The following is a 144,179-nucleotide window of genomic DNA, read 5'->3' as shown; positions in this document are numbered from 1 at the left end:
CAGGTCCTTGGGCCCCTGCAACGCGTGGGAGACCCAGAAGAAGCTCCTGGCTTCTGGCTTTGGATGGGCGCAGCTCCAGCTGTAGGGGTCATCTGAGGAGTGAACCAGTGGATAAAGACCTCTCTCTCTCTCTCTCTCTCTCTCTCTCTGCCTCTGCTTTCTCTATGTAACTCTGAACTTCAAATAAATAAATAAATCTTTTAAAAAAAGTTCATGGAAAGCAAAACTAAAAGGTGTTTATTTTGATGCAAATTCTGGAAATTTCTTGTGTTTAACTTCCCAGTTATTGATTATATATGATATTGTGTACTTATCTTCAACTTTTCATTACTAAAAACCTACCACATGCATTAATATGTAAAATTCACTACAACTGTGTTCTTTCCCACACTCTCCCTTCCATTTGTACTCCCATGTTTTGTGTTAACATCAGTGATCAAAACAATAATGAGATTTCATCTCACCTCAGTTAGAATGGTTTTCATACAGAAATCAACAAACAATAAAAGCTGGTGAGGATGTGAAGAGAAAGGCACCCTAATCCATGACAGGTGGGAATGTAAACTGATAGAGCGATTGCAGAAGACAGTATGGAGTTATCTCAGAAAGCTGAACACAGACATATCATATGACCCAACAATTCCACTCCTGGGAATTTCTGCAAATGAAATGAAATCAGCATCTGAAAGGGTTTACTGTAACTCAATACACAATACCTAAGATGTGGAATCAACCCAAATGTCTGTCACCTGATGGCTGGAAAATAAATTGTGAGAATATATATAATATTATATATATATATGTATATATATATATATATATAAAAATCACAGAGTTTGGAATGTTACTCAGCTGTAAGAAAAAATGAAATCCTGCCTTTTGCAACAAAATGGATTCAATAGGAATCCATCATACTTAGTGAAATAAGTCAGTCACAAAAAGACAAATGTTTTCTCTGATCTGTGGTAATTATAGAGTACCAAAATATGTAATTCATGGGAGTGAAATTAGCTTTTTGAGATTTGATGATTGCTTACAGCCCTTGTCTCTATTATTGAGGAGGTGTTTTTTCTTCTTACTATTTGTTTAATTCTTTACTTAGTGTAGAATTAATTTTACAAGTATAAAACGACTGAGAAGAGATCATTGTAAACATTTAAGGAAGGAATGGGAAAGGAAGGTAGAGGAATGTTTTGTGTTAACATCAGTGATTGCTCTGTGACACTTTAAATAAAATTCAAGACATTTGTACCATGAGCCTTCATCTGTAAAATCTACACCTGTGTTTTCGGCTCCATACTATCCATAAAACGATTGACATATTTCCAAACTATATGATGATACAATTATGATTTCAGGCAGGTGTCTAAAATCCCATATTATTTGTGTGCATTTTTTTGACCTAGTTCCCAGCTTTATGCATCTGGGAAGCAGTGTTCCGTGGCTCAAGTACTTGATTCCCCGTCACCCATGTGTGAAACTTAATTGGAATCCAGGCTCCTGCTTTCACCCTGACCCAGGCTGTTGCAAGAAATTGGGACATAAACCTGCAGAAGGAAGATCTCCGTGTCTGTCTGTCCCCCTTTTTCTGCCATTCTGCCTTTCAAATAAATTATCTTTTTTTAAAAAAACAAGTAAGTTTTACATACATCTCCTATTCCCTACTTCTTAACCGTATACCACTGACTCTTTGGCCATTTTTTTTAAAGCACTTTTTTTTTTTATTTGATGGGTAGAGTTAGACTGAGAGAGAGACAGAGAGAAAGGTCTTCCTTCCATTGGTTCACTCCCTAAATGGCCGCTACGGCTGGTGCTGGACTGATCCGAAGCCAGGAGCCAGGTGCTTCTTCCTTGTCTTCCATGTGGGTGCAGGGGTCCAAGCACTTGGGCCATCCTCCACTGCCCCCCCGGGCCACAGCAAGAGCTGGACTGGAAGAGGAACACCCGTGACTAGAACCCGGCGCCCATATGGGATGCCGGCGCAGCAGGCAGATGATTAACCAAGTGAGCCACGGTGCTGGCCCCTTGCCATTTTTTCTTATTTTAATCAAAGTTGTTCCTACACCTGAAACTCTTCAAATCTGAAAGCTTCTGTTTGTTTCCACTCCAAAAATAGCTTGACTCCTACATTCTCCATCCTCCATGCAAACTTCCTACCACAAGGAAAAAGGAAGTATGGATGCTAACCTTCATTTGTATTAAAAAAAAAAAAAACATACAAGGAAACAAAAAGAATCCAGGCACTATGTTATCCTAATAGATAATTTATAATTCACATTTATTAGATTTTTCTCATTGTTTAAAGTATCCACATAAAAATCCAATAAATCATAATATTAATGGAAATGCCATTAGTTCAAAATCAATGTTCATTTGTTGTGTACTTTCAATGCATTTAATTTATAATAATAGATTGCATTATGTGTGATAAATGTTTAATATTTATAGATTTATGCAAAAAGTAACACATTACAGTTTGGAAGAATATTTTATTATATCAAAAATAAATCTTATCTTGATGTGCTTTCAATCCAGTCTCAGAGCAGAGTTTTTTTATATTTTATTATTCTCTTTAGTCATTAGTTTCCCTCCAGTGAGACATCATTCATTATTTTCTTTTTTTTTTTATTTTTTGACAGGCAGAGTGGACAGTGAGAGAGAGACAGAGAGAAAGGTCTTCCTTTTGCCGTTGGTTCACCCACCAATGGCTGCTGCAGCCGGCGCATCACGCTGCTCCTGGTCTCCCATGGGGTGCAGGACCCAAGGACCTGGGCCATCCTCCACTGCACTCCCGGGCCATAGCAGAGAGCTGGAATGGAAGAGGGGCAACCGGGACAGAATCTGACACCCCGACCAGGACTAGAACCCGGTGTGCTGGCGCCACAGGCGGAGGATTAGCCTATTGAGCTGCGGTGCCTGCCCCAGGCCCCATTATTTTCACTTTGTTCTCTCTGGCACATTCTTCATCCATTCCTTCCAGTCTGCTCCTTTCTATTAGATTCAATATTTTCTTCTGTGAAGCCCAGTGGCTTTTCCCCATCATTGTTTTCATTAACTCTGTTGCCACAACTTACCATCTTCTTCAAATTCTTTTCAATATCTCCCTCATCCTCCTTTTACTCTTTTATCTCTCACACTCTTTCTTCATTTATTCTGCTGCCTTTACCCAAACTCTCAGAAGCTTTTCCTAGACTCCATCCTGGACTCTGCTCCTCTTCTAAATTCTCTCATTAAATTCCAGCTTGTGCTCTTATTGGCTATGGAAGATGCTCAAGTAAAACTTCAGTAGTAAATGTGCACAAGTAAATATTTTTTTCTCATGTGTAGTTTTAAATAACAAACTACTGTTAACTTCTTTCCAATTATGTCATGTACTTCTCTCCTTGACTCTACAAATCACAGCCAGATAATTCTCTTGTGCTATAATCTCACATCTGTGAGACTAAAATTAAAGACATCTTTCTGGCAAAACTTCTAAAAATATTTTGCCTTTAATGGAATTACCTTTCTTGATGATTACCCAAAATCAGAAGTTCCACCTTTTCTCATTTATTTATGGCACTAAAATCAATCATTTTCTGTAGGGAATGTTGTACATCGACTTCCTTACTCTCTAATTGCAACAAGTCTAATTTTGGCATAGATCTTTTCACCTGAGGGTCTTCCAGTGAGTATTTAGCTCCTGGAACATAGGAAATCTTTTATTTCCAGACTCCAATTTATTCTTCACATTGTTACTAAATTTATATGTCCTGCCTATCACATTTACCATAGATTTTTTTGTTTAATATTCTGAATTTCCTACTGCACTAATTTAAATCTTCTGTAAGACTCACAAAAATTTTTATTATTTTGAAAATTTTTTATTATTTTTATTTATTTTTACATAAATTATTTTCATTTTATTCAATTCAATTGTAACAAAACAAAGGAGACAACTTCCACAATAATTATAGTCCTCATTTCTGTAACTAGAAACAGGTTCATAACTACAGTCTCCCCCTGTTCATTCTATATTCCTGTCATTAACAAACACCTCAGTTTATAATGGCCTTTTGCCTGGTGGAGTGACCCTGTCGCTCCCCCTCTTCGTGGAGGAGCAACACAGGACCCTGCGCTGTTCTTTCGTCTGCTCGGCCCTCCCCGGGTTTGCTGCTGGTTCTTCCCGGGTTGGCTACTATCCCTTCCACCTCCGTGGAAGGGCAGTTCCCCCTAGCCACATTCCCCACTTCCGCAGGGGAGCGGCACACCGCCGGCCGGCTTTCTGGGGGGCTGCACGGGTTCCCTTAGCTGTTCCCCATAGATGTTCCTGGTGCATGCCGTCTCTCTCCTCCTTTATAGTCCTTCTCTGCCAATCCCAACTCGGCTGCCCACACGCCGAGTACGCTGCTCTCCAATCAGGAGCAAGTCCTACAGTTAATTGGTTGAACTGGAGGCAGCTGTGCGGAAGCTGTTTACTTCTCTCCCAGCGCCATATTGTGGGAGAGCAGATGCATAGAATAAGTCCTAATTCGAGTAACTTAGTCTGGTCCGGATTGCTCCCCACAGACCCAAATCCTTAATCTTTGTACAAACCATTAGTAGTACTGCCTAGATGGGTTCCAATTGTTATTCTTTTCCATTGACATTAATGAGGGGCATGATGATATTAAGAGACACCCTAAGGCACCTGTATTTCACATGGATTCTTCCTTCCTTCCCTTGTGGAGAAGCGGTCCAATTTGCCATCAGTTGTCAGGATCAATCACCCAGCCACTAGTATAATGCTTTTTTTTTGGCCTGTTGATTCAGATGTATAAGGAGCCCAGTGTTGTCAGTAATGGAATCATTGCTATGGAAGCTGGGATAGCAGAGTATAAGGCCATGGGGGAAAGGAAGCAAAGATTTTTCTCATGAATCACTAGACCTGGTAGTGAATGATTCCATTCTCCTTGATTCCTAGTCTTGGGAATTCTGCCTATGGGAAGAACAGCATCATGCAGAGGATGCTGATTCAGAACCTGGCCCGAAGCCTGCAAGGTATTGTTACCTACCTGGTGCTGTAACTGAGTCCACAAAAAGCCATTCCATCATTCTTTCAAGCCAGCTGCTTCAGGATCATGGACAACATGGAAAAGCCAATGCATTCCTTAGTCATGAGCCCACTGCCATACCTACTTATATGAAGTGAGTTCTTTGATCAGAACTAATGCCGTATGACAATGAATATGACGATGAATATGACCTTCTGTAAGTTCACTGAAGATAAATTCGACAGAATCACTGTATGCAAAAAGGTAGATGCAAGAATATCTGTTTCATTTAGGACAAAATATTGCCCTTCCATCAAAGAAGGCAACCAAGGTAATCATCTTGCCACCAAGTAGCTGTCCAATCTCCCTAGGAATGGTGCAAAATTAGGAACCTTATATTGGTCTCCAGTGCTGGCAGATGGGGCACTTGGCAGGTAATGGCTTAACCTAGTGCACAACAAAGGCAGCTCCTTGATCCAGTTTTTTGAGGCCCAGTTCAAGTATCCACTTCAAAGCTGGTTACCAGAGTACTCATTCTCTCCCTTATCTATGAACTTAAACTAAACCTTTTATCTGTGTCACATAGGCTATTATACCCAAGGCTTGTTCTTTACTACAAACAAATGTACGAGCTTTCATAACCCAAATGGATGGTCGGCTTTTTGATGGCAATAACTGTATCTCATCTGTTTTCACAGCACCCATCAAACACATATTTGATGCTCAGAGAATGTCTATTGACTCTGTACTAAACCCAGGTGGAAACAAAATTTGCCATTAATTTATTTATTCGATTGCATTTTCAGTAGTCACGGACTCTGAAAGTATAATCCATGTACCAGAAGCATTCAGCATCCAATGGAGATTTCCTAAAAATGCCAAACTGCAGACTTCATTTCAGACATCCTAAACCTAAAACTCTTGGATTGGAACCTCTGTGTTTTTTCAATTCTCCTATGTGGTTATGATCCAGCACTACCATTTGAAAACCACTGTTATAGATCAGTCACCTAGTCCTCATAACAATATCTCTAGCTGAAATAGTGCTAGTCAGTGGTCAACTTGCCAAGCTTTTAGGTTTTAAAACATTCTGACCTTCTTAGAAGTAGGTAAATGATTATTAGCAATATATTTTCTGTTATTCCAAAAGTGTAGACAATATCAGAAGCATAGTCCATTTGAACAATCATTCTTCTAAGTGACTCTAAAATGTTTTGCAGTGATGGTTAATTCCATGTTTAACTTTTGCTTTGTACCCCTCAAAGCTCAATTATCACCTGATTCCCAAATGGGAATCTAAAGTACAGAGGTTATTACTCCTGGAAATGTGGTTTTCTTTGTTGTTTCTTCTCTGATGTGGACGAATGCAGGCCTCTATTTTCAGCCATTGATCAAAGCTCAATCTATTTGTGACATGCTTATGAATAAATATTTGAGATGATTTCAAGACCAAAGTATTAAATTTATGTTCTTCATCCATCATTCTTTGTTTATTTTATTATTTTTTTGACAGGCAGAGTGGACAGTGAGAGAGAGAGTCAGAGAGAAAGGACTTCCTTTACCGTTGGTTCACCCTCCAATGGCAGCTGCGGCCAGGGTGCTGCAGATGGCGCACCGCGCTGATCTGAAGCCAGGAGCCAGGTGCTTATCCCGGTCTCCCATAGGGTGCAGGGCCCAAGCACTTGGGCCATCCTCCTCTGCACTCCCGGGCCACAGCAGAGAGCTGGCCTGGAAGAGGGGCAACCGGGACAGCATCCAGCTCCCCGACCGGGACTAGAACCCGGTGTGCCAGCACCACAAGGCAGAGAATTAGCCAATTGAGCCGCAGCGCCGGCTCATCCATCATTCTTAATAGCAAGAATATCTTGGGGGCTCTGAGTAGCAATGAGATGATGAATAGAAATTGCAGCTTCTGAGACTAAGGCCCTGAGGGGACATCTCATTCTCAGAAATTTTTAAGGATAATTAAGGGAACTCAATGTCCAAAATTTTTTCAGGAACCAAAATTGCCCAAATGAAAATCATGTAACCAGAAACTCAGCTTAATTACTTCCACCTAGTTGGATGATGTGTTTATGAGGATTTTCCAGACAAAGAACCAATAGGATGTATGTACACCTATACATGCACACATGCATAGACACACACATGAAGATACTTCAAAAACTTTGTGAAAAGGGAATTAAAAGATAAGTCTATTTGATTCAAAATGGATCAGGTGCAAATACTATACCACTTTATTTAAGGGAGATGAGTTTCCGAGGATTTCATATCCATGGGGGTTGGGTACTGAAATCAATCCCTCCAGGATACTGAGACACCATTACATGTGCTTTCTATTCAATTGAGATTATAACTGAAAAGTAAATCTGCAGCTAAACTCATGTGGAGAATATGAATTATCTTGTAATAACCACTGAGAACTCAGTCCACCATCTGTGCTGGTTTATGTGTCAACTTGGCTAAGCTATGAAGTCCAGATGTTTGGTCAACACTGTAAATGTTGCATGATGCTATTTTTTGGATTTGATTAACATTTAAAGGAGTAGTCTTGGGTACGAGAGAGTATGTTACCTCCCATAATGTGAGTAAAAGCCAGGCATAGATCTTACACAACATCCATTGTCCATAAACTTTTTGAAGACTGCTTATATAGAGAATTTCAAAAATTTTCCCAGAAAGTTTTAAAAATGCTATTACCTATCTGATAAAAATAATATTTTGTTAAATTTTGAATATCTCTAACAAGAAATTACTTTTAATATTTTTATCACTTATATGTTTCTTTCTTTCATGGCTGCAAGGATGCTGAGAAAGAGGAATTTTCATCACTGTTGTAAAGAATGGAACTTTGTCCAGCCACTCTGCAAACAGCAGGAAGACTCCGTTAAAACCCAAAAATAGAGCTGTCTTTTGGTCCAGTAATCTCATCATTGGTTATATCATCAGAAACATGAAGACTTTACATTAAAGAGATACCTCCTCCACCCATGATTATTGCAGTATTATTCACAACAGCCAAGACTTGGAATCAACCTAGGTGCCTATCAGTATATGACTAGATAAAAAATGAATTACAATTACAAAACAAAATATTCTTCAGGTATAAAAAACAATGAAATTCTGGCATTTCCAGCAAAACTGACATAATTGAAAGACAGCATATTAAGTGAAATACACCAGACACAGAAATACAAATAGTGTATGTTTTCCCTTCTGTGTGGATTCTACTATGTGAATCCAGCAGGGAGCTGGGTCAGTCAGCAGCTTTACCTGTTATACCACAACACTGGCCTCTTTACAATATTTTTTGATGACACTTGACAAGGTATTTTATTTATACTACCTATAGAATCATTTTATTATGTAAATAATCCAGAAGACATCTTAATCAACAAATTAAGAAACATTTTATGATGTCTTCTCATTCAAGACAATATCTGAATTTTATTTTTTCTGAAATTGTTAAAATAAAATTCTACCATTTTGTTCTTTTCGTTTCTTTAAATTTTTAAGGTGAATAAATTTTATATATATATTGATTTAGGAACATAGTGATATTTCTCACCCTTCCCTTCCTTTCACCCATGCTCCACATTCCTTCTACCTTCCTTTCCCATCCCTTCCTTAAATGTTTACAATGACCTCTTCTCAGTCATTTTATACTTGTAGAATTAATTCTACACTAAGTAAAGAATTAAACAAATAGTAAGAAGGAAAAACACCTCCTCAATAATAGAGACAAGTGCTGTAAACAATCATCAAATCTCAAAAAGCTAATTTCACTCCTATGAATTACATATTTTGGTACTCTATAATTACCACAGATCAGAGAAAACATTTGTCTTTTTGTGACTGACTTATTTCACTAAGTATGATGGATTCCAATTGAATCCATTTTGTTGCAAAAGACAGGATTTCATTCTTTCTTACAGTTGAGTAACATTCCAAACTCTGTGATTTATATATATATATACACATATACACACACACACATATATATAATATTATATATATTCTCACAATTTATTTTCCAGCCACCAGCATCAGGTGATGGACATCTGGGTTGATTCCACATCTTAGGTGTTGTGTATTGAGTTACAGTAAACCCTTTCAGATGCTGATTTCATTTCATTTGCATAAATTCCCAGGAGTGGAATTGTTGGGTCATATGATATGTCTGTGTTCAGCTTTCTGAGATATCTCCATACTGTCTTCTGCAGTCGCTCTATCAGTTTACATTCCCACCTGTCATGGATTAGGGTGCCTTTCTCTTCACATCCTCACCAGCTTTTATTGTTTGTTGATTTCTGTATGAAAACCATTCTAACTGAGGTGAGATGAAACCTCATTATGATTTTGATTCTTCATTTCCCTGATAGCCAGTGATCCTGAGAAGCTTTTCAAGTTTCTGTTGGCCATTTGAATTTCCTCTTTTAAAAAATGCCTGTTCATGTCCTTTCCCCATTTCTATACTGGAATTTTTGTTGTTGTTGAGTTTCTTGAACTCTTTATAAGCTCTGGATATTAATCCTTTATCAGTTGCATAGTTTGCAAATATTTTCTCCAATTCTGTTGGCTGAGTGTTTCCTTTGCAATACAGAAGCTTCTTAGCTTGTTGTAATCCCATTTGTCAATTTTGGCTTTGATTGTGCTTCCAAGGTCTTTTCCAGGAAGTATTTGCCTGTGCCAATGTCTTGCAGAGTTTGCACAATGTTTGCCTCTATTAATTTAATGGTTTCAGTCATTGATTTCAATCCTTGATCCATTTTGTGTCGATATTTGCATAAGGTGTCAGGTAGGGGTGTTGTTTCATATGTTGCACATGGAGATCCAATTTTCCCAGCATCATCTGTTGAAGCAGCAAAATGTTCTTGGAGTAAATATTTCCATCTTTCTTGTTAATCATTTTCTTAGAATTTCATTGTAATAGTATATTATTAAAATCATTTTATCCCATTCTAAATGCAAGCAACCTGAAATTCTTTTAAAATACTTCTCTAATGTCCATATGACTTATAAAGTTTCTGATAAATTTTGATTTTTAAAAAATTTTAGTATCATGAGTTTTCTTTGATTATACTGGGATATAATCATCAGAAATTCATTTCCTCTTCCCAATGTAATTGTCTGTCACTTAATTTTCCTCTTTCACTACATTTGATAATAACGATAACTGTCATTTCTATCTCCTTTATAATTTCAAGTGAATTGTTTTATTATTTGGCTGAAGTAAATAAAATACTCTCTTGGTTAAAATGGTTTATTATATCTAAATAGCTTTCATATGTTTGTATTTTATTTTAGATACCTTAAGAATTCAAAATTCTATCAAGGAATATATGGTTACAATATATATCTATGAATATAATCTGACTCAGTATCTGAAGTAACTATGTCCCTTGCAATCACTGGAATTTATTAATTTTTTTATTTTTTTTACTTTTTTTTAAACTTTTATTTAATGAATATAAATTTCCAAAGTACAGCTTATGGATTACAATGGTTCCCTCCCCATAACTTCCCTCCCACCTGCACCCCTCCCCTTTCCCTCTCCCTCCCCTCTTCCATTCACATCAAGATTCATTTTCGATTCTCTTTATATACAGAAGATCAGTTTAGCATATATTAAGTAAAGATTTCAACAGTTTGCACCCACATAGAAACACAAAGTGAAAAATACTGTTTGAGTACTAGTTATAGCATTAAATCTCAATGTACAGCACACTAAGGACAAAGATCCTACATGAGGAATAAGTGCACAGTGACTCCTGTTGTTGACTTAACAAATTGACACTCTTGTTTATGGCATCAGTAATCACCCTAGGCTCTTGTCATGAGCTGCCAAGGCTATGGAAGCCCCCTGAGTTCACCGACTCTGATCATATTTAGACAAGGTCATAGTCAAAGTGGAAGTTCTCTCCTCCCTTCAGAGAAAGGTACCTCCTTCTTTGATGACCTGTTCTTTTCACTGGAATCTCATTCACGGAGATCTTTCATTTAGGTTTTTTTTTTTTTTTTTTTTTTTTTTTTTTTTTTTTTTTTTTTTTTTTTTTCCCCCAGAGTGTCTTGGCTTTCCATGCCTGAAATACTCTCATGGGCTTTTCAGCCAGATCCGTGTGACTTAAAGGCTGATTCTGAGGCCAGAGTGCTGTTTATAAAACAGTTGAGATACATCAATTTCCAGAAAATAGGCAGTTCTCTTATGCAGACTCTCACTTTGTTCAAAGATACATAAGTTGTGTTTGACACAGTACACAGAGGAGATTCAAAAACTTCATGTAAAATATGTACTAAGAAAAAACTCTATGAAATTAAAAATGCACCGAAATAGATTTACTTTTAACTCATTGTCTCTACAAACTTTAAGAAGCGTTATGTTATTAATCTTATAAAATGTTTGCATTTTACTGTCAAAAATCTACTCATTTCAAACAATGACAAATTTTCATGATAAAATTTCTAACAGTTTTTCAATATCTAATTATGCTGATTTAAATTCCTGTTCAAGTCTCTTAATCTCAGAGTAAATTTAACTTTCCAATTACTAGTGCTGTTTCTGCTATCTTCCAAAGATCCCAAGTACTAACTTTTAGACTTATTTTCAAATTCTCACTTGTCACAATTAGAAAATTGCCAACATTTAAAGTAGAGTTTATAATTTTTTTCTATTTTGGAGGATTTCTTTCTCTTTACTTAGAATTATTTACCAATGAGCATTCATTCCTATTGCCCCATTCCTAGATTTCAAAAACAATATTTCCTTAATTGTTTGTTCTATTTCAATGTCTTCCTAGAATATTTTAGTCAAAATTAAACCCCAAACTATTATAATTTATCATAGCACTTTTGTTAGTATAAAATATCTCTTTTTTAAAGATTTTATTTATTTATTGGAAAGGCAGAGTTATAGAGAGGCAGAGGCAGAGAGAGAGAGAGAGAGAAAGTGAGAGAGAGAGTTAGAGAGTTAGAGAGAGGCCAGAGCTGCACTGATCTGAGCCCAGAAGCCAGGAGCTTCTTCCAGGTCTCCCATATGGGTTCAGGGGCCCAGGGACTTGGTCCATAATCTACTGCTTTTCCAGGCCACTGCAGAGAGCTGGATCGGAAAGTATAAAATCTTTCTACTTTCTTTATAGTCCCTATAAGGATGGTTATTTCATCTACAAAAACAGTTACTAAAATGATACTCCAGCTTCTCACTAGTGATCTCATGCCACTTCCTACGATTAATCTCTAATCAAGCTTCTGACTGTTAATCTTTGCCACTTTAAAATTGGATTGCCTTACTCATTCCCATACTAATTTACAAATCTGTATAATGTACAAAAATGTTTTAATTTAGACTGATCTAGGATGGAATCCTGTCTGTACCACTTATACACTGAACAGTCTTAACAAATGCTCTTATGCTCATTGTCCATTGAAAATACATGTGGGGGCCAGCCCTGTGGCCTAGCAGAGAAAGCTGCTGCCTCCAGTTTCAGCATCCCATATGGGTGGTAGTTCGAGTCTTGGCTGATCCTTTTTTTTTTTTTTTTTTTTTTTTTTTTTTTTTTTTTTGACAGGTAGAGTTATAGACAGTGAAAGAGAGAGACAGAGAGAAAGGTCTTCTTTCCATTGGTTAACTCCCCAAATGGCCACTATGGCCAGCACTGCGCCAATCTGAAGCCAGGAGCCAGGTGCTTCTTCCCAGTCTCCCATGTGGGTGCAGGAGCCCAAGCACTTGGACCATCCTCCACTGCCCTACTGGGCCACAACAGAGAGCTGGACTGGAAGAGGAGCAACCGGGACTAGAACCTGGTGTCTATATGGGATGGCAGAACTGCAGGCGGAGGATTAGCCAAGTGAGCCACGGTGCCGGACCCCCTCTCCCCCATCCCAGACTGATCCACTTCTGATCCAGCTCTCTGCTACGACGTGAGAAAGCAGTAAAAAAGATGGTCCAAGTTCTCTGGCCCTGAACCTGCTTAGGAGACCCAGAAGAAGCTCCTGGATCCTGGCTTTGGATCGGCTCAGCTCTGGCTATTGTGGCCAGTTGGGGAGTGAACCAGCAGATGGATGACCTCTCTCTCTCTCTTTGCCTCTCCTCTCTCTGTGTAACTATGATTTTCAAATAACTAAAGAAATCTTTAAAAAATAATGCATGTGAAGGCCCCTGCACTGTGGGCCCTGCAGCACTAGCATCCCCTATGGGTGCCAGTTTGTGTCCCTGCTGCTCCTCTTCAGATACAGCTCTCTGCTATGACCTGGGAAAGCAGTGGAAGTTGGTTCAAATGCTTGAGCCCCACACCACATGGGAGACCCAGGAGAAGCTCCGGGTTCCTGGCTTTGGATCAGTCCTGCTCCAACTGTTGTGGCCATTTGGGGAATGAACACGCAGATGGAAAATCTTTCTCTCTGTCTCTCCCTCTCTCTGTCTGTAACTCTATTTTTCAAATAAAAATTCTTAAACAGAAAATGTATGGATAACATATACTTCATGCATTGGCTCAGTTCCTATGAATTAAACTTTATTGAAGACTACAAACACAACAAAATCTTAAAGAAATTAATTATCCTAATGCGGGCTAGCTACAGTATAATTAAACCCATTTGTGCAGAAAATTATTATAGAGACTACCATGTCAATTCATTGGACTTGGCATCATAATATATATTCAATTTGGTAATTACAGGACGCATACAACTTGTGCTTATAAAACAATTGGCATGAAAACATTCTATGGTTTTATTATGAAAAGCAATTGAGAAGCTCATTTCAAATGTTGGTATTACCAAAATGATCAGCCTCCTAGGATAAGAAATTACACCTGAGTATGTGACTATTTTGAATAGATTTGAATTTTAAATCTTGCATCTGGAGATTAAATGTTAATTATAAAATATCTATCATTATTGACAGGGAATATGTCTTAGAGCCATGTGAATAAATAATTAATGTCTTAAAGCTCCAATTACTGCCTACTTTTTGCAAACTTCCAGAGTAAAGAAATTCATTATAATGACAGATTCTTGCAACAGTTTATATTGTACAAATGGCCTTTGAAAATGTTATTAAATGTTAACTTTCCAGTTTGGGGAATGCATTTCATTCACAGTTGATATGAAAGAAAACTGAGCTGAAAGAGTGATTGTGTTACTAAACCAAAATAGGGAAACAAAGTGGCAAGGCACTACTCCATTCTGCACACACTCTTGGAAAATGATCTCCTCACCTATTCTTGAAAAGTTACTAGAATGAAATACTTGTTTCCCAAGACAATTGAACTATTCCCACTGTATCATATTTCATAATGTCTCAACATCCTACGGTAATTCTTGTTATCCCTTCAGCACCTGAAATAAAGCCTACTCATTGTTGCATACATTGCTTATCTCAACCTTGAATTCATTTGCTAAGGCTTTACAGGTCTGATCTCCCTCTTTCTTCTGCTCTGGAACTCATCTTTGCACATACTTCCAGAAATCCAGAAATACTGACCTTATCAGCAGGGAGTATTCCTCAAAGCTCACTTCTGACCTGATACTCTTCTTCATGACTCTACAACAAAGTTGGCATCATTTTTACTGACTTTCCAAGCCATATAATGATTATGCAGATTTCCTCACTCTCATTTTCAATTATTCCTGACTTAGAATCACTAAACATCAAAAGGGAATGTTGTGGATCAATTAATTAAATCCAAATTCTAGATGCATGGATTTGCTCAGATCTTTCTAATAAGTGGAGATCCAAAAAATGGGAATACCTGCAAGATGATCCATTTAATTTTCACACTCCCTTAACCATTAGAAAAAAGTTTTATATTGTAAAACCTGTTTTAAGTCTACCCATTGGATGAATTCTCTTTAATGAAAAGAAAACATGGACTAAACCTAATTCTCTATCACAAAAATTATAAGTCTTTTGAAAAATGCAAAGCACAGCTGTAATAAAATAATACTAGAGAGTTTAGAGACAAACTCTTGTCTATGTTGAAATAATAGGATGTTATTAAAGGAGGCACCACCAGTCACAAAGGATAGGCCATCTAGTTGTGTTGGAAAAACAGACTCAAGATATGAAGAAATGAAATTGATTCACACTGTAATTTAAAATTAATGGATGTAAATATAGAATATTTCTTGAATACATCTAGGGTGGAAGTACATAAACAAAATTGCAAGCTCACAAATAATGGGTTTAGCATTTTGTGTATATTTAATGTATATTGTGTACAGTTTAGGAGACAATATTTTCTCTTTTTTTGAAGGTTTCCATTTAATGATTACAAATTTCATATGTCTAGGAGACAATATTTTCTCTTGTTTTAAAGGGTTTTATTTAGTGAATATGAATTTCATATGTACAGCTTTCATTAATTAGTGTTTCTCTCCCCATTCCCGCCCTCCCACCCCCACTCCCATCCCCCCTCCTATTCCCTCTCCCATTCCATTTTCCATTAAGATTCATTTTTAATTGACTTTATATGCAGAAGACCAACTCTACACTAATAGAGATTTCAACGATTGGCACCCGCACAGACACACAAAATATAAAATACAGCTGGAAGAGAAGCTTTACTGTTAATTATCATAGTATAACTCATTAAGGACAGAGGTCCAAAATAGGGAGCAAGTGCCCAGTGACTCCTGTTGTTGATTTAACAACTGACACTCTTATTTATGAAGTCAGTGATCACCTGAGGCTCTTGAAATGAGCTGCCAAGGCTATGGAAGCCTTTTGAGTCCACAAACTCCATCAGTTTTTAGACAGGGTCATATGCAAAGTGGAAGTTCTCTCCACCTTTCAGAGAAAAGTACATCCTTCTTTCATGACCCCTTCTTTCCACTGGGGTCTCACTCACAAAGATCTTTCATGCATAACTGTTTTTGTCATTATGTCTTGGTTTTCCATGCCTGAAATGGTCTCATGGTATTTTCAGTCAGATCTGAATGCCTTAGGGGCTGATTCTGAGGTCAGAAGGCTGTTTAGGGTGTTTGTCATTCTATGAGTCTGATGTGTGGACTGCTTCCCTTCTTGGAACTTTCTCTCCTTTGTAATTCTATCTATTGTTATTAGCAGACACTTGGTCTAATTTATGTGATCCCTTCTTGTGTTTGGTCTATGTTATTTCCAGAAATTTGTCTTCTAATTCTGATTTTCATTCTTCCATCTCATTTGTTCTATTTTTGAGACTATCTACTGTTTTTTTTTTCTATTTGTTCTATTGAATTATCATACCTAGAATTTCATTTTAATTTCTCTTCAATATCTCAATTTCTTGGGAACACTTTTCACTTAGGTCATGAACGTTTCTGATTGCTTTTAAGTAATCTAATGATTAATTTTCTGAATTCTGTTTCTGGCATATCTTCAATCCCTTCTTCTTCTGCTTCTATTATTAAAGAGCTGATGTGATGTTCCATTCTGGGGTTAATACTATCTTTCTTAGTCTTCTTATTAAAAAATTTCCCCTTGTTTTTCAGCATTTCTGATTGCTTTTATCTTTTTTTTTTTTTTTTTTTTTTTGACAGGCAGAGTGGACAGTGAGAGAGAGAGAGAGACAGAGAGAAAGGTCTTCCTTTGCCGTTGGTTCACCCTGCAATGGCCGCCACGGCCAGCACAAGTGCTGATCCGAAGCCAGGAGCCAGGTACTTCTCCTGGTCTCGCATGTGGGTGCCTTTTATCTTTAATATGTCTTGGTGCTTATGGCAGATTTCCCTTTGCTATGAGCTGCTATGTGTCTATGCGTTACTAGTGGAAATATGTACCCCCAGCACTGGAAGTTTGTTTCACTTCTGAATAGTGATGAGTGCAGATAGGAGAGCTCTGGTGTGCTAAGCCCTGCCCACTTGGGCCAGGTGTGTGAAAGGAGCTAGGGATTTCAATGTTTAGAACTTCTCCCAGTAGTACAGTTCATGTGGTGGGGGGGGGGGGGAAGATACCCTGAAATGTTGCGATCTTTGTTTCTGGGTTGGGGGTGTGTGGTGAAGAAGCCAAAAAATAGAGGAGTTTGTGCACAGAAGGCAAATACAGAGCACCAGCCGGCTGCAGATACTGTCGTGGGCAGAAGACATGGATGGGCAGCAGTATTCTTGAGTTCCCCGTCTTTCCCTCTATTCTTCCCTCTTGGAATTTCAGTTTGTCCGGTTCTCCTGCTTGCTGCTAACCACAGACCTGTGGATCTGCGACTTCGTGCTCACCTGGTCCACCAGGGAAGAGGGGCAGGTGGAGGGCATGGTGTGTGTCACCCTGTTCAATTTCTCCGCCACACCTCTGCTGTGTCTCAGTTACTCTTTGCTCACTCTGTGTGATCCTGCTCAGTCTCTGCTGGACTCCTGAGCTCCTCTGCTTGAAATTCTCGAGGCTCTGTAGCCAGCCCGTATCCCCTTTCCTTATTAACTATTTTCCCCAAAAACTCAAGAGCATCTTGTTGCTACGGTGCCATCTTGGCCAAGATAATATTTTCAATATTTGCAAATAGCAAGAAAATGCATCAAGAGTATGCAATGAATTCCTATGAATCTGTAAGAAAAAAGAAACCCAAATAAATAAAAATAGACTAAGTATGTGGATCACAAAGTAATACATAAAGAATACATAATACAGAAAGAATACATAAAGATTGGCGTATAACTTAAAAAATAAAAATCTTCAAATTCATAATTAAATTAAAGCAAAAAGATAATGTATTTTGTTCTTCTAACAAGCAATATTAGAAGATTAGATAGGAGAAAAATTTGACACAGATATGAGTACACAAAACTCATGTGGGCATTGGGTCAAACAGTTAAGACAACTGTTGAGACACCTATATCACATATCAGAATGCCTGGGTGCATCACCGATCTCCAGCTCCTTTTACTTATTTACAGCTAATACAAACCTGAGAGGCAGCAGTGATGTCTCCATTGAATGGGTCCCTACCACCCCATGGGAGACCTGGATTGAATTCAAGGTTCCTGGGTTCAACACCCTCTCCTACTATGGCAGACATCTGGGGACTAAACCAGAGGATGGGGAACCTCTGTCTGCCCCTCTTTTTGTTTGTCTGCCTCTCTATATATCTTTCTCTGCTCTTGAAATGAAATGAAATGAAATGAAATGAAATAAGATAAAAAACTTTACAACCATGAAATTTTAAGGTTTAGAGTTTTTGAATGCAGATGTTCTAGAGAGTAACTTAGCCATACTTGGTAAAACTGAACATGCACACACGTTTTGTACCAATTCATATTTTGGATTGATTCTCACAGAAGTCCATAGGAGTATGTACTCGTTGCAGTAATGTTGTGGTGAAGGTGATCTGTTCTGGTCATGTGTGCATCTCTGAGATAGTGACTAGGAGAAATGCTGTGTTATGCACCACATGGAGTGCCGTGTATCTATTGTAATCATGAGCTAAATATGCACATAGTAATAAAGAGAGGTATTTCAATACAAATCATGGTGAGTGGGAAAAAGCTTTAAAATACACATAATAATACCATCTACATAGATTTAAAACACAGAATAATCAACTCTTTTGGAACTTTTACAAGATGAAAAAGGATGGTTGCCTATAAAATATTGTAAACTGCAGTATGACTGATGATGGATGGATGTGATAACAGAAAATGCAAATGGAAGAGAAATGCAAGTGGAGAAATAAAATAAAAAATAAGAGCAAGAGTGAGTTTGGACAGAGAAATAATAGTGTGATAGAAGCAAAGTATGTGAAGTTTAAATTCAGTACTCTACACTTGAAGAAAATTATACATGAGGGAATCACATGTGTCCCTGCTCAAATTAGAATTCCTATAAAAACCTATTTTTATTTCCTAAAATTTTTTCTTCTCAGCCTTTTGTCCTCTGTGCCCTCACATCCCACCATAATCATGACCTATGGGGTTCTGGAACATGCTGCTGATTGATTAGGACAATCACTGTAGATAAAAGGTTTTTTTTTTTTTTTTCACCTATCTTCAGCTCAGAGAGGCAACTGTAATAGTCGAATAGGAATGGACAAAAGGGAAGGTTTTTCCTTCCCAAATAGAAAGACAAACATGCTTGAAAACACCTCATGATCTGAATCATTTTTCCTTTCTCTTTTCTCCCAGCTGGAACCTACTAAGTATGATGTTGGTCCTACTAAGCTACCCCTTTTGAAATTATGAGTGCAAAAGTCACACAGCAGGAGTGGGGAACAGGAAGTGGGAAGGGTCTGGTCATTTCTGATGTTCTTCAGTAGTTATGTTAGTTTTATCTGCTCAGTCTCTTCTTTGATTTGAATGTCTTCTACATAACTCACTGATATTTCATGGACATTCTAACACCATCAAGAGGCGGCACTGTTCAGGTGATGAAATTATGATGGATTAATGTCATTATCATGGGAGTGAGTTCTTGATGAAAAGGAGATGTTTTGCCACTTTCCACTGTCAATCTCCTGAAAGTTTGCTTGACCCGCAGCTTTCCTAAGCACAGCAGAAGGCCCTTGCTAGATAAAGGCACACTTCCACTTTGACTATGACTGTGTCTAAATAAGATCAGAGTTGGTGAACTCAAAAGGCGTCCATAGCCTTGGCAACTCATGACAAGAACCTAGGGAGATTACTGACGCCATAAACAAGAGTGTCATTTGTGGCCGGCGCTGCGGCTCACTAGGCTAATCCTCCACCTTGGGGCTCTGGCACACGGGGTTCTAGTCCCGGTCGGGGCGCTGGATTCTGTCCCGGTTGCCCCTCTTCCAGGCCAGCTCTCTGCTGTGGCCCGGGAGTGCTGTGGAGGATGGCCCAAGTGCTTGGGCCCTGCACCAAATGGGGAAGCACCTGGCTCCTGCCATTGGATCAGCGCAGTGCGCCAGCTGCAGCGCACCAGCCGCGGCGGCCATTGGAGAGTGAACCAACGGCAAAAGGAAGACCTTTCTCTGTCTCTCTCTCTCACTGTCCACTCTGCCTGTCAAAAAAAAAAAAAAAAAGAGTGTCAGTTGTTAAGTCAACAACAGGAGTCACTGTGCACTTACTCCCTATGTAGGATCTCTGTCCTTAATGTGTTGTGCAATGTGAAGTAATGCTATAACTAGTACTCAAACAGTACTTTACACTTTGTGTTTCTGGGGAGGTGCAAACTGTTGAAATCTTTACTTAATATATACTAAATTGATCTTCTGTATATAAAGAGAATTGAAAATGAATCTTGATGTGAATGGAATGGGGAAGGGAGCAGGAGATGGGAGGTTTGTGTGTGGGAGGGAAGTTATGGGGGGGGAAGCCACTGTAATCCAAAAGTTGTACTTTGGAAATTTATATTTATTAAATAAAAGTTAAAAAGATTACTTGATCTGGGGTATTTTTATATGAGCAGAAAAAATGCTAAACACTAAAATATATTTTATATAATCTTAATCTCAAATTAATTTCATTAATATCATTGCTTCTACATTACTCAGAACAAACCCAAGATCAAGTCCATCACTTCTTTACTAGTATATTAACTTCATGACAAGTTTCTCTGTATCATGGATATACCTATGCTCTTATTCTATTCATACAAGATATGAAATTTTTGCCAGCGCTATGGCTCACTTGGTTAATCCACTACCTGTGGTGTCGGCACCCTGGGTTTTAGCCCTGGTTGGGACACCAGATTCTATCCCAGTTGGTTGCTCCTCTTCCAGTCTAGCTCTCTGCTGTGGCCCTGGAAGGCAGTGCAGCATGGCCCAAGTGCTTGGGCCCTGCACCTGCATGGGAGACCAGGAGGAAGCACCTGGCTCCTGGCTTCGGATCTGCGCAGCACGCTGGCCGTAGCGACCATTTGGGGCGGGGGTGAACCAACGGAAAAAAGGAAGACCTTTCTCTCTCTCTCTCTCTCTCACTGTCTAAATCTGCCTGTCCAAAAAAAAGATATGAAATTTTGTGTATAATATACTCGCATTTGGATTTAATATGATGAATTAGCTATAAGGAATTAAGAAATATGTAAGAGATAATATTTGGATTCCACAAATTAAAAAATGTAGTTCTATCCTTAATTATGGTCGCTCAGCTTTCTAGTAGGCACACGCTATGAAATCAATGATTACTCTGAAATAAAGGAGATCAGACTATGTAGCAAATAAAGCATTTTATTAAGAAACTTCTATTTTTCTTCCATTTTAATGCACTCCAGTTATATATATCTGCACTTCTGCAGATAGATAAAATACAGAGACAGGAAAAGATATAAGAATGTTCATTTGCAAAATGATCAGAATAAGGTCTTCTATCTTCATTAGTGTAATGGACAATCTTTATCAATTGAAAGCAACCTCTTTGATATTAAAACAAGTGCCCAACAGACAAAAATTAATCCTTAATGTTACATTAAGGGATAAGAGGAATTTCAACTGAATTTGAACTTGGAGTAGTCACATCAAAGGCAAGGAATTACTTGTCATGATGATTAGCAGCAAGAAGTATAGCACCTTCTGTAGTAAAATGGTCTGTAACCATAGCAGCCAGAGCCATAGCCACAACCGTATCCACAGCCAGATCCATATCCACAGCCAGCGCTATATCCGCAGCCACACCCTAAACCATATCCATAGCCAGAGCCATACCCAGAGCTGTATCCACAGCCAGAGCCACAGCCACAGCCATACCCACAGCTGGAACCATAGCCACAGCCCAAGCCATAACCACAGCCAGTGCCATAGCCACAGCCATATCCACAGCTGGAACCATAGCCACAGCCAGTGCCATAGCCACAGCCATATCCACAACTGGAACCATAGCCACAGCCAGTGCCATAGCCACAGCCTCCATAGGAGTTCCCATAGTAGTTGTAACACATGGTGTCAGGAGGGGAGGTCAGACTTCAGTAAAGGTGTAGGAGGTTATTTCTGAAGTGTGAATGTCATCTAGTCTTCCAGGACCTTTATATACTCACAGGAAAGATGGGTCATACTTCCTGTAGACTCTGTCTCTCATTTTACAGCCACGTGCCTAATGAGTTCATTCTGTGTACAACCATTTGGTTAGGAATTCATAATTTACTCACTGCTTCCCCAGGAATTTATTCCAACCTTAAAAGAAAACAATGATACATTTTCCAAACACAAAAACTTATACAACCATAATTTTATCTTCCATAATTGCATTTCATGAACATGACAACATATCATCAAAATATGTTTGACCTATGAATATGTGCTTGCTTGTTATTTTGCTTTTTCAATGTCTTGAAAATTGTCTATTACATAAAAAGTGGTTCTAACTACTACTAATCTAATCATCAACAACAACTTGGTTTCTTTTCTTCCTTTCCTAATGCATTTTTATGTTAATAATTATAAAATATTTTTCTTGTACTATACAAGATACCTAGCATATCATTATATTCACTTTCCAAGATACTTTTTTCACTCCCTCCTTTTGCAAGCACATTATAATCTTCTCTTCTTTCATTGGGTCAAAACATACTATTAAACACAATATGTTTATTCACAAAAAGAAATTTATTAATTTTTTAAATTAAAAAGGCAAGTTCAGCCAAGTATTTTATTTTGGAATTATATATATGCCTTGGTTCATCTAATTCTTTTTATCTAATACTTAACTATAACCCCACTGGAGGGGTGGTGGGTTTATTCTCATATTTGTGCTATATTTCCATGCTTCTTGCTAAAAAGTAGTTAGCCAATAGTTAATATTTCTAGACTCCATATCTTCTTTATTTTAGCCTCACCTGTTTTCTACAATAAAGTATTTTAATAATGATTAAATGAATACTACTTTGTATTGCTTACCTTGAATTAAAATTGGTTGATCTTTGATTGTTATCCTCTTGATAACTTGGTGTTTTTCCATGACAAATGGTTTCCTGGCCCTTGACCTCTCTGTCATTGAAAATTCACTCCTTATTTTTTCTTAATCCTTGGTTTTCTTGTGATAACTTTCTTTCCATATTCTCTTCTCTCTTCACATGCTAGTAAATTCTTATCTGATACCATGGATTCAGCTACCACATTTGCACAAATACCTAATAAAACTAAAGGCTCTTATCAGTCTGTATCCAATCAGGAGACAAAATTCACACAATACAATATTCAGAGAATGTCAAATATAAATAATATTAAATATAATAAAGAAAACTATATTATATGAGAACAAACTCTATTGTTCTTTGGGGCTGTGGGAGAATACTCAATGGTGAAATACTTAGAAGTATTGTACCTATAGAATAAATGATTGAAAATTTTTTCTACTCTAGTTAGCAATACTGCATTGTGCACTTGAAAAAAAAACTATGAAGACAATATATTTCATGTTAAGTATTGTTAGCACCATAAATGCTAACAAATACAGCAGGATGAGGCATTTGGAGCTTATGAATATTTTAAATACACTGATTGTGCTCATTTTTTGATCATTATAAACATATCCAAAGGCACCAAATTATATACAATAAATATGTATAGTTATGGATGTCAATTTTTTATGAGTGAAATCATTTAAAAAGAGGAAAATCATGTTCCATATACATTGGACAAGTAGGAGATATGCTCTGGAACACCAGTGGAGATGGAGGGATTGGTCAAGAGCCATTGACTACGTGTGGGCTGTAAGGCTGTGAAGGCATTGGATAGAGGCAGGTCATTAGAGACCTGATGTACATAGCCTATGCATTGGATCTGGATCTCTACATGGGTGGGAGAGTTACAGGAATTCAAAGGGGGAGATATCTTTAAGGAGCTTTAAAAACAGGGGTCAATAAAAGTTATTGCCAGTTTGAAACTATTCTGTCACTAAGCATTTCACCCATTCCAGACCCAACAGTGAACTACAGGTTCCCCAAATGTCCTCATGGTTACCCTATTAAAATGTTCCACTTTCTCCAGTGTTGTAGCCAAAACAAAGCAGTTGAACTGTTTCCTCCTGCAATTTCTGTGGATATCATTTAACTAGAAAGCTTGAAGTTGTGCTTATATTTAAAGAGGAATGCTTAAAGGAATCTCATCAGGTATCACAGAGCATATGCTGAAGAGTGAATCTGAAGCTGAGAGACAATAAATTGAAAACTGGCACAGTCTTTTTTCCAAGTTTCACAGGCTATGCAGTAGAACTAGCTTTTTCTGGCAAACAGATTGTTTAATTTCCTGGCTAAGTCATTATTAATTATATGACCAGGTTCTCAGTCTGTGCAAACCTGTTTCTGTAAATGCCCAATGGAAATTAAAATAAGAATATGTACTTCAAAATTTGTCAAAAGGCAAATGCAAGGAAATATTAAGGGTATAGTACAGATCCTGATAAATAGTGGAAATGATGCATCCGTTTGTTTTCTCCCTTTTATTTAACCAAATACATGTGTTCCCAGATAGTATCTTTTCAAATTTCTATTTGTACTTGTACTTATGTATTTATTAACTAAGCCTTAAGGTTTTCTTTATGTTGCTACAGATTAAAGTAGGAAATATATAATACAATATGTTTTCAAAATCAGTTCCCAAAAATTACCTGAAACTCTCAGAAAATGAATTCCAATGTGATCAACCTCCATGAACTTTCTGGAAGCATTTCAAAACACAATGTTTTATGAAAATACAGAATCAAGCAATATGTCACACAGATTGGCTTTGTGTTATATTTAGAAGCTCAGTGACCTCAAAAACCCATTGAAATTGCCAACATTAAACATGTCTACGTTCCCAGAAAGTCACAGGATTGCCATGTAAATGTAAATTCAGCATCTGGAATTTGGACTCAAGCATAATTGAAGTTTTCACTATAGATGAGTAACGTCTTCATCAAGAGGCCCCTCCTGATTCATGAGCTCATGCACTAAAAATCTAAAAGAATGTCACCAATAACAGTTTTAGGTGGTATCTTTTTTTCCTCTTTCCATCCTTAAATATTTATATTTATAATGGACTAGTGAAAATGAATATTTATGGCATACAACATGATACTTTGATACATGTATATACTGTGGAATTGTTAAATTAAGCAATTTAAGGTGTGTATTTCCTCAAATACTTAGTCTGTTGTAGTGAGAACACTTAAAATATACACTTTCAGCAGATTTTTTAAAATCTGCTGTTACAGCAAATTTCGATCATGTGATTCTGTATCATTTACTATAGTCACCATCTGTACATTAGGTCTCCCGAACTTATCTGAAGATTGCCTGTTTATAACCTTTACTCACAATGTGTTCATTTCCTTATGCACTAGCTGTAGTCTATTCTCTTTCTTTGAATTTAATTATGTTGATTCCACATATAAGTGAAATCTTGTGATATTTGTCTTTTTGTACTTGACATTTCACTTAACACGATGTCCTCCAGGTTTACCCATGCTGTCATAAATGACAAATTTTCTTTTTTCACTCAATGATTTTACTTTTTTGTTCCTTCCTAGCTCGTGCATACAAATTACATGCATTTATTGAGTACCATGTGATGTTCCCATATATGCGTATAGGTGGCCTCAAAGAGGTAATTGAAAATGTACATTATCTTCTAATTCCATTTTCCTACCATCTTTTTGTAGCCCTGTCATACATTCTGCAATATTCAAATTAGAGTAAATATACTAATATCTAGCTCCTCATTTATCATTCCTCTATGGTAAAAAAAATCTTCAAACTCATTTCTTTTTTTTAAGATTTATTTATTTATTTGAAGGTCAGAGTTACACAGAAAGAGAAGAGGCAGAGAGAGAAAGAGGTCTTCCATCCGATGGTTCACTTCCCAGATGGCCACAACAGCTGGAGCTGCGCTGATCCAAAGCCAGGAGCCAGGAGCTTCTTCCGGGTCTCCCACATGGGTGCAGGACTTGGGCCATCTTCTACTGCTTTCCCAGGCCATAGCAGAGAGCTGGACAGGAAGAGGAGCAGCTAGGACTAGAACCCGCACCTATATGGGATGGCAGCATTTCAGGCCAGGGCGTTAACCCATTGTGCCAAAGTACTGGCCCCAAACTCATTTCTTCTTTATTTTATATACATACATAGTACATTATCATTTCCTATAATCACACTACTCTATAGTAGAACACCAGAAATTTGTTGGCCTATTTAACTGTAGCATTCATACCTATTAATCAATTTTCCCCTACCACTACTCTCCCCTACCACCAGTCTCCCCTGCCTCTGGTAACCACCATTCTACTCTCAGCTTCTATGAGATCAACATTTTTAGATTGAGTGACATCATGTGGCACTTGCTTTCTGTGCCTGGTTTATTCCATTTAACATAATGAATTCCAGTTCCAATCATATTGTCACAAATAACAATATTTCATCTTTTTATGCCTCAATAGTATTCCATTGTGCATGTAAGCTACACATTTTCTTGATATTTAGATTGATTGTATATCTCATCTTCTGTTTTGCTATTCAATGAACATGGCAATGTAAATATATCTTCAGCATATTGACTTCATGCCATTTTGATATATACTCAAAAGAGGATTGCTGTATGATACAATAATTCTATTTTTTAATTTTTGTGGATCTTCCAAATTGTTTTCCGTAGTGTCTGTACTAATGTACATGTGTTTTACTAAACATTCTATCCAACATCTGTCTTGTTTTTTTTTTTTCAGTAACAATCTTTCTAAGAAGCTCCAAGTGATACCTCATGATTCTTTTAATTTGTATTTCCCTGATAATTAGTAATGTTGAACATGTTTTTCATATATCTGTTGGCTACTTTGTTTTTTATTGAAAAATATTCTGAACAACAGTTTAATTTAAATTGTGGTATTTGTCTTTAAAACATTGTGAGTTGGTTTTTGTGTATGTTGTCACACAAAGTCTTCTTCCCTTCTAATGCATGTACATAACTAGTTTTCCCAGCACCATTTACTTAAGAGACTGTTCTTTCCGTATTTTGTGTTTTTGGCATCTTTCTTAAAAATCAACTTACTAGGTAGACTGCTATCTGGGCTTTCCACTCTGTTACATTGGTAATTGTGTCTGGTGTATGTATGTGTGTGTGTGCGTATGTGTGTGTGTGGCATGCTGTTTTAATTACTATAGCTTTGTAGTAGATTTTGAAATCAGGTACTGTAATACTTAAAATCTTGTGTGTCTTGCCTAAGATTGCTTTGACTCTATGGTTATTTTGTGGTTCATATGAATTTTAGAATTATTCTTAGTTCTCTGAAAATCATCATAGAGATTGTACTAACTCTGTAGATTATTCTGGATATTATAGACATTTTAACAGTATTAATTTTTAACCCATTAACATCAGGTATCTCCCCATTTATTTCTATCTTCTTCAATTTCTTTCATTTTTTTTTCTGATTCTTAAAATATAAATTTTTCACCTCATTTAAATTTATTTCTAAACTTGCTAATTTTAAAAGACATGCTATTTTATTTGAAAGGCAGAGTTACAGAGAGAGACAGAAAGGTAAAGAGATAGATCTTCTATTCACTTGTTCCCTCCCAAATGGCCATAATGACTAGGGCTGGGCAAGACTGAAGCCAGGAGTCAGGAGCTTCTTCCACTGATTTCCCAGGGACATTTGCCAGGAGATAGTTCAGAAGTAGAGCAGCCAGGACTCACACCTGACCCCATATAGGATGCTGGCATTTCAAGTGGCTCCTTTATCTGCTATCCAACAGCATCAGCCCCAAACAAATAATTTTTTAGTCATTTGGAATGGGATCATTTTCTTGATACCTTTTACAGATAGCTTATTATTAATGTATAGAAGTGCTACTAATTCTGTATATTTGATATGTATTCTGTCACCTATCTAAATTTATTTATTCCAAAGTTTTTTGTGTGTGAATTTTCTGGGTTTTCTTTATAAATAAATATATATATATGAAATATCATGTTGTATACAATAAAGTAAATTTAACTTACTTTCTGATTTGGATAGCTTTTTTTATTTCCTTTCCTTTCCATTCCTTTCCTTTCCTTGTCTTTTTTTCCTTGCCTCATTGCTTTGGCCAGGATTTAGAGCAATATGTTTAACAGATATGGCAAGAGTGGGCACGCTTGTCTGATTCCTAATTTTTAAAGTATCATCAGAGAACATGATGTTTTCTGTAGAAAAGCGGTCACAGTTTCACTTTTGAATATATGATATTAGTTATAGGCTACTTATATATGATTTTTACTATATTGAAGTACATTTCTTATATATCTAATTTGTTAATATTTATTATCATAAAGGCTTTGGAATTTTGTCAAATGTTTTCTATTGAAATAAGTACCTATTGAATTGAGCATTTTTTTATTCATTCTGTGGATGTGGCATATCACACTTAATGATCTAAGAGTAGTTAACCATTCTTACATCCCAGAGTTAAGTATCACTTGATCATGGGAACTGATTCTTTTGATATGTTGTTGAAGATTTTGCCTTTTATGTTCATCAGGAATATTGGCATGTAATTTCCTTCTATTTTTTTAAGATTCATTTATTTATTTGAAAGGCAGAGTTACAGAGAGAGAAAGAGAAGCAGAGAGAGAATTTTCCATCTGCTGATTCACTCCCCAAATTGCTACAACAATCACAACTGTGCCAAGCTGAAGTCAGGATACAGAAGTTCCATCAAGTTCTCCCATGTGAAGAAGGGACCCAAGCACTTGGGTTATACTCTGCTTTCCCAGGCACATTAGCAGGAAGCTGGATCAGAAGTGGGACAACTGAAACTCGAACTGGTACCCATATGGATGCTGGCATTCAGGTGGCAACTTTACTCACTATGCCACATCAGCACTCCTAATTTTGTTTTCTTATAGTGTTCTGTCTTTGGTAATGTGGGTCCATAAAATAAATGTGAAAGCATTGATGTGGAATTACATTTTTTTGAGAAGCTTGAGAAAAATTGGATATTGGCCATTTTTTAAGTCATTGTAGCATTCAGTCATAAATCCATTTGTTCCTAGGTTTAATTTGATACAGATACTTTCTTGCTGATTCAATAAATTTACTTTTCATTGTTCTATTTATATTTTCTATCTCATCATGATTTACTTTATATAGGTTATATTTATCAAGGAAACTATCCATTTTTAAAGTTATCTCATTGTTGGTATATTATTCATAATTGCCACAACTGATCTTTTATTTTTCTGAGCAGTCAGTTTTTATGTCTCCTCTTTGATTCTAATTTTATTCATTTGAATTTTATCTTTTGTTTCTTAATTGTTCTAGCTATCTAAAATCTGTTAATTTTGTGAGTCACAAACTAACTCTTAGTTTCATTAATTTTTTTCTATTAGTTTCTAGTTTTTCATTTATTTCTGCTGTGTTCTTTATTATTTTCTTTTACTAATATTGAGGTGACTTTGTACTTCTTTTCCTAGTTCTGTGAGTTATAAAGTTAAGTTGTTGATTTCTTTTTCTACAGTTATGACATAGGCATTTTTATATTAAAGTTCCCTCCTAAAACCGTTTTGCTAAATAACTTGAGTTTTAACCACTTGTATTTCCAGTTCTATTTGTCTCGAGATTTTTGTGAAATTGCTGTCCTGTTTTCCTTGGCCTATTTGTTGTTTAAGATAATGATGTTTAATTTCCATATATTTTAGTTTACTGATAATGCTCTGATTATTCAGTTTTAGTTTCATGTCATAACATTTGGAAAAGGTTGTTGGTATAGTCATAATCTTCTTAAAAATTTTAAGAATTGTAGCTTAATATGTAATGTGTACTGGAGAAGATTATGTGAGCTCTTGGTAAAAATATACATTCTGCTGCTCTTGTATTGAATGTTTTCTATATATTTTCAGGTCCATTTGCTCTAAACTGTAGTTCATTTCCAATTGGTATTTACTTATATTCTGTCCAGATGATCTTTCTATTGTATAAAATGGGTCATTGAAGTCTTCTACCATTAATGTGGTGCTAGTATCTCTGTCTTCAGATAAATTAATATTTGTATCATATCATATACTGTTCTGATATGACGTACATATTTATTAATAATCATTGCATTGTGATGAGTTAACATTTTTATCATGCATTATGTCATTTATATTTTTTGACTTAATGTCTATTTATCTGGTATAGAGAAATCTGCACCTACATTCATTTGGTTTCAATTTCTATGCAAATTTTTTCTTAGTTTTACTTTTAACCCATTTGATTCCTTAACATTGAAATGAGTTGCCTGTAGGTGGCACATAATGAATCATTATAAAGAATCCGTTCAGTCACTCTGTTATTGGGAGAATTCAATCCATGTATATTTTTACAATTTTCAAAAACTGTCAAATTTAAATACATATTGTTGTATCTTCATTAGCATGAATTTCTCTTTAATCTCCCTATTCCAAATCTTTATTCAAGCAGTACATGACATTTTATGGATATTTGTTTATATGTTTAGATACAATGTACTGTTAAAATATAAGTGATTAATAAATATTTGAGAGAGCCAAAATTTAGACATTACCTACAAAATATCTTGTGTTTTAAGTTGTGATATAGTATGCCATGACACCACAAACTCTGAAACCAATGTTGACCTTGACATAAGGGAGACATGAGTATTTAGTAAACAAAGTCTTTTATTAGGAAAGTATTATTTTTCTTTTTTTAGTATATTCCAATCATATGGTCCCCCATTTTCTTCAGAAGGCAACAATGCAGAGAAAAGAAAATAATCAGAATTTAAATTTATGAAATGATGAGAATAAGATCTTCTGTCTTCAATGATGTAACAGTATTTGAGCTCCAACAACTACAGACAAAAAATTAGTAGACAAAAATTGAGTAGACAAAAAATAATCTTCACTTTGTAGTGATGTTAAAGGACGAAGAGTTTTTTTAACTGGATCTTAGGGTGGAGTGGTCATATCAAAGCAAATGATGATATTTGTGATGATTAGCAGCAAGAGGTACAGCATCTCCTGTAGCAAGATGGTCTGTAGCCGTAGCAGCCATAGCCATAGCCACTGCCATAGTGGGAGCCATATCCACAGCCATACCCATATCCAGAGCCATATCCACATCCATAGCCACAGCCAGAGCTGTATCTGCAGCCAGAGCCAGAACCATACTTAGAGCCACAACCAGAGCCGAATCCATAGCCATAACCATAGCCAGAGCCATATCCACAGCCATAGCCATAGCCACAGCCTCCACAAGAGTTTCCATAGTAGTTGCAACACATGATGTCAGAAGATGAAGTTTCAGGTGAGGTGTAGGAAGATACTACTGTTGTTTGAATGTCAAGAACTCTTCCAAGACCTTTATATACTCACTGGGATGGATGGGTCATAACTCACATGGGCTCTCCTCTCTCATTTTACAAGCATGTGCCAAAAATGACTTCATTATGTGTACAACCATTTTGTTAGGAACTCATAATTTACTCACTGCTTCCCTAGCAACTTTCTCTGGCCTTAAACAAAATAAAGATGCCTTTTGTAAATACCTAAATTCCTACAGATGTCATTCTTCTTTGGAAATTTCATTTCATGACCATAACATCATGTAGCACATAACCTAAACATGGAAGACCTATAAATAAGTGTTTGTTTGTCATGCTACCTTTTCATGCTCTTGGAAATAACTATTATACAGGAGGTCCTACTCAATGGTGTTAACTACCATCATAATTTTCTTCATTGTCATCATCTTGTTTTATTTTTTCCCTTTCCTAACTCTTTATTTTTTCCATCATAATCACACTATATTGTTTGCCATGTATCTTGGACAAGAAATTTAGTATTTTAACATCTTATATCTACTCCCTGAAACACCCTCCTCTCTGCCAAAAATCTTGTCTCTCCTCTCCCAAGAAGGCTATGGCTTCTTATTTCTCTGGGTATGTAGGGAAGTTAATCATTTATTATTGGAAGGACAATGTTTCCAAGAGTTTATTAAAAGGGAACAAAAATTCCCTGGCTAAACATCTTTGCTGTTGAATTAATTTCAAGTCTTAAATACAAGTCTACCTATGAGTTTACTCATAGTATTGTGAGATTTCTATTATATATCAATATTTTCAAGTAAAATTTAATCAATCAATAGTTAACACTGCCAGATCAGTTGTTTATCCTAGAAGTTATGATGCCTAAATCCTTTATTGTAAGACCTGGATTTGATCATCTGACTACTGATTCCAGCTTCCTTTCAATGCAAGTTCTGGGAATCAACAGCAAAGGTTCAAGTAATTGAGTACTTGCCATTCAGTTGGGAACCTGGATTCTGTTATTAGCTCGTCACTTCAACTCCATCAAATTCCTAGCCTTTGCATGCTTTTGATGGAATGAAACAGCCAAAGAGAGCTCTGGTCTCAATTTTTCTCTCAAAAAATTTTATGACAATAACAGTTAATACTTCTATATTAACAGAGCTTATGTGAGGAGAGATTTTCAAAGGATACAAAAATTCAATTAGATTGCAAGATAAGTTTGAGTGATCTATGAACAGCATGATTACTATAAAATATATCACTGTGTACTTCAAATTACAAAAAAATTCATTTTTAGAAATCTAAAAGGTATCATACAAATACTGGTAAATATGAGAAGCCAGTATTGTAGTGCATTGGGTTAAGCTGCTGCCTGTGTTGCTAACATCCCTACGAGGTCTGGTTTGAGTACTGGCTGCTCCACTTCTGATCCGACTCCCAGTTAACGCATTTTAGAAAGCAGTAGAGGAAGACCCAAGTATTTGGGGATATCCAGATAAAGCTCCTTGTTTCTGGCTTCTGCATGATCCAACCCTGGCCTTTGCAGTCATTTAAGGTGTTAAACAACAGAAGGAAGATCTCTCTCACATTCTCTCACTCTTACTCTGTCTCTCCCTCTCTCTGTAGCTCTGTGAAATAAATCAATAAATATTTTTTTTTTGACAGGCAGAGTGGACAGTGAGAGAGAGAGACAGAGAGAAAGGTCTTCCTTTTGCCGTTGGTTCACCCCCCAATGGCCGCTGCGGCCGGCACGCTGCGGCCGGCGCACCGCGCTGATCCGATGGCAGGAGCCAGGAGCCAGGTGCTTTTCCTGGTCTCCCATGGTGTGCAGGGCCCAAGCACCTGGGCCATCGTCCACTGCACTCCCTGGCCACAGCAGAGGGCTGGCCTGGAAGAGGGGCAACCGGGACAGAATCCGGCGCCCCGACCAGGACTAGAACCTGGTGTGCCGGCGCCGCTAGGCGGAGGATAAGCCTAGTGAGCCACTGCGCCGGCAATAAATCAATAAATATTTTTTAAAATGTTAAAAATAAGAGGCACCATTAAGCCAATCAGATTTGATTCAATCATTCCACAATATTTTCTTTTTTCTCTCTTAAATTTTTAGTGTTGTTTATTTAATTTTATTTACTTAAAATGCAGAGAGACAAGGACAAACATAAAAACATCTTCCATCTACTGGTTCACTTCCCAAATGCTTGCAGATCCAGAGTTGTGTCAAGAAAAATCAGCAGCCCAGAACTCAATTCATCTCCACATGGGTAACAGGAACTCAAGAACTTGAATCATCACCTGCTGCTACCAGGATGCACATTAGCAGCAACCTAAAATCAGAAGCAGAGCCAGGACTGAAACCAAGGCATTTCGAGATGGGATACAAGCATTCCAAATGATACCTTAAAGACTTTGCCAAACACTAACTTCTACAAAGCATTTTATTGTTTATCCTCCTGTGTCTTCTCTAAACCAAAAGTTCAATATGGATATTTATATTTCTTTTGTTGGGTTCTTATAATTATGACATTAATAATATTTGATCTTTCAATGATATTTCTTATCAGTTCTTATTTTAACATGATGCCATCTTCCACCATTTTTTCCATGATAAGTGTGTTTCTGGTCCATTACCTCTCTTTCGTTGACAATTTTCCCTATACTTTTCTCTAAGCTTGAATGTTCTTGAACCTTCTTTAGTCTCTACCTGCGTCTCACATTACACATCAATAAATCCTATCTGCAGTCAAAAATTTAGCTACTACTTACACTGAAATGATCCCTATAGTCTTCTGCATTCATCCATGTATATTTAGGATACAGAAATCACAAAGTAGATTAATTTGGGACATTTAATATAAAATATTAAAATATAATAAAGAGTAAAATAATAGTACATTAAAAAAAGGTTGTCTGGAAATCCAGGCTAAAGAAGAATGCTCAGAGAAAGGAAAATTTAGAAGGGACATTGCACCCAATGAATGAACTGACTAGAAAATTGTTAAACTGTAGCTAATATTCAATTGAGCACTTTAATAATTTGTGAGGAGGGTGGAAATTAGTTTAAGCATTCGGCAGTTGGAAAAAAACAAGTTTGAGGACATATTTGGAGGCTATCAGGGATATTTGCTTTGGCTATGGGTGTTATTCATAGGTAAAAGATGATATCCAAGCATAGTATATTATATACACTAGTTATTTATACTATTCTGTGTATCAATTATATGTTCTTAAAACTTCGTTATGCAGCCACCATGAGGCAAGAGTAATGCCCTGAGCTACAGGTGGTGAGCAAGTGATCTGAAGCCAGTGAAGCGAGCCTTGGAAGGGCCCAGAAGTTCCTGGCACACAGACAGAATATGGTGGGTAAGAGAACAGGCTGCAGAGGGAATCTGGGTATCTGTGTGGGCAGGAAGTCCACAGGGACTCCAGGATGAGATGTCTTCAAGGTGCTAGTTTCTGTTTAAGGAGGATCCAATAAAGGTTATTGCTAGACTAAAGTTCCAGTGGCATTGATGATCCAGCATATTCTGGATCCAAGCCTGAGGAAGTGCTTCAGCTGATGTCTTCCCACTCACACTGCCAACATCCACCATCTCCTTTAGTACCACAGGCAAACCAAGCAGGAGAGCTGCCTCCCCTGTGAGTGTCCAGGCACATCCCCTACACATATAACTGAAAGCCGTACTCACATTAAAGGAGAAGTCTTCACAGGAATTTCATCTAGCATCACAGAGCATGAACAGAAGGGTGGATCTGAAGCTGACAGGCAGTAAACTGGAAACATTCCAATTGGTACATTCTCTCTTCAAAGTTCCAGAGGCTCTGCAGTAGAAACAGATTTCCCTGGAAAACATTCATTTGTTTCCTGGCTCGCTCGTTTGTGCATTGTAGGATCATGGAAATGTCCTCGACCTGAATGCACTTCAGTTTCTGTGACTGCCAAATGGAAATAAAAATAACTTCATATTTTTTAAAAAATTTAAAGAGTCCTACAGAAACTATATAGGAATTACAAAGAAGATAGCAGAAATCCTCATATCCAATGACAACACATTCTACTACTTTCCCCCATTTATTATCTGAGTATGGGCATTCCAAATGATAGCTCTCAGATTTTTGTATGCACATTTTTGATGTTTTATTTACCAAAATTTTTGTTTTGTTTTTGGTTTTATGTTTTGTTTTTTTTTGTTTGTTTGTTTGTTTGTTTGTTGGGTTTTTGTTTGTTTGTTTTTGACAGGCAGAGCGGACAGTGAGAGAGAGAGACAGAGAGAAAGGTCTTCCTTTTTGCTGTTGGTTCACCCTCCAATGGCCGCCGCGGCCGGCGCACCGCGCTGATCCGAAGGCAGGAGCCAGGTGCTTCTCCTGGTCTCCCATGGGGTGCAGGGCCCAAGCACTTGGGCCATCCTCCACTGCACTCCCAGGCCACAGCAGAGAGCTGGCCTGGAAGAGGGGCAACCAGGACAGAATCCAGCGCCCCGACTGGGACTAGAACCCAGTGTGCCAGCACCGCAAGGCAGAGGATTAGCCTAGTGAGCCGCGACGCCGGCCTATTATTTACCAAAATTTTATGATTTAGTTTATCTAGATAAATCTATATAAAGAGTCATGTATTTCATAATAAATTTTCAATCACCAATTTCTCTCAGGAAATAAACTATCATATAATTTAGCTTACTGCTCTTTATTGAGGCAGTGTATTAAATAATGAGTTTGTAAAAACACAGAATAACTAGCATTGTGATATAACAGGTAAAGCTGCTGCCTGCAATGCCAACATCCCATTTGGGTGCTGGTTGGTGTCCCGGTGCTCCACTTCTGACCCAGCTTCCTGTAATGGCCTGAAAAAAATCAGCAAAAGATGGCCCAAGTGCTTAAGCCCTGGCCAACTATGTGAGAGACCTGGAAGAAGCTCCTGGCTCCTAGTTTCCACCTGGCCCAGCACTGGCTGTTGTAGCTATCAGGGAGTGAAACAGCAGGTAGAAGATCTTTCTCTCCTTCTCTCTGTATTTCCCCTTCTCTCTCTGTAATGTTTAAAAAAATACATGTTTTTAAAAAATACATAATCAAACAATATGTCACATGGCTTGTCTTCACTGCATATTTTAAAGCTTAGTTCAAAATTCATTGAAATTACAACTCAAGGCTGGAGCCGCGGCTCACTAGGCTAATCCTCCCCCTGTGGCACCTGCACCCTGGGTTCTATTCCCAGTTGGGGCACTGGATTCTGTCCCGGTTGCGCCTTTTCCAGTCCAGCTCTCTGCTATGGCCTGCGAGTTCAGTGGAGGATGGCTCAAGTCCTTGGCCCTGCACCCGCATGGGAGACCAGGAGAGGCACCTGGCTCCTGGCTTCAGATCAGCATGGTGCGCCGGCCCCAGTGTGCTGGCCGCAGCTGCCATTGGAGGGTGAACCAACGGCAAAGGAAGACCTTTCTCTCTGTCTCTCCTCTCTCTCTCACTGTCCACTCAGCCTGTCAAAAAAAAAAAAAAAAAGAAAAGAAAAAAGAAAAAAACAAATTACAACTCATAACTTGAAAAAATGTAAGCTCATTAAATAGGGAGAAAGTAAATTTCCAAATTCCAAGCAACAACAGAATTCCCATAGAAAAGTAACATCAGTCTCTAGGTGTGACCATACTGCAACTGAAGTCTAGTGTATGGATGAGTAATGTGACATTTGAAGGACCACCCTGATTCAGGACATCACGCTATAAAAGTGTAAGAATACCCCAGTAAAAGAAAATGTAAGTTTCTGCTTTTTACCTATTTTCCAAATTTAATTAAACAGTTAAGTGTATTTATGATGTTTTGATACATGGGTGCTTTTTTGGAATGACTAAATTAACCTACGAAAGGCATTCATTACCCACTTATTTTTTGTGAGAATATTCTACTCTCAGTGTATTCAAATATAAAATATGAAGGGACATCAAAAAGTTTGTGCAAATAGAATTAAAAGATAAAAATAAGGTATATAAACATTTCTCAACATACAATCCATCAAGTTTCAAGATAATTCTCTTTTTTCCAATATTTTATTAAAATACAGTGTACATATCATGAAATGCAGATAGTTACGTGAGTTATAGAGTTATAGATATATGAGTTTATATAGATAAATGAGATTTTGGTCCCTGATAAACTCATAGCCAATATTCAAATTAAGAACAACACCTTACGAGTACTTCAAGAGTTCAAGACACATTTCTAAGCAATATTAGTCATTTGGCCTATGACTTAAAGAAAAGAAAAACAAAAGCAAAACCTGAGAGCCCTGGGAAGTTAACCATATCAATATAGTCTTTTTTAAATAATCATTGAACAAAAAGTGAGTATCATTTAAAGATGTTTAAAGAATAGGGTAAAATAGTTATGAGAATAAATAATGATTTCTCATCAAAACCCATGCAAAACTGTCTTTTTTTTGGGGGGGGGGGAGAATATGCAGAGTTAGACAGCAAGAGAGAGAGACAGAGAGAAAGATCTTCCTTCCCTGGGTTCATCCCCCAGATGGCCGCTACAGCCGGAGCTGCACGGATGCGAACCCAGGAGCCAGGTGCCTCCTCCTGGTCTCCCATGGGGTGCAGAACCCAAGCACTTGGGCCATCATCCACTACCCTCCCGGGCCACAGCTGAGAACTGGACTGGAAGAGGAGCGACTGGGACAGAATCCGGTGCCCCAACCGGGACTAGAACCAGGTGTGCAGCGCCGCAGGCAGATTAGCCTAGTGAGCCATGGCGCTGGCCTACTCTAGCAGTTTTAAAATATTAATTATTCATACACATGAACATGGCATGCTTTCCCTTTTCTGTCTTCTATACTTTCTTTCACTAAAGTTTTATAATTTTCATTGAAGATATTTCAGCATTGGTTAGTTTTATTGATAAGAATTTAATTATTTTTGTAGCTGTTATAAGTGGACTATTTTTCTTGATTTCTTTTTCAGACACTTGTTAGTGTATCAAAATGCTAGTTTTATTGCATTTGTTAATTTTGTATACTGAAACTTTCTTGGATGTATTTATTAGTTCTACAAATTTTTTGATGGAATCTTTAGGTTTACTATATATAAGATAATGTCACCTGCAAAGAAAAAGAAAATAACTTAATTCTTCATTTCTCATTTGTATGCCTTTTTTTCTCTTTTATTTTCATAATTGCTTTAGTTAGGATTTTCAGTGTTTTGTTCAATAGGAGTACCGTGTCTTCTTCCTTGTCTTACAGGAAAAGCTTTCAATATTTTGCAATTGAGTTTGATCTACATACTTATTATATATGCACTTTGTTGTGTTGAGGTACATTCATTCAATATCTAATTTCTTGAGAGTGTTTATTATAAAGGCTGTTGAAATTTGTTGACTGTCTTTTCTGCATCAATTGAGATGATATGTTTTTTGCCCTTCATTCTGTAAACGTTGGGTATCACATTTATTGATTTGAGAGTGTTGAATCATGCTTGCATCTCAGGGATATATCCCATCTGATCTGAGAAATGATCCTTTTAATGTGCAGTTGAGTTTAGTCTGCTAGTATTTTGTTCAGAATTTTTGCATTTATGATTATCATGGATAATGATCTGTAATTTCCTTTTCTTGTAGTGTTCTGACTGGATTTGCTCTCAGGGTAATGCTGTCATCATAAAAGAAATGAAGAAATATTCCTTTTTCAATTTTGTAGAAGATTTCAGAGGGAGTGATCTTAGTTCTTCATTAAATGTTTGGTAGCATTCATCCATGAACACATCAGTTCTTATGCTTTCCTTTGATGGGAGGCTTTTTATTTGATTCATTCTCCTTATTTCTTATTGAGATGTTTATGTTTTCTATTTCATTGTGAATTGCTTTAAATAGGTTGTATGTATCTAGAAATGTATTCCTTTTTTCTATATTACCTACTTTGTTGCCATAAAATTGTACATAGTTGCACTTTCTAATCCTTTGTTTTTCTCTTATAAGTTATTATGTCACCTTATCTCTTTCCCATTCTGTTTATTTCTGTCTTTGCTTTTTTGTTAGTCTAATATTTTGTCAATTTAATAGAACATTTCAAATAACCATCTTTCAGTTTCACTGGTTTTTTATATTATTTTATTCCATTTTTCATTATTTCTACTGTGATATTTTAATTAGTGAATGAATTAATTTTAATATTAAGATAGTAGATTTAAGGTAGTTCATAGATACAATTATACAAATCCAGTGATATTTCCCTTCCTATCTCTCTCCCTACTCTCTCATTCTCTTCCTTTCTTCCTAGCCCCCTCCTTCCCTCTCTTACTCATTTCTTTTTTTCTTCTTTAAATTTTCTACTCCGATCTTTAACATTTCCTTCCTCTACTAACTTTGGACTTAGTATTTTTTTTCTCTAGACTCTCAAGTTGTGGAGTTAGAGTAATTATTTAGGATCACACTTCCTTTTCTTTTCTTCTTATTTATTTATTTATTATTTATTTGAAATAGTTATAGAGAGAGGTAGAGACAAAGAGAGAGGTCTTCCATCTGCTAGTTCACTCCCCAATTGACCACAATGGCTGGAGCTGCACTGATCCTAAGCCAGGAGCCAGGAGCTTCTTCTGGGTCTCCCACGTGGGTACAGGGACCCAAGTTTTGGGGCCATCTTCTACTGCCTTCCCAGGCCATAGCAGAGAGCTGGATTGGAAGAGGAGCAGCCTCTATGGCCAGAGCTACGCCGATCCGAAGCCAGGAGCCAGGTGCTTTCTCCTGGTCTCCCATGCGGGTGTAGGGACCCAAGCATTTGGGCCACCCTGCACTGCCTTCCCAGGCCACAGCAGAGAGCTAGACTGGAAAAGGAGCAACCAGGGCTAGAACCCGGCAACACAGAGCCACAGAGCCACAGAGCCGCCCCTAAGGGTGAGTCCAGGAGGACTAGAACTGGCACCAATATGAGATGCCAACACTGCAGGTGATGGCTTTTCCCACTACCCCACAGCGCTGCCCCCTATCTCCAACTATTTTTCATTTCCCTTTAATTTATTCATTCACCTGTTAGTTATTAAGATCATGAGTTTTATTTTTTCAGCAAAATCCGAGATCAACTCTATTCATCATTGCACTACATTTGACAACACCCATGAATTCTCTGCAGTTTCCTACACTGGTCTTTTTTCTGGAAATCCAGAAGTGCTAACTTTAACAGTAGGTGAGCTGCATCAAAACTCACCCTTAGGGGCGGCTCTGTGGCTCACTTGATTAATCCTCCACCTGCAACACTGGCATCCCATAGAGGCACCGGGTTCTAGCCCTGGTTGCTGCTTTTCCAGTCTAGCTCTCTGCTGTGGCCTGGGAAGGCAGTGGAGGATGGCCCAAATGCTTGGGTCCCTGCACCCGCATAGGAGACCAGGAGGAAGCACCTGGCTCCTGGCTTCGGATCAGCATAGCTCTGGCCATAGAGGCCATTGCGGGGGGGGGGGGGGGTTTGAACCAACGGAAGAAAGAGCTTGCTCTCTCTCTCACTGTCTAACTCTATTTGTAAAAAAAAAAAAAAAAAAAAAAAAAAAAACACCAGGCATTGTGGCTTAGGAGGTAAAGTTGCCACCTGCGATGCCAGCATCCCATATGGGTACTAGTTTGTATCCTGGCTGCTCCAATTCCAATCTCCAGCTTCCTGCTAATGGTCTGGGAAAACCAGGGGAAGATGGCCCAAGTGCTTAGGCCCTTGCCACCCATGTGGGAGACCTGGAAGAAGCTCCAGACTCCTGGCTTCTGCCATCTGCAGAGTGAACCAGCTGATGGAATTCTCTCTCTCTCTTTCTCTCTCTCTCTCTCTCCTTTTCTATGGCTCTAACTTGCAAATAAATATAAATCTTTCTAAAAAAATGCACTCTTAAAGCATAATTATCTTCTTTCTGAGTCCAGAAGGATTAGTAGTTACTTACCCCAGCTTTCCAGGCCATATCGGCTTTATCCAGTTTGCCAAGGTACCTTAAATTATTCTTTACTCATGGAATCACTAAATTGCAAAGTCAAACAAATGATATATATCAATAATTTATGGCTGTATTCTGATAAGTTTTTTTTCACACTCCTCTAACCATTAAAATCTTCTTATTTTGCAAAGTCTATTACTCTTTAAATTCTGCCCACCCAGGAAGTGTTTCTAGAGAAAACATAAATTAAAATAATTCTAATTCTTCCTCACAAAATAGCTTTCAAAGTATACAGAGACACAAATATAGAGAGAACATGGTATGGTAAAGAGTTTAAAGAAAACTTTGTGAGCACAGTAAAAATATATACTAAAAGAGTAATCACCTATCAGTGAAAAAAAGATAGTTTCTTTAATAGGTAATATTAGAGAAACCAGCTCAATAGAGTGAAAAATGAAATTGCAACATCACTTACAGGGTGAAATATAGGTGGATTAACAATTGAAGTGAGACATGTAAAACTTGTGATCCTTCTACTTTTTATTTATTGAGTACTATGGTTAGTGTTGTATTAAGCCTGTGATTATACACTAGACTGAAAATATGTTTTTTCAAAAATTTAAGGAAAGAGGGAGGTGGGGAGGGAGGCAGGGAGTGAAGTTTTGTTGCATTCTTAGAACTGTGCCTATGAAACCTATTCTGAATATTAATAACAAATTTTTAAAAATAAATGAAAATATAGAATATTTTGGACATAAAATTGGATGTGCCCTCATTTAAAAATCCTATAAAATCATAAGTCATGGGATTAAAATTTATAAACATTGTGGTACAGCAAGTTAAGCCACTACTTTGACTCCTGAGTTTTTGTTCTGAGTCCTGTTTACTCTGCTTCCAATACATATTCCTGCTAATGCAATCCTTGGATGGCATAACTGCCACCATGAGTCCCTGCTACCCAAGTGGGAGATACAGACTAGTTTCCTGAGCTTCTGATTTCAGCATGGCCCAGTCCTAACTATTGCAGATACTTGAGGAGTGAATCAATGGTTCAAAAATCTATCTCTCTCTCATTCTCCCCTCTCTCCTTTACTCTGTCACTCAGCCTTTCAAAAAATACTTTTTAAAAAAATAAATAAGATCCATTTTCAATTATATGTACAATATACAAATATAAACAAATAGCAGTTTGGTATACAATATTTGCAATATCTAAAAATGTCAAGGGAATTTATTAATAGTATTTAATGAACTAAAAAAAAAGGGAAAGAAAGAAAGAGGAACCTCACTGGGATTATGAGTAGAGGATATGGAATATTCTCCTATGCTGCTTCCCCAGGCACGTTAGCAGGGAGCTGAATTGGAAGTGGAGCAGCCAGGAAATGAATCAGTGCCCATAAGGGATGCTTACGTTGCAGGCAGCGGCTTGACCTGCTGAGTCACAGTGCCAGTGCCTTATCGATACTTTTAATATTTTTGCATGAAACAAAGTTTCATGGTAGGGCTTAAGATAATTATTCAATAATTTCAGATGTTTAAGCATTTCAGATTTCAGATTTTCAGATTAGAAGTGCTCAACTGATACAATTATAAACTCTCTTGGTATGTTTGCAAAGTGAAATTGGATGATTTCTTAAAAACTACAAAAGTTGCAGATGGCTATGAATGTAAGAAAGGGGTAAGAATGAAAATTAAAGAAGTACACAAAAGAACATACCTATAGTTGTAGATAGATATTGATGTAGATATAGATATAGATATAGATATAGGTATATACTAAACAAAAAACAAAACAATTTTAAAAAATAAACAGAAAACAGCCTGTATGGACAAACAATTAATGTGATAGCAATAGAAGACATATTAGCTCAGTCTTCTACACTTGAAGAAAAACATGTTTGAGGACACCAAGTTTACCTGATAGAAGTATAACTAACCTTACTTTCTTTTATAGAAAAACTCTTCTATTTAATAACCATCTATGTATGTCCTTGGACACATTGTTTTACCTACATTTTTGTTTCTCTATAATTTTATTTCCCTCTGATACCCATGACCTGTTAGCTTTGACGCAAATTTTTGGCTTATCAGCACAACCTTGCTCACAATCCTTTTCTTTATCCACCTTCAAGTTAGAATGACCATATGACTCTGTAGCAAACAGCAGTGGGTAGTCAAATGTTTTCCAGACAGGTTTCCTTTCAAAAATAAAAAGCAAATGGTCATTTAAAAAATAATCCTAAGTCTCTTCATCTTTTGATGCTCTTCTTCCCTGCTGGAAACTGAGCATGATGTTGCTCATACATAGCAACCACTTTGAAACCAGGAGTGCAATAGCCACACAAGAGTGAGGAACAGGAAGAGGCAAGGATCCTTGAACAGTTGTAGCAGTGTTATCTCTTATCTGCTCATTCCAAGACTTCTTAGTGCACATATTTCAGAAGTTGTTAATTTTAAATGTGTATCATTGCTTATTTTACTATGAATCAAATTCAAGATAAAGCCAATCACTTTCACACAAGTGCATTAACCTCATGTGTATATTCCTTTTCTCGTGGATATTTCTATTCTAATCCTTTATGCATTTAAGATGCATTTGGGGGTATGATATTTTGTTTACATATAAAAGTAATTAACACTCAAGAAATTCGGAAAATGAAAAAGAGTCAATGTCTGGATTCACACAATAAAATACCTAGTCATATCTTGAGTTGTGATCACTCATTCAGCTTTCTTGGAGACCAAAACTCTGAAATTAATGGTGCAATTGATATAAAGGAAACCAGGCTTCAAAGCAAATATTGTCTTTTATTAAAAGACTGAAACAATTACATAATTATGCTATGTTTCTATAGATAACTACAGAACAGAGACACAGATATAAAATTTACATTTTAAAATGATCAAATAAATCTTCAATGATTTGAGAAACTCCTCAGTCCAAATCAAGAGCAAACAGATATTTTGACACTAATTCAGGTGTCTGGAATAATGTAATCAACCTACTTTGTTATAAATGTGGGGGGATATCAATTGTACTTGGCATTGGGGTGGTCGTTTGAAAGGCAAAGGATAATTCTTCATGATGATTAGCAGCAAGAGGTACAGCATCTCCTGTAGCAAGATGGTCTGTAGCCATGGCCACTGGAGCCACAGCCACAGCCACAGCAGGAGCTGTATCCACAACCATATCCATGTCCAGTCCTAAATCCACAGCCGGTGTTGTATCCACAGCCAGAGCTGTATCGACAGCCATAGCCACAGCCAGAGCTGTATCGACAGCCATAGCCACAGCCAGAGCTGTATCTGCAGCCAGAGCCAGAGCCAGAGCCATTCTTGGAGCCACAACCAGAGCTGAATCCACAGCCATAACCATAGCCAGAGCCATATCCACAGCCATGGCGATAGCCACGGCCTCCACAGCAGTTTCCATAGTAGTTGCAACACATGATGTCAGAAGATGAAGTTTCAGGTGAGGTGTAGGAAGATACTACTGATGTTTGAATGCAGGAACTCTTCCAAGACCTTTATATACTCACTGGGATGGATGGGTCATACTCACATGGGCTCTCCTCTCTCATTTTACAAACATGTACCTGAAATGACTTCATTATGTGTACAAGCATTTTGTTAGGAACTCGTCATTTACTACTGCTTCCCTAGCAACTTTCTTTGGGCTTAAACTAAAATAAAGGTACCAAACACATACAAACATAATTTTGCTTTAAAATTTTCATTTCATGACCGTGACATGCATGAATGACCTATAAATAAGTGTTTGTTTTTCATGCTCCCTTCAAGTCCTTGGTAATAACTTTTATACAGGACATCCTACTCAATGCTAGTACTATCTTATGATCTTCTTCATTATCATTATTTTGTTTTACTTTTTTCCACATAGTGAACACTGTGCATTACTTGTCAAGACAAGAAATTGAGTATTTCAACATTCTACATTCACTTCCTGAAACACTCTCCTTTCTGTGTGTAAGATTCTGCCTTCTCTCCTTTTCCTTCTCTTTTTTCTCTGCATCAAAAATGTTGTGAAACTCCTCACAAGTAGGATATTTAGCAGTATTTATTCTTGAAAGGACAATCTTCTCCAGGGTTTCAATTTAGAGGGGAGAAAACACCTTTGTTAAACATCTTCTTTGTTGTTGAAGTTGAATTAAGTCCACCTTCATAGTCTGCCTAGAAATGTACTCACCCTACTCTGATGTTGGTGCTGTATATCAATTATTACAACTAAAATATATTTAATTACCAACTGTTTAGTTTTCTGACGAGTAGAGTAGATTGGAAAAGGTAAGTTGCTGATAAAAGGGTACCAAAACTCAGTTGGACTAGAAAATAAGACTCAGTGATCTATTGGCAGAATAGTGACTACAGGAAATGATGACACATTATATACTTCAAATCACAAGAGTGATTTTACATCCAAAATTATAAGAATGGGAGGTTGTGAATGTGCCTATCAACTTGATTTAATCATTCCCGAATAAATTCTTGTTTGGAGCCTCTGCTGTCTTCTCTGAAACAGCATATGAATAATGATATTTATTTATGTTACTTTCACTGGATCCTGACAATTATCGCATTAGTACTAGCTGACCTCTTGGTGAGGTTCCTTATCCATCCTTTACTTGATAGTATTTTCTCCCATTGTCTGCATGACAAATGGTTTTCTGGTCTATGACTCTCTTTTACTGGCAGTTCTTAATTGAATTTCCTCCACCTTGGTCTTCTTGTGGTACTTTACTCTCCAACTTTGCTCTTGAATTTACACACCAGTAAATCTTCTCTGGTGCCACCAAGTCATATACCATGTATACTAATGATTTCTACAATTAAAGATCTCTATATTAGCAGTGGTCTGATCAGTAACATAAAGCACACTATTGGTCAATCATATACAATTATTATAAAAGAATCATTAAATGTAATTAAATAAAACTCCAATATGTAGGGAATACCTAGTACTTTAAGGCTAAGTTGTAATATGTAAGGAACAAAATACTAAGAAGTGAAAATATACCCACTGAATAAATTGGTTTGAAAAATTTTGTGCTGCAATTAACAATACTGCATGGTGAACTTAAAAGTTTTGTGAAGAGATTTGATGTAAGGTAAGTATTCTGACCGCTAGAGAAAAAAAAAAAAAAAAAAAACAGGAGGAGACTTCTGGAAGAGATGGATGGCTATTACACCTGTTTGCAGTTACTGATTCTTATGAGATTGTAAACAGTACATGCATGTGATATTTAATATCAATTATATGTCAATAAAGGTCACAAATAAATAAACAATGAAATGAACTTTATAATCCACCACTGGGCAGGCAAAAGCAACTTTGTCAGTCAGGTGGTAAACAAGGATCTTCTTGAAGGCTTAGGGAAGGTCTGGGAGGTGCTGACACACAGACTGTGTTAGTAGACAGAGCAGGCTGCAGAGGGAATCGGGATGGGCAGGAGGCCCTTGGGGCTTGTGAGTGAGAATTATTCAAGGCACTAGATTCTGTCTAGGGAGAGTCAAATAAAGGTTATTGCTAGATTGAAGTTCCAGTGCCATCGAGAATCCAGTACATTCTGGACCCAAGAATGAGGTACAGCTTCAGCTGACATCTTCCCTCTCACTCTAACACCATCTAAACCAGCCAACCCAAGCTTCCCTCTGCAGTGTCCACACATATCCCCTACTGACAAAGCTGGCGTTTGTGCTCATATTAAAGGAGAAATGCTTAAAAGAATCTCATTTAGCATCATAAATTGAAGGGTGGGTTTGAAGTGGAGAGGCAGTAATGGATTACAGCTACAGTTCCTCATCCAAGTTCCAGAGGCTCTGCAGTAGAAACAGCTTTCCCTGGCAAATATTGATTTGTTTCTTGGCTGAGTCATTTGCTAACTGCAAGACCATGGAAATGTCCTCAACCTGTATGAACTCAGTTTCTACCACCGCCAAATGGGAATAAAAATAACTTCATAGCAATCTTGTGGCTCTCTGGGGATGCAGAAATTTACTTTCTTTCCATTTAATATGTTGACATTATCACAAAATAGATGTTGGTGACTACAGTGGATTTTCTTAGTTACTGAGCTTCAAAATATGTCATGAATCCAAGCCCTGCAGTGTATCACTTGATCCATTATTTTTTTTTTTTTTTTTTGACAGGCAGAGTGGACAGTGAGAGAGAGAGACAGAGAGAAAGGTCTTCCTTTTGCCGTTGGTTCACCCTCCAATGGCCGCCGCGGCCGGCGCGCTGCGGCCGGCGCACCGCGCTGATCCGATGGCAGGAGCCAGGAGCCAGGAGCCAGGTGCTTTTCCTGGTCTCCCACGGGGTGCAGGGCCCAAGCACCTGGGCCATCCTCCACTGCACTCCCTGGCCACAGCAGAGGGCTGGCCTGGAAGAGGGGCAACCGGGACAGAATCCGGCGCCCTGACCGGGACTAGAACCTGGTGTGCCGGCACCGCTAGGCGGAGGATTAGCCTAGTGAGCCGCGGCGCCGGCCTTGATCCATTAATTTTATAAAAATATTAGTGCTTAAAATGTTTCACCAAAGTACAGGGAAGAGAAAGACATGGTAATTCATTTTATGAGGGAGTTTGGTGACATTTGGAAATTTATTATGAAAAAATTATTTGATGTACACATTCAGATACATATATATACTATATTTTAATTGATAGCCACATTAAAATAAATCTTAAAATTTTAGTAAATTTAAAGGTAATCATCTCTGGACACCTTTCAAACTGGCCAAGCTACAAAAGTTGTTTCTTTCACCTTTTACCATTGCTTTTAAGAGCATATCACTTTTTGTCAGAGTCTAGCTCTATGTCTCACATATGTTTAAGGTATAGAATCACTGTTTTCTTTTTTTTTTATTTTTTATTTTTTTGACAGGCAGAGTGGACAGTGAGAGAGAGAGAGAGACAGAGAGAAAGGTCTTCCTTTGCCGTTGGTTCACCCTCCAATGGCCGCCGCGGCCAGCATGCTGCGGCCGCCGCACCGCGCCGATCGGATGGCAGGAGCCAGGTACTTATCCTGGTCTCCCATGGGGTGCAGGGCCCAAGCACTTGGGCCATCCTCCACTGCACTCCTGGGCCACAGCAGAGAGCTGGCCTGGAAGAGGGGCAACCGGGAAGAATCCGGCGCCCTGACCAGGACTGGAACCTGGTGTGCCAGCACCGCAAGGCGGAGGATTAGCCTAGTGAGCCGCGGCGCCGGCAAGAATCACTGTTTTCTAAAAATTAGAGCTGTAATGCAGCTATTTCTGTATTTCCTCCTAAATTTAATTTAACTTATTCCAAAATCCCTGAACAAATGATAATGTAGCTCAAACTCAAAGATACTCAGAGCTACATAATCTATTCTAACATCAAATTCCAATTTTGAACTCATGTTTTTAAAAAGCTGTCATATATTGAGAAGTCTGCCCCTTGTCATTCATACTTGTTTATCTAATCCTAGCTCCTAGAAATAGAAGACTAATAATAATTCATCTTCTGTATAATAACTTTTAAAATATTTAAGGGAAAATTGCATCTCTGTCTACAGCATGAAGTCCTATGAGACCCACACTTGGTGTTTTATGTCATAGCCCCTTCATCATTCCCCTCACTTTCTGAGTTACCCTTGAAAATCTCCAGTTAAACCATAGAACATACCATCTCAATTATTGCAACATCTTCTTAAAATGACATCTTTACTTCTTTCCTGCACAGTCTAGTCCACAACATATTTGCAAATGCTATGGAAATGGTAAAGTTTTTGTTGTCCGATTTTAAGGGACACTATATAATGATTAAGGGACCAATTCAACAGAAAGATATAACAATTATCAATGTATATGCACCTAACTACAGGGCACTGGTTTATTTAAAAGATTTGTTAAGGAACTTAAAGGGAGACTTAGACCCCAATACAATAGTACTGGAGGACTCCAATACTCCACTCTCAGAAATAGACAGATCAACAGGACAGAAGATCAACAAGGATACAGTAGATTTAAATGACACTATAGTCCAAATGGATCTAACAGATATCTATAGAACTTTCAATCCTACAGCTAAAGATTTTACATTCTTCTCAGCAATACATGGAACCTTCTCTAGGATTGACCACATACTAGGCCATAAAGCAAGTCACAGCAAATACAAAAGAATTAGAATCATACCATGCAGCTTCTCAGACCATAAAGGAATGAAGTTGGAAATTAGCAACTCAGGAATCCCTAGAGCATACGCAAACACATGGAGATTGAACAACATGCTCCTGAATGAACAATGAGATATAGAAGAAATTAAAAGAGAAATCAAAAATTTTCTGGAAGTAAATGAGGATAACAACACAACATATCAAAGCTTATGGGATACAGCAAAAGCAGTGTTAAGAGGAAAGTTTATATCAATAGGTGCCTACATCAAGAAATTGGAAAGGCAGCCAATTTGATGAGCTTTCAGTTCACCTGAAGGATCTAGAAAATCTACAGCAAACCAAACCCAAATCTAGTAGGAGAAGAAAAATAATTAAAATCAGAGAAGAAATCAACAGGATTGAATCAAAAAAAAATTACAAAAAATCAGCCAAATGAGGAGCTGGTTTTTTGAAAAAATAAACAAAATTAACACCTCATTGGCCCAACTAACTAAAAAAAGAAAAGACCCAAATCAATAAAATCAGAGATGAAAAAGGAAACATAACAACAGACACCACAGAAATAAAAAGAATTATCAGAAATTACTACAAGGACTTGTATGCCAGCAAACAGGGAAACCTATCAGAAATGCATAGATTCCTGGACACATGCAACCTACCTAAATTGAACCAGGAAGACATCGAAAACCTAAACAGACCCATAACTGAGACAGAAATTGAAACAGTAATAAAGGCCCTCCCAACAAAGAAAAGCCCAGGACCAGATGGATTCACTACTGAATTCTCCCAGACATTTAAAGAAGAACTAACTCCAATTCTTCTCAAACTATTCAGAACAATTTAAAAAGAGGGAGTCCTCCCAAATTCATTCTATGAAGCCAGCATCACCTTAATTCCTAAGCCGGAAAGAGATGCAGCATTGATAGAGAATTACAGACCAATATCCCTGATGAACATAGTTGCAAAAATCCTCAATAAAATTCTGGCCAATAGAATACAACAACACATCAGAAAGATCATCCACCCAGACCAAGTGGGATTTATTCCTAGTATGCAGGGATGGTTCAATGTTCACAAAACAATCAATGTGATACACCACATTAACAGACTGCAGAAGAAAAACCATATGATTATCTCAATAGACACCGAGAAAGCATTTGATAAAATACAACACCCTTTCATGATGAAAACTCTAAGCAAAGTGGGTATGGAAGGAACATTCCTCAATACAATCAAAGCAATCTATGAAAAACCCACGGCCAACATCCTATTGAATTGGGGAAAAGTTGGAAGCATTTCCACTGAGATCTGGTACCAGACAGGGATGCCCACTCTCACCACTGCTATTCAATAGAGTTCTGGAAGTTCTAGCCAGAGCTATTAGGCAAGAAAAAGAAATTAAAGGGATATAAGTTGGGAAGGAAGAACTCAAACTATCCCTCTTTGCAGATGATATGATTCTTTATTTAGGGAACCCAAAGAACTCTACTAAGAGACTATTGGAACTCATAGAAGAGTTTGGCAAAGTAGCAGGGTATAAAATCAATGCACAAAAATCAACAGCCTTTGTATACACAGACAATGCCATGGCTGAGGAAGAACTTCTAAGATCAATCCCATTCACAATAGCTACAAAAACAATCAAATACCTTGGAATAAATTTAACCAAGGACATTAAGGATCTCTACGATGAAAATTACAAAACCTTAAAGAAAGAAATAGAAGAGGATACCAAGAAATGGAAAAATCTTCCATGCTCATAGATTGGAAGAATCAATATCATCAAAATGTCCATTCTACCAAAAGCAATTTATAGATTCAGTGCAATACAAATCAATATACTGAAGACCTTCTTCTCAGATCTGGAAAAAATGATGCTGATATTCATATGGAGACACAGGACCTCGAATAGCTAAAACAATCTTGTACAACAAAAACAAAGCTGGAGGCATCACAATACCAGATTTCGGGACATACTACAGGGCAGTTGTAATCAAAACAGCATGGTACTGGTACAGAAACAGATGGATATACCAATGGAACAGAATTGAAACACCAGAAATCAATCCAAACATCTACAGACAACTCATATTTGATCAAGGGTCCAAAACCAATCCCTGGATTAGGACAGTCTATTCAATAAATGGTGCTGGGAAAATTGGATTTCCACGTGCAGAATCATGAAGCAAGACCCTACTTTTCACCTTACACAAAAATTCACTCAACATGGATTAAAGACTTAAATGTACAACCTGACACCATCAAATTATTAGAGAGCATTGGAAAAACCCTGCAAGATATAGGTACCGGCAATGACTTCTTGGAAAACACCCCAGAAGCACAGGCAGTCATAGCCAAAATTAACATTTGGGATTACATCAAACTGAGAAGTTTCTGTGCTGCAAAAGAAACAATCAGGAAAGTGAAGAGGCAACCAACAGGATGGGAAACTACATTTGCAAATTATGCAACTTATAAAGTGTTGATAACCAGAATCTACATAGAAATCAAGAAACTCCACAACATCAAAACAAACAACCCACTTAAGAGATGGGCCAAGGACCTCAATAGACATTTTACAAAAGAGGAAATCCAAATGGCCAACAGACACATGAAAAAATGTTCAAGATCACTAGCAATCAGCGAAATGCAAATCAAAACCACAATGAGATTTTCACCTCACCCCAGTTAGAATGGTTCACATTCAGAAATCTACCAACAATAGATGCTGGAGAGGATGTGGGGAAAAAGGGACACTAACCCACTGTTGGTAGGAATGCAAATTGGTTAAGCCACTATGGAAGTCAGTCTGGAGATTCCTCAGAAACCTGAATATTAACCTACCATTCAACCAAGCCATCCCACTCCTTGGAATTTACACAAAGGACATCAAATTGGCAAACAAACAAGCTGTCTGCACATTAATGTTTATTGTAGCTCAATTCACAATAGCTAAGACCTGGAACCAACCCAAATGCCCATCAACAGTAGACTGGATAAAGAAATTATGGGACATGTACTCTATAGAATACTATACAGCAGTCAAAAACAATGAAACCCAGTCATTTGCAACAAGATGGAGGAATTTGGAAAACATCATGCTGAGTGAATTAAGCCAGTCCCAAAGGGACAAATATCATATGTTCTCCCTGATTGGTGACAACTAACTGAGCACCAAAGGGGAAACCTGTTGAAGTGAAATGGACACTATGAGAAACAGTGACTTGATCAGCTCTTGTCCTGACTGTTGATGTACAATGTAATACTTTATCCATTTTAGTATTTTTTTTTGCTCTAGTACCATTGGTTGAACTCTGTAATTAACACACAATTATTCTTAGGTGTTTAAATTTTAACTGAAAATTGATCCCTGTTAGGAATTTGGAAAACATTATGTTGAGTGAAATAAGCCAATCCCAAAGGGACAAATACCACTTGTTCTCCTTGATAGGTGACAACTAACTGAGCACCAAAGAGGAAACCTGTTAAAGTGAAATGAACACTATGAGAAAAGGTGACTTGATCAGCCCTTGCCCTGACTGTTGATGAGCAGCTTAATATGATATCCCTCTTAGTATTTTTCTGTTTGTTCTACTTAAAACTTTTGGTTGAATACTGTAATCAATACACAATTATTCTTAAGTGCTGAAACTTACTGAAAAGTGATCGCTGTTAAATCTAAGAGTGGGAATAAAAGAGGGTAGAGATGTGCAATTCGGGACATGCTCAAGCTGACTTATCTCAAACGGTAGAGTTAGAAACATACCAGAGGATTCCAATTCAATCCCATCAAGGTGGCATGTACCAATGCCATCTCATTAGTCCCAGTGATCAATTTCTGTTCACAATTGATCATAATGATAGGACTAAAAACCAAAGGGATCACATAAACAAGAATAGTGTCTGCAAATACTAGCTGATAGAATCAAAAAGGGAGAGAATGATCCAACATGGGAAGTGAGATACACAGCAGACCCATAGAATGGCAAATGTCCTAACAGCACTCTGGCCTCATAATCAGCCCTTCAGGCATGTGGATCCGGCTGAAATGCCCATGAGAGTATTTCAGGCATGGAAAGCCAAGACACTCTGGGGAAAAAAAAAAAAAAAACCTAAATGAAAGATCTCCGCGAGTGAGATCTCAGTGGAAAGAATGGGTCATCAAAGAAGGAGGTACCTTTCTCTGAAGGGAGGAGAGAACTTCCACTTTGACCATGGCCTTGTCTAAATGTGATCAGTCAGTGAACTCAGAGGGCTTCCATAGGCTTGGCAGCTCATGACAAGAGCTAGCGTGATTACTGATGCCATAAACAAGTGTGTCAATTTGTTAAGTCAACAACAGGAGTCACTGTGCACTTACTCCTCATGTAGGATCTCTGTCCTTAGTGTGCTGTACATTGAGATTTAATGCTATAACTAGTACTCAAACAGTATTTTTCACTTTATGTTTCTGTGTGGGAGCAAACTGTTGAAATCTTTACTTAATGTATGCTAAACTGATCTTCTGTATATAAAGAGAATTGAAAATGAATCTTGATGTGAATGGAAGGGTGAGGGAGTGGATAAGGGGAGGGTTGCGGGTTGGAGGGACGTTATGGGAGGGAAGCCATTGTAATCCATATTCTGTACTTTGGAAATTTATATTCATTAAATAAAAGTTAAAATAAATAAATAAATAAATAAATAAATAAAAGAGTTAGAAAAACTTTTATCAATATTATTTATATTAATTTTAGTGAAATATGCACTTTTTTAAAACTTTGTTTCCCTCAATATAATATGCCCTCTGTGAATTTAAAGAAAAACAGTCCTGTTCAATGTTGCCTTAAAACACAACTTAGAAATCAAAGGAGATCTCAATATATACAGAGGTATACCATGTATGTGGGTTGAACTCAACATTATTAAATCCAATCTCTCAAAATTAATGTATAGATTCAACCCAATCCCCATAAAAATCTCAGCAGAATATATTTAAACAGATTGGAAAGCTGATTTAAATATTTAGATGGAAAAACAAAAAGATGAGAACAGTCAAAATGGTTTGGAAAAGGAAAAAAGAATTGGCAATAAATCATAATTGAAAGAACAAAGAAGTCTAAGGCTCAGAAAACACAGCACTTGCCCAATTTTGAGGGAGAACACAAATGCTAAAGTCAGTGATGACTGTAATACAAAGAATAGAAATACTTGCAAAACAAGTAATTCATTTACTGAAAGGGTACAATGTCTTCCAGCTGTGGAATACTTATCCTTTTCAAGCAAAAAGTAGTGGGACCAGTGTGCTTTCCATTTTGAGTACTATCAGAATCAAATATTCTCTATTTGGGTAACATACTGAGAGCATCCATATCATAATAATAAACAGGTTCTTATAAGTAAGCACAAGTGATATCCAATCTTTCCAGGAATGGAGATATGATAAAATGGGGCATCTTTGGGGGGAAAGTATTAATGATGAAATATTATTTCAGAAGCGTGTTTTAGGATGATGGTCCAGCAACAAGAGAAATGTCATCTTCCGTAGTAAAATGGTTAGGAGGTATTACAGCCACAGCCATAGCCAGGTGCATACCCACAGCCATGTCTGAAACCATAGTCACAACCATAACCAGGGCCATGACCCAGCCCCCTCACTAGTTAGCACATATGGGCCTGAAGGTAAGGATTCAGTAAGGTACAGAAAGGTGCTTCTCAATTCGAATGTCATGCATTACTGTGGAATCTTTATAAATTGATAAGAGGGGCCAGCATATTCCATTAATTTCATGACTCATGCAAAAAATACTTATTTAAAGTATGTGCCAGCCACTCCACTCATTTGATAATGAGAATAGCTGGACTTTTTTTTTTTTTTTTTTTGGACAGGCAGAGTGGACAGTGAGAGAGAGAGACAGAGAGAAAGGTCTTCCTTTGCCATTGGTTCACCCTCCAATGGCCGCCACCAGCGCGCTGCGGCCGGCGCACCGCGCTGATCTGATGGCAGGAGCCAGGTGCTTATCCTGGTCTCCCATGGAGTGCAGGGACCAAGGACTTGGGCCATCCTCCACTGCACTCCCTGGCCACAGCAGAGAGCTGGCCTGGAAGAGGGGCAACCGGGACAGAATCCAGCACCCTGACTGGGACTAGAACCCGGTGTGCCGGCGCTGCAAGGCGGAGGATTAGCCTAGTGAGCCACAGTGCCGACCCTGGACTTTTCATAGTTATAGCATCTGCCTTAAAAGAAGACATTGTTATAGGTTTTTGAATTTTATTGAAGAATCATATTTGATCTCTGTTACTTGGTCATTGTTTTAAGCCAATTACAAATCTATAAGGAAAGTTTTTGTCAATCATTTCAAGACCCAATTTAAAAGATATATTTTGTATAACAAGGTTTTGTGAAGGTTTAGACAATTTATGTTTGAGAATGCAGTTATTCAAATACGGTTGACTAACTACTTTGACTAGCTTACTATTCATAATTACTTTGGAGGTGATTTCATTGGAACCCAAGGTTGCCCTACAAAAATATTCCATATAATAGAGTTCCTATGAATTCAAATACTGTGAAATAATATCCTGATGTTTTATTTTCACTTATAGAGATTTCCTTAACTAAATTTTTGTAAACTCTGTATACTCACTTGATTAGAGAAAACAAAAACACAGTGTCTTTTACACTAATATTGTTGATGTTTTATAAATTGTAAATTTTTTCAAATGGTTTTTATCATGGCTGGCACTGTGGTTCAATAGGCTAATCCCTGCCTGTGGTGCTGGCACCCGGGTTCTAGTCCCAGTTGGGCGCCGGATTCTGTCTCGGTTGCCCCTCTTCCAGTCCAGCTCTCTGCTGTGGCCCGGGAGTGCAGTGGAGGATGGCCCAAGTCCTTGGGTCCTGCACCATCATGGGAGACCAGGAGGAAGCACCTGGTTACTGGCTTCGGATCAGCGTGGTATGCAGCGGCCATTGAGGGGTGAACCAACGGAAAGGAAGACCTTTCTCTCTGTCTCTCTCTCTCACTGTCCACTCTGCCTGTCAAAAAAAGTGGTTTTTATCTATTGGATCCTAAAGAACATGCGAAAGAGATAGGTAACAAACCACCTAGAAATCAAGATAAGGAGAGGTTAGGAAACTTCATCAGGTCACCTAGCTAATATACTGCCAAGCTCAGGGATGCATTCATCTTCCTTATGCTACACTGAATTTCCTTTTCTGATCATTGAGAGTTTGATCACTTACTGTAACAAGGATTTCTTTAGGATTGTTACCCACTTCACTATGTAACTCCTTCATTATAAACCTTCACACAAGGGCCAGTAGAGTGACGTAGTAGGCTAAGACTCAGCCTGCAGTGTCAGCGTCCCATATGGGTGACAGTTCGTGTCCTGGTGGCTCCTCTTCTAATCTAACTCTCTGCTATAGCCTGGGAAAGCAGTGGAAGATGGCCCAAGTGCTTGAGCCCCAACACTCACATGGGAGACCCTTAAGAAGCTCATGGCTCGTGGTTTCCAATTGGCCTAGCTCTGGCCATTGTGGCCATTTGGGGAGTGAACCATACAACAAAAGACCTTTCTCTCTTTCTCTCCCTCTCTTTTCTATAACTTTACCTCTCAAAAAATAAATAAAATCTTTCAAAAAATAAAAAAAATCACACATTGTAGAGTGCATCATTGTTCTCATTGTTAATTGGAGTCCTAGATAATTCATTTTGTTACTTCCAAGACATTCCCATCAAGAATGGTTGACAGTATCTTTAATGAACCTTTCAACTATTGTCCAGAGTGGTCTACCCTGGAAATCCATTGATATGTTTTGTTTCCTAACCTCTGTTGATGTGTGGTACATTATTCTGATAACCCAAGGAAATCATAGCTCTTACCAAGTAATTCAGAGAACAGAAGAGGGAGTTTGTTGTAAAATTTTCCTATTGCTACATAACAAATTGTGACAAAAAATAGCAGCCTAGAACAGAATCTATGTACTTTTCTCAATCTTTGTGGAGAAGTGAAAGCAGAGCCTCAATGGTATCACTGTTCATGGTTTCACAATATTGCAATCAAGATGTCAGACCAGGGCTGGACGTTTGGTTCAGTAGCTAAGATGCTGCATGGAAGACCTGCATTCCACATGAGGATGCTCAGGTTCAAGTCCTAGGTCTGCTTCTGATCCAATTTACTGTTCATGTGCACACCAGGAGGCAGCAGAGGATGATTCATGTACTTAGGCTCCTGTCATCCATAGGGGAGACCTGGATCAACTTCATGGACCCTGATATCAGCCTGATCCAACCCTGACTGTTGTGGGTACTTGGGGAATGAACCAGAGGATGAAAATCCTGTCTTTCTCTATCTCAGTCTTTTTGCCTTTCAATCAGATAAAATTTAATTATTTAATTATTTTACAAAGATGTCATCTCTGGAGTTTGAATTGTGGCACAATGACTTACCACACCAGAATTTCATATCAGAATGGAGGTTTAAGTCCTTGGTGCCCTGCTTCTAATCCAATTTCCTGCTAATGTGCCTGAGAAGTCAGCAGAGGCTGATCCAAGTACTGGGACCTTTTATGTCTATGTAGGAAGATCCTTTTCTTTCCTTTCTCTCTCTCTCTCTCTCTCTCTCTCTCTCTCTCTCTCTCTCTCTCTCTCTCTCTTTATCTCCCTGCATCTCAAATACATAGATAGATGATAAATAGATAGGTAATAAATAAATCTTTGTTTAAAAAATGTTGCCATCCCAGGTATCTGCAAAATTTTTTTGCCATGTAACTTAAGTTGCCAGATTTAGTAAGTATGCCATAAACATTGCATGAAACTCATTTATATTAAAAGAATCTGTTTTATCTGAAATTCAGATTTATCCATCTTATATTTTATTTACCAACTCTAAACACAGTATAATCACAAAAGTGATATCTTGTCATCTTTGTTTTGTTTAGGGCAAGTTACAGATCTTTCTCACATCTAGGGGGAAGGGAATCATATAAAGGTATACGTCATTGGAGGTCATTTTAAAAATTGCCTGCCCACACTTGTAGATTTATGCATTTGGCTCACCTACTGAGCCTATGCTGGACTCCCCTAGCTCACTTTACTTGGTAGAAAGATGATGGCTAGAGCAATAGGTTCCAGTATATGTACATTTCCAAAATGTATTACCTATTTCTCCACCTGTCTAGATAGCTATTTCTTTTTTGTATTATTGACCAACTCCTATTAATACTTCATATTTCAAATGTAAATTTCCCCCTTTTTCAGAAATATTCCTGGCCCTTCTCTCTACTTATTCTTGGTGCCAGCTTCTCTTTACTTATTCTTGGTGCTAGCTCCTCTTCTAATTTCAACCTGTTGCTACCAAAAACTGTAGGGTTTAATTACATTATAGCAAAATATTCATCTTTGTTGCCTGTGTTTTTTCTTATCTTTTCCCACACATTTGGAAATCAGAGATGAAATAATTCAGTTCTTTACTCATAGTGCATGACGTTATGTGTTGGTTAAGAGCTCAACAAGGGGCCAACATCGTGCTGTAATTGGTTAAGCCAATGCCTGTGACACTGGCATTCCATATGGATGCTGGTTCAAGTTCCAGCTGCTCAACTTCTGATTCAGCACCCTGCTAATGTGCCTAGGAAGCCAGCACAAGGTGGCCCAAGTGCTTGGGCCCCTGCCCCATGTGGGAGACCCAGATGAAGCTCTTGACTTTTGGCTTTTGACTGGTTCAGCCCTAACAGTTGTGGCCAATTACAGAATAAACCAGTGTTGGAAGATTCTCTCTCTGTCTCTCCTTCTCTCTCTTTTTCTATAACTCTGCCCTTCAAATAAATAAGGCTCTTTTACTAAAAAAAAAAAAAAAGTAGCTCAATAAGCATTTGATGAACAAAACTACACATCCACATTATACACTGATAGAACAAGGACATAAGCCTCAGCCATTCCTCCTCATTGCCCAAAAGAGATAAACATAGGAATGTATTCCTGGCCCTTGAAACTCAGTTGGGTCTCACACCCTATTGCCTTCAAAGGGACATCCCACCGCCACCTGAAAGACCAATTGTTCAGAACACTTAAAAGGCCAGTTCCAGGAATTCCCTTCTGCCTGCTACCCCCCACCCCACTCCCATCCCCAGCCCTCTTAAAATATAAAAAGGCCGGGCCCCTGGGGCTCAGGGCCTTCTGCCCCGTGTCCCATCAATGTGCAAGCGGGCAGTTGTTCACCCACCTCTACGGATGTATTTTCCCTAAATAAATTCAGTCTAACTGTAAATTCATATACTGCATCCTCTCTATTCTGCTCCTTTTTTCCTAACATACAACAGTAGTGGTTCTATGGCTCTAAGAATGCCAAGTGATCCATCTATCCACCCCCTTTGTCCTTCCACTTCTCACGACTGTAATTTCTTTTGAGACTAAAGGGCATTTAGGAACATATGGGTGGTTCCACCTTAACCCCAGCTCTGACAGTCTTTCTCTAACCAATTGGAAATCGAAATCCTGCAGCCAAACATATCACAACTGGTTTCTTCTTCCAGATACAGAAACAAATGATCTGTCTTCTGTGTTTTCCCAACATTAGCATCAAAATTTTCACAATCGCACTTCAGCAGTCAAATGCATTTCTAAACTGTAGAATCCTAGATTAAAATGGGGACAGATATGAATATTTCATTGCACTCCTCTCCCTCTATTTATTTCTTCCTGAAATAACTCTAATAGTGAATGAGGCTTCTTATATTTAAACATATCCAGTGATGGAGCACCTGATGAGGAAGTCATTCCCGTTTCAGAGAGTATCACATATTAGAAAGAGCTCTTATGTTGTAGAACTTAGACATCATGATCATCCATTCATTTCAACCTAATTAGAGTCTCTAGAAAGGAATAGCACACATCTGTAATTCTAGACTTACTAATTTTGCAATGCCCATCTTTCCGATGTATAATTATCAACCATTCTAAATTCTCCACAATCTTAAGTGAGAAGAAGAGATACACTTTTTATAGATACTTTCTTCTCTAGGATTCTTGCCTTTTTTCTTTATTGTTAATGTCTAAGAAATTCTGCCTTCATAAAGTCCCTAATGCTCATCTATTCTTTCTCATTATTTTTGACAACACTTAAAATGCAGACCCATTTAACCACTTTCCAGGTTACTTGAACTCATAACATTTGAGTCTTCTGTCTTTCCCCTTCTTGCCCATTTTGTGTGCCATTAGCATTTCTCCCAAGCAGACATTTCAGTGGTAGTCTCTGTGTGTACATATGTGTTTGTGCATGTATTTCTATGTGTATTGATGCTAATTAATAGGAAAACATTGAAATTGATAGACCCAGGATTTTGAAGCACAAATGCTTAAAAAAAATCCTTTAGTAAAGTAAATGAAACATAAAACTTAGTGCATAAGAAGACATTTCTTCATGGGGACCGATGAACCAGAATGGAAGCCATACATACATAGATGGAAAGAGCATCCAAGCATTAGCCCTCTTGACCCCTAAAGTTGTCATAGATGTAGAAGATAAAACTATTAGTCAACAGCATGTCTGAAACAAAAAAAAAATGCAAAAGCATGTTAGGACAAGTGAGTGTGTGTATTTGGAATTGATCAAAATATAGAAACTCAGCATAAAGTACATATGTAGACTCTGACCAGAATGAGGTCTTCTGTGTTCCAGAAACGCCATGGAGTAACTCAGGCTCCCACAATGGCAAGAAGAACGTTCCAAAGGATTGTTGGTTTTCTGAAGCCTCTGATTACTCTCTATTCAGTAGAATCTGATTGGATTGTGAGACACTGATGCAGAAATGGTGTTGAAGTGCTCATTTTAGAAGAAACGGTGCTCTACAGTTAGTTTCTAGCAACAAGAAGAACATTTTTGACAGCAAAATGGTGGATAGTCACAGCAAGTAGAGCCATAGGTGAACCTATAGTGATATCCAGAACCAGAGCCCTAACCACAGCCATAACCGGAGCCATAACCACAACCTTAGCAACAGCCATAACCATAGCCATAGCCATAACCATAGTCAGTCGTAGTCATGGCTACTGTATGAGTTTCTGTAACAGTTACAACACATGGTGTCTAAAGGTGGGGGTTCAGTAGTTCAGTGGAGAAGTAGGTGGAGTATTCTGAAGTCTGAATGCTATCCTCTACCTCAAATTTTTACATGCTGGAAGGAATGAGTGGAAGAAATTACTACAGATTTCATGACCTCATTATCATAGCTTTTTTTTTTTTTTAACAAGATCATTGTACAGACACATTAGGAGGGAGCTAGATTTGAAGTGGAGCAACTGGGACTTGAACCAGTGGCCACATGGGATGCTGGCATTGCTGATGGTGGCTTAATCAGTTATGCCACTACACTAGCCCCAGAGCATAGATTTAAAAGTAAAAAAAATGCATGGAAAAGCAGTGGAAGATGGCCCAAGTCTTTGGGTCCCTACACCCACATAGTAAACCTAGATGAAGCTCCTGGTTGCTAGCTCCCAGCTTTGGCTTCACCCAGCCTCAGCAGCTGCAGCCGTTTCAGAAGTGAACTACTGGATGGAAGATCTCTCTCTATTTCTCCCTCTCTTTCTGTAATTTTGCTTTTCAAATAAATAAATAAATAAATAAATCTTTCTCAAAATATCTTTGCCCTTTTCAGTGGATACAGGACACTTGCCTTTAATTGTTCTGTGATTTCCTTGTCCAGGATGCTGTCTATTCAAAAGTATGTATTTGGAGCAGATGTTGTGGCGTAGTGGGCCTGCAGTGCTGGCATCCAATATAGGTTCCACTTCAAGTCCTGGCTGCTTGACTTCCAATCCAGCTCCCTATTAATCCGCCTGGGAAAGCAATCAAAGATGGCCCAAGCACTTGGGTCCATGCACCCATGTGGGAGATCTGGATGAAGCTCCTGGCTTAGGCCCGGCATAGGCCCGGCCATTGTAACCATTTAGGAAGTAAAACAGTGGATGGAAGATCTCTCTCTCTCTCTCTCTCTCTCTCTCTCTGACTATAGCTTTCAAATCAATAAAAAAAAATCTTTAACAAAATACTTCTTGGCTAGGTGAATTGAATTTCCTTCTTTAACCTCAACAATTCAAATAAGTATATTTGAATACAATATATAAAATACAGAAGATATGACTTTATATATGTTTTCTTCTAGTTTATTCTTTCTTTTAATTTTTATTCCTCATACCTAACACTGGATTCTGATTGTAATTCCATCAATCACTCAGGCCATTTCTTCTTTCCCAAATAGTTGTCATTTCTCCTCTGTTTCCCTCCAGCGCCATTCTGGACCATCAATGCCATTTCCAAACCAAAGTTCTGAAATATTCCTTGAGAGGTTTGTGCTTTAAGTTGTCTGAAGTCCTCAGCATGTAAGATAGGAGAAGCAGCTAAAGAAGACACTATTTAAGATCCAAGTATAGGAAGAAATACTTGTATTATCGAGAAAGTTCCTAAGGTTTATGGAACACATCAATAATCCTATTTTCATGAGAAACCAAAACACCTCAAGGAAAGATTAATTCACAAACAAGTACAAAAATAGTTGTTAGAAACCAAGGATCATTTTTATTGAAAATAAGTGACTTTACCCAACTATAGATGTTACATTCATTAATACAGTTACCACAGAAAATCAGTTATAGTGAGAGAATCAGCAAAGGCTATCATTTGGAACATAGTGAGATGATACCATGGACCCTACAGCTACAAAGATGCTATTCCAGGAAATTCGTAGCTGAGGTCAGACTGTCAAGACTGTCATTTGTTGGATATAGAAATCTCAGATTATGGATCCTTGAATCAACATTATCTTCGGAGCTGTCATTTCAGAAGGAGATGGTCCTCTGACAGTGATGTTTTAGCAGCAAGAAGAATAACATCTTCTATAACAAAATGGTCGGTAGCGATAACAGCCAGTGCCATATCCACAGCCATAGCCAGAACCATAGCCACAGCCATAGCCAGAACCATAGCCACAGCCATAGTAGCTGGAGCCATAACCACAGCCATAGCCTGAGCCATAGCCACAACCGTAGCCTAAGCCACAGCCACAGCCATAGCCTGAGCCATAGCCACAACCATAGCCTGAGCCATAGCCACAGCCATAGCCTGAGCCATAGCCACAACCATAGCCTGAGCCATAGCCACAGCCATAGCCTGAGCCATAGCCACAACCATAGCCTGAGCCATAGCCACAGCCATAGCCACAGGAATTGCCATAGTAGTTGCAGCACATGTTGTCAGGAGGAGAGAGTACAGATGAGTTGCAAGAAGATGTTGCTGAAGTATAATGTCTCCTACTACTCTGGAACCCTTATATACTACCAGTAATTGCCAGAGCATACCATTCATTCTCTGACTTGGCCAACAAATATTTAAACTGTTGCCACTGTTGACAAAAATAATGGTTTGCTTAAAATGAGCTCATCATTTGGGAGATTGGGGTTTTATTTAAGGAAAATTATTTTCATTTATTCTGTCAAGAATTATCTCAATCTAATCATATGCCAGATTGTAAAATAGATGCTCATTTTCAAAACCTTTTATAACTCAATGCATGTCTTGTATAAAAAAGTTTTGGTGGAACATAAGAAAATGTTACCTCCCCCTCTTCTTGCCTAAAGTATTGATTTTTGCCCACAGGGAAGGAAATACTCTTGTCTCCATTTCTGAGTTATTGAAACATCTCAGAATTGTTCTATCCACCCCATACTTTCACACCTCCTGCTTATAGAATTTCCCTCAAATCTAAGAAATAGATCCACACCTGACAATTCAAAACCAATGACATCCATTGAGCCTCTGACTATAGGTGTGAAGACAGAATGTATCTGTAAGTGCTTCTTACATTTGCTCCTTCCTTCCTTATGCCAGGCACAGCAAGGCACTGGGAGACAGGAAAGTTGCCCTTTTCTCTGCCATTTATGTTAAGTAGTGATTGTCACTGAGGAGACTTTTAAAACCCAGACAACTTGATTTGGATGAAGAAGGGAAATGGATCACCTAGAAATTACACTGGTTTTCAGAACACAGATTTTATCAAAGTAACATAGTATGAGATCTGGCTGCATTTCTATAATTTAATAAGCTGTTTTCCTGCTCCTTTCCCTAGTGTTCCTTACATATTCAGTTCAGAAGCCAAAAGAGAGTGGATGCTTTTAGGATGCTAACGGCAAAAACACATCTTCAATTCCTAATATTTCCATTACAAAAGGTAGCACAAAAATGAATTCTGCCCAGTACTTATATACAAATTTCATTGTACCCATTCAACATTCTTAAAATTATCCATTTATGAGAAACTCGCAATCATCTCAAAAAATATTCAATGTTATTCTACCATATAATGGATCTATTTCTTCTCTATAATGCTATTACACTTAAAATTCAACATATTCAGGAGAAAATGAGTATCATTTCTTCTGCCATTAATATTTGTGTCATCATCAAGTCTGAATTAACAAAATTCTCAAATCTGGAAGCACTTCCTGCAGAATGTCTTTTCTCACTGCTACCATCTGGATTCACTGTCCCTCTTTTTTGCTACTATGTACAGACAAATTGGCTTGCCAAACTTTGTTGCAACTTTGTCTTGTTCACTAAGTAAAATATGGTATTTTTGAGATAGAAGACTGTATCTCCCACATTAGGACATGCAGGCAGAGCTAAGGTTTTCATGCACATTATAGGTAAGAAAAACTTAAGGGTCAGTGGAATCAAAGAGTAGAACAATTTGAAGTCACTTCTGGGAGGCCTACCCATAGCAAACTGTATTCCTGTCACTATGAAGCTCAAATCATAGTTGGTATTCAAGAAGTTTGTGTAGCCGGCATTGTGCTGTGGTTGGCTAAGCCTTTGCCTGCGACACCCAGATCCCATCTGTGTGCCGGTTCTACTCTGGGCTGCTCCTCTTCTGAATCAGCTATCTGCTATGGACTGCAAAAAACAGTAGAAGATGGCCAAGTGTTTGGGCCCCTGCATCCACACGGGAGACCCAGAAGAAGCTCCTGGCTCCTGGCTTCAGATCAGCTTAGCTCCAGCCATTGCAGCCATTCAGGGAGTGAACCAGCAGATGAAAGACTTCTTTCTCTCTGTCTCTTTCTCTCTCTCTCATTCTCTGTAATTCTACCTCTCAAATAAATAATTTTTTTAAAAAAATGTAATAGTTTGTTTTTATTTTGTTCTGGGGCCCGAAAATATTTATTTGTTTATTTATTCATTTATTTTGAAAGGCAGAAAGAGAAAGAAGAGAGAGAGAGATTTTCTATCTGCTATTTCAGTCCCCAGTGCCACAACAGCTGATTCTGGGCTAGGCCAAAGTCATGAGCCAGGAACTATCCAGGTCTCCATGTGGGTGGCAGAGGGCAGGACTCACGTATAAAATCTGTCATCTATTGCTTCCCAGGCACACTAACGTAGAACTGGTTCAGAAACAGAGGAGCCAAGACTTGAACCAGAACTCCGATATGGAATGCAGGTGTCACAAAGAGTGGCTTAACCCCTGCATCACAATACCTGCTCCCCTTATTTTTTAAAAAATTTACTTTTATAATTAGAGCTTAGACTCATTCTAGATTCACACACACACACATCCCATCTATTATTTTAATTGTAAAATTCATGAACAATGCAATTTAGAGCTCCCTTTATAGGATAAATAGTTTTCTTTTGGTATACAAAAAGCTATTTGGATAGGCAGATAATTCATGGGAAAACATTTTTAATGAATTTCAACTTTGCATACCTATCACTACAGTAATATAAATTTTATCTATATTCATTATTCAGATACAGAGAAGCGTTCAGTATTATCAGATTTCTTAGACTTTTATCATAACTGATGGAGTTTATATCAGTAGGAACTGGTTGTACAGAAACTTGCTCCAAATTCTTGATGTTTTAGAAAAAAAAAAAAAACATAGAACTTAGCAGATATGACGTGCTATGGAGACAGCATGCCTTGCTCTAGCATTGTCCTCTCTCTTTGGTTCTTGAAGTTCACAGCTGCCTGTAACACCACTGGAACCAAGGAAGTGAACAAACCCTTGATCTATTCTATTTATATTATCATACTGGAAGCAGAACTTAGAGTTAAAACTCATGAACTTCTCTTTAAGAGAATAAACACTGAGAATAATTGGTTCTTGAAACAAACTTCAAAAGGAAAGCCACATCATTCCTACAAGATAGAAACAATGTCCGGGCCCCAAGTCTTTAGTCTCTCTCATCAATTTCACTTCCCAGTTTTACAATTTTCCCACATACCTGGAATCTACTCTTGGATTTCAAATATCACATCTAATCCAAAGAACAGCACCACAAATTCAATTACCTAGATCCTCTTTGCTAACCATATAATTTTTATTTTCACTCAACCTCAAAGAAATGATTTTTCTCCATTGGGTTTTTCCTCATCTCCACAAATATTTTTACAGTCACAGATACTTACACATTTTTGGTTGTTTCGCTTGAATGACTCAGCTGAATTCCCCAGACACTGGCTAAGAACATGCACTAGGAAAGAGGCTTTCCCAAGAACTGGGATATGCAAAGAGAGATTATAGATGATTCTTGTCTGAGGATCAAGACTGCACAATGTTGTTCCCTTAAAAGAGGGAGATAACTGCCTCTACTTTAAGGCTCACCTTCTTTCCATGCCAGAAGAAACAGAGAAATAATAATACTATGGGCTCATCTCTAACCATGGTTTCAATGACAAGTGAGTTTACCCTCTTGGAAACGCTTGGTAATTTCTGTGACATCCTCAATTGTCACAACTTGGGAAAGGGTGTGCAGTATGCCAAAGGCATTTAGTGACAAAAACAAAATATGCTATTCATTCTACAGGGCACAGAACAGACCCTAACTGTGGGGAGCAGCTCGGACTAGACTGAGTTACTGGAATTGAGACTTATTCTATGCATCTGCTCTCCTACAATATGGCGCTGGGAGAGGAGAAAACAGCTTCTACACAGCTGCCTCCAGTTCAACCAATAAACTGTGGGACCTGCTCCTGATTGGAGGAGAGCAGCGTGCTCGGCGTGTGGGTAGCAGAGTTGGGATTGGCGGAGGAGGACTATAAAGGAGGAGAGAGATGGCATTCACCAGGAACATCTAAAGGGAACATCTAAGGGGAACATCTATCTGAAGGAACACCTGTGCAGCCCCCGAGAGAGCCGGCCGGCGGTGTGCCGCTCCCCTGTGGAAGTGGGGAAAGTGGCCAGGGGGAACCGCCCTTCCACGGAGGTGGAAGGGACAGTAGCCAACCTGGGAAGAACCAGCAGCAAACCCGGGGAGGGCCGAGCAGACAAAAGAACAGCGCAGGGTCCTGTGTCGTTCCTCCACGAAGAGGGGGAGCGACATAATGGTGCCGTGACTCGGATATGAAGCCTAGGCAGGGTTTAGTGTCGTTCCTCCACGAAGAGGGGGAGTGACACCTAACAACAAAGAAATACCAGGCGCAAAAAGGTTAACAGTGCTGAGGTCTAGAAACCCTGAATTAAAACTATGTATCTCTAAATAAGTTTCCATATTTGTAGGTGTCTGATCTAGATACATCCTTTTTTCTCACACCATAGCCATAATCTGACGTTTTTTCTACCAAACATGCAATAAAAAAGTGATTTTTTTTTTTTTGACAGGCAGAGTGGACAATGAGAGAGAGAGAGAGAGACAGAGAGAAAAGTCTTCCTCTTGCCGTTGGTTCACCCTCCAATGGCCACCGCGGCCGGCGCGCTGCAGCCGGCACACCGCACTGATCTGAAGCCAGGAGCCAGGTGCTTCTCCTGGTCTTCCATGGGGTGCAGGGCCCAAGCACCCGGGCCATCCTCCACTGCACTCCCTGGCCACAGCAGAGAGCTGGCCTCCCTTAACTTATTTGTTATAATGTATTTTGCATGTCCAGGCTTTTGTTTAATTTGCCATTTTCAAAATCAGGCACATTCTAAATTTTTAAATTATTCTTTACTATAACAACCATGAAATCTAAGTTGGAAGAGAATATAAACTTGGGAAGCTCATTCCTTCTACCATATTCTCAATTTTTTTTTTATGAAAAAGAAAAAGGAATGAGTGGTGATCCAATAGTTTATTGACTGCCTTCAACGGGGATTTTCACAAAGCCACTGGTTTCATTTTCTAATAACTTTCATTATGAGACATTTTTCCTTTAGCTGAGAAATCTTTCTTCCCTTTTTTTTTTTTTCTGATATTGGTCACTGATCTAATCTGGTCACTTGGCCATGTTTCATCACTAGCAAATAAAGAAAAATCCCCATTTCAATTTTGCTTTCTTCTAGTTTTGCTGACTTTTTCAAATTCAAAACTCTAATTTCTACTTCCCAAATTCCCTAGAATTTACACATTGTTATTGTCACCACTGCTAGCACTCTTGGACCATGTCCAGGATACCATGTTCCTGGATTGTTGAAAAGGTCAACAATCTAAATTCTATTACTTTTAATAGCTTTCTGTTGTAACCTGTGGATATCAGTTCATAAGTGCAGACACAATCTCTAGCTTATGTGCCCCTCAGTAATCAGCTCTCACATGCCTAGTACATATTTTACAGGTAATTAATATCTTTACAATAAAAAATTTTATCATTAAGCCAAACACATGTTCCAATACTATTGGGCCACTTAGAAGCTTTAAGATATTTTTATATCTGCTTAAATTCTCTGAACACCAGTTTCCTCTTTCTAAAACTAGGTCTAAATATTTTTACATCGTTTTTCAAGCATTTTCTGCCTAGTCAGTGCTTTGAAGCAGAAATTGACTCAATAAATATTACTCTCTTGATTCCATTTTTCACACACCATTTTTAAATACTCATCTCTAATCGTTTTCCAAATATCCATATTTATATACACTGAAATGCTAATTTTGTCAGAATGTAATGTAATACTTTTTATCTTAAAGAAGGTTGTTCTATAGTATACATATATATATATATATATACACACACACACACTAATTAAAAACTTTTTTATGATGAAGAAGCAAAATCATTCGGAAAATAAATTGCCCTCCTAGTGGCCCTTGTATACCCTAGCTGAGTCATTTTGTACAGAATTTATTACTAGGGTTACAGTGTCAAACATGTGCTCTTGGACTTGGCATCATGCATACTTTCAAATTCAGCAATTACAGGATGACTTTAAGCTGTATTTACAAAGCACGTCCTTTGAGAATATGTTACATATTTATCATGGAAAAACCTCATGTGATTTTTTTCAAATTCCAGAAGATTAGCTCATAGTAGGAAATATTTTGTTTATAACCCTTTATTATTTTTGATAGATTCCTAAAGTATCATCTAGCAGTAAGAGATTTTGATAAAGACAAAAGAGCTATTAATTACTAAATATTTATTATCCATTTAAATACATGCTACAGATGCCCGTGATTCTGGAAGTACATATTTCTACCTTCTAATTTAATAGTTGTTTTCTAGTTTCCAATTTCCCAGCCCTCTAATCTAAACCCTCATTAAACAATGAACAATTCCCTCTCACTAGCCCATCTATTGTAGTTTGTAAAGCATCTTTGCACACATCGCCTCACTTCATTCTCACAATCAGGTGAGAATAAGGCAGGCCCTTGTCCGATCAGTGTTGCAGCTGAGGCTCAGAGTGATTAGGACACCAGCCCAAGACTATAGCTGATGAGAGCTGTCTGGCACATGCTCCTCCTGGCTCCCCAGAAGGTATTTGGTGTGTGCCTACCCTTGTTAGAGCACAGGAAGCCTGGGAACTTCCTTCCAGGTCTGACTGATTACAGATAAATGTGTGAAAAGATGGCCATGGTCCTACTTTCCTGTCTGACTGATTGCTTTTCATTCACCAGGCCTCCCCCAAGACGTTCCCTCCTCTGGAACTCTTTCCTGATGTTCTCCACCAGCAAATGTTCCCTCTTGGTTTTATAACTCCTCTACATATCTCTATACAAGTAAATATTTTCAATTGCATTGATTATAACTCATATGAGACTATGACTTCACTGAAGACACAGCTCATGTAGATAAGTGAATGGTAGGGAGGTAGGGAGGTGTCCAGATAGGTAGTTGGAGAAAGAAGGGAGGGATGGAGGAAGGGAGGGATGGAAGGAGGGAGGAGCAGGGAGAAGGGAAGAAGACAGGAAGCAAACTAAGAAGAAAGATCCACAACATAGATTGTCCATAACATATATCATAATTCAATGTTTTTCTTTTATTTACTTCTAAATTGAATAATTTATTTCTATACTACTCAGTGTCTGGAAGACCAGATTTTTATTTGAAGAAAAAATTGCTGAGACTTCACACTAACCATGATAGTCTTCCTATTTTTTAACATACTGTGCACTATGAGCTGACTCTATTCTCGATTGAGACATACTACTCCTGCTACACACATAGAATAAAGCAAAGGAGAGACAGAGACAGAAGAGACAGAGATATACTTTCTTTACGACATTGTCTCTGTCAGTACTACAGATCCAGGATGGACATTTGGCAGCCATCTACCCTGGGGCTCACACTGGGGTAATCTTGATTGCCTTGCTGGTAATTGTGCAACTTCCACCATATGTATTCACATGGAACAGCCAATGCAGCTGAAAGAATTCTAGTTGTTGGACGGATATTTTACAATTAGAAGTCATAGTCTATCACCCATTTGTTCTGCTGGTGATATCCAGGACACAAAAGTAAATCCAATCCTCCTGCCACATCATATGCCTTTAAATTTGTTTTTGGCAATCCATGTCACTTCTTCTGTGGCAAATCCATGTATTACAGGACTGGACTTCCAACAAGTTCCTCTTCCTTAGACAACTCTTCTAATATTAAGGACAACTCTTCTATTATATTAAGGATTCAGGGATTCAAATCTTTGCATTTGTTTATGCCAATTATCAATTCAGGCCCATGTTACAACTTTCCTGAACTTTCACAGACTCATGCATCTTCTTCTACTACATTCCGCAAGATACTACCAGTTTCATTTTCCATAAAGACAATTCTAAGTACTATGCATTTTGTACTTAAGTGTATATTTTTGTTATTTCAGATGTAATTATCAGATAGTGAATTATTTAAGAAAAATACTTGAGAAAAATGTTTGGAAAATATGATCAAGTCATAAGGAACCCCACACACACACACACACACACACAAACACAGAGAGTAGAAATTTAAAGGAACCTGTAGTCCTCCCTCTGTGCTCTCCCTTTCTCTGTAATTCTATCTTTCAAATAAATAGAATAAATCTTTTAAAAAAATGTAAAAAAAGAGACCGGTGCTGCAGCTCACTAAGCTAATCCTCCGCCTGTGGTGCTGGCACCCTGGGTTCTAGTCCCAGTTGGGGCGCCGGTTCTGACCTGGTTGCTCCTCTTCCAGTCCAACTCTCTGCTGTAACCCGGGAAGGCAGGGGAGGATGGCCCAAGTGCTTGGGCCCTGCACCTGCGTGGGAGACCAGGAGGAAGCACCTGGCTCCTGGCTTCAGATTGGCACAGCGCACAGGCCATAGCGGCCATTTGGAAGGTGAACCAATGGAAGGAAGACATTTCTCTCTCTCTTTCACTGTTAACTCTGCCTGTCAAAAAAAAATGTAAAAAAATAACATGTAGTCATTCCTTATTTAAAGTAAGATTGGTGGGGTCAGCTCTGTGGCACAGCGGGTAAAGCCTCTGCCTGCAGTGCTGGCATCCCATATGGGTGCCAGTTCAAGTCAAGTCCTGGCTGCCACTTCCCATATAGCTCCCTACTAATGTGCCTGGGAAAGCAGAGGAAGAATGGCACAAGTGCTTGGGCCCTGGCAACCACATCAGAGACCAGAAAGAAATTCTTGGATTGGGAAGACGCTCCGAATCAGTCCAGCTCCAGGTATTACAGCTATTTGGAGAATAAACCAGCAGATTGATGATCTCTCTCTCTCTCTCTCTCTCTCTCTCTCTTTCTCTTTCTGTATCTCTCTGTCTCGCTGCTTCTGCCTCTCTTTAATTCTGCCTTTCAAATAAATAAATAACTCTTTCAAAAAATAGATTGGTGCCACAAACCTAATAGATTCAAACAAGCATTTTACTGAGAACTTGTTTGTGCCTATGTAGAGCACACATGTTCATGGCCAAGGGTAAAGAATTGAAGTAAACCATGCGTTGTAAAGGTGAAATTTCAGAAAACAATTGAAATATGCTCTTCTTTTTTCCAGTAGCATCAAAGTGCATCTATTGTTAAAAAAACTGAAAGAGATGTAAACAGAATCACAGCTGTTCATGTCTACTCCCTTGGAACAAATTTCCCCTTGTTACTTCAGCAACAAATGGTGCACAACCACAGATTTTTCAAACTGCAAGAGAAATTGCATCTCGTGTAGTACAATGGTGGTAGTCATGGCAACCAGATCCATGGCCACAACCATAGCTGGACCAAGAGTCACAGCCATGGCCAGAGCTGAATTCTCAGCCTCCAAAGGAATCTCCACAGACATAGTAACTCCTGCTGTGAGAAGATTAAAGTTGTAAGGGGGAAGCTCTGCAAGTCCAAATATCCCATAATCTCGTGCCCTATCATGCAGTCAGGGATGGGTAAAACAACTGATCTCCCTGTTCATTCACAGAGTAGCTGGCTTCAAATGAGCTGACTTTACTGGGCACTCCACTTTGGTTAGAAAGTCTCTTTTTAATTTTCTACCACCCAGAGTTAATCTCTAGCTCGTAATGAGCCCGGTACAAACTGAGCTACTTTTTCATCACCACTGTTCTACTAAAGACATATTTTTTTTTCTCATGATTCATGATCCCATATAGGGTACAAAATGTGTCTAGTCCTCTAAATTCAAGGACCTTGAAATCTTGTTAGAGTGCATGTGTTTATGTAAATATACAAATATAAGTACATATAGAAGTACACACACATGTGTATATACAACCATAACCAGATGCTGAATCATGGGGCCTGCTCAGTCTTTGATGAGGAACCTCCAGAACCGTGAGCCCAAAATAAACTTATTTTCTTTACAAGGTAGCCTGCCTCAAGTATTTCACTATAATCAGGAAAAACGGAATACAGACAGCTGAAACATTTAACAACATATCTCTATTTTTCATTGTTGAATTTTGATTTCTCACCTCAAAGTTTTCCTTTGAAAATGTATAATTCTCCCTAAAATGCAACTAGCCAAATACCTATATGTGTTAAGTAAAGCTATTTTTGTCTTCTACACCATATCTTCAAATATACTCAAATAAAAATCTATTTTCCTGTTGTAAATACATCTTAATTAATATTTTGATAAAAATAAAGCAAGCATGACCTAATACTCAGATAATAAATAAACCCTTGCAAGTTTTACTACACATTGCCTGGAGCACTCTGTACAATAACTTATTACAAAAATAAAGGCTCAACATTATGTCACTAGGCTTGGCATCATTGGCATAGTTTGAAGTTTATTAACTTCAGTGTGAACATTTGTTGCTTGTTAAATACTTCTGACCCAGAAACACTACTATACATAGAGTATTTGAAGGAAAGTACTATATAACACTACGTATGTTTTTTTTTTTTTCTTGTGAAAACTCACCACTGGAATTCCACAAATTCTAAGTCCATAGTTTTTTGAGTCATTCTCTCACATGAAGGAAAACTACCCTCCAGGAAAAAATCTGTGTTTGCTTAATCATCGATAGAAGATTTCAATTTTAAAAATAAAATAAAATTATTTGAACCTTGTAACATATTTTGAAAGAGGAAGCAGTTATTTTAATTCCAGATATACAGAAAGGTGAAACATGAGAAAAAGAGATTGGTATTTGGGCTAGCATTGCGGCATGGCAGGTAAATCCACCATCTGTTGTGCTGGCAGAGTTTTCCTTTCAAGGAAAGAAGCACCAGTTTGTGCCCTAGCTGCTCCACTTCTGATCCAGTTCTCTGCTATGGCCTGGGAAAGCAGCAAAAGACAGTCCAAGTGCTTAGGGCCCTGCACCCATGTTGGAGACCAGGAAGAAGCTAATGGCTGCAGCCTAGTCCAGTGTTATCCTTTGTGGCCATTTGAGGATTGAACCAACAAGTGGAAAATTCTTTTCTCTCTCTCTCTATCTCTCTCACTCTTGCTCTCGCTCTTGCTCTCTTTCTGTAACTTAGCTTTTCAAATAAATAAAATAAATCTTTTTAAAAAAATTGAAGTTTTTTCCCAAAAGTCTCCTGTTCATATGTAGCTACATAAGACTTTCAAATGCAAAGCTATCTTGATGCAAGTCACAGAATATGGTTTTCCAATTTCTTACTGAAGCCTTGTTATAAAAATACCTAACTAGTTACCAAGAAAAAATCCCATTGAGAAATAGTTCCAGCTGTTACAGAAATCCCCAGATTCCCCAGTGCCCCTCAGCATTCAACAATGATGAGGCCCCAGTGGAAACATGGTCTGTATGGACCTTTTCAGAGTCATGTTCATGAGTCTTGATGCAACACCTTTGCTTCATGAAGTCTTTTTTTTTAAATTTTTAACTTTCATTTAATGAATATAAATTTCCAAAGTACAGCTTATGCATTACAATGGCTTCCCCCCTATAACGTCGCTCCAACCCGCAACCCTCCCCTTTCCCATTCCCTCTCCCCTTCCATTCACATCAAGATTCATTTTTGTTTCTCTTTATATACAGAAGATCAGTTTAGCATGCATTAAGTAAAGATTTCAACAGTTTGCTCCTACACAGAAACATAAAGTGAAAAATACTGTTTGAGTACTAGTTATAGCATTAAATCACAATGTACAGCACACTAAGGACAGAGAGCCTACATGAGGAGTAAGTGCACAGTGACTCCTGTTGTTGACTTAACAAATTGACACTCTTGTTTATGGCCTCAGTAATCACCTTAGGCCCTTGGCATGAGCTGCCAAGGCTATAGAAGCCCCCTGAGTTCACCGACTCTGATCATATTTAGACAAGGCCATGGTCAAAGTGGAAGTTCTCTCCTCCCTTCAGAGAAAGGTACCTCCTTCTTTGATGACCCGTTCTTTCCACTGGGATCTCACTCGCAGAGATCTTTCATTTAGGGTTTGTTTTTTGTTTTTGTTTTTGTTTTTTTTTTTTCCCAGAGTGTTTTGGCTTTCCATGCCTGAAATACTCTCATGGGCTTTTCAGCCGGATCTGCATACCTGAAGGGCTGATTCTGAGGCCAGAGTGCTGTTTAGGACATCTGCCATTCTATGGGGCTGCTGTGTATCTCACTTCCCATGTTGGATCGTTCTCTCCCTTTTTTAATCTATCAGCTAGTATTTGCAGACACTATTCTTGTTTCTGTGATCCCTTTGGTTCTTAGTCCTATCATTATGATCAATTGTGAACAGAAATTGATCACTGGGACTAGTGAGATGGCATTGGTACATGCCACCTTGATGGGATTGAATTGGAATCCCCTGGTATGTTTCTAACTCTATCGTTTGAGGTAAGTCAGCTTGAGCATGTCCCGAATTGCACATCTCTTCCCTCTGTTACTCCCACTCTTATATTTAACAGTGATCACTTTTCAGTTAAGTTTCAGCACTTAAGAAGAATTGTGTATTGATTACAGTATTCAACCAAAAGTATTAAGTAGAACAAACAAAAAAAATATTAAGAGGGATAACATATTATGGTGTTCATCAACAGTCATGGCAAGGGCTGATCAAGTCACTGTTTCTCATAGTGTTCATTTCACTTTAACAGGTTTCCTCTTTGGTGCTCAGTTAGTTGTCACATATCAGGGAGAACAAGTGGTATTTGTCCCTGTGGGATTATCTTATTTCACTCAGCATAATGTTTTCCAAATTCCTAACAGTGATCACTTTTCAGTTAAATTAAACACCTAAGAATAATTGTGTGTTAATTACAGAGTTCAACCAATGGTACTAGAACAAAAAAAATACTAAAATGGATAAAGTATTACATTGTACATCAATCTTCAGGACAAGAGCTGATCAAGTCACTCTTACTCATAGTGTCCATTTCACTTCCACAAGTTTCCCCTTTGGTGCTCAGTTAGTTGTCACCGATCAGGGAGAACATATGATATTTGTCCCTTTGGGACTGGCTTAATTCACTCAGCATGATGTTTTCCAAATTCCTCCATCTTGTTGCAAATGACCAGGTTTCGTTGTTTTTGACTGCTGTATAGTATTCTATAGAGTACATGTCCCATAATTTCTTTATCCAGTCTACTGTTGATGGGCATTTGGTTTGGTTCCAGGTCTTAGCTATTGTGAATTGAGCTGCAATAAATATTAAGGTGTAGACAGCTTGTTTGTTTGCCAATTTGATGTCCTTTGTGTAAATTCCAAGGAGTGGGATGGCTGGGTTGAATGGTAGGGTTATCTTCAGGTTTCTGAGGAATCTCCAGACTGACTTCCATAGTGGCTTAACCAATTTGCATTCCCACCAACAGTGGGTTAGTGTCCCTTTTTCCCCACATCCTCGCCAGCATCTGTTGTTGGTAGATTTCTGAATGTGGGCCATTCTAACTGGGGTGAGGTGGAACCTCATTGTGGTTTTGATTTGCATTTCCCTGATTGCTAGTGATCTTGAACAATTTTCCATGTGTCTGTTGGCCATTTGGATTTCCTCTTTTGAAAAATGTCTATTGAGGTCCTTGACCCATCTCTTAAGTGGATTGTTTGTTTTGATGTTGTGGAGTTTCTTGATTTCTTTGTAGATTCTGGTTATCAACCCTTTATCTGTTGCATAGTTTGCAAATATTTTTTCCCATTCTGTTGGTTGCCTCTTCACTTTCCTGACTGTTTCTTTTGCAGTACAGAAACTTCTCAATTTGATGCAATCCCAAATGTTAATTTTGGCTTTGACTGCCTGTGCTTCTTGGGTGTTTTCCAAGAAGTCATTGCCGGTACCTATATCGTGCAGGGTTTTTCCAGTGCTCTCTAATAATTTGATGGTGTCAGGTCATAGATTTAAGTCTTTAATCCATGTTGAGTGAATTTTTGTGTAAAGTGAAAGGTAGGTATCTTGCTTCGTGATTCTGCACGTGGAAATCCAATTTCCCGAGCCTCATTTATTGAATAGACTGTCCTTACTCCAGGGATTGGTTTTGGATCCTTGATCAAATATGAGTTGGCAGTAGATGTTTGGATTGATTTCTGTGTTTCAATTCTGTTCCATTGGTCTATCCATCTGTTTCTGTACCAGTACCATGCTGTTTTGATTACAACTGCCCTGTAGTATGTCCTGAAATCTGGTATTGTGATGCCTCTGGCTTTGTTTTTGTTGTACAAGATTGCGTTAGCTATTTGAGGTGTCCTGTGTCTCCATATGAATTTCAGCATCATTTTTTCCAGATCTGAGAAGGTCTTCAGTATATTGATTGGTATTGCATTGAATCTATAAATTGCTTTTGGGAGAATGGACATTTTGATGATATTGATTCTTCCAATCCATGAGCATGGAAGATTTTTCCATTTCTTGGTATCCTCTTCTATTTCTTTCTTTAAGGTTTTGTAATTTTCATTGTAGAGTTCCTTAACGTCCTTGGTTAAATTTATTCCAAGGTATTTGATTGTTTTTGTAGCTATTGTGAATGGGATTGATCTTAGAAATTCTTCCTCAGCCGTGGCGTTGCCTGTGTATACAAAGGCTGTTGATTTTTGTGCATTGATTTTATACCCTGCTACTTTGCCAAACTCTTCAATGAGTTCCAATAGTCTCTTAGTAGAGTTCTTTGGGTCCCCTAAATAAAGAATCATATCATCTGCAAAGAGGGATAGTTTGAGTTCTTCCTTCCCAATTTGTATCCCTTTAATTTCTTTTTCTTGCCTAATAGCTCTGGCTAGAACTTCCAGAACTATATTGAATAGCAGTGGTGAGAGTGGGCATCCCTGTCTGGTACCAGATCTCAGTAGAAATGCTTCCATTTTTTCCCCATTCAATAGGATGTTGGCCGTGGGTTTTTCATAGATTGCTTTGATTGTATTGAGGAATGTTCCTTCCATACCCAGTTTGCTTAGAGTTTTCATCATGAAAGGGTGTTGTATTTTATCAAATGCTTTCTTGGCGTCTATTGAGATAATCATATGGTTTTTCTTCTGCAGTCTGTTAATGTGGTGTATCACATTGATTGTTTTGCACACATTGAACCACCCCTGCATACCAGGGATAAATCCCACTTGGTCTGAGTGGCCAATGATCTTTCTGATGTGTTGTTGCATTCTATTGGCGAGAATTTTATTGAGGATTTTTCTAAGTTCTCACATGGAGGGTCTCTTTGATGGCTCCAGATTAGCTGACTGACATCTTCTATTCAGGCCTCCCATGTTCAACTAGTCTTTGAACATGTGCAAAGCATCCTGTTTTACACCTTCCCTAATGTGACTCTATGGACCAGACCTCTGTCAATAACATGGCTTCTTATGATTCCCTCTTCCATCTTTGATGTCTAAGGTCATTTCTCTAATTATCTGACAATTCACTTCCCATTCATCTTTCAAGGACCATTCCTGAAACTTTCCATCATGTTTGATTTTGATTGCTCTCTGTAATTTTTTTTGTTTTTACAAATGTATATAGCTGTTGCAACAGTTATCTCATCTAATTAGAAGCTTCCAGAAGGATACTAGTAAATCGGCTCACTGGAAAAAAGAAGTAAATATTTCCATCTTAGCCAACTGTAAACTAAGATCATAATGTCACAGATTGTAGAGTCAGGAACAGATGCACAGGCCAACACAAGCTGTCACTGGCACACCACTATGAGACAGGCAACTCAACGTGGTTCTTAAAAACATGAGCCTTGGTTTCCTATTCTGACTCCACCATTTTCTAGCTCTAAATGTTATTTGGAGTTTCTCTAGTGCACATTTTATGAACTTTATGTTTTACTGTAGAGATTTTTACTACAATATGTTGTGGTGAAGGTCTTTTCTGGTCATGTCTATTGGGAGTTCTGTGTACTTCCTGTATTTGGATGTCTTTCTTTCTCCAGATCTGAGAAGTTTTCTGTTATTAGTTCATTAAGAAGGCCTTTTAATCCTTTTTCTCTTTTCCACCCTTTAAGAAACTCCTAGGTCCTATATGTTGGGTCATTTGATACTATCTTATAGATCTCCAACAGTGTTTTTTTTTTAAATTTTCCAATTTCTTCTTTTTTTTTCTTTGGTCTGACTGTAAAATTTCCAGAAGTTTGTCTTCTAGTTCTGATACTCTTTTTCTAGCTCACCTATTCTGTTGTTAAGGCTTTCCACTGCATTTTTTATTTGATCTATTGAATTCTTCATTTCAAGTATTTCATTCTGGCTTCTCTTTAATCTCTCAATTTTATGGGAAAACTTTTCATTTAGTTCGTGAATTTGCTTCTGATTGCTTCTAAGTAGTCTGATGATTAATTTCCTGAATTTCATTTCTGACATATCCTCAATCTCTTCATCTTTCCCTTCTACTATTGAAGTGTTGCAGTGTTCTTTTGGAGGACTCATGTCTTCCTTATTCTTATTTAGTGTTCTTCCTTTGCCTTTTGGCATTTGTGTATTTTTTTTTGTCTGGTTGCTTTTCTGTGGCTACTTTCTGTGGACACAGTTTCCTCTGTTATGAGCTGTTATGAATCTGTGTGTTGTGAGCAAGTGTGCAGAGCCCCCTCTGCTGGGGCACAGCTCACTTCTCAGTGGTTGTGTGGGTGGGTACTAGCTCTGGTGTGCAGAGCCCTGCCTACTGGTACCAGGTCATTTTCAGTGGTGGTGGGAATGGTTATGAGCTTCCAACAGACAGGGCTCCCCTTGGCTGCACAGCCTGCATTGTGGGGGAAGAAAGTTTTCTGGATTGTTGTGGCTCTTGTTCTTGGGTAAGGAGTGAGGTGAGGTGACCCCTACAATTGATGGGCATGTGCACAGGAGCCAAAGGCAGTGGGCCCCTACTTGTGCCCCAAAATGTAAACAAACAACGAGGCAAGATGGCTTCTCCTGCATGCCTGGGGTAAGGGGGATAGGGAAGGAGGTGGGCAGGGTGATGCTGGACCTCTTCACATGTTCTGCAGTATTTACCCCCTCCTTCTTTTCCCCATGTGGAACTTCCAAACTCTCTCTCCTGCCACTATGCAAAGTTTCATGGACCCGCACTTCCTGTCTCACCTGGTCCACCACGAGCTGGCACTGACCTCCCCAGTCCAAGCTTCTGTTGTTTCCCCTTCACACTGCTCTCTCAGAGTGGACCTGGGCAGCCTCTTCTGTTCTCTTGGGTTTTAACTGCATATTTCCCACAGCCCTATGTCAGGCGTGTATCTTTTCTCCTCCTTAGTTATTAATTTTGGCCAGCATGATTCGGATCATCTTGCTGCTATTCTTCCATCTTGTTTCTCCCGGTATGGTTTCTAAAACAAATTTACATTATCTGATCCTTTACTTCAATACTAAAATCTGTATCAAATCATGTTTTCTCATCTTTTCTGTTGCTATATCCAGCATCACCATTCTTTTAAAGCCCCTATGTTTGAAACCACTCTTTGCTTATAGAATTGCATGGGTTATAGTAAGAAGAGACTGGAGAGGGAATTTACTCTAGCCCTCTCATGGATACCAGATTAACGTCCAAAACATAGGTAAGAATTGGTGACTCTGGCCAAGCTCTGATACTGTCAGAGTCAGAGCAGCCTAAAAAATTGCCAATCTGCTTTTCACATAAACTCTCTGTTAAGCAAATTTCTTATGTTGAGAAGTCTGAACCATTGAATCTCACATGTATTCATTCAGATTACTATCTCTGGAGTTAAACAAAGCAAATAAAATAGAGTTCTCTAAGAGTCTTTAATTATGCAGCACTATGGAAATGTTTCCAGCAACAGTTTTTGTCATTTTAAACACTACAAAAAGCCAGCCTCAACTTTTTTTCTAGTACTCTTGATTCCATTTTCAGTTGTTAATATTAAACATATCTGATAATTTAATACCAACTTCTTGTATTTGTCATTTTGCTTTTTTATTATTTTCATTTATATGGATCTAATTATGGTTTGTTTTCCAAGCAGATCACTGAAACTAGCTCACAAAACTTTGGTATGTCTTCTCCAAGGTACATAAAATCATTATCACTGCTATCCCCTTATGACAGCTAAATCACAATAAAATTTAGAAAGAAAAGGATCTATCATTCTGGGAGTTTCCCTTCTTCTATAGTAAAGAAAATGCTAATGGTTAAAAAAAAATCTGTGCTAAGGACAAAATCTCAAGTCTTAGGAATTGTTATAAATTTTTCATTATTAAATTATGATTACTATGCTTTAAAATTTTATTTTTATTTTTAGCTATTTTATTTCATTTGGTCAAGAAACAAAGAAAGTAACAGAGAGTGACAGTGATCTCGCATCTGCTGATTCACTCCCCGAATGCCCAAAACAAATAAGACTAAGTCAGGCTAAAGACAGAAGTCTGGAACTCAATTTGGGTCTGTCATGTGGATGTCTGGGACAAAACTATTTGAACTATTTCAACTGCTGCTTCCAAGGGTACACATTAGCAGGAATCTTGAATCAGAGCAGAGGACTTGAACTCAAACAATCTAATATGGGATGTGAACTTCACAAGTGGTGTATTAATCACTATATGAAATGCTTATCCCAGTTTTTATTCTTTTAAAAGTAACCATCTTCCATTCTTCCTGAAGTCAAGCATTTTTCTGTGTTTTTCCATCACACTTCTTCTTTCAGGTAGTTTGCAGTTCAACACTTTTAATTGATCTTGTTGATGGTCTTAATTAGCAGCATGCTCTTATTGAATGGAATATAATATATAAAATGGCATGATGTGGTCAACAGAGTCTATGATCTAGAAATCCCTCTGTCTCATGAATGCAATGTGTGGTGCCTGTGCTTTCCTTTAATCCCCCCACCTTGAGTACAGACAGGACTGGTAAAATCCCTCTGACCAGTGGGGAACATTTACAATGATTGGGTTAGCACCTCCTTGATTATGTTACCTCATAGGTAAAAAAAATGAAGGGATTTTCCCAAAATAATTAAGCTCTCTAATGACTTGACTTAAAGTTAATTAAAAGGGAAATTATTTTAGGTATGTCTAACCTAATTAGGAAAGGACTTCCAAATAGCATTTTTCTTTCTCTTTCCCCTTACCCTCATCCCTAATGCTACCTTTGAACAACTCCAAGAATTATACAGTACCAAGGACATGGATTCTACCTTAAGTCTACAGAAATTTGAATTGGATATTTCTAGGTCTCTCCCAGATTAGAAGTCAGCCTAGCTGACAACTTGATTTTAGCTTTGTGATAGACCTTAACTAGAAAAATCAGCTAAGTTATTCCAAGACTTAAGAATTACTGTGAGACAATAAATGTTTATTTTTAAAATTAGCAACTATTTACTTTACAGATTGAGAGTTCCCTTCTGCCAATTCACCCTACAAATGCTTGAAATAGCTGGGATTAAACCATACCAAGCCAAGATCCAAGAACTCAAATCATGTCTTCCATGGGAGTGGCAGTAACCCAATTACTTGATGTATCACCACTGCTTCCCAAGGTCTGCATTACCAGGAAGCTGCTCGCCTTCTGGTCCAGATACCTGCTAATGCACCTGGGAAATCAGTGCAGTTCATCCTTCTCTGCCTCTCCCTCTCTTTCTCTGTAACTGCCTTTTGAATAAATAGAATTTTGAACATACACTAAAGATTTAAATGTATATAACTGTATGAAGAAGCAATAAATAAAAAGGGTCAAATCACCAGAAAATAAGCTCTTATTTTTAATGGTCTTATACTTTGAAATACTTTAAATAGTCATTTATTACTTAAAATATTTTTTAACTTTTATTTGGTGAATATAAACTTCCAAAGTACAGCTTATGCATTACAATGGCTTCCCCCCATAACCTCCCTCCTACCCGCAACCCTCCCCTTTCCCACTCCCTCTCCCCTTCCATTCACATCAAGATTCATTTTCAATTCTCTTTATATACAGAAGATCAGCTTAGCATATATTAAGTAAAGATTTCAACAATTTGCTCCCACACAGAAACATAAAGTGAAAAATACTGTTTGAGTACTAGTTATAGCATTAAATCACAATGTACAGCACACTAAGGACAGAGAGCCTACATGAGGAGTAAGTGCACAGTGACTCCTGTTGTTGACTTAACAAATTGACACTCTTGTTTATGGCATCAGTAATCAACCTAGGCTCTTGTCATGAGCTGCCAAGGCTATGGAAGCCCCCTGAGTTTACCGACTCTGATCATATTTAGACAAGGTCATAGTCAAAGTGGAAGTTCTCTCCTCCCTGCAGAGAAAGGTACCTCCTTCTTTGATGACCCGTTCTTTCCACTGGGATCTCACTAGCGGAGATCTTTCATTTAGTTTTTTTTGTTTTTTTTTTTTTTGTTTTTGTTTTGTTTTGTTTTGTTTTGTTTTTTGTTTTTTTCCCCAGAGTGTCTTGGCTTTCCATGCCTGAAATACTCTCATGGGCTTTTCAGCCAGATCTGTATGTCTTAAGGGCTGATTCTGAGGCCAGAGTGCTGTTTAGGACATCTGCCATTCTATGGGTCTGCTGTGTATCTTGCTTCCCATGTTGTATCATTCTTTCCCTTTTTTATTCTATCAGCTAGTATTTGCAGACACTATTCTTGTTTATGTGCTCCCTTTGGCTCTTAGTCCTATTATTATGATCAATTGTGAACCTAACACTATGAGAAACCGTGACTTGATCAGCCCTTGCCCTGACTGTTGATGAACAACTTAATATGTTATCCTTCTTAGTATTTTTGTTTGTTTGTTCTACTTAATACTTTTGGTTGAATACTGTAATCAATACACAATTCTTCTTAAGTGTTGAAACTTAACTGTAAAGTGATTGCTGTTAAATGTAAGAGTGGGAATAAGAGAGGGAAGAGATGTGCAATTCAGGACATGCTCAAGCTGACTTACCTCAAACGGTAGAGTTAGAAACATCCCAGGGGATTCCAATTCAATCCCATCAAGGTGGCATGTACCAATGTCATCTCACTAGTCCCGGTGATCAATTTCTGTTCACATTTATTACTTAAAATATAAAGAAAAAATCTGATATCATAATCTAGTTTGAGGCTCATTAAATAAGAGATAAATCTTTATCATTGCTTCATATCCTTCCTGAACACAATTCTATACATTTGATTATGGGGGCCAGCATTGTGATACAATGGGTTGATCTGCAATGCCAGCATCCCATCTAGTAGTACCAATTCCAGTCCGGGCTACTCTATTCCCTATCCAGCTGCCTGCTAATGCCCCTGGTAAGCAGCAGAAGATGGCCCATGTGCTTGTGATTCAGAGATAGATCCCAGTTGGGGAGACAGGGACCAGGGGGCCCTGTCCTACCATCAGGAGATGCGTGTCTGAGGACCTCAGTAAAGTCTAGCAGGCTGCATTGTGAATGATGTTGATATCATGTGCTCAGCCTTGTAATCAAGGTTTTTTCTCTCCTTTTTAAACTAATAATCTGGATAACAAGGATTCTGTGCTTCTTGCGGGAAAGTTTCCTGTGTTTCCTGTTGTCTTTACAACAATACCAATCCTCGCCAATCAACACCCCTCTTCTCCTGGACCAGTCATAAGCACTTCTAGACAATGAGCTCTCAATGGCTCCCATCTCAGTGCTGCTGGAAGCTTTTTCTCTCACTTTTGATTTCTGTTTTCTTTCAATAAACTACTTCTGCTTTACACACTCTTCCTTGTCCATGCTCCTCATTCCTCATGGACGTGAGACACAAACCCAGTGGAGAAAATGATCAGTAACTGCAGACTCCTACAACACTTGAACCCCTGCCACCTATGTGGGAAATCTGTATGGAGTTTGAGGCCCCTGGCTTTGTCCTGGCTTAGCCCTCATCATTGTAACCAACTAGGAAGTGAATCAGCAGATGGAAGATTTCTCTGTCTTTCTCTCTCCCTGTCCTTCCTTCTCTCTGTGTAACTGCCTTTCAAATAATTTTTAAAGTAATAGACATGTTTGATTATGAGTAAACTTTTACAGGAAATTCTAATAAGTAATTTTGATGACATTTTGATGATTATCTTCTCTGAAATCTAAACAACTATTTGTTTTTTAATTTTTTGACAGGCAGAATTAGACAGTGAGAGAGAGAGAGACAGAGAGAAAGGTCTTCCTTTCCATTGGTTCACTCCCAAAATGGCCGCTACAGCCAGCGCTCTGCGCCAATCTGAAGCCAGAAGCCAGGTGATTCCTCCTGGTCTCCCATGTGGGTGCAGGGCCCAAGCACTTGGGCCATCCTCCACTGCACTCCTGGGCCACAGCAGAGAGCTAGACTGGAAGAGGAGCAACCGGGACAGAATCCGGTGCCCCAACCGGGACTAGAACCTGGGGTGCCGGTACTGTAGGCAGAGGATTAGCCAAGTGAGCCACAACGCCAGCCTGAAATCTAAAAAATTATTACAATGGTGTTATGAGGCAGACACTATAATTCTCTGTGTTTTGTTTTTTTAAAGTGCAGTTTAGGGGCTGGAACTGTGCCATAGCGGGCTGGTTAGATCCCGGCTGCTCCACTTCCAATCCAGCTCCTTGTGGTGCACCTAGGAAAGCAGCAGAGAACGGCCCAAATCCTGGAGCCCTGGACCCATGTGGGAACCAAGATAGAGCTCTTTACTCCTGGCTTCAGCCTGGCCCAGTCCTGGCCATTGCAGCTATCTGGGGAGTGAGCCAGTTAGTGGAATCTCTCTCTCTCTCTCTCTCTCTCTCTCTGTCTGTGTGTGTGTGTGTGTGTGTGTGTGTCTGCCTCTCCTTTTCTGTAGCTCTGACTTTCAAATAAATAAATCTAAAATATAGTTTAAAATGAAGAAACTCTATTTCCAAAAATCACGAATCAAGAGAGAACAGGTTGGAATTTCAAAATCAGAAATTTTCATGCTAGATTCTGCAACTTTGATCATTTCATATCAAATAAGGTTAGATTTAGAAATGTCCAGTTTTAATAAACTAAAATCAACATTTCTCACAACAGGGGATTTTGAGGGTAATCTATGTTGCCTTCCATTCTAATCTGGACTAAAAAGAGGTTCCCATGAATCAGAGCATCCCCAACATCACAGTGATATGGATAGGTCATATCCTGCTGTTCTATACTCAGTGATCTCCATGGAGACTTGTTTTAATCCATGTAGATAGCAATGTAATAAATAATTCTATATCAAATCTTACCAAATAAAAATGAAAATCTTCCCTACGCCCTTCCCTAATACCATGTCTCAAGGGTAACTACAATCACAAACTTGGTGTAAAGAATTCCAGATCCTTAAGTAAAAGAGGATATAAAGAAATCTTCCCAAAGCAATACATGGGCTTCTAAATTTAGAAAGGCAACTATACAGCCTATTTTTGTAAGTAGGGAAAAGTAAGTTCCCAGAAGCCTAACTTATATGATATCTGCAAAAATAATGAAATCACTGCATATTAAAACAAAGAGAGAAAGAGAAAGAACTTGGAGTTTAGGAGTAGGACTGCTATAATAGATGGTGGTTAATGAACATAGCAAAAATCTCATAGCCTTCATTGCAGTATAACATGCATGAAAGTACAAATCTGCTATGTTCAATGAATTTTCACAAAGTAAACACAATCAAGGAACTAGCATCCAGATCAGGAAATAAAACAGCATCAGTTTCTTGCAGTTGCATCCTTCCTCTTCCCAGTTAATGCACCAGTATTCTTTCCAAAGAGGAGAATAAAAATATAACCAATATCATTGATTTTAATATCATAAAGTAATTTTGCCTCTTTTTAAACTTTATATAAATGAATTGTGCCACATATTATTTTGCCTGATGTTCTTGTTCAATATATTCATGCAACTCATACATAGTAATGTATTCTTTATAATTTATTTATCACGTATGACTTCATGAAAATTCCACCATTTATTAATGTACTTTACTGTTGATGAACATTTTAGTTGTTTTAGGTTTGGATTTTGAAAAATAGTGCTACTCGACATATTATTGTTCATGTCCTTTGGTCAAAAAATCACGCATTTCTTTTGGAGAATTGTCATAAGAACAGAATTACTTGATCAAAGGGTATGCATAAATCATATTAAGACACATGTCAAGAGGTTCTCCAAAAGTTCAGTGTTAGTATACATCTGCTTTGGCAGCAAATGGAGTATCACTTATCCACAAATTTAAATGACCTTTGATAATGTAATAAATTTACATTGCAATTTCAGGTGGTAAGGCCCTAATATAGTGACAATAAAGATGCATAGAATGTTGTTGACTCTTTGAGTACCTTCTTTGATGAAATGTCTGTTTGAATCTACTGTTTACTGTTATACTGGATCATATTTTTTTCCTGATAAATGTAGAACTTTGATAGAATAAGTTATCAATTCCAATAAAGTCTCATGTATAATTTTTCCTTAAAATTGTGCATTCATGTCTGTTTTTGCCTACCCAGGACCTGAAGATATTCTGTTATTTTATTTTATTTTATTTTATTTTATTTTATTTTATTTTCAAAAAATCCAATGCAGGCCGGTGCTGTGGCACAATGGGTTAAAGCCCCAGCCTGCAACAGAGCACCGGTTGGAGTCTCCTCTTACAATCCAGCCCTCTGCTATGGCCTGGGAAAGCAGTAGAAGATGGCCCAACTCCTTTGACCCCTGCACCCATGTGGGAGACCCAGAAGAAGCCCCTGGCTGCTGGCTTCCGATCATTTCAGCTCTGGCCAATGCAGTCATTTGGGGAGTGAACCAGCAGAATGCAAGACCTCTCTCTCTGGCTCTACCTCTCTACGTAATTCTGTCTTTCAAATAAATAAAATAAATCTTTTTTTAACTTTTATTTAATGAATATAAATTTCCAAAGTGCAGCTTATGGATTACAATGGCTTCCCCCCATAACGTCCCTCCCACCCACAACCCTCCTCTTTCCCACTCCCTCTCCCCTTCCATTCACATCAAGATTCATTTTCGATTCTCTTTATATACAGAAGATTAGTTTAGCATACATTAAGTAAAGATTTCAACAGTTTGCTCCCACACAGAAACACAAAGTGAAAAATACTGTTTGAGTACTAGTTATAGCATTAAATCTCAATGTACAGCACACTAAGGACAGAGATCCTACATGAGGAGTAAGTGCACAGTGACTCCTATTGTTGACTTAACAAATTGACACTCTGCTTATGGCCTCAGTAATCACCCTAGGCTCTTGTCATGAGCTGCCAAGGCTATGGAAACCCCCTGAGTTCACCGACTCTGATCATATTTAGACAAGGCCATGGTCAAAGTGGAAGTTCTCTTCTCCCTTCAGAGAAAGGTACCTCCTTCTTTGATGACCCGGGATCTCACTTGCGGAGATCTTTCATTTAGTTTTTTGTTTTTTGTTTTTTTGTTTTTTTTTTTTGTTTGTTTGTTTGTTTTTCCCCAGAGTGTCTTGGCTTTCCATGCCTGAAATACTTTCATGGGCTTTTCGGCTGGATCCACATGCCTTAAGGGCTGATTCTGAGGCCAGAGTGCTGTTTAGGACATCTGCCATTCTATGGGGCTGCTGTGTATCTCACTTCCCATGTTGGATCGTTCTCTCCCTTTTTTATTCTATCAGCTAGTGTTGGCAGACACTATTCTTGTTTATGTGATCCCTTTGGTTCTTAGTCCTATCATTATGATCAATTGTGAACAGAAATTTATCAATGGGACTAGTGAGATGGCATTGGTACATGCCACTTTGATGGGATTGAATTGGAATCCACTGGTATGTTTCTAACTCTACCGTTTGAGGTAAGTGAACTTGAGCATGTCCCGAATAATGTAAAATAAATCTTTTTTAAAAATCCATTGTTATTTTTCACATTTTATATTTAGATCTATGAGTAATTTTGCAAACTTTTTTCTGTTGTAATATAAGAGTAAACTTCTTTGTTTCAAGATTTATTCATTTATTTAAAAGGCAGAGTTTCAGAGAGAGACACACACAGAGAGACTGAGAGATTCATTTTGCTGGTTCATTTCCCAGATGGCTGCAATGGCAAGGGCTGGGTCAGGATGAAGCCAGGAGCCTGGAAATTTATCCAGGTCTCCCTTGTGGATGACATGGGCCCAAGTACTTAGGTTATCTTCTGCTGCTTTCCCAAGTGTATTAGTAGGAAGCTTAATGAAAAGTTGAACAATCAGGACTCAAATCAGTGCTTACATGAGATACCAGTGTTGCAAACAGCAGCTTAACCTGCTAAGCCACAATTCTGGCCACTCTTCTTAGAATTATAAATGTTCAGAAGTGGGCCTTTGGCCTAGTTGTTAAGATGCCCATTTCCCATATCAGATATGTTCCAGTCTCCAGCTTCTTGCTAATGCAGATGCCGTGAGGGAGCTGTGATGGTTCAAGTTTAAATTGAGTTTCTGCCACCCATGTAAGAAAGCTGGTTTGAATTTCCAGCTCCCAGCTTCAGGCTTGTCCCAGGCCTGTCCTTCCAGTGTAGGCATTTGGGAAGTGAACCAGAGATGGGTGCTCTCCTTCTTTCTATGTGTCTATCTGCCTCTCAACTAATTAAATAATTAAGCAAAAATGAGGAAATATAGATATTGAATGACCAGTATATATTTATTAGAAAAAGTAACCTTAAACTACTGCATGTAGAGTCACATCCGTCATAAAAGAGAAAACTCATATGTGAGAACTTGCTACTGAATTATTGACTTCCATTTGTCTATTTCTCTATGCCTAAGCCAATTTAGTACTGCCTCAATTACCATAGGTGTATTATTATTGATATCTCTAAAATGTCTAAGTCCTCCAGGTTTACTCTTCACCTTCAAAACTGATTTAAACCTGAGAATTTCAAAATCCTCTTGTAACACTGCTTTTTATTCCATAATATTCTTAAAAGTCGGAAACATTTATTATTCCAAGTTCATAATGTTTCCTCTCTCATATTGCTCCCAAGACCTCTTATTTCTCCTTCCTTAAATCCAATCAACATTCCATTCGCAAATGTAATTTCTTTCCGTGAGTACAAGTATGGATGTAATTACTAAAGATAAATGTGTAAGGATAAATGTTTGGATTGAACCAGCAGACAACATTGTGCACTACTACAAATCTTTTTTCTAACAGCAATATATTTGCATTAATTTTAAGGCTTGTTTTTTAAGGATCACCAGACAACTAATAGGCATTTATTAAATTAAGCATGTGTAATATATGATGCATTAGAATAGCAAATATTTTAAATCCATGCCAAATATTTTTCACTTTACATTGGGATATTATGGATTCCCTGGTAGTATTTCCACTTCATTTAATAGGAATTAATTTTTTCTGTGTCCAGGATTGGGAGTCCTCAGATTCTCCTCAGTTGTCAGCATACCCTTTATTATTTCATCTGTATTCAGAAGGTTTGTGGGTCACTGGCAGTTTTCCACATAAGCTCGTGTTTCTCAGGTAACTCCCAGGATCCGTCCATAGGAGATAACAGAGGAAATCAAGAAAAGATTACCAAACAATATGACTTTCCTTGGATTGCAAGGAGATGAGACCTCATTACAGCAGTTAATTTCACTTTCATTTTCATTTGAATTACAAAGCAGTTTACAGGAAAGGACACTTGACAACATTAAGGCCATGCTTGAAACTCTTTTTCATCTCTATTTTTCATCTTCTGAATGCCTACATTTTCGTACTCCTGTTTCCAGAGACCACCCTTTACCTATTGTGGACCAAATACCAAAAGAAGCTTTCACTCCCGAATAAAAATGTTATGTGAAATTTAATTCTGTCCTCAGAATTAAGCTGGAACTACTAAATTGCCAAAAAATTAGGGAGTGCTTAATCAGATGTAATGGATGGCACTCAACTTATTGTGCTAATCAATGGCCTGGTGGTGGGAGCATAGTACTATTAAATCACATCATGGCAACACATTATTTAACTGTTTTTGTTTTTGACTATGACAAATATTAGAACAGAATTTGAAAATTATCAAATATAGGAACTTGTGTGGAATAAGAAAATCTTTATGTATTTGAAATAGCTGGATTATGATCTATTTTTTTCTGGGTTCAGATAAGATATAAAATCATGTGAAGGCAAAGTAACCAGGTATTTCCCTGGTTATGTTGATGAGAAACCCAGACATTTGTGAATTAGACTATTTGAGGTACCAAAGTCACACATACATTTAAATTTATACCAATTAATCTTATATTTAATTAAACATCTATATTGTGATATTTATTACCTAAAGTAATAGTTCAAAATATTTAAAACCTAGACAAGAAAATAAAATCTTTCTAGTGTTATAGGAAGGAATTCATCTGCCAAACTATTAATTTTTCTTAAAGTAATGACATTTCAGGCAGAATGATGGCAAGAGAAGATAGGAGATCAAAAGCATTCTTACTTACTTTTCTCATTGGCTGAGTGTAAGAGTGCAAAACTCAACAGAAACAAAAAAAGACTGCATTAAATTATTATAAACTTAGAGGGTTTCCTAATGCAATTATTTTATTTTATTTTATTTTCTCTAACGTGGAAAGACTAGTCACTGTAGGTCAGATTCTAGCACTCAGGTTTGAACACAATGCTTCTTACAGTTTGTAGGAGCAGTGTTGTATCTTCTTCCAGATGGAGTTTCTTCATAAATATACATTGAATTTAATTGACAGGAAGACTTACATGCTTTTCAAACTTCCCTGCCTCTTCACACACTACTGTCTCCTGCCTGGAATATCTCAGTCAAGTGGCTGTCTGGCAAACCCAGTGTTCACTTATTTTACGCATTTTCCAGGATCATTTCTCTTATACCAGCAGTGTCTGGCACAGTATTCAGTTAATGCTTTACAGATAAACAAATTAAACACATGAATTAAGAAGAGGAATTATGATTATCCGTTGTTTTATTATTTCTTAAGATTTATTTATTTGAAGAACAGAGTGATGGATAGAGAGGGAGAAACAGAGAGAGAGAGAGAGATTTTCCATCCAGGGAAAGCAATGGAGGTTGGCCCAAGTGTTTGTGTGCCTGCCACCTGTGTGGGCTACCAGGATGGAGTTCAGGCTCCTGGTTTCAGCCTGGCCTGGATCTGGCTGTTGTTGCCATTTGGGGAGTGAACCAACTGATGGAAAATTCTCTCTCTCTCTCTCTCTCCCCCTTCCTCTCTCTCTCTCTCTCCCTCACTTTGCCTTTTAAACAAATAAATCCTTAAAATATAAATAGCATTCTGGACATAAATTTGTTGCAGCCTTCATCTTATTGCTATTTGTTATGAAGTCTACATCTACCTTGAGTACCAGATTTTTTCTTGTTCATCATATACTCCCATTACCTGTTCATAGGCAGCCACTGATACATATAAGGACTTATTAATTATTTGATAGGTTGAATTCTTTGGAATTCAATAGAACTGAATTGAATCAGGTTGGATCCAAGAGTTAATTCTTGTAATAGTGTATGATATAAATTAGAAAAAGAAAAGCTAAACTCATAGATTATCTTTTTTAGATTATTCAAACAGATAAAATAAAAGGAATTTCTTCTATGAACCAATTGAAATGGGACTGCAAACATGGGGAAGTTATAAAAAATATAAATAGAATTTAGCAAAAAATGGTATGTGGTACTGAAGGAAAGGGATAAACAGATGATAATATTAAATATCCAGACCTTGGAAATTGGGAAATGATGTTGCCATTTTAATAATCATGATATCTACTTGTCCTTATAGTTCAGATGATTTCTACTCTTTGCATATAAGCTCTTTGGAATCAAGGAAGAATTCCCACAAAGCATGGTGAGAAAATGGCACAGTTTACATTACTTGGAAATAACAGTGATTAAAATGAATAATGAGAGCTCTGATATTCCTCTCCGCTGGGTATTCCACACCCCACGGATGCTCATAAAATCAGTGATCTAGTTATTAACTTTACACCTTTGGCTAATGATGCAACCACTACAATTGCTTATTATAAACACTGTTTGCAGTGACTATATCATTATTTTGTTATCCTAGCATTATAGAAAATGAGGTAATTGTGAACTTGCCTGAGTAATCATTCTGGTTAGGAACAACCCTATCAGTTTTATATCAGAATCTTAAGATTACCAAAAATTATGACTGTTTAATAGTTTGGTAGAACACAAATTTCAATGATAACTAACTGCTACTTCTTTGGAAAAAAAATTAGAATCCTGAGGATATCAGTGTTGGGCTATACCCCTGATTTCAACAGATGAAGGGCACGCCCCTTGGCCTGAGTTACATTGATAACTATTGGCAGAAAGGCAAGCGATGCTTCTTTCATAGATACTAACACTGTGTTTGCACCCTGAACTCTTCAAGGCTAAGATGAAGTGACAAAATATTAGGCCAATCACATAATTCTGCTGGCCTTTTCAAGAAGAGAACTATAGCAGTAGACTGCAAATGATTTTGACACAAACAAAACAAAGCAAAACAAAATCCATCTCAAAGAAGGTACAACACTGCTCCTACTGGTGGTAAGAAGTATTGCATTCAAGCCTGAGACCTAGAATCTATTGCCTACAGTGACTAGACTTTCCATGTTACAGAAAACATACTAAATAATTGCACTTGGAAACCCCAAATGTTTATATTAATATAATATAGTCGTTTTTCATTTTTATTGTTTTGTACTCTTATACTCAGCTAATGAGAAAATTAATATGAATGCTTTAGTTCTTTTATCTCCTCTTGCCATCTCCCTGTCTTAGAACTGTACCTATGGAATGCATGAACTCTGTCTCTTCATATCAATAAAAAAAGTCTCTAAAAAAGTTTTAAAAAGAATTAATACAGTTTGGCATACAAATTCTTTTTAATACCAATATTTTTTATTTCCTTCTTTATAACACTAATACAATTTTATTTTCCTGTCTATATTTTAATAGTTGTGAACCATTATTTAAGTAATAAATATTAAAGTATAGGTACTTAATTAAATATAATATTAATTGGTATAAATTTAAAAGCATTTTTCTCTTTGTCACCTCAAATAACCCAACTCAGAAACATCTGGGTTTTTTAAAAACATAACCAGGTTAATACCCAGACTTTGCCTTCACATCAAAAAACAGAAAATAGTAGAATATAACCCAGCAATTTCAAATACATAAAGGTTCAGTTCTTACATCCAAGTTTCCATGTTTGCTAAATTTTTAGTTTCTCCTCAAATATTTGTCATCGTCCAAAAAACATCAGTTAGTTGATGCGGTGATATGACGATGTGGTGTGATGTGATGTAGTAGCCTAATGCTTTCCACTTCTGGTGAATCCCTCAGGCCATTGATTAGCAGTCAATTTAGTGCAGACCATTACAACTGACTGAGCACTCCCTGATTTTATTGGCAATATAGGAACGCCAGCTTAATGCTGAGGAGGGAATCTAAAAGCATTACATTTCATGTAACAATTTTATTTGGAAGTGAAAATTTCCTTTGGTATTCAATCCACACCAGGCAAAGGGTGGCCTATGGAAACAGGAGTACTGGAGTATAGGGACACAAAGATGAATAAATACACAGAGATGAAACAAACATATTTTCAAGTAGTGGCTTTAATGTTGAGTCAAGTAAACTTGATTTCCAGTAATCTGCTTTGTAAGTCAAATGATAATGAAGACAATATCAACTGCTGCAATGAGGTCTCATCTCCTTGCAATCCAAGGAAAGCCATGCTGTTTGATAAGCTTCTTGATTTCCTCTGTTGTCTCCTATGGATGTATCCTGGGAGTTACCTGAGAAACACGAGCTTATGTGGGAAACTGCCAGAGACCCATAAAACACCTGAATACACTGAAATAAAAGAAGGGTATGCTGAAGACTGAGGGGAGTGTGAAGACTCCCAATCCTGGGCATAGGAAAAATTAACTCCTAAAAAATGAGGTGCAAATACTACCAGGCAGTCTGTAGTAGCCTGATGTAATGTGGAAAAAAAAAAAATTGGCAACCCACCAACTGATAGAGTAGAGAGAATCACTACAAATCCTCTTGCTGTTGTTCTAAAGTTGAATTTGTCATGAGTCTTTTTGTACATACACAATACTTCATATGGCCTATAATGGCACACTTGTTTCTTTTTGTATCAGCACCTTATTCCTTTTCATAACTAAGTACTGTTGTTTACTCATTCTTCAACTGCAAGCCATTTGGTTAACTTCCACTTTTTGGTAAATATGAGTACTGAAGCGTATGTTCATGTAACATAGTATTAGATGGACATATGTTTTCATTCTCAGATACAGAGCTAGGAGCCAAACCACTGGGTTACATAGTAATGTGTTCTGTCTTTTCAGAAACTGGCAGACTATTCCCCTAAGTACTTGCACTACTTTATATTTCCAAGAGCAGTGTATGAGAAGCCCAATTTGTCCACACCCTCACGGATGCTTGTCTGATTTTTTTTTATTATAGCTGTTCTAGTGGTTGGCCAGTGATGTCTCTTTGGGATTTGTGTTTGTGTTTCTCTGTGGTTAATAATGTTGAGTAACTTTTCATGTGTTTGTTTTCCATTTGTGTACCTTTGGAGAAATTTATTCTAATCGTATGCCCACATTTGAATATGGCTGTTATTTTTATTGTTGAGCTATAAGAATTCTTTTACATTCTAGATAAAATTGTGTACAAAAAAGACAGCAGAAAAGAATTTAGGATAAAAAGGAAGCTTTATTTTAACAAACAGATTGCAAACCCGAGAGGTGCAGTACAAAATGACACTCAGGAGAGAAAGAAGGGGCTACTTTTTAAAGGTAAAAAGACATACACAGGAAGCACTTAGTTCTGATTGGCTGGCAATCCACAAATTGAAGTTTATTGTTGCCTAGAGAAGGGACTGCAGAGGTCACCCTGTGAATTGTTCAGAAACTCAGTTCACAACAGATAATGTTGGCAGTTTCTGGTCGCAAGTGGCTACTCAGCTCCATTGTGTATTCAGGCCAAGGTGGCCACTTAAGATCCATGTTAAAGGTATAGTTTTTCCAAGGGTTCACTAAGTCCTTCATAAGGATACCATGCGAACTTTCTCCTCTTCTGTGAATTATCTCAATTTTGTATACTGAAAATTTCACCAAAGAATTTTTTTGATAATGTCAAATATATCTATTTTTTCCTTGTCACTTTTTTCTTAATTGTAATTAAGAAGTCTTCACTCAAGGTCATGAAGATTTATGGCCATTATCGCTGTAGTCTTTGTATTTAGGTTTATGGTCCATTTAGAATTAATATTTTGAGTAGAAAGATGTCTAGCTTCATTCTTTTGCTTGTGGATATTCAGTTTTCCCTGTATCTCTTATTGAATACTCTTTTCTAACTATCAAATTAATATTTTGACATTCACAAATTATTCAACTTATGCATATAATAACTGTTTTGTAAGGACTCTATACTACGTCATTACATTTTACAATCAATTCATTCAAACTATTCTCTCATTTTATTTATTTAGTGAATATTGGACTTTGTGCAGCGAACTGAAGATAAAAATCCACAATTCTTTCAAATTATAATGGAGGGAATCACCAAAAAGAATTAATATTTGACTTTTCTTTGAAATACATTAAAACAGTATCCTAGAATTCCATAGAAATTAATTAGACAGTGAAATATAGACCCAGAAATCAAAAGTTGAGATTCCAGCCATTTTTATATCTTACAAACTAACTAAGATGCACTTCCCACCTTTCAAAATGAGATATTAAGGTCAATAAAATTCATTAGGTTATTGTGAGGCTAGAATGAATTTTTACAAAATAGTATTAAATATTGAAAACATTAAATTTGCATCATTGTAACGAAAATGCATTTGTACATGAACTTATTTCATAAATATGTATTGAATCCATGGGTGCTGGACAGTGTTCTGGAGATGTAATGGTGAACAAGGAATCAGGGGCAACCTCTGACCTACACCAGAAGAGGAGCCCTCAGGCTCTTGATGTCTTTACATATAGACTTTGTACCCTTTTAGTTTTCAAATTTACACTTAAAATAATTACTATGAATTTGTGGCCCAGAATCTATATTTCTAAAGAAATAATAAGATAGCAACCCAAATGCTAAAAATTAAAAACAAGAAAATATAACTACCACAGTATTTGCATCAGACAGCCACAAACTTTTGGTTACCAAGTAGCTTTTCCTATGAAATTTATTTATTAGATCTTGATATTTGGGGGAGAGTTTTCAATTAGCAATGATCACACCTCAGATAAACCTCATTGGCTATGGCACTGCTACTGTGCAAAGCAGATCTTGAATTTTTTAAAAAACTTATGAAAATCTTCATTTCGCTTTTGACATATAATTTCCCTCATTCACTTGCAGAATCTATTGGTTTCCTTTAATTTTTTTCAAATATCTAGGCCTATTCATCCAAACAATTTCCTATCTTCACTCAGAAACACAAATTGCATTTCAAAAGTGAACATTTTTTGCATAAGCAACAAAAGAGGCAAAAACAGACTTTCTGGATTATTAGGCAAGCTTCTATATATATTTTATAATAGACCTAATAAAAAACACACCCAGAGTTTAACAGATTGTCAATAAACAGGGATGAGTCAAGTTATAGAAATTGGTAAACACATTTATGAAGACATGTTTGTCCAGAATTCTAGGTAGGTCATTTCATCTGGATTATTACAACTCTTAAATGTGGCCTAGCTGATAAATTGTAAAAAGAGTCATAAATTTTTTGACAAATGCAAACAGAAACATACCCTATTAGGTGACTATGAATGAATTTATTTAGGAGCTGCCATACAAAAACTACAATGTATACACAGAGAGGCTAGAATGCTACAATTTGACAATTTAAGAGGAAATACTGAAATATTGATTGCATCAAATTGTTAGACTCTTCCTCAGTGACTAAAGAGTTAGCAGAGATTTCATATTGACAGCAACTATCCAGAAGAGGAAAAGAAAATTGTGAGGACACATAAATCATTGAACATCAAAAATTTATCAGCAAGGTGAACAACATCTTTGGGAATATATAGGCATGCACATCAGAATTGTATCTACATTCATAGCTTTACCCATCATCACTGTCATATCCAGGGCTCTAACTACAGCCAGCACTGGATAGCTTTTACTGCCTATATCTGAGCAATAACCAGTCCACGTGCACAGTCCCCAGAGGGGTGTCTGTCATAACTGAAAAGCATGGTATGAACAGGTGAGGTTTCAATTGCATTGTAAAGGAAGAATGTCATTCTGGGCTCCAAGACTTACACCTCGACTGTCTGGAATGGATATAACCTTTGTCACACAGTATGCCATCTCACTTCTACCTCAGTTTATTTAGTAACATCTTATTATCCTCTTAAAAATATTTTTGTCACAGAAGTTAAGGAAATCAGGTAAGACCTTCTAACTTGGATTTCCCCCAAATGAATCTTCCTCTGAAATAGGAAGTGGTTTTGTGTGTGTGTGTGTGTGAACATACTTGTCAGATGTTATCATTGGTAATCAGCATGTGACACCCACTGAGGAGGTGAAGGCCCCCAGTGAGCTACATGCATGTGAAAAATACTACAACACGTACATCATATTTTGCCTCTTCCATCACCATATTTTAGCCAATGCCATTAACTTAACTTCTTCCTCATTGCCATATAACACATCACATTGGCCAAAAAGCTTTATTCCAACAAATGTGTGAAGCCATAGAGGCAGAATCATTTTTATGTCTCCGTGCTCTTAAAATAGCAATCAGTGATTTGGTCATATTTGTCATCAAATCTCTCCAGGTATTAATAAGTTATCAGCACATATATCCAAAATTATGCTCAGAAAGGAAATTACTTATTTTTCTTCACTGTAATGTTTTACTTATATAATTTACTGACTGTTAATAATATCTTCATAATTTTACAAAATGCCTCATGTAATTTTAATGTATTCTTATTATTAAAAATTGATTCAACATGCAAATCTAGTAGAAAATGTTTTATCCTTGTCAGCGTGTTCTCCAAATTCCTGTGTCTGTCTCTATTTCACTATCCATGGTCAAGCATCACTCATCTTTTAGTGGTTAATCCAATTACAGCCATACCCAAAGAAAAAGCACATTTCATAAGTACAGTGCATTTTAAATGTGTTGCTTTACTGTGAGACTATAATCATACTGTAGTAACAGATAAAAGCATATTGCCACCCATGACTCTCAAACGTATGCCAGTTTGGAAAACAAATGACATCAGTGTCCCATGATCACTGACTGGGGAGCCAACCTGTCTGGGTTCAAATCATAGTTTAGTCATTTACCATTTGAAATCTGGACAACATTAAGTTCTCTCTTTCACTCTGTAGCTCAATACCCTCTTTTGATATTGGACACAAAGAGTGCTAAAAATTAAGTGCCTTAATAAATGTAAGGCATTGAGAACAGTGTCTGGAAATCATTATTATGATCATATTATTAAATGAAAACTATGGTTATTACTGTATATATTAAAATCAAGTACACATTGAGAGAGAGAAAGAGAGAGAGAAAAAGAGATAGCAATATGCCCTTACAGCCTAAAGCACTTCAGAAATAAAACAAATATTAGATTGAAAACCAACTTAAAAAGTATTATTTGATTAAATATCACATTAAGGACAGAAAATGTTAATAGAGACCTTTGGGATTGTGAAACTTTAAGAAGGAAATAGTTATTAGCTTTGCTACATATTACCTGAGGCAAAATGTATGCTAATATTTCATTGAAATGTTAATAGATTTGAATGTCAGTTTTAGTTTAACAGTCATAGAAGACAAATAGAACGCATTTCAAAAATTCTGGAGCTAACATAAAAATAAGTTATTGTTAGTATTAATAAAGTAATTTTAATCAAACTCTTTACATATTATTTTATTTTCAAAAAATAGAATACCAAAATATATTTCCTCTAGGACTAAGAATACATCAAGAAAAATGGAAAAAAAATAAATTACAGAAATTTTTACCTAGAGAGGGGTTTAATCTAAAATCCTGGAATAAGATTTTTCTAGAAAGTCATGTGGTACATCTTAGATATATCTATCCAGTTCTATTAGTATTTACTTGATTATTCCTTTCAATAAGTATCACGGAAATGTCATGAAGGGAACATGTATTTGAGTAAATTTTCTAGAATCAATGATAGATTTAATGATTAATCCAACATTTTCCCCTTATAAATGAAAATATGCAGATTAAAAATGATTAACTTGGATAAGAAGCCACACCATGGTTGTGGAATATTTTATGCTCAAGTCCCCCAAACAAGAATCTTGCCCACAGCTTCTACATTATTGTGAGAATCACACATAAGAATCACTAATTGAATCAGATGCACTTTTCATATCCTGCTTCACATTCCTAAATTCTCTCCAGCAATGAATTCAATTGAGCCAGGACATACAACAAATCAAAAACAGTTGGTCATCATTAATTCAGAAAATTCCAAAAAAACTCCTAACTTGATTTGTAATTAGAGTGAGAATAAAGAACTATTAAGAACACACTTAATATTTCCAATTATCCAATGGAATATTAAGGAAGATCTTCCCTTCCATCAGAACCACAAAAGCATGGACAACAGAAAAATCATCCTTCTCTATGGAACTAACAAAGAGCAACAGATGCAAAGACTCTTTGCTGAAGCCATTTGAAGAGAGAATTGATCTTAAAAAGAGTTGGAAGCCAAGGTGACTTTCATTGTTGAAGGCAGTTGTCCAATCTGGGTATTAGCAGACCAGATATAGAGAGAGAATTAAATGACAATCCTTTTGAGTTGTAAATATGAAAGAGAAGCCAGTACCCTAATTTCACCCCAACTCTAGAGAGTTCTTGGGTTCTGATTTCCAATGAGGGATTCATAATGAATGCCAACTTACCACCTCATAATGTAAGCTGTTCAGTCACAAGGGATGAAAACATGTTCCAACTCAGACATCCACCTGGTGAGTATCACCGTTTCTTTCATTCAGAGCCAGTACTACCTTCTTTTAATCTACATCTGACATCACTGTGATACTTTACTCTGGAACCTGTAACTGACAACATATAAAATGTAATAGCAGCCAGGCAGAGCATTACAGTTCTTGAAATGAAAGGGGATTTGCCATAATAGAAACTCAATTGCCATCCACTGCATCAGCTCTAAGTGGCATGTTGAAACAGAGCACACTCTGATCCTAAGTACACCTTATCTTCACAACACCTGGAGCAAAGGCAGCTTCTTGCTGTATGTCTTCCAAGAAAGGCAAACAATAATAGGATCTTCCATTTATAGTGTTTCACAGTTTACAAAGTGCTTTCATGTGCAGTACTTGATAAAACCATGGAAAACGTGAATTCATGTTGTAAAGGAAACTAGAATAGGGCTTAGAGATGTTTAACTAGTTGCAGATGGTTAATTGAATGGTAAATTGAGAGGCAAATTTTAGCTAACATTTTCCTATCATAAATATAGGTCTCTTTCTATAGTCATACAAGATCGTATTTTTTCAAATAGATAATAAGACACTGGATTTTTATAGATGCAAAACCAATGTTCTTATTTTTAAAGGTGTTTTTATGAAAGTAGTAGGAGTACATGCATTAATGTGTGCATTCATTTGTGCAGCTGGTATTAATAAATGACTTTCACATGTCAGGCCCTGGGAATGCAAATTAGTCTCCATCTTAAAGATTCAGACATGGGATAAACATATAAATAGTCAATTCCAAAGCAGTATGGTAAGTATTTGTACTAGGTCAAGCTGAAAGTTTCTGGAAAGTTCCAAGAGGATGAGCAAGACTTCATAAGACAAAAAATCTGGGGGAAAAAATCCAGAAAGACAGAAAAAATATACATGGAGAGAAAATGGGGGAAATCATGATACACTTAGTGTGCAGCAAGCATTCTGACATAAAAACCCGAGTTCTTTCTTTGACCTCTTACTTTTTATGTCTATACTCACTTCCATAATGATCCCATTCAGTCTTTTGGGTTTAAATATGCACCTATATTGCTAATAAGTATAACATTATAACTCTGGCCCAGATCTCTTACTGGGCTCATTCCCAACTGTTTAAGTGACATCTATAAGTGGATTCCAGATTGGCATTTTGAACATAAAAAGTCCAAAACTGACCTCTATATCTTGCCTACAAAACACTTCTCTTGCAGTTTATTTTGTCTCAATTTAAGACTCACAAAAAAACATCTTCCCTGTCTTTTCTAGCCCTTAGATTTCTCTTGTCTCACATCTAACATTCAGCAAAACCAGTATACTTCAAAAAGAATATAATTGAGTGGAGAGGGACTGGAAATTAGGGAGACGGGAAGTCAATATAAACCTTCCCAGATGGAGAATATTTAAACTACAAAAGGGGCAGAGCAGATTATTATGAAGTAAAAATTTTGAGAAGTGGAAGAATTGTGGAAAGGATTTGGAAATTAATGCATTGAAGCAGCTAAAAGAGGGCAAGGTGAGATGTATGATTCCTAGCCAAGCTTAGGGTGAAGATCAGCAAGTTTCTCATCAGAGTAGTGGACACAAGAAACTGAGGAAAATTGAAAGGGAAATATTAATCTGAAGGGAGATTCAATCTTCAGATATATCTAGAAGAGCGTTCTGGGAAATCATGAAGCATAGAATCCTGGATGGAGAAATTTAAAGTCAGGAAAGAGAATCAACATAAGCTTGGGAGTTTACACATGACATTAATGAATTGAAGAATAAAAACAATATGATTGTCTCAATAGGTGCAGGGAAAAGATGGGAAAAAATATAGCATTCTGTCATGAACAAAAAAAAGATATAAGCAAATTGGGCACATTGAAGGAATAATTCTCAACACAATCAAGGTAATATATGACAAAATTACAGCAGGCATCATACAGAATGGGGAAAAGATGGAAGCATTTCCACTAACATCCAGAAGCATACAAGGATGCCCATTCTCACCACAGCTATTCAATACAGTTCTAAAGTTTTAGCCAAGGCCATTAAACAAGAAAAAAGGCAGACAAATTGGAAAGGAGGAATTCAAATTATCTCTGTTTGCAGATTACATGATTCCATATATAAGGTAACTAAAAGACTCCACAAAGTGACTAGAGAGGTTGGTATAGAAGTAAGAAATAAAATCAACACACAAAAATCAATAGCCTTTATATACACAGACAATGCAATAGCTGAGAAGGAACTAGTAAGATTATTACCATTTACAACATCAATAAAAAATTTAAATACCTTGGAATAAATTTAGCTAAGGATGTGAAAGTTCTCTATATTGAAAACTACAAAAAATTAAAGAAAGTAATAGACAAAGACACAAAAAATAGAAAATCCTTTGATGCTCATGAATTGGAAGAATTGATAGCATCAAAATATCCATATTACACAAAGCAACTTACACAATCAATGCAATCCAAATGAAAATACCAATGACATTCTTCTAAGATCCAGAAAAATGACTCTAAAATTCATATGGAAACACATGAGACCTTTAATAGTGAAAGCAACCCTACATAATAAAAATAAAGCTGGAGGAATGATTACACCAGAATTCAAGATATGTTACAGGGTAGTTATAACAAAAACAGCCTGGTACTGGCACAAACATAAACATGTAGACCAATGGAACATATGTGAAACCCCAGAAAGTAATCCACACATCTACAACCAGCTAAACTTTGACAAAGGAGCTAAAATCAATCCCTGGAGACAGGACAGTCTCTTCAACAAATGGTATTGGGAAAACTGGATCTTCACATGCAGAAGTATGAACAAGACCCCTACCTTACATCTTATACAAAAATGAACTTGAAATGGATCAAAGATCTAAATCTATAACCTGATACCATCAAATTACAAGAGAAAATATCAGAGAAACTATGCAAGACATTGACATAGACAAAGACTTCTTAGATAAGACCCCAGAAGCACAGGCAACCAAAACAAAAACAGGTAAATGGGATTACATCAAACTAAGAAGCATCTGCAATGCAAAGTAAACACATTAGTATTGTGAAGAGGCAACTGACAGAATGGGAGAAAATATTTGCAAACTATGGCAAATGATAAAGGATTAATAGTTTATGTGAAATATGGAATACCATTAAATGACCAAATATTTGTATTATAGATATTTCTGAAGGAGAAGTAAAGGAAAATGCATTGAGGACCTGCTAAATGAAATAATAGTTGAAAAATTCCCAGATCTCAAAAGAGACATGGACATCCAGATTTGAGAAGCTCAAATAACACCAGACTCAACCAGAAAAAGTCTTCTCCAAGGCACATTATTGTCAAGTTGTCAGGAGCTAAAGATAAGAAAAGAATCCTAAAGACAGAGAAAAGCATTGTCAAATATAAAGGAAAACCAATTAGATTAAAATCAAATTTCACAGTGGAAACTCTACAGGCCAGAAGAGAACGGAATGTTATATTCAAGGACTTAAATGAAAAACATCCAAACAAGTATATTATATCCAACAAAGCTGTCCTTTGAAAATGAGGGGAATATAGTATTTTCCAAATAAGCAAAAATGTAGAACACCACAGCCAGACCAGTTTTACAAGAAATCCTGAAGGGTGTATTTCATTAGAAGTAAACATGAAACACATGTCACCACCACATTCAGTAACAGAGCAGGTAAAATCATGATACAATCAAAAAAATGACAGCTTATCACTTGATCTTAGCCAAAAGGCTGAAAAGCAATAATGATATGTCATAATTCTTATTTTTGGAGTGGCTCCAAGATGGCATAATAGGGAGGGAACTCACTGTTAGTCCAGGGAAAGACAGTTTAATAAAAGTGGATATAGTGAAGTCTCAGGGAAGAGTAAGGGAAAAAACTGCAAAGGGAACTCTTCCAGAATTAGAGGGACACAGTGGATCTACGAGGAGGACATGGGTTCCCATGACTCAGGAGCCCAGCTGCCGAGACTTTTCTCCTCCACACCAACACTGGAAACAGAGGTGAGGTGAAACTGCAGTAACCCAAGACATTGGTGGAAAAGTGGCAGGAACAGCCTAGAAGGATTGAGGCTTGAAGCCCCGTGGAGGAAAGTACACCAGCCTAACTAGAGGAGAGAGAAAAACAAAAGGGATGGTACGGGCATGATTCTCTCTCTCCATACACCTTACAAAGGCATGCGTGACAACAGAGCAGACGCTATTTTGGACATGCATAACAGCTGCGACAGCTCAGAGCTGCATCTGCCCTCAGCCAAACAGAAAAACTTGAGTAATAATAGGAGACTAAGACCTAGTGACCGTATGGAGCTTATGAACCAGAACTGTGATTTAAAAAAAATTAAGGGGGTGTGGGAGAACTCACAGTGTGGCTGAGATGTGAGTAGTCTCCGTGTGAGACGCCACAAACTTGGTACCCTTGACAACCCAGTGAGAGACATTGCAGGGGAATCTGAGCTTATATTGAGGACTGCACAGTTCCTTTGTGGGGTCTTTGGGACAGAGCAGGAGAATATTATACACACTGGGATTAGTGCTCAGGCACTGATTGCCATCAAGTAGAAGAGCTCAGCTGAGCGGAATTACTTCCCTTCTGAAAAAAAAAAAAAAAAAAAAAAAAAAAAAGAGGAAGAGAAGATTTACCATACCAAACTTGGGTGTATCACCTTTGGCACACCATTAACCCTGAAGAACTGAATAGAGCTCTCTGGCCATACCCATCATAAGCCTCTAGATATTCAAAAAAAGCAGACAGTACACTTAATCTAGAGTCATAGTATAATGAGAAAAGCCATTGCAGCAAGAAAAAGAAAAGAAGAAACCAAAGAATATCTCCACAATGCCAAACAACAAATGGAAAACTGAGTAAACCAGAACGAGGAAGACACGATGATGCTCCCAAATGGACATGACACTCCAATACAAGATTATGAAGATGATGAGATAGAAGAAATGCAAGATACGGAATTCAAAAAATTTATGAAAAGAACATTTAGAAGTTATCAAAACAAATGCATGAACTACAGAAATCCATACAGGACAAGACAGAAAATCACTCTCGTGAAAATGAAATCTTAAGGAGGAATCAAAATGAAATGAGGAATTTAGTAGAACATGAAATTGAGATATTGAACAGAAACCAAAATGAAATGAAGAATTCAATAGAACAAATGAAAAACACATTTGATAACTTTAAAAACAAAAGCAGTGAGGCAGAAGAGAGAATATCGGACTTAGAAAACAGAGCACAGGAAAGTATACAGTCAAACCAAAGAAAAGAAGAGGAAATTAGAAATCTAAAAAATACTGTTGAGAATCTACAGGATACTATTAAAAACCCAACATTTGGGTTCTAGGAGTTCCTGAAGGCATGGAGAGAGAGAAAGGATTAGAAGGCCTTTTTAGTGAGATACTAGCAAAAAACTTCCCATGTATTGAGAAGGAAAGAGACATCCAAGTACAGGAAGCATATAGAACACCTAATAAACATGACCAAAAAAGATCCTCACCACGACACGTTGTAATCAAACTCACCACAGTGAAACATAAAGAAAAGATTCTAAAATGTGCAAGAGAGAAATGTCAGATTACTCTCAGAGGATCTCCAATCAGTCTCACAGCAGACTTTTCATCAGAAACTCTACAGGCTAGGAGGGAATGGCGAGATATAGCCCAAATACTAATAGAAAAAACTGCTATCCCAGAATATTAAATCCTGCAAAGCTCTCATTTGTGAATGAGGGTGAAATAAAGACCTTTCATAGCAAACAGAAATTGAAAGAATTTGTCACCACTCATCCAGCCCTGAAAAAGATGCTTAAAGATGTGTTACACACAGAAACACAGAAATATGACCATTAATATGAAAGAAGGTAAAGGAGGAAAACCTCACAGTAAAAGATCACAGGAAGTTCAAAACTTATATTAGAAATATCTTTGGAAAATGGCAGGGCAAAGTCACTACTTATCAATAGTCACATCAAATGTAAATTGCCTCAACTCTCCAATTAAAAGACACAGACTGACTGAATGGGTTGAAAAAAATAAACATCTATTTGCTGCTTACAAGAAACACATCTTCCCAACAAAGATGTATGCAGACTGAAAGTGAAAGATTAGAAAATGGTATTCCATGCCACAGAAACCAAAAAAGAGCTGGCATAGCCATCTTAATATCAGCCAAAATAAACTATAATACTAAAACTGTTAAAAGAGACAAAGAGGGGCACTATATAATGATTAAGGGATCAATTCAACAGGAAGATTATAAACGTTTATGCACCTAATTACAGGCCACTTAAAGAGACTTAAAGGGAGACTTAGACTCCAATACAATAGTATTGGGGGACTTCATAACTCCACTTTCAAAAATAAACAGATCAACCAGACAAAAGATCAACAAGGAAACAGCAGATTTAATCGACACTATAGTCTAAATGGATCCAACAGATATCTACAGAACTTTTCATCCTACACTTGAAGAATACACATTCTTCTCAACAGTGCATGGAACCTACTCTAGGATTGACCACATACTAGGCCATAAAGAAAGTCTCAGCAAATTCAAAAGAATTGAAATCATACCATGCAGCTTCTCAGACCACAGTGGAATGAAGCTGGAAATTAGCAACTCAGGAATCCCTAGGGCATATGCAAGCACATGGAGACTGAACAACATGCTCCTGAATGAACACTGGGTCATTGAAGATATCAAAAGAGAAATCAAAAACTTTCTGGAAGTAAATGAGGATAACAACATAACATATCAAAACTTATGTGATAACAGCAAAAGCAGTGTTAAGAGGGAAGTTTATATCAATAGGTGCCTACATCAAGAAATCGAAAAGGCATCAAACAAATGAGCTATCAGTGCATCTCAAGGATCTAGAAAAACTGCAGAAAAGCAGACCCAAAACTAGTAGGAGAAGAGATATAATTAAAATTATAGAAGAAATCAACAGTATTGAATAAAAAATTACTAAAGATCAGCCAAATGAAGAGCTGTTTTTTTTTTGAAAAAATATATAAAAAGACACCCCATTGGCCCAACTAACTAAAAAAAAAAAAGAGAGAGAGAGAGAAAAGACACAAATCAATAGAATCAGAGATGAAAAAGGTAATGTAACTACAGACACCCCAGAAATAAAAAGAGCCATCAGAATTACTACAAAAAATTGTATGCCAGCAAACAGGGAAATCTATCAGAAATGGATAGATTCCTGGCCACATACAACCTACCTAAAATTTACCAAGAAGACATAGAAAACCTAAACAGACCCATAACCAAGTCAGAAATTTAAACAGTAATAAAGGCCATCCCAACAAAATTAATAACCAGAATATACAAAGAGATCAAGAAACTCCACCAGAACAACAACAAAAAAAAAAAAACCCACTTAAGACATTTTTCAAAAGAGGAAGAGGAAATCCAAAAGGCCAACAGGCACATGAAAAAATGTTCAGGATCACTAGCCATCAGGGAAATGCAAATCAAAACCACAATGAGGCCGGCGCCTTGGCTCACTAGGCTAATCCTCCGCCTAGCGGCGCCGGCACACCTGGTTCTAGTCCCGGTTGGGGTGCCGGATTCTGTCCCCTCTTCCAGGCCAGCTTTCTGCTGTGGCCAGGGAGTGCAGTGGAGGATGGCCCAGGTGCTTGGGCCCTGCACACCATGGGAGACCAGGAAAAAGCACCTGGCTCCTGGCTCCTGCTATCGGATCAGCGCGGTGCGCCGGCCGCAGCGCGCCGGCCACGGGGGCCAGTGGAGGGTGAACCAACGGCAAAGGAAGACCTTTCTCGCTGTCTCTCTCTCTCACTGTCCACTCTGCCTGTCAAAAAAAAAAAAAAAAAAAAAAAAAAAAAAAAAAAAAAAAAAAAAAACCACAATGAGGTTTCACCTCACCCCAGTTAGAATGGCTCACATACAGAAATCTACTAACAACAGATGCTGGCGAGGATGTGACGGAAATAAGCACACTAATCTACTGTTGGTGGGAATGCAAACTGGTAAAACCACTGTGGAAGTCAGTTTGGAGATTCCTCAGAAAGCTGAATATAACCCTACCATACAACCCAGCCATCCCACTCCCTGGAATTTACCCAAAGAAAATTAAATTGAAAAATAAAAGAGCTGCCTGCACCTCAATGTTTATTGCAGCTCAATTCACAATAGCTAAGTCTGGAATCAACCTGAATGCCCTTCAACAGTAGAATGGATACAGAAATTATGGTATATGTACTGTATATAATACTATACAGCAGAAAAAAATGAAATTCGGTAATTTGACACAAAATGAAGGAATCTGGAAAATATCATGCTGAGTGAAACAAGCCAGTCCCAAAGGGACAAATATCATATGTTCTCCTTGATCGGTGACAACTAACTGAACACCTAAGAGGAAACCTGTTGAAGTGAAATGGACACTATGAGAAATGATGACTTGATCGGCCCTTGCCCTGACTGTTAACGAACAACTTACTACTTTATCCCTTGTAATATATTTTTTGTTCTACTTAATACCATTGGTTGAACTCTGTAATTAACACACAATTATTCTTAGGTGTTTAAATTTAACTGAAAAGTGATCCCTGTTAAATACAAGCAGGGGAATCAGAGAGGGAGGAGATGTACATTTCGGCACATGCTCAACAAGTAGAAGATAGAACACTCATAAATACTAGGAAATTAGAAACATCATACTAAATGATCAATTAGTCATTGAAAAAAATAAAATCAAAAACTTTCTTGAAATATATGAGAATGAAAATACAACATACCAAAACCTATGGGATACAACAAAAACTGTATTAAGGGGGAAGTTTATAGCATTATGTTCTTACATTAAAAAAGAGAAATGTCTCAGGCTGGCGCCGCAGCTCAATAGGCTAATCCTCCACCTGCGGCGCTGGCACACCATGTTCTAGTCCCAGTCAGGGTGCCAGATTCTGTCCCGGTTGCCCCTCTTCCAGGCCAGCTCTCTGCTGTGGCCCGGGAGTGCAGTGGAGGATGGCCCAAGTGCTTGGGCCCTACACCCACATGGGAGACCAGAAGCACCTGGCTCCTGGCTTCAGATTAGTGTGATGTGCCGGCTGCAGCGCGCCAGCCATGGCGGCCATTGGAGGGTGAACCAATGGTAAAAGGAAGACCTTTCTCTCTGTCTCTCTCTCTCTCACTGTCCACTCTGCCTGTCAAAAAAAAAAAAAGAAAAAAAAGAAAAAAGAAAAAGAAATGTCTCAAAGTGCTAATGATGCATCCTGAAGACTTAGATACACAAGAGCAAACCAAACCCCATATCAGCAGGAGATAAGAAATAGAGCAGAAATAAATGAAATTGAAACTAAAAAAATGCAAAAGATCAACAAAACAATATTTTTGTTTTTGAAAAGATAAAAAATAGGCAAACTTCTTGGTAGACTAATGAAGAAAAAGAGAGAGTACTCAAATAAATAAGATTAGAGATGAAAAAGAAGACACTATAACTGACACCACTGAAATACAAAGGATCATAAGCAACCACTATGAAGAACGGTTTGCTAATAAGCTGGAAAACCTTAAAGAAATGAATAAATTCCTGGATAAATATAAACTACCAAGAGTAAATCAAGAGGATATAGACAACTTAAAAATATTCATAACAAGCAATGGTATTGAAGCAGTAATCATAAGTCTTCCATCAAGGAAAAATCCAGAATCTGATGGTTTTACTACTGAATTCTACAAAACATTCAAAGAGAATGTAATTCCAAGGCTCTTCAAAGTATTCCAAAATATTGAATAGGATGGAACTCAAGCAAAGACGTTAACACAAAAAGAAAACTACAGACTTATATCCTTAGTGAAGATAGATGCAAAAATACTCAGCAAAATACTCGCAAATCAGATCCAAAGCCACATCACAAAGATCATACAACACAATCAAGTGAGATTTATCCCAGAAATGCAAGGGTGGTTCCACATTCATGAAACAATAAATGTCGTAAATCACATCAATAAAATGAAGAACAAAAGCCACATGGTTATCTCAACAAATGCAGAGAAAGTATTGATAAAATTCAACACCCTTCATGATAAAACCTTCAACAAATTAGATATAGAAGGAACATTTTTCAAAAGTATAAAGGTTATATATGACAAACCAACAGCCAATATTAATCTGAATAGGGAAAAGCTGAAAGCATTTCCCCTCAGATCTGGAACAAGACAAGGATGATCACTTTCACCACTCTTATTCAATACAGCACTGGAAGTTTTGGTGACAGCAATAAAGGAGTAGAAAGAAATAAAGGACATCAAAATTGGGAAAGAGAAAGTCAAATTATCCATGTTTGTAGATGACATAAAGTTGTACATGGAAAAACCTAAACAAGCTATTACAATTGATAAACCAATTTAGCAGAGTTGCAAGTTACAAAACAAACACACAAGAAAATAAAACAGTAGCTTTTTTGTATGCTAATGATGAACTCACAGAAACAGAAATCCCTTTCACCATAGCCACCAAAAAATCATATATATATAGGAAAAACTTAACCAAAGAAGTAAAAGATATCGACGACAAAAATTATCAAGCATTGGTGAAAGAAATCTTAAAAAGACACAAAAAGTGAAATGATATTTCTTGCTTATAGATCAGAAGAATGAATATCACTAAAATGTTTATGCTATCTAAAACAATTTACTGATTCAAAGCAATCTCTATCAAAATACCAATGACATTCTTTACAGAGTTAGGAAAAGGCATCTTAACATTCAAATGGCATCACAAATGACCCAGAATAATCAAAGTGATCCTAAATAAGAAAAATCAAGAAAAATGGAGTCCAGACATCTATCCAAGTACACACATCTAGCAGATGTTTGACAAGTGCTCATTTCAAATGGTGCAGTATGATAGTCTCTTCAACAAATGGTGCAGGCAAAACTGGATTTATATATGTATAAGAATAAAATTAGATTCATACCTCTCACAACATACAAAAGTTAACTCAAGAAGGATCTAAGACCTGAGACAATGGAGTTGCTTGAAGGAAATGTAAGTGAAACACTCCACAGTATTGGTATAAGGGATGACTTTTTGGACATATACCCAAAGTACAGGCAACAAAATCAAAACTAAACAAATGAGACTATATCAAAATCAGAAGCTTGGGGCCGGTGCTGTGGCATACTGGGTAAAGCCGCCGCCTACAGTGCCATCATCCCATATGTGCACCTGTTCAAGTCCTGGTTGCTCTACTTCCAATCCAGCTCTCTGATATGACCTGGGGATGCAGTGGAAGATAGCCAAAGCCCTTGGGCCCCTACACCCACATGGGAAACCCAGAAGAAGCTCATTCCTGGCTCCTGGCTTCAGATCAGAACAGCTCTGGCCGTTGCAGCCAATTCGGGAGTGAACCAGCAGATGGAAGATTTCTCTCTGTGCCTCTCCTTCTCTCTCTGTGTAACTCTGACTTTCAAATACATAAATAAATCTTTAAAAAAATCTCAGAAGCTTTTGCACAGCATAGTAAATGATCGGTAGAGTGAAAAGACATCCAACAGAATGGGAAAAACATTTGTAACCAACTACCTGACAAAGGATTAATATCCTGATTATATCAGCAATTTAAAAATCTCAACAACAAAGAAACAACTAATCCAGTTGAGAAATGGGCAAAGGACTTCAACAGGCAGTTCTCAAGAGAAGAAATACAAATGGCCAACAAATACACGAAAAAAATGTACAACATCCCTAGCCATCAAGGAAATGCAAACCAAAGCTGCAATGAGATATCACCTAAACTTTGTCAGAATGGCTAAAATCCAAAACACAGAGTAACAGATACTGGTGAGTATGTGGTCAAGGGGAAACAATTATACACTTTTGTTGGGAATCTAAAGTAGTATAGCCACTGTGAAAAACAGTGTGGGTATTTCTTTAAAAAATGGAAATAGACTTGCTGTATTATCTGGCAACCCCTCTACTGGCTACATACCCAAAAGACTTGAACACAATGTATCAAAGAGATACTTCCAGAACCATGTTCATATAAGCACTGTTCACAAAAGCCAAACTTTGGAACCAAGCAAGGTATCCATCATCAGATGAGTGGATAAAGAAAATGCAGTACATATATACAATAGAATACTGTTCAACTATAAAAAGACTGAAATTCTACCATTTGCAGCAAAATGCATCCAACTGGAAAAATCATGTTGAGTGAAATAAGTCAGAGCCAGAAAGACAAATATCACATGTTATCCCTTATATGTGGAAGCCAAACTTTTTTAAAAAATGAAAGAAAAAATAAATCTTAGTGTGCATCACTATTGTCGCAAATACACATTTTATAAAACTTAGCTTTAAAACTCTGTCAAACTAAATGTTATGAATGTTATATTATTATTTTGATGATATGTGATTACTTGAAAATTTACTGTGTGTCAATGAAATGGTCTTTTTTCCATTCAATTATTTATAGTCATTTTCTATACACCCACTAAATTAGGGTCCTTTCCATATTTACTGCTTCAGCTTCTTATTCAGTGAAGTAGTAAGTCTTTGTGTTATAATGTAAATTTAAAATATGTTTTCTCAAAAACTAAAAAAAAGACAGAAATAAAAGGAAGAAGGAAGGAGGGTGGGAGGGAAAGAGGTGTACAGAGTGAGGGAGGTAGGGAGGAAGATAATACCATGTTCTTTGAACTTTCTACAAAGCACACTGAATCTGATTACAATTAAACTTTTTTTAAATTAAATTTTAAAAAATGGATAAAGGGCATGAAAGACACTTTTATAAAAATTATTTATTTTAACTGGAATTCAGAGTTACAGGGTGGGAGGATAGAGATGGAGAGAGAGATCTTCCATCCACTAGTTCACTCCCCAAATGGCTGCAATGGCCAGAGATGGGTCAGACTGAAGCTAAGAGCCAGGAGATTCATCCGGGTCTCACATATGGGTGCAGAGGTCCAAACACTTGGGTCATTTTCTGCTGCTTTCCCAGGCACATTACCAGGGAGGGAGTTGGATGGGAAATGGACCAGACAGGAATCGAACTGGTGCCCATATGGTATGCCATCACTGCAGGCAGCAGCTTAACACACTACACCACGGCCCAGCCCCCAAACAGGCATTTTTCAAAGGATGAAACTCAAATGGACAACAGACACATGAAAAAAATGCTCAGGATCACTAACCATCAGGGAATTGCAAATTCAAACCATAGGGAGGGTTCACCTCACCCCAGTTAGAATGGGTATCATCCAGAAATCAAAAATAAATAAATAAATAAGTAAATACTAGTGAGGATGAAGAGGAAAAGGTATCCTAATCCACTCTTCATTGTAATGTAAGCTAATACAACCACTATGGAAGACAGAATGGAGATTCCTCAGAAATCTGAAAATAGTTCCAACCTGTGAGCCATCCCACTCTCAGGAATTCACACAAACAAAATGAAATCAGCAAACCAAAGAGTTATCTGTACCCCTACGTTTATTGCACCTCAATTAACAATCATTAAGATAGAGAATCAACCCAGATATGCAACAGATGATGACTGGATAATGAAAATGTTGTAGATATATACTATAGAATACTGCTTAGCAATAAAAAGAGTGAAATCCTATCTTTTGCAACAAAATTGATGAAACTGGACACTATTACGCTCAGTAAAGTAAGCAGTCCCAAAAAAGACAAATTTGATTTTTCCATGATTTGTGGTAATTAATATACAGAGCACAAAAAAGAATAATATACATCAGCAAAACTGACATTTTGAGATTTGATTGTCTATAGTCCTTATCCATATTCTTGAGGAGCAGTATTTTTTCTGCTTACTACTTGTTGAATTATTTATTTGGTGGAGGGTTAAGTTCGAGATTATAAAAAGAAATAAAAGTATGTCATTGTAAAAATTAAAAGAAAAAATGAGAATGGAAGGTGTGGTGGAATGAGAAGGCCATGCCAAGATGGCCGCTGGCAATGGAGCCTGACCGGCAACAGGCTGTGATTGGATGGCTTCGGAAACTGCCTGGCAACAGGCTGTGATTAGTTAGGGCATAGACTGCCCCTTGACCAGATTGGCTGCCTTGGCTATTTAAGCTGCTGTACCAACTGAAATAAATGAGTCTGCAAGCTGCTCACCTCTGGCCTGCTTTCACCCTACTCCCGGGGTCTGTGTGGTGACTCCACACCTCTTGCCCCCACCATGTTCCTCCTCTAAAAACAAATCCACTGCAAAATCTGCTGCCCAACATGACTGAGAGAGAGACAACGTGTCAAACTTGGTGAGGTCCCCCTTTGATTTCGGCAAGTAGGCCCCTCGGTGTTCTGTGTGCTGTTCAGTTCTGTGAGGGTGAGCACAAAACCCCCTCCTACGCCCCTTTCCTTGTCCTTGTCCTCATCCTAAGAGACTCTAGGTTAGGCACACACTGCCCAGAAGCGTATTGCCACTTCTCGGCTCCTCTTTTTACTTTCGGTTCACCCGGTGAATTCACATAAGAGACTGATCATCCCAGAATTTGGAACCAAGTCATCTTCCCTCACTTGAGAGAGGTGATGCTCTGGAGACACCATGTGGGCATACGGCCTTGACCTAACTTATCAAGGAAGTCCCCCACTAAGCACAGGACATACGTACAATCTGATACACCACTGTCTGTTGCCTAGCATAGGGAACCCCCTGCATACTGCCATCAGCTGCTGATATGCTAGGAGTTTGTTTTGTTATGGCAGTAATGCTGTGCATGTCTTTCCTTTGGCTAGAGTTGGTGTGGCGCATTGCTCTTAAGTGCTCAAACATGGGAAAGATACCCCCCTCTCAGAAGCACACACATATTACCAAACACAATGAATTTGTGAGTGATAAGAGCCTTTCACTTCAAGTTTCTGCCACACAGGCAACAGTTGATGACTTAGGAAGAGAGAGCTCCACCAGTGAAAATGACATGACAGACAACATAGCAATGCTTAGTCAGCCACTCCCCAAATACCTGTCAGATGAACTTAGACAACCTCGAGGCAATAACCCATGCGAGGTCATCTGATCTGCACCCAGTGAGGATCCCCACATTTGTGGCAGTCCCTGGGCACGCCAGGCTCTCAGGGCAGCCACTAGACCCCATCCCACCCCCATGTTTGCTGTTAATGTTGAAGTGGACACAGAATTCAGGTCCTGGATTCCAACATCTCTAAAAAGGCTTCTGTTAACCAAGGGCTGAGGATATGCTTGTGTCTTTCCAGAGAATGCAGGACAGCCCATTTGGGTACCAGCCAGAAACATCAAGCCTGCAACTGGCAGTCAACCAGAACCCGCTGAACAAGACTGAGAGTCAGCCTTGTTGCCAAATGCACCTGCCCTATCATCCTACCCTGAGAAACTGCCCATAGCCACATCTGCTACTGCTTTATATCCCACTTAGCTCTGGTCAGCCACTCAAATGGCCCAGAGCCTGTGTATAGTCATGCCATTCCTGAATACCATTGTTCCTCATTCCCACCCCTTTATGAGCAAGCACTCCTGTGGTCTCCCATTTTGAGCGCTGGTTAGCCAACGACGGGTAAGATCCCCTGGGGGACAACCTAAGACAGGCTCAGCCACATACAGAGACCACATGGAAACAGGGGTCAACAATGGTATGGCCAAGAATCATGCCTCCTGTTACTCAAAAATGAAAAGGGGGGAATGTGGTGGAATGAGAAGGCCATGCCAAGATGGCTGCTGGCAATGGAGCCTGCCTGGCAACAGGCTGTGATTAGTTAGGGCGTAGACCACCCCTTGACCAGATTGGCTGCCTTGGCTATTTAAGCTTCTGTACCAACTGAAATAAATGAGTCTGCAAGCTGCTCGTCTCTGGCCTGCTTTCACCCTACTCCCAGGGTCTGTGTGGTGACTCCGTGCCTCTTGCCCCTACCACACTCCTCCTCTCAGAACGAATCCACCTCAACAGGAAGGAAGGATGGTGGAAGAGTCAGTGGGAGAAAGAGAGAGTGGGGAGTATCATTATGATCTTAAATCCATATATATGACACACATAAAATTTGTTCACCTTATACAAATTAAAATCTAGAATTAAAAAAAGAAAGGAATAATAAGGATTAAAAAGAATAAGAAATTTTTAAAGACATTTGATTTAGGTTACCTTGCATAGTTTGAATATTAATGAGGAAAAAAATTTCCATATTTACTTTCAGTGAATAACTATTATATCTTGAAGTGAAATGATTACATACTAGAGAAAAGACAGTGGTGCACATTTCCTTGAACATTTATCTAGGATTACATGAGAAATATCTTCAAAAATTTTTCACAAGGTTGGCACTGTGGTATAGTAGGCTAAGTCTCCACCTGCCACACCAGCATCCCCTATGGGTACTGGTTCAAGTCCCAGCTGCTCCACTTCAGATTCAGCTCCTTGTAAATGGCCAGGAAAAGCAGAAGAAGATGGTCCAAGTGCTTGGGGCCTTGTATACATGTGGAAGACCTGGAAGAAGCTCCTGGCTCCTGGCTTTGGATCAGCCCAGCTCCAGCCATTGCAGCCAATTGGGGAGTGAACCAGTGGATGAAAGACCTTTCTCTCCATCTCTCTCTCTCTCTCTCTCTCTCTGTAACTCTGCCTCTTAAATAAATAGAATAAACCTTTAATAATTTTTCTCAAACAAATGCTGAATCTTGGAAATTTGCTTTTTAAAAAAATTCTGTTAAGTCTTTTCCATTATATATAATTAAGATGTACAACTTAATGATTATATATATATATATACATATATATTTCAAATTAATCTCTGCAATCAAATCATTAAACATCTATCACCTCATACAGTTACCTTTGGGGAGAAATGAGTTGGTGTAAGAAGACTAGACTCTCCCTCAGCAAATTTCAAATACTATAACCTGTAATCACGACATTAAACACTATCTCTGGAACATGTTCATCTTGCATGACTGAAACTTAGTGTCCCTTGACCATCTCCCAATATTTCCCTTTCCTTGCCTCTAGTACCCACCTTTTTACAATGTATTTCTGTGAGTTTGGCTATTTTAGATTATACTTGTAAGTGAGATCACATAGTGTTTGTTTTACTGTGGATGTCTTCTTTCACGTAGCATGATGTCCTCCTAATCTATCCATGTTGTCACAAATGGTAATATTTCATTCTGTTTTAACTAACTAATATCCCAATGTGTATATTCTTCTTTATCCATTCATTGGTTGATAGACATGTAGGTTTATCCGATAACTTGGCTATTGTGAATAAGACTGTGATTAACAGAGGAGTGCAGAGACCTTTAAGATCCTGACTTCAATTCCTTTGTATAAATACCTGAAATGGATTCTCTGGGTGATGTGGTAGTTTCAATTTTAATCTTTTGTGGAACCTGTATAATATTTTCCATAATAATCATACCAAATTATATCTCCATCAATAGCATACATGAGGTTCCATTTCTTCACATCTTGACAACATTTTTTGTGGTGTTATCTTCATTTCCTTGGTTGTTAGTGATGTTGATTATCTTTTCATATACCTGTTGGCTATTTGTCTTCTTTAGGGGAATACACATTCAAGTCCTTTGACTATTTGTTACTGGGTTATTTAGAGGTTTTGCTTTGTTGTTGTTGTTGTTGTTATTGAATTGCATGAGTTTCTCACGTATTCTGAATAGTAACTCTTTATCAGATATATGGTTTATAAAATTTTTTCCAATTCAATAGGATACTTTTTATTTTGTAGTTATCCTTGCTGTGAAGTAGTTTTTCAGCTTCATGTAGTCCTATTTGCTTATTTTTGCTTTTGTAGCCTGTTCTTCAGCTGCGAAGGTCACTGTGAATAAGATTTTTTCCCCCTTTGTCCTCTTCTCAGAGGTTTTCCTTTCATGTTTCATATTTAATTCTTAATTGATTTTGGTATATGATATAAGATAATAGTGTAACTTCATTCTTTTGCTTGTAGATATCCAGTTTTCCAAACACTGCTTATTGACAAGACTGTCTTTTCTCCATTGTATTTTCTTGGCACACTTTTTGAAGATAGTTGACTATATGTGTGCAGTTTTATTTCTGGGCTTCCTTTTTCTATTCCTATTTTATATGTGTCTGTGGACAGAGTAAAACTGCTCTTCCAAACATCTTCAGTGAATTTATTCTTAGAGTTTTCTAGAATCTCCTTAATTTCTCAAAGAGTTATTCCTACAGGTAGATCATTGTCAAAACTGATAATTCTATGGACTTTTGAAGGCTATAATCTCATATACTGCACCTTGTTGATCAATTCTCAAATTTATTTTTCTTTAATTAGGCACAAATCCCATTCTTTTTCAAGAAAAGGGATTTATCTACTTATTTGAAAGGCAGAGTAGTGGGAGAAGAAGAAGAGGAGGAGGAGGGAGGGGGGAAGGAGGAGGAGAGAGAGGAGGAGGAGGAAGAGGAAGAGGAAGAAGAAGCAGAAGCAGAAGCAGAAGCAGAAGAAGAATAAAGAGAAGATGAGAGAGAGAAAGAATCTTCCATATGATTCACTCCCCTAATGGCCACAAAGCCACTGCTGGGCCAATCTGAATCTAAGAGCCAGGAGCTTCCTTTGGGTCCCCTCAAGGACCTGGGCAATCCTTTCCTATTTTTGGAGTCATACCAGCAGGGAGCTAGATTGGAAGTGGAGCAATTAGGACTTGAACCAGCACCCATATGGGATGCCAGCATTGCAGGTGGTAGCTTCATCCAATACGGCACAGCACCGGCCTCAAAATCTCATTCTTAATGACACTTGTTCACCCATCTCTAGCTCATGTATTTAAGTTGGTTTAAGTTAACATACTAGCATATGTAATATATGTAAAAACATAGGCAAGATTGGTTGTGTGGTCACTAAACTAACATCTGTAACACTAAGTAAATGTTCATTGCCATACTATGTTGGGAAAAGCAAGGTATTGTTTACTAGCTCTGATAAAGTGATGTACTAAAGATCATGCTATCATCAACTTACTAAGTTTCTCTTCCTCTCTTACAGTATCTAAGGAAAATGCATTTTCTCTTTGACTCAACATAAAGATGTAGCCATTTAATACATCTATTTTCATTGAAGTGAGCCTACAAAATGAAACTTAAAATGATGATTTCTGGATATTTTGGGAGATGGACTTAAGATTTATGCCTCATGCTGATATTGCATTATTTGCCAGCACCTTAGCTATTTTAAAATATAGATTGATTTATCATTTAAGTGTAGCAAGGTCAATAGGTTAGGAGAAAACTAGTACTGAAATTATAAATTGTTACACTCACAAATCCTAATGAGAGGGTAGTGCATCAGTGCCACATGAGGCCATCTGGGGAAGGGAATACCATAGTCAGTCAGGGGAGAATAGAAAAGGGAGGAAATATGGACAGGAGCCATTACTGTGGATTCTATGGGAAATGATGAGCACAGTAGGGTAGGTAGATTTGGGATTTGCTAGTTCAAATAATTTCATAGGCTGTTAAATATAGGAATTGTCTGTCTTTGGTAGCTGGACTGGGGAATAATTGAGCAGATAACACTGATCCAAAGTATAAGATCCACCAAAAAAGCAAGTGGCTGGAGCTGTGGGCTCTGGATTGATTTGTTTCATGTTGGAAAAGCATCCATGGGGATGACTTATTTACTCCAGGAATTGGCAAACATTGCGAGAGACAGTCACTCCAAGGTCAACAAGACCTCAGATGTCAAAACTCCAAGGTATAGAAAATCAAAACCAAGGCTAATACATTTGTTTATATTTGTTGTTTAATTCAATCTCGTAAGAAAGATTTCTTTAACCCTGCATTGTTGGTAATGGAGCAACATTAAACCTGACTACTTGTGAACTATCTATACCATATTACCTTAATTGCATATGTATACATCAATATCTTAATTACATATCTTTACCTCGTATTTAATACACCAAGTTCAGCACAGCCTTTAGCATGGAATGGCAGGAGGTACGTATGATAGAAAGAAATACATTCGGGGCCGGCGCTGTGGCACAGTGGGTTAAAGCCCTGGCCTGAGGCACCGGCATCTCATATGCGCGCCAGTTCTAATCCTGGCTGCACCTCTTCTGATCCAGCACTCTGCTATGGCCTGGGAAAGCAGTAGAAGATGGCCCAGGTCCTTTGGCCCCTGCACCCACATGGGAGACCCAGAGGATGCTCCTGGCTCCTGGCTTCGGATCAGCACAGCTCCGGCCATCTGGGGTGTGAGCCAGTGGATGGAAGACCAACCTCTCTGTCTCTACCTCTTTCTAAAAGTCTGTCTTTCAAACAAATAAAATAAATCTTTAAAAAGAAAGAAATACATTCAAGAGTTTGGTGACATTGGCAGCTGAACTAGTAACTAGATTAAAAAACCAGCAAGCAATCAGATACTGTATTCTTTTAGTATTATCTGTCAAGAACAAAAATTAATGTTTTATTCAAGCATCATTTAATATGTGATAAATGCTATATCATCCTATTTTGGAACATCTTATATAAGAAGTTCCCAAATTCTCTTTATGTCATGTAGTTTATCCTTGGCTTAAGAAGAATGATTTAATTAGCTCACTATTTTTCTGATTGTAGACAGTAATTCTGTTACTCCACATACTATAATTATATTCTGAACCTAAAACTGAAGGGTGAGAGCAAAAAGCATAATGCATCTAATTACTAAATCACTCGTAGCCTTTACTGTATTTGTTCCATTGTCTTTGGCAACTGTAATCACTTTTCTTGACTATTTTCTTTCTCCAAATGTTTTTCCAGCAGATTCATGGTGTTGTTCATTGTGTGAGTTTCAGAGATCTCGCAATAGAAGAGTAAAGTGAAGTGCCTGTGGCTTTCATCATTAATACATGTTTCATTAACTTTAGAAGGAGTTTGTATTGTTTCTGCATGTTCAAATGTCTGAAATACACAATATGGGAATTGCATATTGAACTACAACATGAGTTCTTTGGCAAATAAGAACATAAATCCAGATAAAGTTTTCAGAACAGTTAAAACTTTAATATTTTCTAGAAGAAAATGTGCACATTATGGTTAGATCTTGGAAATATCCTGAGAACTATTTAGAAAAGTGTAATGTCAGGCCCCAAACGAGGCCTCTGAATCCAATCTGATTTTTAACAAAAACCTCACATGATTCAAGTTCACATTAAAGTTTGAAAAATACCAATATAAAGATAGCATACACTCTCAGAACAGCAGGGTTACTTATCATTGTATTCTCTGTGTTCTAATGCATATCAGTTCTCAGTATTTCTGATCTAAAAATCAAGATCGTTCATGGTCATCAGTAATAACAGAATCATGTGCCTTATATGGTCATGAATACTTCAATGAGTAGATAATGCTTCAATATGTAAAATCTAAGCAGTTCGATTTACCTCTAGACTGCTTGTGTATACTTGAAACTGAATGTTCAGAGAACAGCTGTAAATTTCAACAATGTTTATATGTTGACATGCTCACATTGTTGGAATCATCCTGTCATCAGAAATAACTCGAAGTTCAGACATATCAGAATAAGGATGGAGTAGGCATTAAAACATTCAGACTTCAAGAAGTTGAAGCCAAAAAAGTGTTAATTTGTTTTGCATATATGTAGCCAAAACAGTCTCTTCCTTTTTAGCATTAGTCATAAAACAGACTCTCTGCTCACTTACAGAGTCTGTTCTGAGACTACAGTCTAGAACATACTGCATCTTTCAGCCATGATGAATGCCATCTTCTCAGATACTGATAAGCTCTATTACATCTAAGTATTCTAAGAATACTCTCTGCCTAATTTTTATGCTTTTTCAAAACATTATGAGATGCATTAGAGAACTGAAATTTTGTTCAAATATGACTTTGTTTGCAGCTGTTTGCATATGTGTGAAAAAATGGTTTCCAACTTTGTGAAGAGGGGGAGCCTTGTCTAGTTTAGCAAATTTTGGCTATTTAAATGGAGTCGAAGTTAAAATGTAACAGGACTACTTGGCACTCACTTGGTAAGTCTTAATAAATTGTTCTGGATGTTATAACAAAGTGCCACAGATTGAATAACATATTACACATACAATAGAAATGTATTTCTCATATTTCCAGAAGCTGGAAGTCTAAAATCAGAGTATCAAATTGTCAGATTCTACATAGGGCCCACTAAGGGGTTGAACACTGATGTTCTCATTGTATCCTCACAGAATGGAAGGAAGTCATGAAAAATCTTTGGGTCTTTTTTATAAAAGAACTAATTCCATCCATGAGGACTCACCCCTCATGATCTAATCAATTACCAACGGTCTTGCCTTGTTTTAGATGTATTTGAAATGCAGAGTTACAGAGAGAGGGAAAGATCGTGATCCTCCATCTGACAATTGACTCCACAGATGGCCACCACGTTGGGGCTTGCTAAGGTCAATGTCAGGAACCTGAATCTCTATTTTCAGTCAGGCTGAGCCAAGAACGTAGAACTCCATCCAGATCTCCCATGCGGGAGCTCAAAGCCTTGAGCCATCTTCCACTGCTTTCCCAGGTCAACTAGCAGGGAGCTGGTTTGGAACCAGTGTTCAAGGAAAGCATAGGCAGCAGCTCTGCCAAGATGCCAGCCCCAGGCCTCAACTTCTAATATCATCATATTGGGAATTAGCATCTCAACATATAAATGTGGTGGGTCCACAGATATTTAAAATGTATCAAATATTATTCTGAGATACTAGAATAATGAAAGACTGAGTAACTAGGTAATGGAATATTTTGCCAATTTTTTACTTTCAGTAAAATTGAACAGCAATTTAATCATGTTATCAATTGATAAATAATTTAAAGCACTAATATTCTCAGAGAGTTATTTATTTTTTGGTTTATAAATTGGACAGAGATTAAATAATCCAGCAGATCTGCCGTAGCCAATTTTTTTCCATTTCTTTCTGTTTGACTATGTGAACAAGGCCCTCAGCATTTTCCATCTAAAAGAACCAAAATAAATAGAAGACATTGAAATTTATCTTATTCTAACAAAGGTTTTTAAGAATCTGTGAAATAATGAATGTTAAAGATAAAGTTTGTAAAAATGAAAAGATATATTTCTTTTTTTTTTTTTTTTGACAGGCAGAGTGGACAGTGAGAGAGAGAGACAGAGAGAAAGGTCTTTCTTTTTTTGCCATTGGCTCATGCTCCAGTGGCCACCACAGTTGGCGCACTGTGGCCGGCACACCACGCTGATCCGATGGCAGGAGCCAGGTGCTTCTCCTGGTCTCCCATTGGGTGCAGGGCCCAAGCACTTGGGCCATCCTCCACTGCACTCCTGGGCCACAGCAGAGAGCTGGCCTGGAAGAGGGGCAACCGGGACAGAATCTGGCACCCCGACCGGGACTAGAACCCGGTGTGCCAGCGCCACTAGGTGGAGGGTTAGCCTATTGAGCTGCAGCGCTGGCCCACCAGTATTGTATTTCATCAAATCTAAGTTTCCATCAAATATGTAGCACATCATTATTTTATTTGCTATTTAGAAAAGACAATGACACACATCAATTGTCAAATACATACAATTTCAAAAATGTTAAAATGTGAAAACATACTCATCTGAAAATAAATAAAATGTAGCAATAATCATAATAATGAATACAGAATGAATTATGTCTCAAAATTCACATGTTGAAGCCCTATGATTGTATTTGAAGAAAAGGACCATTAAAAGGAGATAGTTAATGTTAAATATGTCCATCAGGGTAATTAAAAAAATGTTCTTTAGAGACACTGGAATATCCCCTGTCCTTATTCTTTCTATCTCTTTCTCTCACGCTCCTCCCCCATGTCATGTATACACAATCAGAAGCCAAGAGATGAGGCCTCAGAATGAAACCTATCTTGCTAGCACCTTTATCTTCGACATTCTGACCTCCAGAAGTATAAAAAAACAATTATCTGTGTCTGTGATATTTTCTTATAACAGCTCAAGTTCTCTAAGACAATAATGTCAGCTGAAGGATAATTTAAGATTCAACATTGTGAATCAATAAATAAATTTAGAAATATTAAATGAAAAAAATCAAAATCATAATTTTCTCTTTATATAATTATTTTTAGAAGTAAGCCTGATAGCTGTGTTTTATCAAATGAATAAAATTGACAGAGCAAGCAGGCATCTCAGTAAAGAAATGAGAGCCTAGTATGCATTAAGACTGGAGTTTTTATTGATATGGCTATGGGCCTACTGTTTCTCACCCAAGCAAACCTTCTGTGATATCACTGGGTATAGAGATTCTGGGCATAAAATTCTTCATATTCTTCCAAGGGCTTAATCAAAACTGTATTATTGGACTTAACAGCTCACTTGAAGCAGGAATGGGAAGATTTTCCTAAGCTGCCCCTGAGAGAGGGCTAGGACCTACCTAAAGATATAAGCAAACAAGAGAAAGACCTTTGATGCATAAATTCTGGTCCACTTCCAAGGCTTGCTTCTGTACTTCTTCTTGTGTTTAATTGCACAACAATTCCATTCCATTTTCCTCGGCCCCTCTCACATCCATAGGCTAATATCTACCTTGCCACCAAATACTCCCCACTAAGGAAAAGTAACCCATAATCTTGTGAAGTAGAATGGGTGAAGATTTGTTTGCTGTACCTTCTTCAGCCTGGCACACTGGCATAGAGCTGGTTACTATAGTTACTGCTGTCTGTACTGTGATGTTTGGAAGTAACCCCGGGAAAAGATTGTCCTGTGCAGTCCAGAGGGCTGGTCACATAATCCTATAGGATCAGCTGGAAACCCTGCCTCATGACCATCTGGAGTTGAATGGCATGTACTTTATTAGAGACAAAATCATCAAGTGTATTGAACACACATAGCCCAAAGAGAAGTAGTAAGCCTACAAGAGCTAGAGGGCAAAGGGGAGGCAACAGTCAGGATTTCCACCATTCAATGTTGGGCCAGAAATTCAAACTGTTTGTCTTAGTCCTTGAGTTGTCCAGCATTATCCAGGAAATGGTTAATATGGTTTTGTACTTGTTCAGTATGATTCATTCCAAAACAAGTTTCTTCAAGGATCATGGTGCGGAAGCCTCCTTGGGCAGCAGTTATCATATCTAAGGCTCAGTGGTTTTGAAGGGATGAGTTTGGCAACCATAGCACAGGGGCCCTAATCATGGCAACCTTGCACTGGGAAAAGGCTGTGTTTTGTTCTCTATCCCAGAGGAGGGCTCCCTGGTCTAGCTTGTTCTTAGGAGCTTGATATAGGAGCTTTGCTATTTTCCCATACGTTGAGATCCATAAAATGTCATTTGTAAAATGACCCTTGTGCTATCTTAAGGTTGAAGGAGTATGAATCTGCTGCATGTTTGCATCTTCTTTGGGAACAGTCACTGTTTCCCAGGTGAGCATGGCTCCTAAAGAGTTTACTTCCTGATAGACCAGATGTGCTTTTACTTCCAACATCTAGTATTGCATTCTGTTAGAAATTTAAGGGCAATAGTCAAATGCTCAAAAATAGAGTATTGGGTGGTGAAACAGACTAGCAAATCATCTTCATCTTAGATTATCTCACTATGTACCTAAAAATATTGGTCCCTTAGGTCCTCTGCACGGCCTGTCCAAATAGGTGGGGGCTATCTATGAATCCTTGTGGCAATTCTGTCCAGATTAGCTATTACTTTACAATCTGCTTGCTAACCCACTTAAATGTAAACATGACCTGATGTGAAGGTTATTTTTTAAAAGATTTTATTTATTCACTTGAAAGGCATAGAGTTACAGAGAAGGGGATAGAGAAAAAGAGAGAGAGAGAGAGAGAGAGAGAGAGAGAAGAGGTTTTCTATCTGCAGGTTCACTCCCAAAGTGGCCACAATGGCCGGAGTTGGGCTGATCTGAAGCCAGCAGATGGGAGCTTCTTCCGAGTCTCCCACACAGGCGCAGGGGTTCAAGGACTTGGGTCATCTTCTACTGCTTTTCCGGGGCATATCAGAGAGCTGGATCAAAAGTGGAGCACCTGGGACTCAAACTAGCGTGCATATGGGATGCCAGCACTGCAGGTGGTGGCTCTACCCACTTAGCCACAGCACTGACCCCAGGAAGGGTTTTTAGGATTAATAAAAATCAAGCAGGTTTTTAAGATCTGGCCATATATGTGTGAGACTCTGACCTATAGATTGACATGTGCTTCTATCTGGGGTATGAATCTCCTCATGGAAGGAACTTTGTTTACTATAGTTACTTGGCTGGACTCACAAGAGAATAGGCCAGAATAGAAGGTTACAACAAAATAGTGGTTCCCATATCTGAAATAAAATTGGTGGTCCTAACCGCTATGTCAACAATGACCCTATGCTCTGTACCCTCAATAGTTATGGTAGACTTGGAAGCCAGACACAGTAAAGGGCTTCCTTATCTTAGGGCTAAACATGGTCTTCAGTTATGACCTGGAGTCTTTCAACCTTGAAAGCAATTCTGATTTCAGTGACCCAGCTTTTGGCTGAGCAGACAGATCTTTATCAGTATCCATCTACTTTTGCAACAGCTGCTTGCCCAGTTCCGCCACTTTCCACACCAATATCAGGTGCTGTTTGGGGGTAAACTGGCCTTGTTTGATCCTTTTAACAGCAGATAATCCTATAAATTGACTATAAGCTGGGCTCACTCCTCTACCTCCTTTCTTTCTGTTAAAGTAGAAAATGAAGGCAGGCATTACATTGTCCTTTTGTTTTCATTCCTAATTTTTGAAATTATCTTCTAATATTGAGTGGTCCAAAATAGAATCTATAGCCACAATCATCTGTTGTCATTATATATCTTTGCACATGAGTTAAGACAGTGCCCATAAAAACCATGCCTTCCAGGTAAGATTAAATATGCTGACCACCATACACAACCTGTCTGTAAACTTTGAGCTCATCAATGAAACTTACACCTCCCCATTAATTTGGCTTGAAAGGAGAGACTTTTCTCATTTACTTCACACACTGTAGAATAGATCTAGCTGTAAAATCACATTATAAATAAAGTTCCTATGTTCTGCCAGCTTTTCTGGTCACCTAATTTATTTTTTGGCCACATCGCATTAGGAAGAAAGATTAGCCATTTATATTTAAAGTCAGGCAGTCAAAATGTGACCAGTTTTTGAGAATTCATCTTAATGGAGAATCACACAGCAATGAAGGTCAATTCCACATGAGAAAGACAATAAAGGAGAAATTGTGGCATAATAGCATGATCAAGAAAATATTTATTAGCCGGCGCCGTGGCTCAATAGGCTAATCCTCCACCTTGCGGCGCCGGCACACCGGGTTCTAGTCCCGGTTGGGGCGCCGGATTCTGTCCCGGTCGCCCCTCTTCCAGGCCAGCTCTCTGCTATGGCCAGGGAGTGCAGTGGAGGATGGCCCAGGTGCTTGGGCCCTGCACCCCATGGGAGACCAGGAAAAGCACCTGGCTCCTGGCTCCTGCCAGGATCAGTGCGGTGCGCCGGCTGCAGCGGCGGCCATTGGAGGGTGAAACAACGGCAAAAGGAAGACCTTTCTCTCTCTGTCTCTCTCTCTCACTGTCCACTCTGCCTGTCAAAAAAAAAAAAAAAAAAAAAAAAAAAAAAAAGAAAATATTTATTAAAATATATATTTCATTAGCAAAATATTCTGTGGGAAAAATTGATGAAAAGATCATTAAAAGAAGAAGAAAATATGTAAAATACTTTACTGTTGAAATCTTAGGGATTTTTCAATGAAAAACAGTATATACCAAATGATTATTCCACACCACTTTTGTGGGTAGATAAAAAGTGTTTTAAGAAATTATGGGATATGGACTCTATAGAATACTATACAGCAGTCAAAAACAATGAAATCCAGTCATTTGCAACAAAAGGGAGGAATCTGGAAAACATCATGCTGAGTGAATTAAGCCAGTCTCAAAGGGACAAATATCATATGTTCTCCCTGATCGGTGACAACTAACCAACCACAAAAAAGGAAACCTGTTGAAGTGAAAGGGACACCATAAGAAACTGTGACTTGATCAGTCCTTGTCCTGACTATCGATGTACAATTTAATATCCCTTTTAGTATTTTTTGTTCTAGTTAATACTATTGGTTGAACTCTGTAATTAACACACATTTATTCTTAGGTGTTGAAATTTAACTGAAAAGTGATCCCTGTTAAATACAATAGTGGGAATCAGAGAGGAGATGTACAAATTGGGACATGCTCAATCGGACTTGCCCCAAATGGTAGAGTTGGAAATGTGCCAGGGGATTCTAATACAATCCCATAAGGTGGCATGCACCAATACCATCTCACTAGTCCAAGTGATCAATTTCAGTTCACGATTGATCACACTGATTGGTCTAAGAGTCAAAGGGATCACACAAACAAGACCAGTGTCTGCGAATGCTAACTGATAGAATAAAAAAGGGAGAGAACGATCCAACATCGGAAGTGGGATACACAGCAGACTCATTGAATGGCAGATGTCCTAAATAGCACTCTGGTCTCAGAATCAGCCCTTAAGGCATTCGGATATGGCTGAAGAGCCCATGAGAGTACTTTAGGCATGGAAAGCCAAGACACCCTGGGAAAAAAAAAAGAAGACTTCAACGAAAGACCTCTGCGAGTCAGATCTCAGTAGAAAGAACGGGGCCATCAAAGAAGGTGGTACCTTTCTCTGAAGGGAGGAGAGAACTTCCACTTTGACTATGACCTTGTCTAAATAAGATCAAAGTAGCCTTGGCAACTCATGACTAGAGCCTAGGGAGATTACTGATGCCATAAACCAGAGTGTCAAATTCTTAAGTCAACAGCAGGAGTCACTGTGTACTTACTCATCATGTGGGATCTCTGTCCTTAATGTGTTGTCCAATGTGAATTAATGCTATAACTAATACTCAAACAGTATTTTACACTTTGTGTTCTGTGTGGGTGCAAACTGATGAAATCTTTACTTAATATATACTAAATCGATCTTCTATATATAAAGAGAATTGAAAATGAATCTTGATGTGAATGAAATGGGAGAGGGAGCAGGAGATGGGAAGGTTGCAGGTGGGAGGGAAGTTATGGGGGCGAAAAAGCCATTGTAATCCATAAACTGTACTTTGGAAATTATATTTACTAAATAAAAGTTTAAAAAAAAAAGTATCCTGGAGGGGAGGTGGGGATTGTACTTTAAAATGTCTATTTATAAAATGTCATAAGTTCTATACTTTGTGTAAATTTAAATATTTATTTCATATTTTAGAAAGCATCTTAGAGAAATATGAGGTACATAAATTTTCCAAAATTCTTTCATGATATAGTATAGATATTATTAGCACTCTCTCATTCTAATCTAGACACACAAATGCCTTATATTTCAATAGTTGAAAAATTCTGACTCAATATGAGGGAAAGACACATGAAAATAAGGAATCTGTAGCAGTAAAAAGACAACTGGGGCTGGCACCATGGCTCTCTTGGCTAATCCTCCACCTGAAGAGCCAGCACCCCAGGTTCTAGTCCCCGTTGGGGCGCCAGATTCTGTCCCTGTTGCTCCTCTTCCAGTCCAGCTCTCTCCTGTGGCCCGGGAAGGCAGTGGAGAATGGCCCAAGTACTTGGGCCCTGCACCCGCATGGGAGACCAGAAGGATTCACCTGGCTCCTGGCTTCGGATCGGCACAGCTCACCAGCCATAGCTGCCATTTGGGGGGTCAACCAACAGAAGGAAGACCTTTTTCTCTGTCTCTCTCTCTCTCTCTCTCTATCACTCTCTAACTCTTCCTGTCAAAAAAAAAAAAAAAAAAAGAGACAATGGATATCCATCAACCTGGATGTTTAAGTTATCATTGAGTAACATGTCCTTGACAATCCATAGTGGAGGTTCAATGTCAGGAGGAAGTACTTTTTTATGGATGAAGCCACTGAGATGTGAATGTTGCTTTTTCCCTGTCTGCTGATCCAGGCAGGCAGGAAGAGAGGAAAAGAAATTAAAGACCCTGGGATCATAAAACACTTGGGAATAGAAAGTTTCAAAAGCCATTATCATGTGTCTTGAACACAAAAAACTAAGGTCCAAAAGCTCACTAATGAATTTGACAAGTTAGAAATATCATCAATGATTTAACAGAAAAGAGTGTTGGGAATATGTTGGAGGTTGATCCAATTGCTGTAAAGAGAAGAAACAGTAGGAAATGAGGAGACTGACTCTGAAGGAAGAAAAGTCCAGGGAGAAATTTGAATGAGAAATGACATACTAAATTCTTTCTAATAAAGATAGAAAACTGAGTTTTAGTACAGTCTAAAATAAGCCATATGCATGTAATTGGTGTTACTCCCAATGTATTTGCTGCCCAAATTACCAATGGAACTTACCAACGTTCAACTTTTTATTTCTCACCAATTCAGTAATTCTTTGTTGTTACCAACCAAATCACCAGTTTCTGAGGAACACAAATTTTATTTCCATGTTTGTCCTTTAGCAATTAAAAGTAACTGGTATTTGGCTTAAGACCGATAAATTTTATTCACTGATTAATTAATCATACCCTAAACCAACACTGTGAAACACCACATATAATGATATAAAGATTCTGTGAGGGCCAGTGTAGTGGGTAAAGCTGCCACCTGCACTGCCATCATTCCATATGATTGCCTATCAAGTCCTAGTTGCTCTATTTCCAGCCCAGCTCTCTGCTATGGTTTGGGATAGCAGTGGAAGATGGCCCAAGTCCTTGGGCCCTTGCACCAGCATAGGAGACCTGGAAGAAGCTCCTGGTTCCTGGCTTCGGATCAGCTCAGCTCTGGCTGTTGAAGCCATTTGGAGAGTGAATCAGTGGATGGAAGACCTCTCTCTCTCTCTCTCTCTCTCTCTGCCTCTGCCATTTTGTAACTCTGCCTTTCAAATAAATAAATAAATATTTCCAAAAAAGATTTTGCATATTGTGCTTTTCTCATGAAAATTAATGAATCGCCCATGAATACCATATTTTTTGAAAATAATATTGCCATCTCCTGAGAAATTAAAATGACTGACTTAAAAGATATTATATAATAGATATAATCTTATCTTCTGAATGCCCAAAGCCTTCCACTAGTCAGCTATGTAATGTGTCAATGTTCAGGAATAAGTTGGAAAATATAATTTGAAAGGATCAGTTATCTGATGTTACTCATAACTCACTTGATGCTGCATTTTAAGCAGAACAAGTTTAAAATAAAAGCCCAATAATCATGGATTTTATCTTTTATCATTGGTAATAACTGAACATTAATAATATTCTAGTGAAATAATTAATATGTTCAGTCTTCTGCAGAATATCCTATGTAATATTTATATTCTGGGTCCAGACTGTGTGTGACAGAGAGGAATGTTTACATTGTCAATACACCGATATGCTCCTCTTTGGACATTTTTGGAACCGTATAGCTTCAAACATTTAATGTTTCAACACTGAGCAAATTAAGATACCTTAAAAGATTCACAATCTTAAAAAAAAATAAGATCTGGACAATAACCTAAAAAGATTTTCAGAATAAAAATAATTCCCATGTAATAATTTCTGAAAATTCAAAACCATAAACAAATTAAAGATCACATTCATGAAAGAAGTAAGCAAATCCAGCAAATAAACTATTCTGGTATCTAGAACTCAGGAATAAAACCAGCACCAAAACCAAATGCAGGATTAAACAGCACATCACAAAATAGACTAACAAAATCGAAAAAAGATAATCAGTGACAGCTATGCCAGGAAGAGTACCTGTTTGAAAAGTCAGTAGAAAAAAAAATAAATCTCAACTCTAAGTAAAATAACTATAATATACATCATCCAAAAATAACAATACATTATATGGAAAATGGATCCTTCAGAGGATAATATTTGAGGAATACCAAAAATTTCATTTGATCAGTCTACAGTTCTTGCAATTGGGTTCTCAAGCACAACAAAGGAAAGGGACATTAGTTACTAAAACATAATACAGGAACACAAGCTAAGTTGTAAACTAAGCAGATAAGAAGGTATATCATGAGATTGAAGTGTGGATGTCTCCAATTTAAAAACTAGTGGTGTCCAGATGTCCAATATCTTCCACAACTCAAAGACATATCCACAGCTATGGCCAAGTCTGGAACCATCAACATCTATAAATATACACATAGCCATAAGCAAAGCAGTAAGTCATGTCTCCAAAGTCAGGACACTCAGAACCACAAAATTCAAAAATAGCTTTGTGCTGCTAGCATGAATCACTTTTATTGTGATACATCAGATTAAAACTAAGGCTGCCACCTGATTTTAGGAAGAAGTAGACATCAATTTTCACAGGGCTATTTTTGTATCTACCTGGCAGTGGGTGGGATATTGCAGGTAAATGCTCTTCCTCATTTTTCCATTGACTTATCTAATAAACTTCATCAATCTCATGCTCTATTACATGAGTTTTGTCTTCATTAAAGAAAGTTAAATATGCCTTGAGATTAAGGTGTAATACTCTTAGCACCCATTTTAATCCATAGTCTATACTAATAAATAAAAATATTTAATTTTACAACCCAGATTTAGGCCTGGAAACAAAACTGTGTTCCGTTTTGCTAAAATACACTGAAAATGGTTTACCCTGTAATAAAATTCCATATCCCCAAAGCTATAAATAGGTAAACTTCCCCCAGAAACTTGGAGTCTCTAAGCACTTGCTTGAGATGAAACAAACTAACTTGTTTAGAAGGTTGCTTGCCACCTGCCTTTAAGCGGCCAACTGAATGACCAACAGGACATGCCCCAAAGTAGTAATTGCCTAGAAATGTTATCCAGAGATGTGGACAGAACCCTAACTGCTAACATTAACTTTACACCTGACCATGGGATATTATTTCCCTTAAAAGAGAATCGAGAAAACAAATAGTTTCATCTGTTTTTTTCAATGTGTGTAGGTTTTAATGAATACTTCTGTTCAGAGATTACATTAAATTTAATAATTGCTGGGCCAGCGCCGAGGCTCACTTGGCTAATCTTCCACCCGCGGCGCTGGCACCCCGGGGTTCTAGTCCCAGTTGGGACACCAGATTCTGTCCCGGTTGCTCCTCTTCCAGTCCAGATCTCTGCTGTGGCCGGGGAAGGCAGTGGAAGATGGTCCAAGTGCTTGGGCCCTGCACTCGCATAGGAGACCAGGAGGAAGCACCTGGCTCCTGGCTTCAAATCAGCGCAGTGCGCTGGCCTTAGTGGCCATTTTGGGGCATGAACCAATGAAAAAGGAAGACCTTTCTCTCTGTCTCTCTCCCTCTCTCTCACTGTCTAACTCTGCCTATCAAAAAAATTAATAATTGCTGGTCCATAAATTGAAGAAAACCACAAGTGTGGACCCACTTGGGCTGCTCAAGTGGCACAATTGTAAATGCTTTAATTTGAAATGTAAACCCACCATATCAAACAGGCCTGTGGTATAGACTTTGAACCTAAAAAACTCTTACCCTAGCTCCAGATTTCTACTTTTCCATCTGTTTTAACATTATGTTGAGAACTACAAAGTGCTGATGTATTTATAGAGAGCAACAAAAACACTGGTACAATCAATAAAGTACTCTAGAATTATTGTGTGAACATAAACTGTTGATAACAAAATAAATAGAAACAAATATAAATACATTTAAGAAATCCAACAAAAGTGAATGGTATTCTACCTTAAAGGCAAAATTAGAGCCTATGGTAATTTTAACTTAATCATATAATAATAAAAATAGGTGCATCAGGTATGTGGCAGACAAAATTAAGGTTATAACCACGTTAATCCTTGCTAGGATTAGATGAGCAAATAAAAACAAATTGACAAACATCTGAACGTGAACTTCTTGAACACTCTCTTTTTCTTCCTGTGCTGACCATTCCTGCTTCTTTTGTACATCAGTAAGAAGTGTTTACTTCTGCTCACTTCTCACAAAACAGTATTTAACCTGTATGCCTTGCTGCCCTCAGTATTGGCCTCATCATTTTGCCATCTGACAAAAGAATGTTTCACTCAACTAACCAGTCAATTTGGAGGAAAGGTCACTACGATTTTATTATCTTCTCTTCTCACGTTGTTGGAAATTGTACTGTCTTATTTTTCGTTCAGTTGAGTCGTGATACAGGTTATAACAAATGGTAAGAATCCTCTAGGGGCCACTTATGTGGCGTAGAAGGAAAAGGCTTCACCTGAGACACCAGCCCATGTGGGCACCGGTTCGAATCCTGACTGCTCTGCTTTATCCCAGCTCTCTACTAATGTGCCCGGGAAAGCAGTGGAGGACAGTCCAAGTGCTTGGGCCCCTACCCCCATGTGGAAGACACAGAAGAAACTTCTGGCTCCTGGCTTTGGCTTGACACAGCTCCAGCCTTTGCTGCCATTTGGAGAGTGAACCAGTGAATGAAGGATTTCTCTGACTCTCTCTGTCTATCCTTCTCTCTCTGTAACTCTGCCCTTCAAATAAATAAAAGAATCTTCTAAGAGAAAAATATATTGAAATGTATGTCACAATATACAATATTTAAAAGAAACACAAGGAACAGGCAGGCTTTTAGCAAAGCAGTTAAAATACTAGTTAGGGTCCCAACATGATATATTTAAGTACTTGGGTTTGATTCCCACCTCTGGACCTTGACTCCAGTTTCCTGAACATGCAAACCCTGGAAAATACTTGGTGATGTTTCAAAGGATTGGATTCCTGCCTCCTAAGAAGGAAATTTGGATTGAGCTCATGGTTTCTAGCACAGGCCTTCATCAAGCATTCAGGGAGTGAAACCACATTTAGGAGTGCTCTCTCCCCTCCCCCTGCCCCAGTCTCATCCTCCTTCTCTTTCTCCCTCTCTCCCTAACCAGTAAGTGAATACATAATTGAATTTTTTTAAAGATTTGTTTATTATTTGAAAGAGTTATACAGAGAGAGGAGAGACAGAGGAGAGAGGGAGAGAGGGAGAGAAGCAGAGAGGGAGGGAGAGAGAGAGAGAGAGAAAGAGAGGTCTTCCATCCACTGGTTGACTCCCCAATTGGCCGCAATGGCCAGAGCTGCCCAGATCCGAAGCCAGGAGCCAGGAGCTTCCTCCAGGTCTCCCACGCAGGTGCAGGGGCCCAAGGGCATGAGCCATCTTCTGCTTTCTCATGCCATAGCAGAGAGCTGGATTGGAAGTGGAACTGCTGGAACTAGAACCAGAACCCATATGGGATGCTGGCAATGCAGGCAGCAGCTTTACCTGCTACACCACAGCACTGACCCCATAAATCAAATTTAAAAGACAACACAAATATATTCATAAATGTGATACTCTAGAAAAAATCATGAAAATCCATCCTTGATTATTTACCCAGTAGTAAAATTTATTTTAAAAATTATTTGCAAGACAGTACCTATATGAAAAGAACCTACAAGTTTCCATTAATGGCAGGAAAAGGGGTAGAAAGAATGGGCATAAAAACTGGAGATAGCATTGTAGTAGAGAGCTCGAGAGCAAAAATGAAGACCATAAGAAAATGAAGCAAGATTTTCAATAAAGTAAAAAAATTATCCCTAACCTCAATCTGTAACTTTCATGGTAAAGATATTTTCCAATGTGAAAGATCTCATAAAGTTTAACCAAATATCTAGTAGCTCTAAGAACTTCTGTAGGATGTGCTTTGCCATTCTAGTCCAAACAGGAATCCAAGCAAAGGATGCCATGAAAGACAGCAAGATGATAAAGAAATGAGCTGTGTAATTAACCTAGAAAAGCAAGAGTCCAAATTGGACAGGGAGCAGAACAGAGACCTTCAAAAGGAACAGTCCAGGAGCAAATGGAATCAATGGATTTTCTGATGAGTATAAACATAGAGTGAAGAATTTTAACAGTTCTTTCAACAAGTTGGGAGTAGACATCACTGTGGAGGATATAGGCAGTTATTGATTCTTGGAAAGGAAATGCAATTTCAATACACTATGGATTTAAGGTAAATACTGTTTAAGTACTCATCTAGTGTGAATATGACTGTGCTATAACCTTGTGGGAATGTTAGTAGGAAAGAATTCTATGTGGCTTGGGTCAAGGATACATAAAAGAAATAAATCTTAATAACAGAAATTCAATAAGTTACATGTAAAATTTAGAAAACAAAAATTCAGCATGAGATTATCATGAAAAAATGAATAAGTATAAAAAAGTGTTCAAAGTACTTAAAGGAATTTGTCAATGAATGAAAACAGTTTAATACTTTAATTTTAAATATAATAATTATAAAAGATACTTCAATGGCAGTAAATGATATACAACAAGTCAGTTGAGAAAGGGAGTCTCAAAAAGTCACCTCCAGACTCATGGAAGAGGACACAGTAAGGAATAATGAGTTTCTTTGAATTGCACTGATCTGGCATTGAAGGATAATATGTGCTCTGGAGCTTAAAAATAATTTTGATCTTTGATTTAGGATCTTGGCTCTAATTAGACTCTAAATCACAGGAATCATAAATAATAATAATGGAAATATTTAATACATAGAGATAGTAAATAATTATTTCACATTCAATTCAAATGTAAATACTACATTTGTATGTATACTGATACTTTTAAAATTGCTAAATCTACATGTAATCATTGAACTAGTCTTAATGTTATTATGTATTTTTCGAATATGTGAAAAGGTAAAATTAAAAGACAAAATTTTAAAGAAAAACAAGCTTCCCTAAATTACCAATAATAAAATATAATTTTGTCAAACAAATAAAGCCTTATCAAATGATTAATGCATCCTAATTATGTAAAATCTGGGAGTAATTTATTTATGCAAAATAACATGATGCAGTCACTTATTTTTCAAATAATGATAATTACATGAGAGAATGTTCAAAATAATCAGACTAAAATACAAAAAAAATATGATTCTCTATAGTCATTATTTTACCAAGGAAATAGTACCAGTTTCTCCTAAGTAGTGAATGATATTTGTGTGTCCTAATTTCCTTTATTTTCCATGCTTTTTGTAATGAGAAATTATGGCTAGAAAACAAATAGAATATTTTAATTTTTCTATAAAAACAAATCACAAATTCAAATTCTTGTTTTTCTCCTAAGAAACTCAGTTCCTTTCTCTTTATAATTTCTAACATTTTTATCTGGACTCTTCCTCAACTTCTTGCATCCTTAGTAAAATTCAGACGTTGAAATGCAATCAATATTCTAATAAAGGCTTGCATAATGCCCGAAAGTGGAAGGTCTAATTATCTTCTTGGATGTGTCATACTTCCATTAACACACATCGGCATTAGGTCCCTATTTCATTAAGCACTGCTCTGCTTACTCATTTCTAGCATGAAATCGCTTTGGTTTCTGCAGTGTTATCCCAAGCCAATATTTATCTGAGTCAGTGTTTCCTCATCCTTCCCCTGGCTCTGTCTGACCCTCTCTTGCTACCTTTCATATTTTCTGGTCCCTTCATTTAAGTCACCTTTAAGAATCTATTCAAAACCTTCAAGATTTGGGACTACCACTCAATTTAGTGGCACTGAAAAAAGTATAATAAATTAATCATTTCTTTTTCTAGATCAGTATTTCCCAAAGGTGAATCTTACACTTACCACTATGGAATCAGTTTGTGCTGATTGAAAAATGCAGATAAATAAACTAACTCACCCAACACTAGAACCCATGAAGGCAGAACCCAGAAATATGTATTCTTTGAGAGATAGCCTAGAACATTTACACATACTGACATTTGAGAAACACAGAATCCAGGTTGCTACAGAACAAACTTCACATATTCTATGTGATCTGTCCATGTTAATAATCTGAAAATTGCCAGATTCCCTATTCCACATTTCTGCTTTCAATTAGTAATCAGGTAATCAACTTGGAAGTTCATTCATACACCCTATTCTGTTCTGGAAAGAAGTCTGTCCTTAGCCTGTTCTTAGACAAATAAAAGGAGGTTAGCAACCCCATATGGGAAAAACCCAAATAAGCCTGTTCCCTCCATCATACACTGCATAATGACATTAATATCTCTTAAAAATAACTATAGTGATCAAGAACAGATCAATGTTTGTCAAGCATTAGGGTATTGAATATAACTACAGAAGGATCATATGAGAGAGTTTTAGGAAGAAAAAAGAATTGTACTACATATGATTGTTCCATGTCACATGTGATACATAGACACATGCATATGTTTTTAGTATGCTAACCTATACAATTTTGCCATGTGTTGATATAAAATTATTAATTTAGATAGATAATTTTCTTAAAAATATAAAAGGCTTCATTCCTTTAGGTGGTCCAGACTATCTACTTACATACATTTTCATTTTCTAAGAGCTTTAGATTTATAACACATTATTTGCTACCTATACAAATGCCTTGAACTAGATTTTACTTTCATATATCCCCACAGATTTTCATTAAAGGAGATTGTAAGAAACATACATTAGTAACTCATTTTATGTTAATTGTGGTAATAATTTACAGTGATTTTTAATAATAATGATGGAAGTTTTAATGTTTTTATTTTTATAAAGGTTACAAATTTCATGTATTTCATATATTGAATTTTAACAGCATAATGATATTTGCCGCCCTATCCTCTCTCACTCACTCACTCCCACCCTCCCTCTTCCTTCTTTTCTTATTTTTATTTTAATTTTATAATGACATACTTTCTATTTACTTTATGATCACATGCTTACCTAACCACTAAATAAAGAATTCAAAAAGTGGTAAGTAGAAAAATCACTGTTCCTCAAGAGTATAGAGAAAGGATATAAAGAACAATCAAATCTCAAAATGTCAGTTTCATTCATTTACATTTTTGTACCCTAATTTTAGTGATCACAAATAAGGGAAAACATGATATCTGTCTTTTGGGGACTGACTTATACCACTAACCATGATGATCTCCAGTTGCATCCATTTTGTTGTGAAAGACAGGATTCTATTCTTTCTTTCACAGCTGACTAGTATTTCATCATGTTTGTATACCACAATTTCTTTATCCAGTCATTAGATATTCTATATCTGGGTTGATTCCTTATCTTAGCTATTGTGAGTTGAGCTATTATAAACATGGTGGTACGGATAACTCTTTCATATGCTGATTTCATTTCCTTTGAGTAAATTATCAGTAGTGGATGGCTGGGCTATATGGAAGATTTACTTTCAGATTTCTGAGAAATCTCCATACTGTCTTCCATAAAGGTTATATTAGCTTACATTACCACCATCAGTGTATTAGGGTACATTTTTTTCTCCACATTCTTGCTAGAATTTGTTGTTTTTTAATTTTTGGATGACAACCATTCTAACTGGGGTGAGGCAAACCTCATTGTGCTATTTATTTTCATTTCCCTGATGGCTAGTGATCCTGAGCATCTTTTCATATATCTGTTTGCCATTTGTATTTCATCCTTTCAAAAATGTCTGCTAATATCCTCTGCCCATTTCTTAACTGGTTGCTTGTTTTGTTATTCTTGAGTTTCTTGAGCTCTGTTAATCAAGGACATTAATATTTTAGCAGTTCCATAATTTGCAAATATTTTCTCCCATTTTGTCAGTTGAATGTTTCCTTTGTGGAGTGTTTCCTTTGCTGTGTAGAAGCTTCTTAGTTTGATGCAATGCCATTTGTCTATTTTATTGCCAGTGCTCAGGGGTCTTATTCAAAAAGTCTTTGGATAGGCCCGATATCTTGCAGTATTTCCATGATGTTTTTGTCTAATAATTTGAGGTTAAATGTCTTTGATTTAGATCCCTTATCTAAGTGAGTTTGTTTTTATATGGGGTGCAAGTTACAGGTCTTATGTCATACCTCTGCATGCAGAGATCCAATTTTGCCAACACAATTTGTTGAAGAGACTGTCCTTTTTTGAGGGAGTGACTTTAGCTCATTTGTCAAAAATTAGTTGGTTGTAGTTGCATGGGTTAAATACTGGAATCTCTAGTCTTCAACTGATCAAGCTGTATCAATACCAAGCCGTTTCGACTGCCCTATAATATATCTTGAAATCGGCTCTTGTGATGCCTCAGCTGTATTTCTATTGCTTGGGTTTGCTTTAGTTATTTGAGGTTTCAGGGTTTCTTGTGATTGCATATAAATTTTAGGATCATTTTTCCAACTTTGAGAAGAATATCTTTTATTTTGATTGGGATCACATTTAAAAGATTATTTCATGTGAACAGTTAATTCAGTAAAAGGCCTTGAGAGTCAGGAAATCAGAGGATTGTGTGTATTCTGTTGGGTACTTTGCTTTCACTTGGGTTTGATCACATAAAGCCATTTGTCTTTGATGTCCATTTATAAGATGTCTTTGGCAATTCAGAAATAAACCAAAATATCAAAAAACAACTCAATATAAAAAATGGATATTTTGTTGTTAAAATATTTTAATATGTATTTTATTTGTTCTACATGTAGTTAATTATGAACACACAAAATAATAGCCTTTTCTCAGCCTGTTCTGGAGGCAAATACTCACTGTAACATCACTGGGATTTAATTCACAATTTTATCCTTCCGTTGTAATGTTTAAACCTTCAAATTCATCCAGAAAACTCAACAGATTACACATATAAAAAGTATGCTGAAAAAACATGATGGGCCGGCGCAGCAGCTCAACAGGCTAATCCTCCGTCTAGCAGCGCTGGCACACCGGGTTCTAGTCCCGGTCGGGGTGCCGCATTCTGTCCCGGTTGCCCCTCTTCCAGGCCAGCTCTCTGCTGTGGCCCAGGAGTGCAGTGGAGGATGGCCCAAGTCCTTGGTTCCTGCACCCCATGGGGAGACCAGGAGAAGCACCTGACTCCTGCCATCGGATCAGTGCGGTGCACCGGCCACAGCGCGCCGGCAGTGGCGGCCATTGGAGGGTGAACCAACGGCAAAGGAAGACCTTTCTCTCTGTCTCTGTCTCTCTCTCACTGTCCAATCTGCCTGTCAAAAAAAAAAAAAAAAGAAACATGATGGACACAGATGGGTTATGAATTGTTTAATTTGTTTTTATTTTTTATTGTGTACATTTATGGTATACAACACCTTTTGATATCCATGTGTCTAGTGAAAAGACTACCACAGTCAAACCACTTCATATACCTATCACCTTAAATAGTTGTCTTTGTGCATGTGTGTGTGTGTGTGTGTGTGTGTATGTTAGAGAGAGAGAGAAAGAGAAAGAGAAACAAAGAGGGAGAGAGTGGCAGAGAGGCAGAGAGATGGAATGAGAGATTTGGGCACTTAAGGTCTCTGTCTAAGTTTTTAGTAAACAGTACAATATTATTAACTGTAGTCTTCATGCTTTATAGATACATAAAATCATTCACTCTACATAACTGCAACTAAATATCCTTTATACAACATCTCCCTATTTGTTCCTTCTGCCTGTCATTCTACTCTTTCTTGGAGTTCAACTCTTAGATTCTACATGTAAGTGAGATCATACAATATTTTCCTTTCTGTTTTTGGCTTAAATATTTAATACAGCATAATGTCTTCTAGGTTCATCAATGCTGTTGCAGAGGAGAAGGGTTATAAATTTTAACGTGGTTTCTTTTTTTTAAAAGATTTTATTTATTTATTTGACAGGTAGAGTTACAGAAAGTGAGAGCGAGAGACAGAGAGAAAGGTCTTCCTTCCATTGGTTCACTCCCCAAATGGCCGCCATGGCCAGAGCTGCACCTATCTGAAGCCAGGAGCCAGGTGCTTCTTTCCGGTCTTCCATGTGGGTGCAGGGACCAAGGATCTGGGCCATCTTCTATTGCTTTCTCAGTCCCTAGCAGAGAGCTGGATTGGTAGAGGAGCAGCCGGTATTAGAACTGGTGACCATATGGGATTCCGGCACTGCAGGGGAAGGATTAACCTACTGTGCCATAGCGCAGGCCCCAACATGGTTTCTGTACACTTGTTCTTCTAGTTGGCATTTTGAACACCAAGCCAAGAAAAACAACAGGAAACTGAAAAGTATTCTTTTGTTGTTGGTCTTGTTTTTATTTATTTATTTGAAGGTCAGAGTTACACAGAGAGAGGTGAGGCAGAGAGAGAGAGAGAGAAAAAGAAAGAGAGAGAGAGAGGAGAGGCAGAGAGAGAGGTCTTCCATCCACTGCTTCACACCCCAGTTGGCCGCAATGGCCGGAGCTGCGCAAATCTGAAACCAGGAGCCAGGAACTTCTTCCGGATCTCCCACCTGGGCATAGGGGCCCAAGGACTTGGGCAATCTTCTACTGCTTTCCTGGGCAGAAAGTGGAGCAGCAAGGTCTCGAACCGGCGCCCCTATGGGATGCCTGTGCTTCAGACCAGGGCGTTAACCCACTGTGCCAGATCGCTGGCCCCGAAAAGTGTTCTTCAAAAGCTAAATATCTTTTTTGAGACACATAACACATTGGAAATCAGAGATTAGAGCTCATTTTAACCACTGGATTTCTTACTCAAAAGTGTAACATGAATAAAAGGAATGAAAGAACAGGCTCATATAAACTCACCATGGTCTGTTTGCTTCTTCTTTGAATCAATAACTCTTTAGGACATAGAATGCTTACCATAGCAAACCATTACCTCCCTGTGGAATGCAGTGGGAAAATGCATCCAAAAAGAATGAATCACAAAAAAAGTATTAAAGTGAAAATCACATTTATAGGGCTAAGTTAGTATATTTATTAGAATGTGGAAGTCAATGGAACATATGAGGAAACATGAAAATCAAATATAATGGGAGAATTTAAAATAAGAAACAATATTCTATCAAGAACCACACACTTCCAGTAAAGTTCAGCCCACCAAGTCCCTATCATTTTTCTCTACACAGTTCCATTCACCTGAGCATCTGAGTGTCTAAAATCCACATTTTTATCACCTGGGAAGGTATCAATAAAACATGACTTCAGGTTTGATTCTTCACACCCATTATGATACAGTTTAAAAGGTTAAAAATCAATAGAAATTTAAAGCCTAATGTATTGTATAGTCCAGGGCCTAGAATCTGCCTTGTTCATATCTAAATCCATGTCCCATGAGTGAATAGCTGCTACCACATCTACAAGCAGCAACATCCCAGGGGATTGTCATGGCAATCCCAGTGGGATCCAGGGTAGATGCCCTGCCTGAAGAGGCCAACAGACATTTGGTTAGGATCTGGACATTTAGGAATAGAGACTGCATCCTCTGAGAATGACTTGCTTGATTTTTCCAAAGTCCTCTTTTGTACTCCCAGGAGA

At 37.8% G+C, this 144,179-nt stretch overlaps 4 protein-coding genes, 1 long non-coding RNA gene and 1 pseudogene across 5 annotated transcripts; all 6 read right to left on the bottom strand.

Moving 5' to 3' along the window:
* Positions 1–21,084: 21,084 nt before the first annotated feature.
* LOC103350644 (keratin-associated protein 21-2-like) lies at positions 21,085–21,863 on the bottom strand. Its single transcript, XM_008267221.4, has one exon. It carries the CDS (start codon positions 21,805–21,807, stop codon positions 21,418–21,420), a length of 390 nt encoding a protein of 129 aa, XP_008265443.1. The 5' UTR covers positions 21,808–21,863; the 3' UTR covers positions 21,085–21,417.
* An 8,953-nt stretch (positions 21,864–30,816) lies between these two features.
* Positions 30,817–31,104, bottom strand: LOC127482806 (keratin-associated protein 21-2-like). The gene has a single exon (XM_051818419.2). The coding sequence runs from the start codon at positions 31,102–31,104 to the stop codon at positions 30,817–30,819; it is 288 nt and encodes a 95-aa protein (XP_051674379.2).
* Positions 31,105–33,276: 2,172 nt separating this feature from the next.
* On the bottom strand, positions 33,277–101,075 carry LOC127482993 (uncharacterized). The gene is made up of 3 exons (XR_007908988.2): positions 100,997–101,075; positions 34,818–35,064; positions 33,277–33,455 (listed from the first exon to the last, which is right to left on the bottom strand). It is a non-coding gene; the product is annotated as an uncharacterized lncRNA (long non-coding RNA).
* Positions 43,804–44,511, bottom strand: LOC108177929 (keratin-associated protein 21-2-like). The gene has a single exon (XM_017346713.2). The coding sequence runs from the start codon at positions 44,462–44,464 to the stop codon at positions 44,105–44,107; it is 360 nt and encodes a 119-aa protein (XP_017202202.1). The 5' UTR covers positions 44,465–44,511; the 3' UTR covers positions 43,804–44,104.
* LOC108177930 (keratin-associated protein 21-1-like) lies at positions 62,699–63,468 on the bottom strand. The gene has a single exon (XM_017346714.3). It carries the CDS (start codon positions 63,392–63,394, stop codon positions 63,017–63,019), a length of 378 nt encoding a protein of 125 aa, XP_017202203.3. The 5' UTR covers positions 63,395–63,468; the 3' UTR covers positions 62,699–63,016.
* Positions 97,170–97,376, bottom strand: LOC127483029 (U4 spliceosomal RNA; annotated as a pseudogene).
* Positions 101,076–144,179: the final 43,104 nt, after the last annotated feature.

The sequence above is a fragment of the Oryctolagus cuniculus genome, chromosome 4, assembly GCF_964237555.1.
Source record: "Oryctolagus cuniculus chromosome 4, mOryCun1.1, whole genome shotgun sequence".
NCBI classification, from domain to species: domain Eukaryota; kingdom Metazoa; phylum Chordata; class Mammalia; order Lagomorpha; family Leporidae; genus Oryctolagus; species Oryctolagus cuniculus.
This window is presented reverse-complemented; position numbering and strand designations above follow the sequence as displayed.

Bases quoted from the DNA above. Each gene is read 5' to 3' on its own strand.
- LOC103350644 (XM_008267221.4), bottom strand. From the start codon at position 21,807: ATGTGTTACAACTACTATGGGAACTCCTATGGAGGCTGTGGCTATGGC.
- LOC127482806 (XM_051818419.2), bottom strand. From the start codon at position 31,104: ATGTGTTGCAACTACTATGGAAACTCTTGTGGAGGCTGTGGCTATGGC.
- LOC108177929 (XM_017346713.2), bottom strand. From the start codon at position 44,464: ATGTGTTGCAACTACTATGGAAACTGCTGTGGAGGCCGTGGCTATCGC.
- LOC108177930 (XM_017346714.3), bottom strand. From the start codon at position 63,394: ATGTGCTGCAACTACTATGGCAATTCCTGTGGCTATGGCTGTGGCTAT.